This window comes from Oryctolagus cuniculus, chromosome 19, assembly GCF_964237555.1.
Source record: "Oryctolagus cuniculus chromosome 19, mOryCun1.1, whole genome shotgun sequence".
NCBI lineage: Eukaryota > Metazoa > Chordata > Mammalia > Lagomorpha > Leporidae > Oryctolagus > Oryctolagus cuniculus.
In genome coordinates, this window is record NC_091450.1 from 7167764 (window position 1) to 7300072 (window position 132309).

The 132309-nt window shown below is 57.1% G+C and overlaps 11 protein-coding genes and 2 long non-coding RNA genes across 20 annotated transcripts in view; 10 read left to right on the top strand and 3 right to left on the bottom strand.

Annotated features, from left to right (window-relative positions):
- The first annotated feature begins 5107 nt into the window (after positions 1-5107).
- On the top strand, positions 5108-6818 carry LOC138843013 (zymogen granule membrane protein 16-like). Its single transcript, XM_051839793.2, has 3 exons — positions 5108-5356; positions 5498-5630; positions 6406-6818. Exons 1-3 carry the CDS (start codon positions 5302-5304, stop codon positions 6761-6763), a joined length of 546 nt encoding a protein of 181 aa, XP_051695753.2. The 5' UTR covers positions 5108-5301; the 3' UTR covers positions 6764-6818.
- A 7483-nt stretch (positions 6819-14301) lies between these two features.
- LOC100346271 (zymogen granule membrane protein 16) lies at positions 14302-15763 on the top strand. The gene is made up of 3 exons (XM_002711881.5): positions 14302-14356; positions 14498-14630; positions 15406-15763. The coding sequence occupies exons 1-3, from the start codon at positions 14302-14304 to the stop codon at positions 15761-15763; spliced, it is 546 nt and encodes a 181-aa protein (XP_002711927.4).
- Positions 15764-19403: 3640 nt separating this feature from the next.
- On the bottom strand, positions 19404-52987 carry LOC127491461 (uncharacterized). 4 transcript variants are annotated; one of them, XR_011384741.1, is made up of 3 exons: positions 52821-52987; positions 32471-32585; positions 19404-19853 (listed from the first exon to the last, which is right to left on the bottom strand). It is a non-coding gene; the product is annotated as an uncharacterized lncRNA (long non-coding RNA). The 4 variants fall into 4 exon arrangements; XR_011384740.1 differs by lacking the exon at positions 19404-19853 and adding an exon at positions 24385-25139; XR_011384739.1 differs by lacking the exons at positions 19404-19853; positions 32471-32585 and adding an exon at positions 35842-36566.
- LOC100359023 (zymogen granule membrane protein 16) lies at positions 28659-31544 on the top strand. Its single transcript, XM_070064879.1, has 3 exons — positions 28659-30109; positions 30251-30383; positions 31119-31544. Exons 1-3 carry the CDS (start codon positions 30055-30057, stop codon positions 31432-31434), a joined length of 504 nt encoding a protein of 167 aa, XP_069920980.1. The 5' UTR covers positions 28659-30054; the 3' UTR covers positions 31435-31544.
- On the top strand, positions 39999-43226 carry LOC100340230 (zymogen granule membrane protein 16). The gene is made up of 3 exons (XM_070064880.1): positions 39999-41451; positions 41593-41725; positions 42851-43226. The coding sequence occupies exons 1-3, from the start codon at positions 41397-41399 to the stop codon at positions 43155-43157; spliced, it is 495 nt and encodes a 164-aa protein (XP_069920981.1). The 5' UTR covers positions 39999-41396; the 3' UTR covers positions 43158-43226.
- A 106-nt stretch (positions 52988-53093) lies between the features above and the next one.
- On the top strand, positions 53094-67969 carry KIF22 (kinesin family member 22). Its single transcript, XM_051839786.2, has 14 exons — positions 53094-53210; positions 60903-61098; positions 62387-62514; positions 62602-62756; positions 62939-63148; positions 63227-63457; positions 63559-63712; positions 63802-63937; positions 65789-65957; positions 66337-66505; positions 66808-66875; positions 67412-67624; positions 67706-67765; positions 67849-67969. Exons 1-14 carry the CDS (start codon positions 53153-53155, stop codon positions 67894-67896), a joined length of 1995 nt encoding a protein of 664 aa, XP_051695746.1. The 5' UTR covers positions 53094-53152; the 3' UTR covers positions 67897-67969.
- Positions 67970-69278: 1309 nt separating this feature from the next.
- On the top strand, positions 69279-73516 carry MAZ (MYC associated zinc finger protein; the record flags this gene model as incomplete). Its single annotated transcript, NM_001082041.1, is given in 9 exon segments — positions 69279-69358; positions 69361-69368; positions 69370-69384; positions 69387-69390; positions 69392-69481; positions 69574-70430; positions 70752-70815; positions 71093-71264; positions 72481-73516. Coding segments are annotated over 9 exon segments (1431 nt in total). The 5' UTR covers positions 69279-69289.
- A 915-nt stretch (positions 73517-74431) lies between these two features.
- PRRT2 (proline rich transmembrane protein 2) lies at positions 74432-76917 on the top strand. The gene is made up of 4 exons (XM_008257963.4): positions 74432-74569; positions 75237-76171; positions 76505-76637; positions 76779-76917. The coding sequence occupies exons 2-4, from the start codon at positions 75296-75298 to the stop codon at positions 76787-76789; spliced, it is 1020 nt and encodes a 339-aa protein (XP_008256185.3). The 5' UTR covers positions 74432-74569; positions 75237-75295; the 3' UTR covers positions 76790-76917.
- A 1040-nt stretch (positions 76918-77957) lies between these two features.
- On the top strand, positions 77958-80213 carry PAGR1 (PAXIP1 associated glutamate rich protein 1). The gene is made up of 3 exons (XM_002711862.5): positions 77958-78964; positions 79103-79185; positions 79778-80213. The coding sequence occupies exons 1-3, from the start codon at positions 78483-78485 to the stop codon at positions 79975-79977; spliced, it is 765 nt and encodes a 254-aa protein (XP_002711908.1). The 5' UTR covers positions 77958-78482; the 3' UTR covers positions 79978-80213.
- Positions 80214-80492: 279 nt separating this feature from the next.
- Positions 80493-102728, top strand: MVP (major vault protein). 3 transcript variants are annotated; one of them, XM_008257933.4, is made up of 15 exons: positions 80493-80633; positions 90456-90615; positions 90744-90939; positions 94009-94132; positions 94234-94365; positions 95342-95436; positions 95708-95944; positions 97943-98224; positions 98926-99170; positions 99264-99461; positions 100171-100557; positions 100874-100990; positions 101301-101427; positions 101874-102062; positions 102384-102728. In XM_008257933.4, the coding sequence occupies exons 2-15, from the start codon at positions 90491-90493 to the stop codon at positions 102600-102602; spliced, it is 2673 nt and encodes an 890-aa protein (XP_008256155.2). In that variant the 5' UTR covers positions 80493-80633; positions 90456-90490; the 3' UTR covers positions 102603-102728. The 3 variants fall into 3 exon arrangements, with proteins under 3 accessions (XP_008256155.2, XP_002711909.2, XP_008256156.2); XM_002711863.5 differs by having other exon boundaries at positions 80500-80633; positions 90471-90615; XM_008257934.4 differs by having other exon boundaries at positions 80544-80706.
- An 8986-nt stretch (positions 102729-111714) lies between these two features.
- CDIPT (CDP-diacylglycerol--inositol 3-phosphatidyltransferase) lies at positions 111715-115071 on the bottom strand. The gene is made up of 6 exons (XM_002711864.5): positions 114670-115071; positions 114451-114585; positions 113889-114042; positions 113134-113215; positions 112734-112815; positions 111715-112593 (listed from the first exon to the last, which is right to left on the bottom strand). Exons 1-6 carry the CDS (start codon positions 114710-114712, stop codon positions 112448-112450), a joined length of 642 nt encoding a protein of 213 aa, XP_002711910.3. The 5' UTR covers positions 114713-115071; the 3' UTR covers positions 111715-112447.
- Positions 115072-115373: 302 nt separating this feature from the next.
- Positions 115374-121709, top strand: LOC103348601 (putative protein T-ENOL). Its single transcript, XR_007920160.2, has 6 exons — positions 115374-115539; positions 116112-116271; positions 116512-116662; positions 117118-117151; positions 117291-117348; positions 121515-121709. It is a non-coding gene; the product is annotated as a putative protein T-ENOL (long non-coding RNA).
- A 2034-nt stretch (positions 121710-123743) lies between these two features.
- SEZ6L2 (seizure related 6 homolog like 2) overlaps positions 123744-132309 on the bottom strand; it is a 17883-nt gene continuing 9317 nt past the window's right edge. For 2 of the 3 annotated variants that reach the window (XM_070064881.1, XM_002711866.5), the window contains 11 exons: positions 131021-131184; positions 129272-129472; positions 128762-128900; positions 127763-127959; positions 127439-127633; positions 125967-126158; positions 125699-125890; positions 125182-125220; positions 124891-125008; positions 124689-124785; positions 123744-124324 (listed from right to left, as the gene is read on the bottom strand). In XM_070064881.1, coding sequence (XP_069920982.1) covers positions 124295-124324; positions 124689-124785; positions 124891-125008; positions 125182-125220; positions 125699-125890; positions 125967-126158; positions 127439-127633; positions 127763-127959; positions 128762-128900; positions 129272-129472; positions 131021-131184 — 1564 coding nt within the window. In that variant the 3' untranslated portion in view covers positions 123744-124294. The remainder of the gene's footprint in view (positions 124325-124688; positions 124786-124890; positions 125009-125181; positions 125221-125698; positions 125891-125966; positions 126159-127438; positions 127634-127762; positions 127960-128761; positions 128901-129271; positions 129473-131020; positions 131185-132309) is intronic. The other variant, XM_017342547.3, reaches the window with a different exon arrangement.

Below are 132309 nucleotides of genomic sequence, written 5' to 3' on the forward strand. Positions count from 1 at the left end.
CCTTTTCATTTATTTTTGAGCAACAGGAGGCATGATTCTTGGCCATACCATTGCTGACCCCGTTTCCATGTGGTCTCTGCACGTGGCTGTGCTTCTCTTAGGTTGTCTCCCAGAGGATCTTACCCATTGTTGACTAACCAGTGCTTAAAACGGGAGGCCACAGGAGTGCTTGCTCAGATAGGGAAAGGAATGAGGAACAATGGTAATCAGGAATGGCATGACTGCACACAGGCTGTGGGCCGTTTGAGTGGCTGACCAGAGCTAGTGGGGTATAAAGCAGTAGCAGATGTGGCTATGGGCACTTTCTCAGGGTAGGATGATAGGGCAGGTGCATCCGCTAACAAGGCAGACTCTCAGTCTTGTTCAGCTGGTTCTGGTTGGCTGACAGTTGTAGGCTTGATGTTTCTGGCTGGTACCCAAATGGGCTGTCCCGCATTCTCTGGAAAGACACAAGCATATCCTCGGCGCTGGGTTAGCAGAAGCCTTTTTACAGGCGTTGGAATCCAGGGCCTGAATTCTGTGTTCACTTCGAGATTAACGGCAAACATGTGGGTGGGATGGGGTCTAGCAGCTGTCCTGAGAGCCTGGGTGCCTGGGGACTGCCACAAACGTGGGGATCCTCACTGGGTGCGGATGGGATGACCTCGCGTTGGTTACTGCTTGGAGATCGTCTAAGTTCATCCCATGGATATTTGGGGGTGGTTGTTTGGGGATTTCTGCATTGTTTGCTACATTGTCGTTTTCACTGTTGGAGCTCTCTCTCCCTAAGTTTCAGCTGTTGCCTGTGAGGCAGCAGCCTGAAGTGACAGGCTCTTATCACTCACAGACTCACTATATTTGTCCTCTGCTTACTGGGGGACATCCTTGATTCATTAGGTCAAGGCCGCATGCCCACACGGTGTCTCCGGAGCGTCACCTCTCTCGAGTGAGGGACAATGACATGCTTCCGAATTCTGGCATGATCAGTCCTTATGTGAATTCGCCGGGCGAACCGACAGTAAAAGGAGGAGCTGAGAAGCGGCGTTAGGCTTCTGGGTGGTGTGTGCCTGCCTAACCTGGGGGGACTTAGACCGAGGGCAAGGACCTGGAAAGGGGCGAAGGAGCGGGTCCACAGGAACACCTGTCCTATTTTATACACAGAAGTGTTCAGCCTGATTCTAGAATCACAGACAAAAGCCAGTTAGGATCTTTTTGATTAAACTTGTTGTATTTTGTCTTTTGACAGGTAAAGGAGGCTCAGTCCCACCATGGGGTCTGGATTGCACCAAGACTCGAAAAGAGGGCAAAGGCTGCTTTGTTGTTTTCGGGGCCACACAGGAGGGGAGGATAAGGCAGGAACCAGTGACATGGAAGCCGTGGCCTCCCAGTTCTGCTGTCACTTTTGCAAAGTCCTGAGAAGAACTCCCTGGAACTCCTTGTCACACATGACAAGATCAGGTTGCTCTGAGCTAGGTAGCCCCGCTGCCCTCTTGGTCAAAACACAACCTGTGTTGCTGGTCCTTTGAGAGAGGAGCTGTGTCATTGGCCCAAAGGAGGCAGGAGCATGTGAGGGTTCCAAGCTGCTTCCCCCATGGTGTGGTGGTGCAGGGGGCATTTTATAGATGACGCAGCAGACAGCTGGTGTGTGGAGATGCAGGTTGGGCAAGTTCTCATTGGAGGAGCTTGGAAACAGGCCAGCATGGCACTGGCTCCTGCATACAGCTGCTTTGCCAAGCAAAACACTGAAAACACAAAGACCTTTGGACTTTCATAGCCTGTAGCACTGGGGCTGGGTGAAGTTTAAGGCAACTCCTTGACATTTTCAGGGGCAGTAGGCCGGGCCCCTGGGTTAAATGGAAAACAGGGGGCAGGGGTTCGGGGCAACTGATTAAGCCACCGCTTGGGATGCCTGCATCCCACATCAGAGTTCCCGGTTGGACTCCCAGCTGCTCCACTTCCACTCCAGCTCCCCTAATGCATCCTGGGAGGCAGCCTATGATGGCACAAGTGCTCTGGCCCTGCTGCTCATGTGGGAGCCCAGATAGAGTCCCTGGCTTGTGGCTTCAGCCTGGCCTAGGCCTGGCTGTGCGGGCACGTGGAGAGCGAAACCATGGATGGAAGATCCCCATCTCTCTCTCTCTCTCCCTGTCACTCTACCTTTCAAGGAGAAGAAAATAAACACGTTTTAAAATTGCCAAAGAGAGGACCGGCATTGTGGCACAGCGGGTTAAACTGCCTACCTGCTATACCACCATCCTATAAATTTTTTTATTTTTACTTTTTATTATTTTTTATAGAAAGCTTTTTTAATAACCATAAATTTCAAAAGTAGAACTTTTGGATTCTAGCAGTGCATCCTGTCAGTTGAAGTGCTGGTTCGAGTCCTAGCTACCTGCTTCCCATCTAATTCCCTCGAACACGCCTCGGAAGGTAGCAGACAAGGGAACAAATATTTGGGACTCTGTTACCATGTCTGAGACCCTAAGAGAGAAGCCTGGCTCCTGGCTTTGGGCTATCCCATCCTCAATGTGGTAGCCATTAAAAATATATTCATGTCTTATTTGAAAGAGTGGCAGAGAGAAAAGAGAGAAAGAGAAAGATCTTCCATTCCTGGCTTCACTTCCCAGATGACCACAACGGACAGGGCTGGACCAGGCCAAAGCCAGGATCCAGGAGCTTCATCTGGGTCTCCCACATGGGAGCTGGGGTCCAGGCACTTGGGCCATCCTCTGCCTCTTTCCCAGGCGCATTAGTAGGGAGCTGGGTTGGAAATGGAGCAGCCGGGACACGAACTGGTGCCCATACACGGGGTGCTGGCATTGCCGCCAGCAGCTTTACCCACAACGCCACAACGCCGGCCCCCTAAATAAATAGTGTTACAAATTCTAGTGTGAACAGATGGACAGGTGGAGCTTGGTGTTCCACCGCCTTCCCGCTCTGCGCTGGTGCTTCAGTCACTACATGGGCAAATGTGGACTCCTGGAAAGGACCGGGCGGGGCCATGGGACCCCTTCAGGGCCTCTGTCTTAAGGGTCCTGGGCGTTTCCTGCAGGCATCAAGGGAGAGAATCAGCAGAGAAAGGCAGACAGAGGACTAGGGACAAGGCCAAGCCCATTGGCTGGGTGAGGTGAGAGTTCCGTCAAAGGGTACCTGAAGGCCAAGGAGAAGAGAGGAGACACCTTGGCGTTCCTGGCCTGGGTGCACCTGCGCTCCCGGAAGTGCGCCACCCTGTTTCTGGCTCTGGAGGGCGGGGCTCCCTTTACCCTCTGGGCTGAGCCCCCAGTGCCAGATGATGAGCCAGCTGGAGGGGAGGGAGTGGGATGCCCTGAGCGACGGGTCAGGAGCCACTGATAAGCGATGCTAGTTACTCCAGACCCTCCATGGCCTCCATGCTTCTGTCTTCTTGGAAGACCTGCTGACTCAGAGGGGTCACAGAACCAGTCCTAGAGACGCCAGACATCAGGACTCGTGGCTTGAGGTGGAGAGATCCACCCTCGCGGGGCAGAAGGAGTCTGACACCCACTCTGAAGTCTCAGACCCGAGGGTGGGGGAGGGCTCCAGGACCTTTCTGCCATGGTGTCTGAGAGTCCAGGGCAGGGCCCAGCCCCACCCTGCTGCAAGGAGGACCTGCACCCCCTCAGCGCCTCAGCTTCCCTCATGCTCCCTGGAAGGACATCTCTTGGGAGGGGGGCAACTTGCAGCCCAAGTCACCCTTCTCAGAGACAGATGGTTTGAGAAGGGGCTGGCAGGTTGAGGCTGGCTGGCTGGCTAGACTTGCTAATTTATAAGATAGTCCCCATGATGTGATAGAATCCATAAAGTGGTATATGGTTGTACGGGTGTTTGCCATGCCATTCTTTAAACTTTACTGCCTGCTTGTTTTTCTTTTTTTTTTTCTTCGTTTTTTTTTTTTTTTATTTTGTATCAAAATATCAGGAAAGAGGGGGAAAAATTCTTTTTTTAAACATTTATTTATTTATTTAAAGTCAGTGTTACACAGAAAGAGAAAAGGACGCAGAGAGAGAGAGAGAGAGAGAGGTCTTCCATGTGATGGTTCTCTCCCCAGATGGGGGAACTTCCATAGCGATCCATCGGATCGGCTCAGTTCTGGCCATTGCAACCATGTGGGGAGTGACCAGTGGATGAAGACCTTGCTCTCTCTCTCTCTCTCCCTTCCCACAGTTAATAAATAAAATGATTTCATCAAAAGCTGCGGTGACCATGTCTCAAGCTTGTCCTGCCCCTCCTGGGCTCTGGCACTCAGCCGAGTGGACCCCACCTTGTCATCCCTAAGCTTTCCGGGAGGGACAGACCCTGCCCAACACCTGATCCCAAGAGGTTGACCTTGTTTGCTCAGGAGGTGAGGTTCCCTTGATAAAGAGCAGGAGGGAGGGCTTGGAGCTGGTATAAACGTTCTGGAAGGTTCTAAGGGGTTACCTTGCACCTGAAGCTCCCAGGTGAGAGGTGTTAGGGATTCCTGGGTCTGCCTTTGACGGGGTGGGGATTCAGATCTGATCTGGTCTGGGGAAGGGGATGCCTGGATTGAGTGGCAGGGAGTGTTAGTGAAGTGGGCACCTGGGTTGAAGCTATCTTGGTGCAGAGATGTGTCAGCTGTCAGTTGAAGGACTAGGAACCTGGGACACTCAGGTGACTGGGAAAGGCCAGGCGTGTGTTGGTGGACAAAGAATCGTGACAAAGATCCCATCTGCTGGTTCACTCCCCGACATGGCCACAATGGCCAGAGCTGGGCCAATCTGAGCCAGGAGCCTGGAGCTTCTTCCAGGTCTCCCAAGGGGGTGTAGAGTCCCAAGTGCTTGGGCCATCTTCCACCGCCTTCCCAGGGCACTAGCAGAGAGCTGGATCGGAAGTGGAGCAGACGGGACTTGAACCGGTGCCCATATGGGATGGCGGCTCCAGGGGCGGAGGACTCACCTACTGCACTCCAGCGGCCAGCTTGTCGGTGTTGGCTCTGATGCTGGGTTCAGGAAATTCAGCCGTCTCCAGGCTGAGGCCTATCCTCCATCCTAATTCAGAAAGTCCCCGTCCTGGCTGTGTCAGGACACAGCGCTCGCCAAGAGTGAGCGCTGACCTTCTGCTTGGAGGGGAAAAGGAGGGCGTGGCTACAGCCAGACCAAGGGCGGGCCAGAGACAGTTGGACCCTGGAACATCAGGTCTGGAGGATGACACTGCAGGCTGTGGACAGTGCTGTGCACCTTGAGCCTGGGTCTGGCTAGGTGGGAGCTGAAGGGTCAGGCCACCCGGAGGCCAGAGGGAAAGGAGGAACCTCCCCCTCTGCTCTCTTCTTCCCCCTGCAGCCTCACGATGTGGACCTCCATGCTCCTGGGCCTTCTCTGTGCCTCGGCCTCTGCCAGTGCCAGTAAGTGAGCCGCTGGGACTCTGGTGGCGGGTGGCGGGAAGGGGCCCCTGCTCGGCTGGTGGCCAAGGCTTGCAGGGCTGACCATGAGCGGTGGGAACTGGGAGGTCCTTGCCTCCAAGCCCCCCTTTCTTTCCACTGCAGTCCAGGCCAGGTCCTCCTCCTACAGTGGTGAGTACGGAAGTGGAAGAGGGGAGCCATTCTCCCACTCCGGCCTCCAGCTGGAAGGGCCCATCACAGCCATCCGTGTCCGGGTTGACAGCTTCAATATCGCGGGGTAAGGCTCCTCTGCATTCCTCAAGCTCTTACTAACTCAGGAAGTGCTCTTTCACTCTGGGCCACCTGTGCCTCAACCAACAGGTCCCTAGTGAGGCAGGATATGGGGATAGCTGTGAGAGGACTCGGCTTCCAGAACCGTACCCTTTGGACTCCTCCCTCCCCGAATATGCTTGGTGGTGGCAAATCATTAATAACCACTAACTCTCAGGGGCCTGGAAGTCGACCAGCCCAGCCCACCCGCCTTCTGCGGTTTAAAGTTTCTTTCCAATATCCCTGCTGGGTGCCCTGCAACTTTGCTCAACGCCTCTCTTGAGCAATCCCCACTCCATTGCTAGTCGGAAAATTCTATCACGTGCAGAGCCAAAGTGTGTCCCCTGATCCTGGATCTGCCTCCTGGGACAGCAGGGACAAGCCTCTTCCCTCTCCCACAAGGGAGCCACTCAGCTGTTAGAAAATCCCTTTGCTTCCACAAGTGCGAGAATGGGGGAGGGGCATCGTAGGAGGCTGGACTCCAAATTCAAGGCCTGCCATGTGCTGTGTGTGGGCGACTCTGGGCAAGCTGCCTTCCTTCTCTGCACCTGCTGTCAGCCAGGCCAGGAGCTGAAGTTCTTTGTGTGGTCCTCCAGGGCTCACCCGGCCTACACTTTTGGGGCAACTAGTAGGGACTGCTCATGCTAGTGTCCAGTTTGGAGGACTCCACGTGCAGGCCAAACGGTCCTGAACTCTGATGACCTAATCAGTGTCCCCGTTCCTGCCCTCCCACCCGTCCCCAGTCTCCAGGTGCGCTATGGCCAGGTGTGGAGCGACTACGTGGGTGGCAACCAGGGAGACCTGGAGGAGATCTTTCTGCACCCAGGGGAGTCGGTGATCGAGGTTTCTGGGTCATACAGTAACTATCTGAAGACCCTGGACTTTTTCACCAACTACGGTCGCATCCTTTCCTTTGGGAAAGACAGAGGCGTGAGCTTCAACGCTGTCCCCTTGGACCTGGACGCCGTGCTCCGATTCATCAGTGGCCGAGCTGGCTTATTCGTCAGCGCCATTGGCCTGCACTGGGACACCATCCCAGAAACTACCCCAGCAACTGCTGAGCCCGCCTCCTCCGTGGCAGGGCCCCGTGGTGGGGTGTGACAACTCCCTGATCACCATTCCCATACAAATGGCTCAATAAAAGGACATGGCTAAAGCTGGTGTGCATGTGGGTGTGTGCAGGCGGGACCCACTCTTGGAGGGCGGTGTGACTCTCAGCTCTGGCTACCTGCTGCTAAGAGTGGGAGCACGAGGGAGACAGGTGTTGAGAATCCTGGGCTCTTCCGTACGTCGCAAGGAGAGGAGACGCTGGTTTGAACCAACTCTTTTCGGGGTTAGCTCTTGAGAATGTCTGTCCAAACAGGAGTTCTGAAGGGAACGCTCAGCGGGGGCACACCGCCGAGCCCCAGGTGTGCCTCTCTGGCGCCCTCCCCCCTGAGAAGGGGCTGGCTTCTCTGACCAAAGGCTGTCCCCTCTCCCTGGAGCTCAGCTGCAGGTGGGTGGTCTGCACCTCTGTCCTCCCATCTGTCCCAGATCCGATCTCCCTGCTGAAGTTTCGCCCCAGTTTGTGCTTAAGGACTCCACCCCATTCCCCAGGCCAGTTCTTCCTCGTCTTACCCCTAACCTGGTGCTCTTGCTTAGCCCTCTGGGAACTGGCGGTCAGGCAGATGAGAAGCCCGTGGCTGAGACACACCCATGTCCCGTATTAGAGCGAGTGGGTTTCATTCCTGACTCCACCTTCCTGCTGACGTGGCTCCTGGGAGGCAGCAGGGACGGTTCAGGATGGTTCAAGTGCCACCCACACGGAGCGCCGGTTGAGTTCTTCTCCAGCTTCTGCCCCCACTCCCACCTCTCTAACAAACAGAAAATAAAAATGGACAGTCGTTCCTTAGGGACCCAGCATTTCAACAGTGTGAATTTGGCCAACACCACAGCCTAAATGGAAATTCTGGGGATAGGCACTTAGTATGGTGGTTAAGTTGCCACTAGGGTCTGAGTCCCATATCTGAGTGCCTGGGTTCATGGCCTGGCTCTACTTTTGTTTTTTAAGATTTTTTCAAAAATGTATTTATTTGAGAGTTACAGAGAGGCAGAGGCAGAGAGAGCGAGCGAGTGAGAAAAAGATGTCTTCCATCTGCTGGTTCACTCCCAGATGGCTACAACGGCCAGACCTGGGCCGATCTGAAGCCAGGAGCCAGGATCCAGGAGCTTCTTCTGGGTCTCCCACGTGGATACAGGGACCCAAGGACTTGGAGCATCTTCTACTGCTTTCCCAGGCCATAGCAGAGAGCTGGATCACAAGTGCAGCAGCCGGGTCTCGAACCGGCGCCCATACAGAATGCCAGCACTGCAGGCGGCAGATTTATCCACTACTCCACAGCCTGGCTCCACATTTGATTCCAGCTTCCTATTAATGCCAACCATGTGGGAGGCCTGCATTGAGTTCTGGGCTCCTGGCTTCAGTCTGGCCCAGCATGCCTGTCGTGGGCATTTAGGGAGTGAACCAATGGATGGGACATCTCTGTCTGCCTTTCATAGGGCATGAAAATAAAGTTTTTACAAAAGTAAAGCCAAAGTAGAGACATTTTCATCTTTGATTGCCCCAAGCACAAGTGGTTGGTTAGAATTCAGGGCAAGCATTAGGATGGCTGGATAGAGTCAGTGAGGACACAAAGTAGCTTTGGGAAGAATTTCAAAACTATATAAAACTGGCAGTTTTTGGTTTTGGTGGTAGTGGTGGGCAGTAACATATTGCTTCCCATAGATTTCTTTGTGTTATAGGAATGCAAATTCATATTTCTTCCCAATTAGACAAAGAGAAGTTACTGACATGTAATTTTGTAAAAAGAAATTTAAAAACCCCAAGCACTATGAAAAGAAGCCCACCACTAGCATGTTTTTATAACAATTCCTTGGGTGCCAGATATTGCTGTGGATCCATTCTGAGAGGAGGATCATGGTGGGGGCAAGAGGCGTGGAGTCACCACACAGACCCCAGGTGTTGGTGAAAGCAGGCCTAAGGTGAGCAGATGGAAGACTCATTTATTTCAGTTGGTACAGCAGCTTATAGAGCCAAGGCGGCCAATCTGGTCAAGGGGCGGTCTATGCCCTAACAGATCACAGCCTGTTGCCAGGCAGTTTCTGAAGCCATCAAATCACAGCCTGTTACCAGGCAGGCTCCATTGCCATGTGGTTCCCGAAGCCATCCAATCACAGCCTGTTGTCAGTCAGGCTCCATTGTCATGTTGTTTCCAAAGCCATCCAATCACAGCCTGTTGCCAGGCAGTTTCCATTGTCAGCGGCCATCTTGGCATGACCTTCTCTTTCCACCACATTTCTTCCTTTTTATTTATTTTTGAGCAACAGGAGGCATGATTCTTGGCCAGACCATTGCTGACCCCATTTCCATGTGGTCTCCGCACGTGGCTGTTCCTGTCTTAGGTTGTCTCCCAGAGGATCTTACCCATCGTTGACTAACCAGTGCTCAAAACGGGAGGCCACAGGAGTGCTTGCTCAGATAGGGATAGGAATGAAGAACAATGGTAATCAGCAATGGCGTGTCTGCACACAGGCTGTGGGCCGTTTGAGTGGCTGACCAGAGCTAGTGGGGTATAAAGCAGTAGCAGATGTGGCTATGGGCACTTTCTCAGGGTAGGATGATAGGGCAGGTGCATCCGCTAACAAGGCAGACTCTCAGTCTTGTTCAGCTGGTTCTGGTTGGCTGACAGTTGTAGGCTTGATGTTTCTGGCTGGTACCCAAATGGGCTGTCCCGCATGCTCTGGAAAGACACAAGCATATCCTTGGCCCTAGGTTAGCAGAAGCCTTTTTACAGGCGTTGGAATCCAGGGCCTGAATTCTGTGTTCACTTCGAGATTAACGGCAAACATGTGGGTGGGATGGGGTCTAGCAGCTGTCCTGAGAGCCTGGGTGCCTGGGGACTGCCACAAACGTGGGGATCCTCACTGGGTGCGGATGGGATGACCTCGCATGGGTTATTGCTTGGAGATTGTCTAAGTTCATCCCATGGATATTTGGGGGTGGTTGTCTAGGGATTTCTGCGTTGTTTGCTACATTGTCGTTTTCACTGTTGGAGCTCTCTCTCCCTAAGTTTCAGCTGTTGCCTGTGAGGCAGCAGCCTGGAGTGACAGGCTCTTATCAATCACAGACTCACTATATTTGTCCAGTGCTTTCTGGGGGACATCCTTGATTCATTAGGTCAAGGCCGTATGCCCACACGGTGTCTCCGGAGCGTCACCTCTCTCGAGTGAGGGACAATGACATGCTTCTGAATTCTGGCATGATCAGTCCTTATGTGAATTCGCCGGGCGAACCGACAGTAAAAGGAGGAGCTGAGAAGCGGCGTTAGGCTTCTGGGTGGTGTGTGCCTGCCTAACCTGGGGGGACTTAGACCGAGGACAAGGACAAGGAAAGGGGCGTAGGAGGGGGTCCACAGGAACACCTGTCCTATTTTATACACGCAAGTGTTCAGCCTGATTCTAGAATCACAGACAAAAGCCAGTTAGGATCTTTTTGATTAAACTTGTTGTATTTAGTCTTTGACAGGTGAAGGAGGCTCAGTCCCACCATGGGGTCTGGATTGCACCAAGACTCGAAAAGAGGGCAAAGGCTGCTTTGTTGTTTTCGGGGCCACACAGGAGGGGAGGATAAGGCAGGACCCAGTGACATGGAAGCCGTGGCCTCCCAGTTCTGCTGTCACTTTTGCAAAGTCCTGAGAAGAACTCCCTGGAACTCCTTGTCACACATGACAAGATCAGGTTGCTCTGAGCTAGGTAGCTCCGCTGCCCTCTTGGTCGAAACACAACCTGTGTTGCTGGTCCTTTGAGAGAGGAGCTGTGTCATTGGCCCAAAGGAGGCAGGATCATGTGACGGTTCCAAGCTGCTTCCCCCATGGTGTGGTGGTGCAGGGGGCATTTTATAGATGACGCAGCAGACAGCTGGTGTGTGGAGATGCAGGTTGGGCAAGTTCTCATTGGAGGAGTTTGGAAACAGGCCAGCATGGCACTGGCTCCTGCATACAGCTGCTTTGCCAAGCAAAAAGCTGAAAAGGCAGAAGACCTTTAAACTTCCATAGCCTGTAGCACTGGGGCTGGGTGAAGTTTAAGGCAACTCCTTGACATTTTAAGGGGCAGTAGGCCGGGCCCCTGGGTTAAATGGAAAACAGGGGGCAGGGGTTCGGGGCAACTGATTAAGCCACCGCTTGGGATGCCTGCATCCCACATCAGAGTTCCCGGTTGGACTCCCAGCTGCTCCACTTCCACTCCAGCTCCCCTAATGCATCCTGGGAGACAACAGATGATGCACAAGTGTTTGGGCCCTGCTGCTCATGTGGGAGCCCAGATAGAGTCCCTGGCTTGTGGCTTCAGCCTGGCCTAGGCCTGGCTGTGCGGGCACGTGGAGAGCGAAACAATGGATGGAAGATCCCCATCTCTCTCTCTCTCCTTGTCACTCGACCTTTCAAGGAGAAGAAAATAAACACGTTTTTAAATTGCCGGCATTGTGGCACAGCGGGTTAAACTGCCTACCTGCTACACCAGCATCCTATAAATTATTTTATTTTTACTTTTATTATTTTTTAGAGAAAGATTTTATTTAATAAATATAAATTTCAAAAGTAGAACTTTTGGATTCTCCAGTGCATCCTGTAAGTTGAAGTGCTGGTTCGAGTCCTAGCTACCTGCTTCCCACCTAATTCCCTCGAACACGCCTCGGAAGGTAGCAGACAAGGGAACAAATATTTGGGACCCTTTCACCATGTCCGAGACCCTAAGAGAGAAGCCTGGCTCCTGGCTTTGGGCTGTCCCATCCTCAATGTGGTGGCCATTAAAAAATATATTTATGTCTTATTTGAAAGAGTGGCAGAGAGAAAAGAGAGAAAGAGAAAGATCTTCCATTCCTGGCTTCACTTCCCAGATGACCACAACGGACAGGCCTGGACCAGGCCAAAGCCAGGATCCAGGAGCTTCATCCGGGTCTCCCACATGGGAACAGGGGTCCAAGCACTTGGGCCATCCTCTGCCTCTTTCCCAGGCGCATTAGTAGGGAGCTGGGTTGGAAATGGAGCAGCCGGGACACGAACTGGTGCCCATACATGGGGTGCTGGCATTGCCGCCAGCAGCTTTACCCACAACGCCACAACGCCGGCCCCCTAAATAAATAGTGTTACAAATTCTAGTGTGAACAGATGGACAGGTGGAGCTTGGTGTTCCACCGCCTTCCCGCTCTGCGCTGGTGCTTCAGTCACTACATGGGCAAATGTGGACTCCTGGAAAGGACCGGGCGGGGCCCTGGGACCCCTTCAGGGCCTCTGTCTTAAGGGTCCTGGGCGTTTCCTGCAGGCATCAAGGGAGAGAATCAGCAGTGAAAGGCAGACAGAGGACAAGGGACAAGGCCAAGCACATTGGCTGGGTGAGGAGACAGTTCCGTCAAAGGGTACCTGAAGGCCAAGGAGAAGAGAGGAGACACCTTGGCATTCCTGGCCTGGGTGCACCTGCGCTCCCGGAAGTGCGCCGCCCTACTTCAGGCTCTGGAGGGCGGGGCTCCCTTTGCCATTTGGGCTGAGCCCCCAGTCCCAGATGATGAGCCAGCTGGAGGGGAGGGAGTGGGATGCCCTGAGCGATGGGTCAGGAGCCACTGATAAGCGGTGCTAGTTACTCCAGACCCTCCCTGGCCTCCATGCTTCTGTCTTCTTGGAAGACCTGCTGACTCAGAGGGGTCACAGGGGCCAGTCCTGGAGACGCCAGACAACAGGACTCGGGCTTGAGGTGGCCGAAAGATCCACCCTCGCGGGGCAGAAGGAGTCTGACACCCACTCTGAAGTCTCAGACCCGAGGGTGGGGGAGGGCTCCAGGACCTTTCTGCCATGGTGTCTGAGAGTCCAGGGCAGGGGGGCACCTAAAGCCCAGCCCCACCCTGCCCCAAGGAGGACCTGCACCCCCTCAGCCCCTCAGCTTCCCTCATGCTCGCTGGAATGACGTCTCTTGGGAGGGGGGCAACTTGCAGCCCAAGTCACCCTTCTCAGAGACAGAGATGGTTTGAGAAGGGGCTGGCAGGTTGAGGCTGGCTGGCTGGCTAGACTTGCTAATGTACAAGATAGTCCCCATGATGTGATAGAACTCATAAAGTGGTATATGGTTGTACGGGTGTTTGCCATGCCATTCTTTAAACTTTACTGCCTGCTTGTTTTTCTTTTTTTTTTTCTTCTTTTTTTTTCTTTTATTTTGTATCAAAATATCAGGAAAGAGGGGGAAAATTCTTTTTTTAAACATTTATTTATTTATTTAAAGTCAGTGTTACACAGAGAAGAAGACGCAGAGAGAGAGAGAGAGAGAGAGAGAGAGGTCTTCCATGTGATGGTTCTCTCCCCAGATGGGGGAACTTCCATAGCGATCCATCGGATCGGCTCAGTTCTGGCCATTGCAACCATGTGGGGAGTGACCAGTGGATGAAGACCTTGCTCTCTCTCTCTCTCCCTTCCCACACTTAATAAATAAAATGAATTCATCAAAAGCTGCGGTGACCATGTCTCAAGCTGTCCTGCCCCTCCTGGGCTCTGGCACTCAGCCGAGTGGACCCCACCTTGTCATCCCTAAGCTTTCCGGGAGGGACAGACCCTGCCCAACACCTGATCCCAAGAGGTTGACCTTGTTTGCTCAGGAGGTGAGCTTCCCTTGATAAAGAGCAGGAGGGAGGGCTTGGAGCTGGTATAAACGTTCTGGAAGGTTCTAAGGGGTTACCTTGCACCTGAAGCTCCCAGGTGAGAGGTGTTAGGGATTCCTGGGTCTGCCTTTGACGGGGTGGGGATTCAGATCTGATCTGGTCTGGGGAAGGGGATGCCTGGATTGAGTGGCAGGGAGTGTTAGTGAAGTGGGCACCTGGGTTGAAGCTATCTTGGTGCAGAGATGTGTCAGCTGTCAGTTGAAGGACTAGGAACCTGGGACACTCAGGTGACTGGGAAAGGCCAGGCGTGTGTCGGTGGACAAAGAATCGTGACAAAGATCCCATCTGCTGGTTCACTCCCCCACATGGCCACAATGGCCAGAGCTGGGCCAATCCAAACCCAGGAGCTTGAGCTTCTTCCGGGTCTCCCAAGGGGGTGCAGGGCCTCAAGTGCTTGGGCCATCTTCCACCGCCTTCCCAGGGCACTAGCAGAGAGCTGGATCGGAAGTGGAGCAGACAGGACTTGAACCGGTGCCCATGTGGGATGGCAGCTCCAGGGGCGGAGGACTCACCTACTGCACTCCAGCGGCCAGCTTGTCGGTGTTGGCTCTGATGCTGGGTTCAGGAAATTCAGCCGTCTCCAGGCTGAGGCCTATCCTCCAGTCCTTCTTCAGAAAGTCCCCGTCCTGGCTGTGTCAGGAGACAGCGCTCGCCAAGAGTGAGCGCTGACCTTCTGCTTGGAGGGGAAAAGGAGGGCGTGGCTACAGCCAGACCAAGGGCGGGTCAGAGACAGTTGGACCCTGGAACACCAGGTCTGGAGGATGCACTGCAGGCTGTGGACAGTGCTGTGCACCTTGAGCCTGGGTCTGGCTAGGTGGGAGCTGAAGGGTCAGGCCACCCGGAGGCCAGAGGGAAAGGAGGAACCTCCCCCCTCCTCTCTTCTTCCCCCTGCAGCCTCACGATGTGGACCTTCATGCTCCTGGGCCTTCTCTGTGCCTCGGCCTCTGCCAGTGCCAGTAAGTGAGCCGCTGGGACTCTGGTGGCGGGTGGCGGGAAGGGGCCCCTGCTGGGCTGGTGGCCAAGGCTTGCAGGGCTGACCCTGAGCGGTGGGAACTGGGAGGTCCTTGCCTCCAAGCCCCCCTTTCTTTCCACTGCAGTCCAGGCCAGGTCCTCCTCCTACAGTGGCGAGTACGGAAGGGGAGGAGGAAAGCCATTCTCCCACTCCGGCCACCAGCTGGAAGGGCCCATCACAGCCATCCGTGTCCGGGTTGACAGCTTCAATATTGCGGGGTAAGGCTCCTCTGAGTTCCTCAAGCTCTTACTAGCTCAGGAAGTGCTCTTTCACTCTGGGCCACCTGTGCCTCAACCAACAGGTCCCTAGTGTGGCAGGATATGGGGATAGCTGTGAGAGGACTCGGCTTCCAGAACCGTACCCTTTGGACTCCTCCCTCCCCGAATATGCCTGGTGGTGGCAAATCATTAATAACCACTAACTCTCAGGGGCCTGGAAGTCGACCAGCCCAGCCCACCCGCCTTCTGTGGTTTAAAGTTTCTTTCCAATATCCCTGCTGGGTGCCCTGCAACTTTGCTCAACGCCTCTCTTGAGCAGTCCCCACTCCATTGCTAGTCGGAAAATTCTATCACGTGCAGAGCCAAAGTGTGTCTGCTGATCCTGGATCTGCCTCCTGGGACAGCAGGGACAAGCCTCTTCCCTCTCCCACAAGGGAGCCACTCAGCTGTTAGAAAATCCCTTTGCTTCCACAAGTGCGAGAATGGGGGAGGGGCATCGTAGGAGGCTGGACTCCAAATTCAAGGCCTGCCATGTGCTGTGTGTGGGCGACTCTGGGCAAGCTGCCTTCTTTCTCTGCACCTGCTGTCAGCCAGGCCAGGAGCTGAAGTTCTTTGTGTGGTCCTCCAGGGCTCACCCGGCCTACACTTTTGGGGCAACTAGTAGGGACTGCTCATGCTAGTGTCCAGTTTGGAGGACTCCACGTGCAGGCCAAACGGTCCTGAACTCTGATGACCTAATCAGTGTCCCCGTTCCTGCCCTCCCACCCGTCCCCAGTCTCCAGGTGCGCTATGGCCAGGTGTGGAGCGACTACGTGGGTGGCAACCAGGGAGACCTGGAGGAGATCTTTCTGCACCCAGGGGAGTCAGTGATCGAGGTTTCTGGGTCTTACAGTAACTATCTGAAGACCCTGGACTTTTTCACCAACTACGGTCGCATCCTTTCCTTTGGGAAAGACAGAGGCGTGAGCTTCAACGCTGTCCCCTTGGACCTGGACGCCGTGCTCCGATTCATCAGTGGTCGAGCTGGCTTATTCATCAACGCCATTGGCCTGCACTGGGACACCATCCCAGAAACTGCCCCAGCAACTGCTGAGCCCGCCTCCTCCGTGGCAGGGCCCCGTGGTGGGGTGTGACAACTCCCTGATCACCATTCCCATACAAATGGCTCAATAAAAGGACATGGCTAAAGCTGGTGTGCATGTGGGTGTGTGCAGGCGGGACCCACTCTTGGAGGGCGGTGTGACTCAGCTCTGGCTACCTGCTGCTAAGAGTGGGAGCACGAGGGAGACAGGTGTTGAGAATCCTGGGCTCTTCCGTACGTCGCAAGGAGAGGAGACGCTGGTTTGAACCAACTCTTTTCGGGGTTAGCTCTTGAGAATGTCTGTCCAAACAGGAGTTCTGAAGGGAAGGCTCAGCGGGGGCACACCGCCGAGCCCCAGGTGTGCCTCTGGGGCCCTCCCCCCTGAGAAGGGGCTGGCTTCTCTGACCAAAGGCTGTCCCCTCTCCCTGGAGCTCAGCTGCAGGTGGGTGGTCTGACCTCTGTCCTCCCATCTGTCCCAGATCCGATCTCCCTGCTGAAGTTTCGCCCCAGTTTGTGCTTAAGGACTCCACCCCATTCCCCAGGCCAGTTCTTCCTCGTCTTTACCCCTAACCTGGTGCTCTTGCTTAGCCCTCTGGGAACTGGCGCTCAGGCAGATGAGAAGCCCGTGGCTGAGACACACCCATGTCCCGTATTAGAGCGAGTGGGTTTCATTCCTGACTCCACCTTCCTGCTGACGTGGCTCCTGGGAGGCAGCAGGGACGGTTCAGGATGGTTCAAGTGCCACCCACACGGAGCGCCGGTTGAGTTCTCCTCCAGCTTCTGCCCCCACTCCCACCTCTCTAACAAACAGAAAATAAAAATGGACAGTCGTTCCTTAGGGACCCAGCATTTCAACAGTGTGAATTTGGCCAACACCACAGCCTAAATGGAAATTCTGGGGATAGGCACTTAGTATGGTGGTTAAGTTGCCACTAGGGTCTGAGTCCCATATCTGAGTGTCTGGGTTCATGGCCTGGCTCTGCTTTTGTTTTTTAAGATTTTTTCAAAAATGTATTTATTTGAGCGTTAGAGAGAGTCAGAGGCAGAGAGAGCGAGCGAGAGAGAGAAAGATGTCTTCCATCTGCTGGTTCACTCCCAGATGGCTACAACGGCCAGACCTGGGCCGATCTGAAGCCAGGAGCCAGGAGCCAGGAGCTTCTTCTGGGTCTCCCACGTGGATACAGGGACCCAAGGACTTGGAGCATCTTCTACTGCTTTCCCAGGCCATAGCAGAGAGCTGGATCACAAGTGGAGCAGCCGGGACTCCAACCGTCACCCATACAGAATGCCAGCACTGCAGGCGGCAGCTTTACCCACTACTCCACAGCCTGGCTAAACTTTTGAGTCCAGCTTCCTATTAATGCCAACCATGTGGGAGGCCTGCATTGAGTTCTGGGCTCCTGGCTTCAGTCTGGCCCAGCATGCCTGTCGTGGGCATTTAGGGAGTGAACCAATGGATGGGACATCTCTGTCTGCCTTTCATAGAGCATGAAAATAAATTTTTTACAAAAGTAAAGCCAAAGTAGAGACATTTTCATCTTTGATTGCCCCAAGTACAAGTTGTTGGATAGAATTCAGGGGAAGCATTAGGATGGCTGGATAGAGTCAGTGAGGACACAAAGTGGCTTTGGGAAGAATTTCGAGGACTCTAAAATACTGGCAGTTTTTGGTTTTGGTGGTAGTGGTGGGCAGTAACATATTGCTTCCCATAGATTTATTTGTGTCATAGGGAATGCAAAGTCATATTTCTTCCCAATTAGACAAAGAGAAGTTATAGACATGTAATTTTGTAAAAAGAAATTTAAAAACCCCAAACACTATAAAAAGAAGCCCACCACTAGCATGTTTTTATAACAATTCCTTGGGTGCCAGATGTTGCTGTCGATCCATTCTGAGAGGAGGATCGAGGTGGGGGCAAGAGGTGTGGAGTCACCACACAGACCCCAGGTGTGGGTGAAAGCAGGCCAGAGGTGAGCAGCCTGAAAATTCATTTATTTTAGTTGGTAGAGCAGCTTTTTGAGCCAAGGCAGCCAATCTGGTCAAGGGGTGGTCTATGCTCTAACCAATCACAGCCTGTTGCCAGGCAGTTTCCAAAGCCATCCAATCATAGCTCGTTGCCAGGCAGGCTCCGTTGCCATGTCATTCCTGAAGCCATCCAATCACAGCCTGTTGCCAGGCAGTTTCCATTGCCTACGGCCATCTTGGCATGGCCTTCTCATTCCACCACAGAATATTATGCCATTGTAATTCTTTTTGAGCTATAAATATCATAGATCTTACCCTTTTCAAGTGTGCAAGTGATTTTTAGTATATTTGTAAGGTTTGTACATCCAGCATCGCATATTCCAGAATACCTAAGTAAAAAACAAACAAACAAAAAAAAAAAAAACACGAGGCCATGAGTTGTCTCCCCAGCCTCCCTTTAGCCCAGCAGAGTCATGTTCTCATGTGTGAACCTGAGGAAGAATTAAGTCAGGCTGATAACAAAGCCATTGCCTTACATACTCATTTGTGGTGAGAACATTTACGATCTACTTTTAGCAATTCTGATGAAAGTCACCATTCCATGTGATCTATTGATCACTAAAGGCTGCTTCTTCCTTTCACCTGAAACTCTGTATGCTCTGATCAACATCTTGCCTCTCTCCATCCAGTGTTCTGCCAAGCCTCTCATGACTAGCACTTTTTTTTTTGTAAAGATTATTTATTTGAAAGGCAGAATGACAGAGAGGGAGAGACAGGGAGAGATCTTCCATCCACTGATTTACATCCCATACAGCTGCAATTGCTGGGGCTGGTCCAGGCTGTAATCAGGAGCCTAGAATCTCATCTAGGCCTCCCACGTGGGTAGCAGGGACCCAAGCAGTTAGGCCACCCTCCACTGCTTCCCCAGGTGCATCAGCAGGAAGCTGGATCAGAACTGGAGCAGTGTGGTGGAATGAGAGGGCCATGCCAAGGTGGCCACTGGCAAGTGAGCATTAGTTACTCAGGAATGGCTTTGGAAACTGCCTGGCTTCAGGCAGTGATTGGATGGCTTTGAAACTGCCTGGCAGGCTGTGATTGGATGGCTTTTGTATGAGGTGAATTCACCCCCTAGAATTGGGGGTGAATCTTACTTGTAGGTTCTCCATTAAAGCTGCTGGCTTGTGGAGATTTGTGATCCGTAGTGAGGACCGCTTGCATTTGTGAGAGCACATCTCTCCCCCATGCGGTCATGGAAACTTCAGCAATCAGTGGAAAGATGGTTCCTGTATCTCCATTGTCATCTCGCCAAGTTACAGTTGTGATGACCTGATTAGCCAATTTTAATCCTCCAACACCTTGGAGGGCAGGTCCGGGTGCTGTCTTCCAATGTTGTATTTTTCTGGCATCTCTAGCTTTTAAGTCAGTAACATCTGTTCCCGTATCAATTAAACCCACAAAGGCAATGTCATCTAAATATAGGGTCAATTTCAGCCTCAGATTGAAGATGGGCATCGACCAGTTAATGGTAGTGGGACTCCCTCTTACTTGCTGGGCGGAGGGCCGCCCCACTGGGAGTTTAAAGGTTTGGTCTTGCAATCTTTTGCCCAATGAAAGCCTTTTTTACATCTGGGACACAGCGTTTTGGGTTTGCCCCATTGTTAGACCCTCTGAGTGAGGATGCTAACACGTCGAGAGGCACACCCCAAAGACTCAGAGTCCAGACCAGCTGATGCAAAAGCAAGAGGATTTATTCGGCGTCTGCGCAGACGGGCCTCCTGAACTCGGGAGTCCAGAGAGCACCCCCAGCACAGAGCCACACGGTTTATATACCCGCAGCGACCAATCAAAAGCACTATAGTGTCCATGTACACAGCAGTCCAATCCGTGAGCTGATCATGTGAAAGGCATGCGTCTTCTGTCCAATCAGCTACGGGATCACATGGGAGGCATGCACACAGCAGTCCAATCCGTGAGCTGATCATGTGAAAGGCATGCGTCTTCTGTCCAATCAGCTACGGGATCACATGGGAGGCATGCACCTCGTCGCCATTTTGTTGTTTACTTCTTTAACAGTTCCTTTCCCTGCCAGCGCCATCTTGTTCACCCTGAGGGGGACGACATCTTGCTCCCTTCGTTCCCCTGGAGGGAGAGCAGTGTCCCGCTTCCCACACCGTTATCTGAGTATTAGGAGGCATACAAACTGGGTTAGGTCTTAGCACAGCCAGGCACAAGTGTCGCAGCTAGCTAAGCATAGGGCCCCTTATTTTGATAGCTGCACCTAATGTTAGCTTTGGGGGAAAAAGTCTAGGGCTATAATTTTTAAACTTTAATTTTATTTGGGGCAAAGGTGACTTCTTGTTTTTAATAGTGTTAGCTTAAGTCACTCCATCTTGGTTTGATTTTTAAGGTTCTTCACCGTCTTTTAGCGTTTGGGCAGTTTTGCCGTAGGTGTCCTATTTCCTGGCATCCCCAACAAACTGGAGGGTCATTAGACTTCTTTGTGCTCGATTTGTTAATGGCTGCAGTCAGGGCCTGTATGGGAAAATTGGCAGGGTTTACTTCCTTTGTGGCTATTATCCATTTAGAAATGTCTTCATTACGGACTGGGGCGATTGCTGCTTTTGCTCTTTGGTAGCACCTTCCCAAGCTCATTGTTTGACCAAATTGTCTTGATCGGGGCCAGGCAGTAATCTTTTCTCTACTGCCTCCAAGACTCTGGCAAGGAAATCGGGGAACCATTCGCCTGGGCCTTGAGCTAGATTTCTAAAGAGCTGACTATAATCAGGAGGATTTATATTTTTTAAGGCTTTAATTGCCAAATCTTTGACCTGATCAAAATAGGCAACTACTCCAATGCGGGCCTGTTCTTGAGGATCTATGTAGGCGCCACGGCTTGTAAGCGTATCAAAGGTTACTGCTGTTCCATAGGCAGCATTATTCCTCGCCACAGTTTCAGCCTCTTCCTCCTAGGAGGCTTTCCACTGTAAGAACTGTGGTCTCGACAAACATGCTTTGAGCAGTGCAACCCAGTCAAAATGAGTTTGAAGGTTCACTGCCCGTTGTGTGAGCACCTGTTCAAAGTAGGGAGAGTCGGGGCCTGACCCTTGAGAAGCCTTTTTTAGCATAGTAAGGTCATTTATGGGTGTTGGAATCCAGGGCCTGAATTCTGCATCTGCTCCTACATTAACAGCAAATGTGCAGGTGGGATGGGGTCCAGCTGCTGCCCTAAGAGCTTGGGGTGTCCGAGTACTGCCACAAATGTGGGGATCCTCACTGGGTGCGGATGGGATGACCTTGAATGAGTTATTGTGTAGAGGTCCTCTAAGTTCATCCCACGGGTATGTGGGGGGTGGCTGACTAGGCATTGCTACCTTGTTTGCTACCTTGTTTGCTACATTGTTATTTTCACTGTCCGTGCTCTCTCTCCCTAAGTCATCAATTGTCTGTGAGACAGGGACCTGGAGTGCCAGGCTCTTATCACTCACAGATTCACTATCTTTGATAATCTGCGCAGGATTCTGAGAAGGGGCTATCTTTCCCATGTCTGAGTGCTTAAGAGCGGCACGGCATGCCAGCTCTAGCCAAAGGAAAGACACGCACGGAACTGCTGCCATAACAAAGCAAATTCCTAGCACCTCAGCTGTTGATGGCATTTTGCAGGAGGTTTCCCTACATTAGACAAACAGATAGTGGTGTATCACATCCTAAGTATGTCCTGTGCTTAGTGGGGGACTTCCTTGATTCATTAGCTCAAGGCCGTATGGCCACACGGTGTCTCCGGAGCGTCACCTCTCTCGAGTGGGGGAAGATGACTTGGTTCCGAATTCTGGGATGATCAGTCCCTTATGTGAATTTGCCGGGCGAACCGAAAGTAAAAGGAGGAGCCAAGAGGCGACGTACGCTTCTGGTCGGTGTGTGCCTAACCGTGGACAAGGACAAGGAAAGGGGCGTAGGAGGGGGTTCTGTGCTCACCCTCACAGAACCGAACAGCACACAAAACACTGAGGGGCCTACTTGCTGAAATCAATGGGGGACCTCGCCAAGTCCGACATGCTGTCTTTCTCTCAGTTAAGTTGGCGTGCCAGATGTTGCTGTTGATTTCTCAACAATGTTGCAGTGGATTCCTATCTGAGAGGAACAGCGTGGTGGGGGCAAGAGGCGCAGAGTCACACAGACCCCGGGAGTCGGATGAAAGCAGGCTTCAGGGGCGCAGCCCGCAGACTCAGACTCGTTTATTTCAGTTGAAACTACGTCTTATATAGCCAAGACCAGCCAATCTGGTCGAGGGGCGGTCTATGCCCCATCCAATCACAGACTGCCAGGCAGTTTCCAAAGCCATCCAATCACAGCCTGCCAGGCAGTTTCCAAAGCCATCCAATCACAGCCTGTTGCCAGGCAGTTTAAAAGCCATTCCTGAATAACTAATGCTCACTTGCCAGTGGCCACCTTGACATGGCCCTCTCATTCCACCACATTAGATGTTACTGTCTTAAAAGCTAGAGATGTAAGAAAAATATAACATTGGAAGACAGCACCCGGACCTGACCTCCAACAAACCTACAACTGACAGCCAACCAGAACCAGCTGAACAAAACCAAGAATCCGCCTTGTTAGCAGACGCACCTGCCCTATCATCCAACCCTGAGAAACTGCCCATAGCCATGCCTGTTACTGTTTTGTACCCCACTAACTTGGTCAGCCACTCAGATGGCCCACAGCCTGTGTGCGGTCATGCCATTCCTGGTAACTATTATTCCTCATTCCCACCCCTATCTGAGCAAGCAATCCTGTGGTCTCTTGATTTGAGTGCTGGTTAGTCCATGACGGGTATGATCCCCTGGGGGACAACTTAAGACAGGCACAGCTGCGCACGGAGACCACATGGAGATGGGGTCAACAATGGTATGGCCAAGAATCATGACTCCCGTTGCTCAAAAATAAACGAAAAGAGGGCAATGTGGTGGAATGAGAGGGCCATGCCAAGGTGGCCACTGGCAAGTGAGCATTAGTTACTCAGGAATGGCTTTGGAAACTGCCTGGTAACAGGCTGTGATTGGATGGCTTTGAAACTGCCTGGCAGGCTGTGATTGGATGGCTTTGGAAACCGCCTGGCAACAGGCTGTGATTGGATGGCTTTGAAACTGCCTGGCAGGCTGTGATTGGATGGCTTTGGAAACCACCTGGCAACAGGCTGTGATTGGATGGCTTTGAAACTGCCTGGCAGGCTGTGATTGGATGGCTTTGGAAACTGCCTGGCAACAGGCTGTGATTGGATGGCTTTGGAAATTGCCTGGCTGGCTGTGATTTGATGGCTTTGGAAACTGCCTGGAAACAGGCTGTGATTGGATGGCTTTGGAAAGTGCCTGGCAACAGGCTGTGATTGGATGGCTTTGGAAACTGCCTGGCAGTCTGTGATTGGATGGGGCATAGACCACTCCTTGACCAGATTGGCTGGTCTTGGCTATATAAGACGTAGTTTCAACTGAAATAAATGAGTCTGCAGGATGCTCACCTCAAGCCTGCATACACCCAACTCCCGGGGTTTGTGTGGTGACTCCGCCCTCTTGCCCCCACCACACTGTTCCTCTCAGAAACGAATCCACTGCAACATTGTTGAGAAATCAACAGCAACATCTCAGCTGGGACTCAGATCAGCCTCTGATATGGGAAGCCACTTAGCCCACTGTGTCATTACTCTGGCCCCTGCTGACGGCCATCCTGCTCTCAAATTCTGAGTTGGTATTTCTTAGATTCTACACGTAAGTGGGATGTGGTATGTATTTGTCTCTCTGTGCCTGATTTCCCTTAGCATAATGCCCTTCAGGTTCACCCCTAGGGTTACAAAGGACAGGGTTTGGGAATACAGCTGACTCAGAGGTCATCAGCACATAAATAGTGAAGTTCAAGTGCTACAGTGAAGTTCATGTGCTGGGTGTGGAAGAAGCCATTCAGGAAAGCAACAGGTATAGAAAAGGAGAAAGGCAGGAGTAAGCGAATTGGGAAACACCAGTGTTGGTTGGTACAAAGAGGAGGCAGTTACAGAACTATAGAAGGGGGGTTAATGTTGTGGCACAGCAGGTTAAGGCACCACACTGCATCCCATACTGGAGTGCCCATTGGAGACCTGGCTACACTCCTTCTGGTCCAGCTCCCTGCCTCTGATAATGGCTCAAGTGATTGAGTTCCTGCTACCCATCTTGGATGGAGCTCCTGGCTCCTGGCTTTATGCTGGCCCAGCCCCAGCTGTTGTAGGCATCTGTGGAGTGAACCAATGGACGGAAGATCTCTCTCCTTCTCTCTGTCTGCACTCAAATCAATAAATAGGGAAAAAAGAACTAGAGAATGGAGTGGTATGGGAGGCAAGGAGAAGGCAAGAGAGAAATTCCAAGCAGTGGCTAAGGCCAGGAGAAATGGAGAAAAAGAAAGATCTCCGTTTCTTCCATGGTGGCCGTGAGGAGGTCATTCATTATCTTGACAAGCACAGCTTCAGTGGCCTGCAGGAATCAGCTGAAGCAGGCTGCAATTTGCTAAGGAATGAATGGGAGGTGAGGATTCACAGAGGCGAGGGCTATTTCAAGAAGTGTGTCTAGGAAGACAAAAATAAGCTGGTAGTCATAGCTCTGGGAACTGTGATGTTGCTGTGGATCCATTCTGAGAGGAGGATCATGGTGGGGGCAAGAGGCGTGGAATCACCACACAGACCCTAGGTGAGCAGATGGAAGACTCATTTATTTCAGTTGGTACAGCAGCTTATAGAGCCAAGGCGGCCAATCTGGTCAAGGGGCGGTCTATGCCCTAACAGATCACAGCCTGTTGCCAGGCAGTTTCTGAAGCCATCAAATCACAGCCGGTTGCCAGGCAGGCTCCATTGCCATGTGGTTCCCGAAGCCATCCAATCACAGCCTGTTGTCAGTCAGGCTCCATTGTCATGTTGTTTCCCGAAGCCATCCAATCACAGCCTGTTGCCAGGCAGTTTCCATTGTCAGCGGCCATCTTGGCATGACCTTCTCTTTCCACCACATTTCTTCCTTTTTGTTTATTTTTGAGCAACAGGAGGCATGATTCTTGGCCAGACCATTGCTGACCCCATTTCCATGTGGTCTCCGCACGTGGCTGTTCCTGTCTTAGGTTCTCCCAGAGGATCTTACCCATCGTTGACTAACCAGTGCTCAAAACGGGAGGCACAGGAGTGCTTGCTCAGATAGGGATAGGAATGAAGAACAATGGTAATCAGGAATGGCGTATCTGCACACAGGCTGTGGGCCGTTTGAGTGGCTGACCAGAGCTAGTGGGGTATAAAGCAGTAGCAGATGTGGCTATGGGCACTTTCTCAGGGTAGGATGATAGGGCAGGTGCATCCGCTAACAAGGCAGACTCTCAGTCTTGTTCAGCTGGTTCTGGTTGGCTGAGAGTTGTAGGCTTGATGTTTCTGGCTGGTACCCAAATGGGCTGTCCCGCATTCTCTGGAAAGACACAAGCATATCCTCGGCGCTGGGTTAGCAGAAGCCTTTTTACAGGCGTTGGAATCCAGGGCCTGAATTCTGTGTTCACTTCGAGATTAATGGCAAACATGTGGGTGGGATGGGGTCTAGCAGCTGTCCTGCGAGCCTGGGTGCCTGGGGACCGCCACAAACGTGGGGATCCTCACTGGGTGCAGATGGGATGACCTCGCATGGGTTATTGCTTCGAGGTCGTCTAAGTTCAGCCCATGGATATTTGGGGGTGGTCGACGAGGCATTGCTGGATTGTTTGCTACATTGCTGGATTGTTTGCTACATTGTCGTTTTCACTGGTGGAGCTCTCTCTCCCTAAGTTTCAACTGTTGCCTGTGAGGCAGCAGCCTGGAGTGACAGGCTCTTATCACTCACAGACTCACTATATTTCTCCTGTGCTTACTGGGGGACATCCTTGATTCATTAGGTCAAGGCCGTATGCCCACATGGTGTCTGCGCAGCGTCACCTCTCTCGAGTGAGGGACAATGACATGCTTCCGAATTCTGGCATGATCAGTCCTTATGTGAATTCACTGGGCGAACCGACAGTAAAAGGAGGAGCCGAGAAGCGGCGTTAGGCTTCTGGGTGGTGTGTGCCTGCCTAACCTGGGGTGACTTAGACCGAGGGCAAGGACCTGGAAAGGGGCGAAGGAGGGGGTCCACAGGAACACCTGTCCTATTTTATACACAGAAGTGTTCAGCCTGATTCTAGAATCACAGACAAAAGCCAGTTAGGATCTTTTCGATTAAACTTGTTGTATTTAGTCTTTGACAGGTGAAGGAGGCTCAGTCCCACCATGGGGTCTGGATTTGCACCAAGACTCGAAAAGAGGGCAAAGGCTGCTTTGTCACTTTCAGGGCCACACAGGAGGGGAGGAGAGAGCAGGGACCCAGTGACATGGCCAGCCATGGCCTCCCAGTTCTGCTGTCACTTTTGCAAAGTCCTGAGAAGAACTCCCTGGAACTCCTTGTCACACGTGACAAGTTCAGGTTGCTCTGAGCTAGGTAGCTCTGCTGCCCTCTTGGTCAAAACACAACCTGTGTTGCTGGTCCTTTGAGAGAGGAGCTGTGTCATTGGCTCAAAGGAGGCAGGAGCATGTGACGGTTCCAAGCTGCTTCCCCCATGGTGTGGGGGTGCAGGGGGCATTTTATAGATGATGCAGCAGACAGCTGGTGTGTGGAGATGCAGGTTGGGCAAGTTCTCATTGGAGGAGCTTGGAAACAGGTCAGCATGGCACTGGCTCCTGCATACAGCTGCTTTGCCAAGCAAAAAGCTGAAAAGGCAGAAGACCTTTGGACTTCCATAGCCTGTAGCACTGGGGCTGGTGAAGTTTAAGGCAACGTCCTTGACATTTTAAGGGGCAGTAGGCCGGGCCCCTGGGTTAAATGGAAAACGGGGGCAGGGGTTCGGGGCAACAGATTAAGCCACCACTTTGGATGCCTGCATCCCACATCAGAGTTCCCGGTTGGACTCCCAGCTGCTCCACTTCCACTCCAGCTCCCCTAATGCATCCTGGGAGGCAGCATATGATGGCACAAGTGCTTGGGCCCTGCTGCTCATGTGGGAGCCCAGAGAGAGTCCCTGGCTTGTGGCTTCAGCCTGGCCTAGGCCTGGCTGTGCGGGCACGTGGAGAGCGAAACCGTGGATGGAAGATCCCCATCTCTCTCTCTCTCCCTGTCACTCTACCTTTCAAGGAGAAGAAAATAAACACGTTTTTAAATTGCCAAAGAGAGGACCGGCATTGTGGCACAGCGGGTTAAACTGCCTACCTGCTACACCAGCATCCTATAAATTTTTTTATTTAATTTTTTACTTTTATTGTTTTTTAGAGGAAGATTTTATTTAATAAACATAAATTTCAAAAGTAGAACTTTTGGATTCTAGCAGTGCATCCTGTAAGTTGAAGTGCTGGTTCGAGTCCTAGCTACCTGCTTCCCATCTAATTCCCTCAAACACCCCTCAGAAGGTAGCAGACAAGGGAACAAATATTTGGGACCCTTTCACCATGTCCGAGACCCTAAGAGAGAAGCCTGGCTCCTGGCTTTGGGCTGTCCCATCCTCAATGTGGTGGCCATTAAAAATATATTTATGTCTTATTTGAAAGAGTGGCAGAGAGAAAAGAGAGAAAGATCTTCCATTCCTGGCTTCACTTCCCAGATGACCACAATGGACAGGCCTGGACCAGGCCAAAGCCAGGATCCAGGAGCTTCATCCGGGTCTCCCACATGGGAGCTGGGGTCCAAGCACTTGGGCCATTCTCTGCCTCTTTCCCAGGCACATTAGTAGGGAGCTGGGTTGGAAGTGGAGCAGCCGGGACACGAACTGGTGCCCATACACGGGGTGCTGGCATTGCCGCCAGCAGCTTTACCCACAACGCACAACACCGGCCCCCTAAATAAATAGTGTTACAAATTCCAGTGTGAACAGATGGACAGGTGGAGCATGGTGTTCCACCGCCTTCCCGCTCTGCGCTGGTGCTTCAGTCACTACATGGGCAAATGTGGACTCCTGGAAAGGACCGGGCGGGGCCCTGGGACCCTTTCAGGGCCTCTGTCTTAAGGGTCCTGGGCGTTTCCTGCAGGCATCAAGGGAGAGAATCAGCAGAGAAAGGCAGACAGAGGACAAGGGACATGGCCAAGCCCAGTGGCTGGGTGAGGTGACATTCCGTCAAAGGTTACCTGAAGGCCAAGGAGAAGAGAGGAGACACCTTGGCATTCCTGGCCTGGGTGCACCTGCGCTCCCGGAAGTGCGCCACCCTGTTTCTGGCTCTGGAGGGCGGGGCTCCCTTTACCCTCTGGGCTGAGCCCCCAGTGCCAGATGGTGAGCCAGCGCCAGGGGAGGGAGTGGGATGCCCTGAGCGACGGGTCAGGAGCCACTGATAAGGAATGCTACTTACTCCAGCCCCTCCCTGGCCTCCATGCTCTGTCTTCTTGGAAGACCTGCTGACTCAGAGGGGTCACAGGGACCAGTCCTGGAGACGCCAGACAACAGGACTCTGGACTTGAGGTGGCCGAAAGATCCACCCTCAGAGGGCCGAACGAGTCTGACAGCCACTCTGAAGTCTCAGACCCGAGGGTGGGGGAGGGCTCCAGGACCTTTCTGCCATGGTGTCTGAGAGTCCAGGGCAGGGCCCAGCCCCACCCTGCTGCAAGGAGGACCTGCACCCCCTCAGCGCCTCAGCTTCCCTCATGCTCCCTGGAAGGACATCTCTTGGGAGGGGGGCAACTTGCAGCCCAAGTCACCCTTCTCAGAGACAGAGATGGTTTGAGAAGCGGCTGGCAGGTTGAGGCTGGCTGGCTGGCTAGACTTGCTAATTTACAAGATAGTCCCCATGATGTGATAGAATCCATAAAGTGGTATATGGTTGTACGGGCGTTTGCCATGCCATTCTTTAAACTTTACTGCCTGCTTGTTTTTCAGTTTTTGTTTTTTTTTCTTTTTATTTTTTGTATCAAAATATCAGAAAAGAGAGGGAAAAATTCTTTTTTTAAGATTTATTTATTTATTTGAAGGTCAGAGTTACACAGACAGAGAAGAGGCAGAGAGAGTGAAATAGAGAGAGGGAGAGAGAGAGAGAGAGAGAGAGAGAGAGAGAGAGAGGTCTTCCATGTGATGGTTCTCTCCCCAGATGGGGGAACTTCCATAGCGATCCTTCAGATCGGCTCAGTTCTGGCCATTGTGACCATGTGGGGAGTCAACCAGTGGATGAAGACCTCGCTCTCTCTCTCTCTCCCTTGCCACACTGAATAAATAAAATAAGTTAATCGAAAGCTGTGGTGACCATGTCTCAAGCTGTCATGCCCTCCTGGGCTCTGGCACTCAGCCGAGTGGACCCCACCTTGTCATCCCTAAGCTTTCCGGGAGGGACAGACCCTGCCCAACACCTGATGCCAAGAGGTTGACCTTGTTTGCTCAGGAGGTGAGGTTCCCTTGATAAAGAGCAGGAGGGAGGGCTTGGAGCTGGTATAAAAGTTCTGGAAGGTTCTAAGGGGTTACCTTGCACCTGAAGCTCCCAGGTGAGAGGTGTTAGGGATTCCTGGGTCTGCCTTTGAGGGGGTGGGGATTCAGATCTGATCTGGTCTGGGGAAGGGGATGCCTGGAATGAGTGGCAGGGAGTGTTAGTGAAGTGGGCACCTGGGTTGAAGCTATCTTGGGTGCAGAGATGTGTCAGCTGTCAGTTGAAGGACTAGGAACCTGGGACACTCAGGTGACTGGGAAAGGCCAGGCGTGTATCGGTGGACAAAGAATCGTGACAAAGATCCCATCTGCTGGATCACTCCCCAACATGGCCACAATGGCCAGAGCTGGGCCAATCTGAGCCAGGAGCCTGGAGCTTCTTCCAGGTCTCCCAAGGGGGTGTAGAGTCCCAAGTGCTTGGGCCATCTTCCACCGCCTTCCCAGGGCACTAGCAGAGAGCTGGATTGGAAGTGGAGCAGACGGGACTAGAACCGGTGCCCATATGGGATGGCGGCTCCAGGGGCGGAGGACTCACCTACTGCACTCCAGCGGCCAGCTTGTCGGTGTTGGCTCTGATGCTGGGTTCAGGAAATTCAGCCGTCTCCAGGCTGAGGCCTATCCTCCAGTCCTTCTTCAGAAAGTCCCCGTCCTGGCTGTGTCAGGACACAGCGCACACCAAGAGTGAGCGCTGACCTTCTGCTTGGAGGGGAAAAGGAGGGCATGGCTACAGCCAGACCAAGGGCGGGCCAGAGACAGTTGGACCCTGGAACACCAGGTCTGGAGGATGCATTGCAGGATGTGGACAGTGCTGTGCACCTTGAGCCTGGGTCTGGCTAGGTGGGAGCTGAAGGGTCAGGCCACCCGGAGGCCAGAGGGAAAGGGGGAAACCTCCCCCTCTGCTCTCTTCTTCCCCCCTGCAGCCTCACGATGTGGACCTTCATGCTCCTGGGCCTTCTCTGTGCCTCGGCCTCTGCCAGTGCCAGTAAGTGAGCCGCTGGGACTCTGGGGGCGGGTGGCGGGAAGGGGCCCCTGCTCGGCTGGTGGCCAAGGCTTGCAGGGCCGCCCCTGAGCGGTGGGAACTGGGAGGTCCTTGCCTCCAAGCCCCCCTTTCTTTCCACTGCAGTCCAGGCCAGGTCCTCCTCCTACAATGGCGAGTACGGAAGTGGAGGAGGAGAGCGATTCTCCCACTCTGGTCTCCAGCTGGAAGGGCCCATCACAGCCATCCGTGTCCGGGTCAACAGCCTCTATATCGTGGGGTAAGGCTCTTCCGCGTTCCTCAAGTTCTTACTAGCTCAGGAAGTGCTCTTTCACTCTGGGCCACCTGTGGCTCAACCTGTTGGTCCCTAGTGAGGCAGGATATGGGGATAGCTGTGAGAGGATTCGGCTTCTAGATCTGAGCCCTTTGAACTCCTACTTTCCCGAACGTGCCTGATGGTGGCAAATCGTTAATAACCACTAACTCTCAGGGGCCTGGAAGTCGACCAGCCCAGCCCACCCGCCTTCTGCGGTTTAAAGTTTCTTTCCAATATCCCTGCTGGGTGCCCTGCAACTTTGCTCAACGCCTCTCTTGAGCAGTCCCCACTCCATTGCTAGTCGGAAAATTCTATCACGTGCAGAGCCAAAGTGTGTCCCCTGATCCTGGATCTGCCTCCTGGGACAGCAGGGACAAGCCTCTTCCCTCTCCCACAAGGGAGCCACTCAGCTGTTAGAAAATCCCTTTGCTTCCACAAGTGCGAGAATGGGGGAGGGGCATCTTAGGAGGCTGGACTCCAAATTCAAGGCCTGCCATGTGCTGTGTGTGGGCGACTCTGGGCAAGCTGCCTTCCTTCTCTGCACCTGCTGTCAGCCAGGCCAGGAGCTGAAGTTCTTTGTGTGGTCCTCCAGGGCTCACCCGGCCTACACTTTTGGAGGACTCCACGTGCAGGCCAAACGGTCCTGAACTCTGATGACCTAATCAGTGTCCCCGTTCCTGCCCTCCCACCCATCCCCAGTCTCCAGGTACGCTATGGCAAGGTGTGGAGCGACTACGTGGGTGGCAAGCTGGGAGACCTGGAGGAGATCTTTCTGCACCCAGGGGAGTCAGTGATCCAGGTGTCTGGGAAGTACAAGTACTATCTGAGGAAGCTGGTCTTTGTGACCGACAAGGGTCGCTACCTGTCCTTTGGGAAAGACACAGGCACGAGCTTCAACGCTGTCCCCTTGCACCCAAACACCGTGCTCCGATTCATCAGTGGCCGAGCTGGCTTATTCGTAAACGCCATTGGCCTGCACTGGGACAACTACCCCAGCAACTACCCAAGCTACTAACCCAGCAACTGCTGAGCCCGCCTCCTCCGTGGCAGGGCCCCGTGGTGGGGTGTGACAACTCCCTGATCACTATTCCCATACAAATGGCTCAATAAAAGGACATGGCTAAAGCTGGTGTGCATGTGGGTGTGTGCAGGCGGGACCCACTCTTGGAGGGCGGTGTGACTCTCAGCTCTGGCTACCTGCTGCTAAGAGTGGGAGCACGAGGGAGACAGGTGTTGAGAATCCTGGGCTCTTCCGTACGTCGCAAGGAGAGGAGACGCTGGTTCGAACCAACTCTTTTCGGGGTTAGCTCATGAGAATGTCTGTCCAAACAGGAGTTCTGAAGGGAAGGCTCAGCGGGGGCACACCGCTGAGCCCCAGGTGAGCCTCTCTGGCGCCCTCCCCCCTGAGAAGGGGCTGGCTTCTCTGACCAAAGGCTGTCCCCTCTCCCTGGAGCTCAGCTGCAGGTGGGTGGTCTGACCTCTGTCCTCCCATCTGTCCCAGATGCGATCTCCCTGCTGAAGTTTCGCCCCAGTTTGTGCTTAAGGACTCCACCCCATTCCCCAGGCCAGTTCTTCCTCATCTTACCGCTAACCTGGTGCTCTTGCTTAGCCCTCTCGGAACTGGCGCTCAGGCAGATGAGAAGCCCGTGGCTGAGACACACCCATGTCCCGTATTAGAGCGAGTGGGTTTCATTCCTGACTCCACCTTCCTGCTGACGTGGCTCCTGGGAGGCAGCAGGGATGGTTCAGGATGGTTCAAGTGCCACCCACACGGTGGACCGGTTGAGTTCTTCTCCAGCTTCTGCCCCCACTCCCACCTCTCTAACAACACAGAAAATAAAAACGGGGACGGTGCCGTCTCTCAATAGGCAAATGCTCCGCTTATGGCGCCGGCACACCGAGTTCTAGTCCCGGTTGGGGCGCCGGATTCTGTCCCGGTTGCCCCTCTTCCAGGCCAGCTCTCTGCTGTGGCCAGGGAGTGCAGTGGAGGATGGCCCAAGTGCTTGGGCCCTGCACCCCATGGGAGACCAGGAGAAGCAACCGACTCCTACCTTCAGATCAGTGCGGTGCGCTGCCTGCAGCGCACCGGCCTCGGCTGCCATTTGAGGGTGAACCAATGGCGAAGGAAGACCTTTCTCTGTCTCACTCCCTCACTGTCCACTGTGCCTGTCAAAATATAAAATAGAATTAAAAAAAAAAATCGGAGAGTCTTTCCTTAGGGACCCACCATTTCAACAGTGTGAACTTGGCCAACACCACAGCCAAGTGGAAATTCTGCGGCAGGCAGTTAGTATGGTGGTTAAGTTGCCACTAGGGGCTGCGTCCCATATCTGAGTGCCTGAGTTCAAGGCCTGGCTCTACTTTCGTTTTTTAAGAATTTTTCAAAAAATGTATTTATCTGAGAGTTACAGAGAGGCAGAGGCAGAGAGTGAGAGAGAGAGAAAGATGTCTTCCATCTGCTTGTTCACTCCCAGATGGCTGAAATGGCCGGACCTGGGTCGATCTGAAGCCAGGAGCCAGGAGCTTCTTCTGGGTCTCCCACGTGGATACAGGGACCCAAGGACTTGGAGCATCTTCTGCTTTCCCAGGCCATAGCAGAGAGCTGGACCACAAGTGGAGCAGCCGGGACTCCAACCGGTGCCCATACAGAATGCCGGTGCTGCAGGCTGCAGCTTTACCCACTACTCCACAGCCTGGCTAAACTTTTGAGTCCGGCTTCCTGTTAATGCCAACCATGTGGGAGGCCTGCATTGAGTTCTGGGCTCCTGGCTTCAGTCTGGCCCAGCCTGCCTGCCGCGGGCATTTAGGGAGTGAACCAATGGATGGGACATCTCTGTCTGCCTTTCATAGAGCATGAAAATAGATTTTTTTTTTTTTTACAAACATTAAGCCATTAGAGACATTTTCATCTTTGATTGCCCCAAGTACAAGTTGTTGGATAGAATTCAGGGGAAGCATTAGGATGGCTGGATAGAGTCAGTGAGGACACAAAGTGGCTTTGGGAAGAATTTCGAGGACTCTAAAATACTGGCAGTTTTTGGTTTTGGTGGTAGTGGTGGGCAGTAACATATTGCTTCTCATAGATTTCTTTGTGTCATAGGGAATGTCAAAGACATAATTCTTCCCAATCAGACAAAGAGAACTTATAGACACGTAATTTTGTTAGAAAAAATTTAAAAAAAACCCAAGCACTATAAAAAGAAGCCCACCACTAGCATGTTTTTATAACAATTCCGTGGGCACCAGATGTTGCTGTGGATCCATTCTGAGAGGAGGATGGTGGTGGGGGCAAGAGGTGTGGAGTCACCACACAGACCCCAGGTGTGGGTGAAAGCAGGCCAGAGGCGAGCAGCTGCAAGACTCATTTATTTCAGTTGGTACAGCAACGTATAGAGCCAAGGCGGCCAATCTGGTCAAGGGGTGGTCTATGCCCTAACCAATCACAGCCTGTTGCCAGGCAGTTTCCAAAGCCATCCAATCACAGCGTGTTGCCAGGCAGGCTCCGTTGCCATGTCATTCCTGAAACCATCCAATCACAGCCTGTTGCCAGGCAGTTTCCGTTGCCTGTGGCCATCTTGGCATGGCCTTCTCATTCCACCACAAATTCCATCACAGAATATTATGCCATTGGAATTCTTTTTGAGCTATAAATATCATAGATCTTACCCTTTTCAAGTGTGAAAGTGATTTTTAGTATATTTATAAGGTTTGTACATCCAGCATCGCATATTCCAGAATACCTAAGTAAAAAACAAACAAACAAACAAACAAAAAAAAAAACACGAGGCCATGAGTTGTCTCCCCAGCCTCCCTTTAGCCCAGCAGAGTCATGTTCTCATGTGTGAACCTGAGGAAGAATTAAGTCAGGCTGATAACAAAGCCATTGCCTTACATACTCATTTGTGGTGAGAACATTTACGATCTACTTTTAGCAATTCTGATGAAAGTCACCATTCCATGTGATCTATTGATCACTAAAGGCTGCTTCTTCCTTTCACCTGAAACTCTGTATGCTCTGATCAACATCTTGCCTCTCTCCATCCAGTGTTCTGCCAAGCCTCTCATGACTACCACTTTGTTTGTTTTTTTTTTGTGTGTGTGTGTTTTTTTTTTGTAAAGATTATTTATTTGAAAGGCAGAATGACAGAGAGAGGGAGAGAAAGGGAGAGATCTTCCATCCACTGATTTACATCCCATACAGCTGCAATTGCTGGGGCTGGTCCAGGCTGTAATCAGGAGCCTAGAATCTCATCTAGGCCTCCCACGTGGGTAGCAGGGACCCAAGCAGTTAGGCCACCCTCCATTGCTTCCCCAGGTGCATCAGCAGGAAGCTGGATCAAAACTGGAGCAGCTGGGACTCAGATCAGCCTCTGATACGGGAAGCCGCTTAGCCCACTGTGTCATTACTCTGGCCCCTGCTGACGGCCACCCTGCTCTCAAATTCTGAGTTGGTATTTCTTAGATTCTACACGTAAGTGGGATGTGGTATGTATTTGTCTCTCTATGCCTGATTTCCCTTAGCATAATGCCCTTCAGGTTCACCCTGGGGTTACAAAGAACAAGGTTTGGGAATACAGCTGACTCAGAGGTCATCAGCACATAAATAGTGAAGTTCAAGTGCTACAGTGAAGTTCATGTGCTGGGTGTGGAAGAAGCCATTCAGGAAAGCAACAGGTATAGAAAAGGAGAAAGGCAGCAGTAAGCGAACTGGGAAACACCAGTGTTGGTTGGTACAAAGAGGAGGCAGTTACAGAACTATAGAAGGGAGGTTAATGTGTGGCACAGCAGGTTAAGACACCACACTGCATCCCATACTGGAGTGCCCGTTGGAGACCTGGCTACACTCCTTCTGGTCCAGCTCCCTGCCTCTGATAATGGCTCAAGTGATTGAGTTCCTGCTACCCATCTTGGATGGAGCTCCTGGCTCCTGGCTTTATGCTGGCCCAGCCCCAGCTGTTGTAGGCATCTGGGGAGTGAACCAATGGATGGAAGATCTCTCTCCTTCTCTCTGTCTGCACTCAAATCAATAAATAAAGAAAAAAAGAACAAGAGAATGGAGTGGTATGGAAGGCAAGGAGAAGGCAAGAGAGAAATTCCAAGCAGTGGCTAAGGCCAGGAGAAATGGAGAAAAAGAAAGATCTCCGTTTCTTCCATGGTGGCCGTGAGGAGGTCATTCATTATCTTGACAAGCACAGCTTCAGTGGCCTGTAGGAATTGGCTGAAGCAGACTGCAATTTGCTAAGGAATGAATGGGAGGTGAGGATTCCCAGAGGCGAGGGCTATTTCAAGAAGTGTGTCTCTAGGAAGACAAAAATAAGCTGGTAGTCATAGCTCTGGGGACTGTGATGTTGCGGTGGATTCATTTTGAGAGTAGGAGTGTGGTAGTGGAAGAGGCATGGAGTCACCACACAGACCACAGGTGTCAGGTGAAAGCAAGCCAGAGGTGAGCAGCCCACAGACTCGTTTACTTCAGTTGGTAGAGCAGCTTAAATAGGCAAAGCAGTCAATCGTATCAAGGGGCGGTCTATGCCCTAACCAATCACAGCCTGTTGCTAGGCAGTTTCTGAAGCCATCCAATCACAGCCTGCTGTCAGTCAGGCTCCATTGTCATGTTGTTTCCCGATGCCATCCAATCATAGCCTGTTGCCAGGCAGTTTCTGTTGTCAGATGGCATCCTGGCATGACCTTCTCTTTCCACCACATTTCTTCCTTTTTGTTTATTTTTGAGCAACAGGAGGCATGATTCTTGGCCAGACCATTGCTGAACCCGTTTCCATGTGGTCTCCGCATGTGGCTGTGCCTATCTTAGGTTGTCTCCCAGAGGATCGTACCCATCGTTGACTAACCAGTGCTTAAAACCAGAGGCCACAGGAGTGCTTGCTCAGATAGGGAAAGGAATGAAGAACAATGGTAATCAGGAATGGCGTGACTGCACACAGGCTGTGGGCCGTTTGAGTGGCTGACCAGAGCTAGTGGGGTATAAAGCAGTAGCAGATGTGGCTATGGGCACTTTCTCAGGGTTGGATGATAGGGCAGGTGCATCCGCTAACAAGGCAGACTCTCAGTCTTGTTCAGCTGGTTCTGGTTGGCTGAGAGTTGTAGGCTTGATGTTTCTGGCTGGTACCCAAATGGGCTGTCCCGCATTCTCTGGAAAGACACAAGCATATCCTCGGCCCTTGGTTAGCAGAAGCCTTTTTACAGGCGTTGGAATTCAGGGCCTGAATTCTGTGTTCACTTCGAGATTAACGGCAAACATGCAGGTGGGATGGGGTCTAGCAGCTGTCCTGAGAGCCTGGGTGCCTGGGGACTGCCACAAACGTGGGGATCCTCACTGGGTGCGGATGGGATGACCTCGCATGGGTTATTGCTTCGAGGTCGTCTAAGTTCATCCCACGGATATTTGGGGGTGGTTGTCTAGGGATTTCTGCATTGTTTGCTACATTGTCGTTTTCACTGTTGGAGCTCTCTCTCCCTAAGTCACCAACTGTTGCCTGTGAGGCAGCAGCTTCAAGTGACAGGCTCTTATCACTCACAGACTCACTATGTTTGTCCTCTGCTTACTGGGGGACTTCCTTGATTCATTAGGTCAAGGCCGTATGCCCAACGGTGTTTCCAGAGCGTCACCTCTCTTTTTGAGAAAAGATGTCTTGGTTCCGATTTCTGGAATGATCAGTCCCTTATGGGAATTCGCCGGGTGAACTGACAGTAAAAGGAGGAGCTGAGAAGTGGTGTTATGTTTCTGAGAGGTGTGTTCCTAACCTAGGGTGACTTAGACCGAGGACAAGGACAAGGAAAGGGGCGTAGGAGCGGGTCCACAGGAACACCTGTCCTATTTTATACACAGAAGTGTTCAGCCTGATTCTAGAATCACAGACAAAAGCCAGTTAGCATCTTTTCGATTAAACTTGTTGTATTTAGTCTTTGACAGGTGAAGGAGGCTCAGTCCCACCATGGGGTCTGGATTTGCACCAAGACTCGAAAAGAGGGCAAAGGCTGCTTTGTCGCTTGCAGGGCCACACAGGAGGGAAGGAGAGAGCAGGGACCCAGTGACATGGAAGCCATGGCCTCCCAGTTCTGCTGTCACTTTTGCAAAGTCCTGAGAAGAACTCCCTGGAACTCCTTGTCACACGTGACAAGTTCAGGTTGCTCTGAGCTAGGTAGCTCCGCTGCCCTCTTGGTCAAAACACAACCTGTGTTGCTGATCCTTTGAGAGGAGCTGTGTCATTGGTTCAAAGGAGGCAGGAGCATGTGACGGTTCCAAGCTGCTTCCCCCATGGTGTGGTGGTGCAGGGGGCATTTTATAGATGACGCAGCAGACAGCTGGTGTGTGGAGATGCAGGTTGGGCAAGTTCTCATTGGAGGAGCTTGGAAACAGGTCAGCATGGCACTGGCTCCCGCATACAGCTGCTTTGCCAAGCAAAAAGCTGAAAAGGCAGAAGACCTTTGGACTTCGATAGCCTGTAGCACTGGGGCTGGGTGAAGTTTAAGGCAACTCCTTGACATTTTCAGGGGCAGTAGGCCGGGCCCCTGGGTTAAATGGAAAACAGGGGGCAGGGGTTCAGGGCAATGGATTAAGCCACCGCTTGGGATGCCTGCATCCCACATCAGAGTTCCCGGTTGGACTCCCAGCTGCTCCACTTCCAATCCAGCTCCCCTAATGCATCCTGGGAGGCAGCATATGATGCACAAGTGCTCTGGCCCTGCTGCTCATGTGGGAGCCCCAGATAGAGTCCCTGGCTTGTGGCTTCAGCCTGGCCTAGGCCTGGCTGTGCGGGCACATGGAGAGCGAAACCGTGGATGGAAGATCCCCATCTCTCTCTCTCTCCTTGTCACTCTACCTTTCAAGGAGAAGAAAATGATAAACACGTTTTTAAATTGCCAAAGAGAGGACCGGCATTGTGGCACAGCGGGTTAAACTGCCTACCTGCTACACCAGAATCCTATAACTTATTTTATTTTTACTTTTTATTATTTTTTATAGAAAGCTTTTTTAATAAACATAAATTTCAAAAGTAGAACTTTTGGATTCTAGCAGTGCATCCTGTAAGTTGAAGTGCTGGTTCGAGTCCTAGCTACCTGCTTCCCATCTAATTCCCTCGAACACCCCTCGGAAGGTAGCAGACAAGGGAACAAATATTTGGGACCCTGTCACCCATGTCCGAGACCCTAAGAGAGAAGCCTGGCTCCTGGCTTTGGGCTGTCCCATCCTCAATGTGGTGGCCATTAAAAAATATATTTATGTATTATTTGAAAGAGTGGCAGAGAGAAAAGAGAGAAAGATCTTCCATTCCTGGCTTCACTTCCCAGATGGTCACAACGGACAGGGCTGGACCAGGCCAAAGCCAGGATCCAGGAGCTTCATCCGGGTCTCCCACATGGGAGCAGGGGTCCAAGCACTTGGGCGATCTTCTGCTGCCTTCCCAGGCGCATTAGTAAGGAGCTGGGTTGGAAGTGGAGCAACCGGGACACGAACTGGTGCCCATACACGGGGTGCTGGCATTGTCGCCAGCAGCTTTACCCACAACGCCACAACACTGGCCCCTAAACAAATAGTGTTACAAATACCACTGTGAGCAGATTGACAGGTGGGAGCTTGGTGTTCCACCGCCTTCCCGCTCTGCGTTGGTGCTTCAGTCACTACATAGGGCAAATGTGGACTCCTGGAAAGGACGGGGCGGGGCCCTGGGACCGCTTCAGGGCCTCTGTCTTAAGGGTCCTGGGCGTTTCCTGCAGGCATCAAGGGAGAGAATCAGCAGAGAAAGGCAGACAGAGGACAAGGGACAAGGCCAAGCCGAGTGGCTGGGTGAGGTGAGAGTTCCGTCAAAGGTTACCTGAAGGCCGAGGAGAAGAGAGGAGACACCTTGGCGTTCCTGGTCTGGGTGCACCTGTGCTCCAGGAAGTGCGCCGCCCTACTTCCGGCTCTGGAGGGCGGGACTCACTTTGCCATCTGGGCTGAGCCCCCAGTGCCAGATGGTGAGCCAGCGCGAGGGTGGGGTGGGATGCTCTAAGCTACAGGTCTGGAGAAACTGATAAGAGATGCTACTTACTCCAGCCCCTCCCTGGCCTCCATGCTTCTGTCTTCTGGAAGACCTGCTGACTCAGAGGGGTCACAAGGGCCAGTCTTGGAGACGCCAGACAACAGGACTCAGGGCTTGAGGTGGCCGAAAGATCCACCCTCGCGGGGCAGAATGAGTCTGACAGCCACTCTGAAGTCTCAGACCCGAGGGTGGGGGAGGGCTCCAGGACCTTTCTGCCATGGTGTCTGAGAGTCTGGGGCAGGGGCCCAGCCCCACCCTGCTGCAAGGAAGACCTGCACCCCCTCAGCACCTCAGCTTCCCTCATGCTCCCTGGAAGGACATCTCTTGGGAGGGGGGCAACTTGCAGCCCAAGTCACCCTTCTCAGAGACAGAGATGGTTTGAGAAGGGGCTGGCAGGTTGAGGCTGGCTGGCTGGCTAGACTTGCTAATTTACAAGATAGTCCCCATGATGTGATAGAATCCATAAAGTGGTATATGGTTGTACGGGTGTTTGCCATGCCATTCTTTAACTTTACTGCCTGCTTGTTTTTCAGTTTTTTTTTCCTTTTTTTTGTATCAAAATATCAGAAAAGAGAGGGAAAAATTCTTTAAGATTTATTTATTTATTTGAAGGTCAGAGTTACACAGACAGAGAAGAAGAGGCAGAGTGAGTGAGTGAGTGAGAGAGAGAGAGAGAGGTCTTCCATGTGATGGTTCACTCCCCAGATGGGGGAACTTCCATAGCGATCCATCAGATCGGCTCAGTTCTGGCCATTGCAACCATGTGGGGAGTGAACCAGTGGATGAAGACTTCTCCTTCTCTCTCTCTCTCTCTCTCCCTTGCCACACTTAATAAATAAATTAAATTAATTGAAAGCTGTAGTGACCATGTCTCAAGCTGTCATGCCCTCCTGGGCTCTGGCACTCAGCCAAGTGGACCCCACCTTGTCATCCCTAAGCTTTCCGGGAGGGACAGACCCTGCCCAACACCTGATGCCAAGAGGTTGACCTTGTTTGCTCAGGAGGTGAGGTTCCCTTGATAAAGAGCAGGAGGGAGGGCTTGGAGCTGGTATAAAAGTTCTGGAAGGTTCTAAGGGGTTACCTTGCGCCTAAAGCTCTCAGGTGAGAGGTGTTAGGGATTCCTGGGTCTGCCTTTGAGGGGGTGGGGATTCAGATCTGATCTGGTCTGGGGAAGGGGATGCCTGGATTGAGTGGCAGGGAGTGTTAGTGAAGTGGGCACCTGGGTTGAAGCTATCTTGGCTATAGAGATGTGTCACTTGTCAGTTGAAGGACTAGGAACCTGGGACACTCAGGTGACTGGGAAAGGCCAGGCGTGTGTCGGTGGACAAAGAATCGTGACAAAGATCCCATCTGCTGGATCACTCCCCAACATGGCCACAATGGCCAGAGTTGGGTCGATCCGAAGCCAGGAGCTTGAGCTTCTTCCAGGTCTCCCAAGGGGGTGTAGAGTCCCAAGTGCTTGGGCATCTTCCACCGCCTTCCCAGGGCACTAGCAGAGAGCTGGATTGGAAGTGGAGCAGACGGGACTTGAACCGGTGCCCATATGGGATGGCGGCTCCAGGGGCGGAGGACTCACCTACTGCACTCCAGCGGCCAGCTTGTCGGTGTTGGCTCTGATGCTGGGTTCAGGAAATTCAGCCGTCTCCAGGCTGAGGCCTATCCTCCATCCTAATTCAGAAAGTACCAGTCCTGGCTGTCAGGAGACCTTCTGCTTGGAGGGGAAAAGGAGGGCATGGCTACAGCCAGACCAAGGGCGGGCCAGAGACAGTTGGACCCTGGAACATCAGGTCTGGAGGATGCATTGCAGGCTGTGGACAGTGCTGTGCACCTTGAGCCTGGGTCTGGCTAGGTGGGAGCTGAAGGGTCAGGCCACCCGGAGGCCAGAGGGAAAGGGGGAAACCTCCCCCTCTGCTCTCTTCTTCCCCCCTGCAGCCTCACGATGTGGACCTTCATGCTCCTGGGCCTTCTCTGTGCCTCGGCCTCTGCCAGTGCCAGTAAGTGAGCCGCTGGGACTCTGGGGGCGGGTGGCGGGAAGGGGCCCCTGCTCGGCTGGTGGCCAAGGCTTGCAGGGCCGCCCCTGAGCGGTGGGAACTGGGAGGTCCTTGCCTCCAAGCCCCCCTTTCTTTCCACTGCAGTCCAGGCCAGGTCCTCCTCCTACAATGGCGAGTACGGAAGTGGAGGAGGGGAGCGATTCTCCCACTCTGGCCACCAGCTGGAAGGGCCCATCACAGCCATCCGTGTCCGGGTCAACAGCCTCTATATCGTGGGGTAAGGCTCTTCTGCGTTCCTCCAAGGTCTTAGAACTCAGGAAGTGCTCTTTCACTCTGGACCACCTGTGGCTCAACCTGTTGGTCCCTAGTGAGGCAGGATATGGGGATAGTTGTGAGAGGACTCGGCTTCCAGAACCGTACCCTTTGGACTCCTCCCTCCCCGAATATGCCTGGTGGTGGCAAATCGTTAATAACCACTAACTCTCAGGGGCCTGGAAGTCGTCAGCCCAGCCCACCCCGCCTTCTGCAGTTTAAAGTTTCTTTCCAATATCCCTGCTGGGTGCCCTGCAACTTTGCTCAACGCCAATCTTGAGCAGTCCCCACTTCATTGCTAGTCGGAAAATTCTATCACATACAGGCCAGCACCCCTGCTCAAGAGGCTAATCTCTGCAAGCGGCGCCGGGACACCAGATTCTAGTCTCATTTTGGGTGTCGGATTCTGTCCCGGTTGCTCCTCTTGCAGTTCAGCTCTCTGCCTTGGCACGACAGTGCAGTGGAGGATGGCCCAAGTCCTTGGGCCCTGCTCCCGCATGGGAGACCAAGGGAAGCACCAGGCTCCTGGCTTCGGATCAGTGCGGTTTGCCCGCCGCAGCGAACCGGGTGTACTGGCCACTGGAGGGTGAACCAACGGAAAAGGAAGACCGTTCTCTTTGTCTCTCTAATCACTGTACACTGTGCTTGTGAAAAAAAAAAATTTCTAACATGTGCAGAGCCAAAGTGTGTCCGCTGATCCTGGATCTGCCTCCTGGGACAGCAGGGACAAGCCTCTTCCCTCTCCCACAAGGGAGCCACTCAGCTGTTAGAAAATCCCTTTGCTTCCACAAGTGCGGGATGCGGGAGGGGCATCGTAGGAGGCTGGACTCCAAATTCAAGGCCTGCCATGTGCTGTGTGTGGGCGACTCTGGGCAAGCTGCCTTCCTTCTCTGCACCTGCTGTCAGCCAGGCCAGGAGCTGAAGTTCTTTGTGTGGTCCTCCAGGGCTCACCCGGCCTACACTTTTGGGGCAACTAGCAGGGACTGCTCATGCTAGTGTCCAGTTTGGAGGACTCCACGTGCAGGCCAAAAGGTCCTGAACTCTGATGACCTAATCAGTGTCCCGTTCCTGCCCTCCCACCCATCCCCAGTCTCCAGGTGCGCTATGGCAAGGTGTGGAGCGACTACGTGGGTGGCAAGCTGGGAGACCTGGAGGAGATCTTTCTGCACCCAGGGGAGTCAGTGATCCAGGTGTCTGGGAAGTACAAGTACTATCTGAGGAAGCTGGTCTTTGTGACCGACAAGGGTCGCTACCTGTCCTTTGGGAAAGACACAGGCACGAGCTTCAACGCTGTCCCCTTGCACCCAAACACCGTGCTCCGATTCATCAGTGGCCGAGCTGGCTTATTCGTCAACGCCATTGGCCTGCACTGGGACAACTACCCCAGAAACTGCTGAGCCCGCCTCCTCCGTGGCAGGGCCCCGTGGTGGGGTGTGACAACTCCCTGATCACCATTTCCATACAAATGGCTCAATAAAAGGACATGGCTAAAGCTGGTGTGCATGTGGGTGTGTGCAGGCGGGACCCACTCTTGGAGGGCGGTGTGAATCTCAGCTCTGGCTACCTGCTGCTAAGAGTGGGAGCAGCAGGGAGACAGGTGTTGAGAATCCTGGGCTCTTCCGTACGTCACAAGGAGAGGAGACGCTGGTTTGAACCAACTCTTTTCGGGGTTAGCTCATGAGAATGTCTGTCCAAACAGGAGTTCTGAAGGGAAGGCTCAGCGGGGGCACACCGCCGAGCCCCAGGTGTGCCTCTCTGGCGCCCTCCCCCCTGAGAAGGGGCTGGCTTCTCTGACCAAAGGCTGTCCCCTCTCCCTGGAGCTCAGCTGCAGGTGGGTGGCCTGCACCTCTGTCCTCCCATCTGTCCCAGATGCGATCTCCCTGCTGAAGTTTCGCCCCAGTTTGTGCTTAAGGACTCCACCCCATTCCCCAGGCCAGTTCTCCCTCGTCTTACCCCTAACCTGGTGCTCTTGCTTAGCCCTCTAGGAACTGGCGCTCAGGCAGGTGAGAAGCCCGTGGCTGAGACACACCCATGTCCCGTATTAGAGCGAGTGGGTTTCATTCCTGACTCCACCTTCCTGCTGACGTGGCTCCTGGGAGGCAGCAGGGACGGTTCAGGATGGTTCAAGTGCCACCCACACGGAGCGCCGGTTGAGTTCTCCTCCAGCTTCTGCCCACATTCCCACCTCTCTAACAAACAGAATTAAAAATTGACAGTCTTTCCAGAGGGACCCAGTATTTCAACAGTGTGAACTTGGCCAAGATAACAGCCAAAGTGGAAATTCTGGGGATAGGCACTTAGTATGGTGGTTAAGTTGCCACTAGGGGCTGCGTCCCATATCTGAGTGCCTGGGATCAAGGCCTGGCTCTACTTTTGTTTTTTAAGACTTTTTCAAAAAATGTATTTATTTGAGAGTTACAGAGAGGCAGAAGCAGAGGCAGAGGCAGAGGCACAGAGAGAGAGAGAGAGAGAGAGAGAGAGAGGTCTTCCATCTGCTGGTTCACTCCCAGATGGCTACAACGGCCAGACCTGGGCCAATCTGAAGCCAGGAGCCAGGAGCCAGGAGCTTCTTCTGGGTCTCCCACGTGAATACAGGGACCCAAGGACTTGGAGCATCTTATACTGCTTTCCCAGGCCATAGCAGAGAGCTGGATCACAAGTGGAGCAGCCTGGTCTCGAACCAGCACCCATACAGAATGCCAGCACTGCAGAAAGCAGATTTATCCACTACTCCACAAGCTGGCTCCACTTTTGAGTCCAGCTTCCTATTAATGCCAACCATGTGGGAGGCCTGCATTGAGTTCTGGGTTCCTGGCTTCAGTCTGGCCCAGCATGCCTGTCGTGGGCATTTAGGGAGTGAACCAATGGATGGGACATCTCTGTCTGCCTTTCATAGAGCATGAATATAAATTTTTTACAAAAGTAAAGCCAAAGTAGAGACATTTTCATCTTTGATTGCCCCAAGTACAAGGGGTTAGTTAGAATTCAGGGGAAGCATTAAGATGGCTGGATAGAGTCAGTGAGGACACAAAGTGGCTTTGGGAAGAATTTCAAAACTATAAAATACTGGCAGTTTTAGGTTTTGGTGGTAGTGGTGGGCAGTAACATATTGCTTCCCATATACATTTCTTTGTGTCACGGGCAATGTCAAAATCATATTTCTCCCAGTGAGACAAAGAGAAGTTACAGACATGTAATTTTGTAAAAAAAAAAAAAAAATAACAAAAACAAAAACCCAATGCCTATGAAAAGAAGCCCACCACTAGCACGTTTTCATAACAATTCCGTGGGTGCCAGATGTTGCTGTGGATCCATTCTGAGAGGAGGATGGTGGTGGGGGCAAGAGGCGTGGAGTCACCACACAGACCCCAGGTGTGGGTGAAAGCAGGCCAGAGGCAAACAGCTGGAAGACTCATTTATTTCAGTTGGTACAGCAGCGTATAGAGCCAAGGCAGCCAATCTGGTCAAGGGGTGGTCTATGCTCTAACCAATCACAGCCTGTTGCCAGGCAGTTTCCAAAGCCATCCAATCACAGCGTGTTGCCAGGCAGTTTCCGTTGCCTGTGGCCATCTTGGCATGGCCTTCTCATTCCACCACAAATTCCATCACAGAATATTATGCCATTGGAATTCTTTTTGAGCTATAAATATCATAGATCTTACCCTTTTCAAGTGTGCAAGTGATTTTTAGTATATTTATAAGGTTTGTACATCCAGCATCGCATATTCCAGAATACCTACGAAAACAACAACAAAAACAAAACCCGAGGCCGTGAGTTGTCTCCCCAGCCTCCCTTGAGCCCAGCAGAGTCATGTTCTCATGTGTGAACCTGAGGAAGAATTAAATCAGGCTGATAACAAAGCCATTGCCTTACATACTCATTTGTGGTGAGAACATTTACGATCTACTTTTAGCAATTCTGATGAAAGTCACCATTCCATGTGATCTATTGATCACTAAAGGCTGCTTCTTCCTTTCACCTGAAACTTTGGATGCTCTGATCAACATCTTGCCTCTCTCCATCCAGTGTTCTGCCAAGCTTCTCATGACTACCACTTTGTTTTTTTGTTTTTTTGTTTTTGTTTGTTTTTTGTTTTTTTGTAAAGATTATTTATTTGAAAGGCAGAATGACAGAGAGGGAGAGACAGGGAGAGATCTTCCATCCACTGATTTACATCCCATACAGCTGCAATTGCTGGGGCTGGTCCAGGCTGTAATCAGGAGCCTAGAATCTCATCTAGGCCTCTCATGTTGGTAGCAGGGACCCAAGCAGTTAGGCCACCCTCCACTGCTTCCCCAGGTGCATCAGCAGGAAGCTGGATCAGAACTGGAGCAGCTGGGACTCAGATCAGCCTCTGATACGGGAAGCCGCTTAGCCCACTGTGTCATTACTCTGGCCCCTGCTGACGGCCACCCTGCTCTCAAATTCTGAGTTGGTATTTCTTAGATTCTACACGTAAGTGGGATGTGGTATGTATTTGTCTCTCTGTGCCTGATTTCCCTTAGCATAATGCCCTTCAGGTTCACCCCTAGGGTTACAAAGGACAGGGTTTGGGAATACAGCTGACTCAGAGGTCATTAGGACATAAATAGTGAAGTTCATGTGCTACAGTGAAGTTCATGTGCTGGGTGTGGAAGAAGCCATTCAGGAAAGCAACAGGTATAGAAAAGGAGAAAGGCAGGACTAAGCGAACTGGGAAACACCAGTGGTGGTTGGTACAAAGAGGAGGCAGTTACAGAACTATAGAAGGGGGGTTAATGTTGTGGCACAGCAGGTTAAGGCACCACGCTGCATCCCATACTGCAGTGCCCAATTGGAGACCTGGCTACACTCCTTCTGGTCCAGCTCCCTGCCTCTGATAATGGCTCAAGTGATTGAGTTCCTGCTACCCATCTTGGATGGAGCTCCTGGCTCCTGGCTTTATGCTGGCCCAGCCCCAGCTGTTGTAGGCATCTGGGGAGTGAACCAATGGATGGAAGATCTCTCTCCTTCTCTCTGTCTGCACTCAAATCAATAAATAAAGAAAAAAAGAACAAGAGAATGGAGTGGTATGGAAGGCAAGGAGAAGGCAAGAGAGAAATTCCAAGCAGTGGCTAAGGCCAGGAGAAATGGAGAAAAAGGAAAGATCTCCGTTTCTTGCATGGTGGCTGTGAGGAGGTCATTCATTAACCTTTTTTTTTTTTTTTTTTTTTTTTTTTTGGACATGGCAGAGTTAGAGAGTGAGAGAGAGAGAGAGAGAGTGAGAAAGGTCTTCTTTTTCTGTTGGTTCACTCCCCAAATGGCTGCTCCAGCTGGTGCTGCGCCGATCCAAAGCCAAGAGCCAGGTGCTTCCTCCTGCTTCCCATGCGGGTGCCGGGCCCAAGCACTTGGGCCATCCTCCACTGCCTTCCCAGGCCACAGCAGAGAGCTGGACTGGAAGAGGAGCAACCGGAACAGAATCCAGTGCTCCAACTGGGACTAGAACCTGGTGTACCGGTGCATTCATTATCTTCATAAGGACAGCTTCAGTGGCCTGCAGGATTTGGCTGAAGCAGACTGCAATTTGCTAAGGAATGAATGGGAGGTGAGGTCACACAGCAGCGCTGGTATTTCAAGAAGTTTTTCTCTAGAAAGACAAAAATAAGCTGGTAAGTCATAGCTGTGGGGGCTGTGAGGAAGAACTTTCTTTTTTTTGTACAGACAAGAGAGGAGAATGTTAATGTGATGGAGAGGAAGGAGGAAGCTGATGATTCTGGAAAGATGAGATAATGACTGGAACAGGTGAGAGGAGACCGAGGAAGCTAACTGGAGAGTGAGAAAGGCAGGAAGAAGACTGACATGTGTGAAGTTACAGGTTACTCTGCATGGGGGGCAGTGAGAGTAAAACTTGAGGGAATGCTGAACTCTTATTTGTTAGGTTAAATAGTTATGGCTGTACAGAGTCTAGCAAGAGAGAAACATACACATACATAAAGGTGTTTCTGCGTTAAATCACAGAAGGCCAATGTTTTGGACTAAGGTCCCCACGCAGGGTCCCGAGACACCAGATCAAAACAGGGTCACTCATACTAAAGTTAATCATCACCAAACTGAAACTGGTCTTCCAAGAAACCAGGAGGGGGATGAAAACCCAAACAGGCCAATTTCAATTGGCATCATAATGAAGTCCCTTACAGAAAGGGAACCTAAGGGCCAGCACTGTGGCGTAGTGGGTAAAGCCTTGCAGTGCTGGCATCCCATATGGGCACTTGGTGAGTCCCGGCTGCTCCACCTCCGATCAAGCTCCCTGTTATGGCCTGGGAAAGCAGTGAAGGATGGCCCACATGGGAGACCCACAAAAAGCTCCTGGCTCCTGACTGGCACAGCTCTGGCCATTGTGAGCCAGGAGCCAGGAGTTTCTTCCGGGTCTCCCAAGTGGTGCAGGGGCCCAAGGACCTGGGCCATCTTCTACTGCTATCCCAGGCCATAGCAGAGAGCTGATTGGAGGTGGAGCAGCTGGGTCTCGAACCGGAGCCCACATGGGATGCTTACACCATAGGTGGCAGCTTTACCCACCATGCCACAGTACCGGTCCCCCACGGCCCCCCAGGGTGTTTTTTGTTTCTGCTTTCTTCAGCTCTTCTCTATTTATTTATTTATTTTTTGGACAGGCAGAGTTAGACAGTGAGAGAGACAGAGAGAGAGTTATAGACAGTGAGAGGGACAGAGAGAAAGATCTTCCTTCTGTTGGTTCACTCTCCTAATGGCCACCACGGCCGGCGTGATCCAAAGCCAGGAGCCGGGTGCTTCCTCCAGGTCTCCCATGCAGGCGCAGGGACCCAAGCACTTGGGCCATCCTCCACTGCCTTCTCGGGCCACGGCAGAGAGCTGGACTGGAAGAGGAGCAGCTGGGACAGAATCTGATTCCCCAACTGGGACTAGAACCTGGGGTGCTGGCGCCGCAGGCAGAGGATTAGCCTAGCTGGCCAGCTCTTCTCTGTCTATAAAACTGAAATCAAGTCCTTGTGGTACTCACCCGAAGTTGTGAGTTCACTTCCTGGTGAGTACTAAGAAATGTGCCAGGGGGCCGGCACCGTGGCTCACTTGGTTAATCCTCCGCCTGCGGCACCGGCATCCCATATGGGCGCCAGGTTCTAGCCCCGGTTGCCCCTCTTCCAGTCCAGCTCTCTGCTGTGGCCAGGGAGTGCAGTGGAGGATGGCCCAGATGCTTGGGCCCTGCACCCGCATGAGAGACCAGGAGGAAGCACCTGGCTCCTGACTTCGGATTGGCGCAGCGCCGGCCGTGGAGACCATTTTGGGGGGTGAAGCAACAGAAAAAGAAGACCTCTCTCTCTGGAAAGAAAGAAAGAAAGAAAGAAAGAAAGAGAGAGAGAGAGAGAGAGAGAGAGAGAGAGAGAGAGAGAGAAAGAAAGAAAGAAAGAAAGAAAGAAAGAAAGAAAGAAAGAGAGAAAGAGAGAAAGAAAGAAAGAAAGAAAGAAAGAAAGAGAGAGAGAGAGAAAGAAAGAAAGAGAGAGAGAAAGAAAGAAAGAAAGAAAGAGAGAGAGAAAGAAAGAGAGAAAGAAAGAGAGAAAGAAAGAGAGAAAGAAAGAGAGAAAGAAAGAGAGAAAGAAAGAGAGAAAGAAAGAGAGAAGGAAAGAGAGAAGGAAAGAGAGAAAGAAAGAGAGAAAGAAAGAGAGAAAGAGAGAAAGAAAGAGAGAAAGAAAGAGAGAAAGAAAGAGAGAAAGAGAGAAAGAGAGAGAGAAAGAGAGAAAGAAAGAGAGAAAGAAAGAAAGAAAGAAAGAGAGAAAGAGAGAAAGAAAGAAAGAAAGAGAGAAAGAAAGAGAGAAAGAAAGAAAGAAAGAGAGAGAGAAAGCGAGAAAGAGAGAAAGAGAGAAAGAAAGAAAGAAAGAAAGAGAGAAAGAGAGAAAGAAAGAAAGAAAGAGAGAAAGAAAGAGAGAAAGAAAGAAAGAAAGAGAGAGAGAGAGAAAGAAAGAAAGAAAGAAAGAAAGAAAGAAAGAAAGAAAGAAAGAAAGAAAAGAAAAAGAAAATGTGCCAGAGAAGCTGTCTCACAAAGTAATTTATTTGCAGCAAATCAAGAGAGCACAAGGATTCATTCCCAAAGCCCTGACTGCAAGAGCAGAGGTAAATGTGCATCTTTTCTTTTTAGGGGAAATCAATCTATCAGAGGGAAAGTTCCCGCCATCACATGTAAGGGCAGGCACAAGCTCGTGCTGGCCCAGTTTAGAACACGTTCCCGGCCGGCGCCGTGGCTCACTAGGCTAATTCTCCGCCTGTGGCGCCGGCACCCAGGGTTCTAGTCCCAGTTGGGGCGCCAGATTCTGTCCCGGTTGCTCTTCTTCCAGTCCAGCTCTCTGCTGTGGCCCGAGAGTGCAGTGGAGGATGGCCCAAGTGCTTGGGCCCGGCACCTGCATAGGAGACCAGGAGGAAGCACCTGGCTCCTGGCTTCAGATAGGCGCAGCGCGCTGGCCATGGCGGCCATTTGGGGGGTGAACCAAGGGAAAGAAGACCTTTCTCTCTGTCTCTGTCTAACTCTGCCTGTAAAAACAAACAAACAAACAAACAAAAAAACAAAAAAAACACGTTCTCACACAGGTTACACGTGATGGTAAGAAGGCTTAAGGCGCCAGCGCTGTGGTGTAGCGGGTAGAGCCGTTGCCTGCAGCGCCAGCATCCCATATGGGCGCTGGTTCAAGTCCTGGCTGCTCTACTTCCGATCCAGCTCTCTGCTGTGGCCTGGGAAAGCAGTAGAAGATAGCCCAAGTGCTTGGGCCCCTGCACCTGCTCCTGGCTTCGGATTGGCCCGGTTCCAGCTGTTGCAGCCATCTGGGAAGTGCACCATCAGATGGACAACCTCTCTCTCTCTCTGCCTCTGCCTCTCTGCAACTCTGCCTTTCAAATAAATAAATAAATAAATCTTTAAAAAAAAAAAAAAAAGGCTTTAGCTCCTCCTGGAGCAGATACCTTCATAATTTTTAAAAAGATTTATTTATACGAAAGGTAGAGTTAAAGAGTTAGAGAGAGAGAGAGAGACAGAAAGATCTTCCATCTGCTGGTTCACTACTCAAATAGCCAAAACAGCCGGGGTCAGGTCAAAGCCAGGAGCCTGGAATTACATCTGGATCTCCCACGTGGGTGGCAGGGGGTCAAGTACCCAGGCCATCTGCTGCTGCTTTTCCAGGCAGATTATCAAGGAGCTGGATTGGAAGTCGAACAGCTGGGCCCCAAACCAGGGTTCATATGAAATGCCAGTGTCACATATCTGCATATGAAAATGAAGTGTCACCTATCTTAGAATTAAAATGAAGCACTGGAGCCAGTGTTGTGGAGTAGCAAGCTAGGCTGCAGCCTGCATCCCATATCAGAGTGCTCCCCTCTAGAGCACCTGGGAAAGAGGAAAAAGGCCCAATGCTTGGGCTTCTGCCACCCTCGTGGAAACCCTGGATGGAGTTCCAGGCTCCAGGCTGCCGCCTGGCTCTGCTCCAACCCTTGTTGCCATCTGGGGAGTGAACCAGCAGATGAAAGAGCTCTCTCTTTCTCTCACTCTGCCTTTCAAATAAATCTTTATCAGAAATAAAAGGAGGGGCCAGCATTGTGGCACAGAGTGTATAGCTGCTACCTGCGACGCCAGCATCCCATATGGACACTGGTTCTTGCCTGGTTGTTCCACTTCCGATCCAACTCCCTGCTAATGGCCTGGAGAAAGCAGTGGAAGATGGCCCAAGCCCTTGAGCCCCTGCCAGCCACGTGGGAGACCCGGAGGAAGCTGCTGGCTTTGGCTTGACCCAACCCTGGCCGTGGCAGCCATCTGGGGAGTGAACCAGCAGATAGAAGAATTCTCTCTTTCAAATAAACAAATAAATCTTCAAAAGAACAACAACAAGGCCAGCGCCGCGGCTCACTAGGCTAATCCTCCGCCTAGCGGCGCTGGCACACCGGGTTCTAGTCCCGGTTGGGGCGCCGGATTCTGTCCCGGTTGCCCCTCTTCCAGGCCAGCCCTCTGCTGTGGCCAGGGAGTGCAGTGGAGGATGGCCCAGGTGCTTGGGCCCTGCACCCCATGGGAGACCAGGAAAAGCACTTGGCTCCTGGCATCGGATCAGCGCGGTGCGCCGGCCGCAGCGCGCCGGCCGCGGCGGCCATTGGAGGGTGAACCAACAGCAAAGGAAGACCTTTCTCTCTGTCTCTCTGTCTCTCTCTCTCACTGTCCACTCTGCCTGTCAAAAAAAAAAACAAAAAAAAAAAAACAACAAAAAAAAAAAAACAAAAGAACAACAACAAAAAATTCAGTGGTGATCACTTTAAAAAAAATAAACAGATTAAGCCAAAGGTGACCTTTGGATGCTTCCTGGGCCATCTGCACAGGTAACTGCCCTTGTAGTAGGGTGTGGACCCGTCCAGCATGGGCCGGGATTGCACCTCTCCCTGGAATATGAGTAAAAACCTCAAAGACAGCTTTGGAGAACATCAGGCGCTTTTAGGGTCTTTGAAATAGAGATGAGTCACTATACAGACTTTTGAGCTGCTTGGAGGCACCGTTAGCCAGGGACGACCTGGCCCCGGGCCAGCTGTTTCGCGGGCAGATCTCCAGGGCGGTGGACTGCTCCTGCGTTGGGAGGCGCCCAGTCTGTCATCACAAAAACCGGCCTCTCCTGTGTAGTGATCCGATCGGATCGGAGTGTAGGATCATCCGATCCTGACCACAAAAAAAGCCACTCGCGATCTTTACGTAACGGGTCGCTGAACCCAGTGTCCGGGCCGGTGTCACCTCAGACATGCAACAAACACAAGACGACAGCACACGGTGGCCTCGGGCTCTGCAGGAGGGGAGCGCTGACCCGCCGCTGACAGCACCCAGGCCCCGATCCGCGGACGACCCCCGCCCCGCACACAACCGAGGAAGAGGGCCAGCATCACTATACCGGTCGCTCAGAGCCCGCCCGCGTCCAGGCAGCAGCTTCCTTATTCGTATAAGCTCCCCTCAGGAAAACCGAAAATCCCCTCAGGAAAAAAAGACCTTTTAGACGAATCGGCTTGATTCTATCAGCTTGATTCGCACAATTCGTAGCTCAGAGGGAACACTTACGGCGAAGAGCCGGGACACGCCAATGCCGGAAGATGAGAGGAACCCCAGACCCGCGGCGAACGACAGCTGTCCCCAACTACCACCGGACGCGACGCCCCGAGCGCCCGGCTTCGTGCCGACGTCAACGGCTGCGCGGCTAATGGCGCGCGCATGCGCCCTCCAACAGGGGACGCTTTTTCCCGAGGGACCCGGAAGCGCGGTCCAGAGGGCGGCAGAGGAGTGAGTCGGAGCAGGGGCTTCCGGCGGAGAGAAGCTGTGATTGGTGGAGCCGAGGCGATGGGCGGGGCATCGGAGAATTCGAATGGGAGAGGCGGGACGAGGGAGGGAGTGGAATGGACGCGGGGGCCTCGGCGCAGCAGAGGCGGCGCGGGATGGCGGCGGCGACCTCAGGTACGGCAGGCCGGCCCTGGGCGAGGTCGGCCGCTGAAACCTGGAGCCCCGCGCGGTAACGCTTTGGAGTCGTCGTGGCTGCGCGGAGTGCCGGGGAGAAGGGACGCGGGAGTGTGCGGGTGGCGACTTGGCCGGCCCGCCTCGCTCTTTCCTGCTCTGCGCTCGGGTCAGGAGGCGGAGGCCTGGCCCCGGTCCCAGCGCTGGGTTGGAGCCCTCCACCCTCTTCCCTTTGGAGCTTCAGTGAAATGGGAACCGGTGATCCGTTTTTGGAGATTACTGGAGTGATCGGGAGAAAGCGACTAACACCAGCCGTGGGGACAGGAAGGAGGGAGCTGGGCTCTGGCGAGGGGAAGGGCTGTGGGTGTGAGGCGGTGATTGGATGCGGGGAGGTCTCTGGCGAGGTCCAGCCCCGGCCGCGGCTGCGTGGGAGTTGACAGCTTGGGGTTCGCAGCGATCCCAGAGTAGGGGAGCAAGGGACTGTCTGGGTTCGCTCGGAGCCGTGGAAGTGAAAGCTGTTTTGGGGTTGAAAAGGCAAGTTAGGACGTTTGGAACCTTGGATGCGAGGATTCAGTGACCTGCACGTCTGCCCTGTTCCTGTAGACGGAGCCCTGGCAGTGGTCGTGGCCGGGTGGGCACTCTACTCATTTATTTCTCAGTCCCTCGCTGTTAGGCCCCTGGGAAAACAAAGACGTGTGGGAGGATGCCTCACACCTCGTGAGCCCTTGCTTGGTGCCAGGCGCAGCTCCAGGCATTTTATGCCCATTCCTGGGCACACAGAGCCGGGAGGCCGTTGCTGTTACTGTCCCTGTTTTAGATACGAGGGAAAGAGGGGGAGACGCTACCAGTAAATGTTGGGGCCCGAATTCACCCTCAGGCACTTTGATTCTAGAAGCTCCACTCAACCTTTTATTTATTTTTTTTTTAATTTTTTTTTTTTTTTGACAGGCAGAGTGGACAGTGAGAGAGAGAGAGAAAGGTCTTCCTTTTGCCGTTGGTTCACCCTCCAATGGCCGCCGCGGCCGGCGCGCTGCGGCCGGCGCACCGCGCTGATCCGATGGCAGGAGCCAGGAGCCAGGTGCTTTTCCTGGTCTCCCATGGGGTGCAGGGCCCAAGCACCTGGGCCATCCTCCACTGCACTCCCTGGCCACAGCAGAGGGCTGGCCTGGAAGAGGGGCAACCGGGACAGAATCCGGCACCCCAACCGGGACTAGAACCCGGTGTGCCGGCGCCGCTAGGCGGAGGATTAGCCTAGTGAGCCGCGGCGCCGGCCAACCTTTTATTTTTTTGATTTATTTTATTTATTTGAAAGAGCCAGATATATATATATATAGAGAGAGAGAGAGAGAGAGAGAGAGAGGTCTTTCATTCACTGGTTCACTTCCCAACTGGCCACAATGGCTGGAGTTGAGCTGATCAGGAGCCAGGAGCTCCTTCCGGATTTCCCATGTGGGTGCAGGAGGGGCCCAAGGACTTGGGCCATCTTCTACTGCTTTCCCAGGCCACAGCGGAAAGCCAAATTGAAAGTGGAGCAGCCAGGACTCGAACCGGTGCCCATATGGGATGCTGGCACTGCAAGCGGCAGCCTTACCTGCTACGCCACAGCACCAGCCCCCAAAGCTCTTAACTTCTATGTCCGAGTGTATGCTATTCCTGCTTGGGCACACCCTCCCCTCCCCCTCCAAGGCCCGCACACAGCAGATGTTGAAAATGCTGGGGTGACTTGTCCCTTCCCTGGAGGAGCACACAGTCTGGTTCGGTAGTCAGTCCACAGGCACAGAGATGGTGGGATCAGCCGCTATAGAGCGTGTGGGATCTGAGGTGAGCCCTTGGGGTTCTGGGAGGACTGCATTAAGCAAGTGATGATTCCGGTGGGCTTCAAAGGTTGGATAGGAGTTTGCCAGGCCTTGGCTGGGAAGAAAAGGACGCCCAGTATTCTCTAGTTCGTGACATGAAGGAGACCCACGATGCTGTCTTGACTGAACCTCCTCCTCAGTAACAGTAGGCTGAAGGGGACTTGGGAACCCGGGAGAGGGGCGAGTTAGGAGCAGCAGCCAAGGACAGCCTCGTGCAAGCCCAGAGTTGCTTCTGATGACGAAAGGGGTGTTCTTGTACTGGGGGCAGCTTGCGCGCCTCCCTGTCCTTCCGCGCGGGGGCACCAAGAACGTGAGCCTCACTCATGCTGAACGCCAGGTGATTATGCTGGTTCACTGCCCAGATCTTAGTGCAGCCGATACCCCCCAGAGTGCCTACCTGGTGCCAGGCACTGGGGAACGAGAGGTGAGCAGGGTCAAGCTTGCTCTCCCAGAGTTCCCAGTTAGAGGGAGAGGACAGCACGCAGTCAGTGAGGAGTGGTGCCGTGAGTGCCTGCTTGGAGGAGCCGGAGAGAGCTATGGCGGCACCTGACAGCGGGGTGGGGTAGGAATGTCTGCAAGTGCCAGGGTTGTTTTGTGGCTTCTTCTTGAAGCATAATGCTCATCGACCCCAGCGTCTTGGGGAGCCTAGTGGAAGCAGCAGCGAAGAAGACCTCCGGGGAGACAGAATAGCAGGTATAAAGGCCCCGAGGTTGTGAGAGAACTTGGGAACTGCAGGGCATTCCTGGGCCCGCAGTGCAGGGAGGGGCGTGCAGAGAGAAGGACCGGCGAGGCGAGGAGTGAGGCTGGAGGCTGCGGAGGTGGTGATGAGCTGGGGCCAGGGCAGGGCAGTGGGGACGGAGAGGGGCGGGCTCAGCCGGGAGGTGCACTCTGGGATTGGCTGAGGGGAAGAGGGAAGGCGGAATTAAAGACTCACCTTTGCGGAGGCGGATGATGAGATGCAGAGGTGGGGACGCGCTCAGTTGGGACAGGCAGAGTGAGGGACCTGAGCTGCCCAGCAGCAGCTCAGCAGAGAGCTCTGGTGTGAGGGCGGGGCAGCGCCACACGGCTTAGGATGGCGCCTGAAGTCCAGAGAGCAGTGACCACGCCAGTGAAGGCCATCTGGGTGTCTCCGCGGGCAGCACTTCTGTCCTGCGCCGGGCAGCTCTCTGTGTCACAGCGTGGGGCGGGCATGCTGCTGCGTCTGGGGGGTGCGTGCTCAGGAGCTGCAGCACAGACAGCCCCGCGCGCACAATGACCGTGCCGGGATGTCAGCGGCGCCGCGGTTGGGAAGCCATGGCCTAGAAAGAGGACAGAAGGAGCCCAGGAAAGAACATGAAGACGGCAGAACCTGGGGAGACACCTGGACAGGCGGGGCGCGTGGGAACTAAGAGGAAAGTCTGTCCGCCCAGAGTGTGGACCCCTGCGGTCGGGACTGAGTGTGCTACTGGGTCCGGCGGTGGGGAGTCGCTGGTGACCCTGACAGGAGGACAGGTGCAGGTTGCAAGGGCTGAGGAGTGAGGAACTGGAGGAAGGCTGCAGTACCTAGGCAGCTTCACAGGCACGGGCACTTGCTGCAAGGCTCTGCGGCAAACACTGTTTCTTCAGTGGTACTTTGAATCCATTTTATGAGGCCAGAAACTGTTATTTTTTAGAAAGAGACTGAGCTTGCAGCAGTTAAGTAAAAAGTAACCTCTCCAAGGTCATGCAGCTGCTACAGGGACTGGGTCTCTGAGTCCAGGTTCATGGGGATACAAAGACAAGGGGGCCGAGAAGGCCTTGGCCTTCGTGAGGGACTTTGGAGTTGGGCCTTCATTTGAGGCGCTCTCATTAGCTTGGCCGTGGCAAGTTAGCTGATCCCGTCATCTGGAAAATGGTGGGTGAATATTACAGTGAGCTTTTGCCAAGTCCAGGATGCTGTTCTAAGCACTTTATATGAATTACCTTCATTAGTCCTCAATGAACAACCCAATAGATTCTTTTATTCCTATTTTATAGGTAAGGAAACTAAGGTAGAGTTAGAGAGATCTTCCATCCACTGGTTCACTCCCCAAATAGTGTCAACAACTAGTGCAGGGTCCAGCCAAAGCCAGGAGCCAGGAACACCATCGGGGTCTTCAGTGTTGGCGGCAGGGGCCCAAGAACTTGGGCTACATTCTGCCCCCTTCCTAGACGCATTAGCAGGGAGCTGGATGGGAAGTTGGGGACTGGAACTGGCACTCACATGGGATGCTGGCATTACAGGTGGCAGCTTGACCCACTGTGCCACACACTGGCCCCTGTATCTGCCATCTTCCTGTGTTCTCTACCATCCTGGGGAAGTGAGGCAGAGGCGGCACCTGTACATGTTTGACAATGGGAGATTTATTGACTTTTTATTTCAAAGGCAGTCAGAGTAAGAGAGAGAGACAGTCTTCTCATCTGCTGGTTGCTCCCAAATGACTGCAACAGCCAGTGCTGGGCAAGCCAAAGCCAGGCGCCAGGAGCTCCACCCAGGTTTCCTGCCTGGAGCTGGGGGCCCAGGCACGCGGACCACCCTCTGCTGTCTTCCCAAGTGCATTAGCAAGGAGCTGGATTGGAAGCAGAGCAGCCAGCAGTCGGATGCTGGCGTTGCAGGCAGTGGCTTAACCCACTGTACCACAACACCGCCCCTCAGGTGCTCTCTAGAGGTAATTGGTCGTCCTTTTTGCCTCGCCGTGTGTGGTGGCCTCATACGGCAAAGCAGCATTTGTCTTCCATGAGGCCGATGGCTCCCCACAAGCAGCTGCTATCCCAGCGAGGAGGAGGAAGTCGGAGCTGCCACGGGCTCCCTGGTTGGCACACAGTAGGAAGGCAATAGGGCGTCTTCATTAAGAGCAGATTTTGCAGGTGAAGGGATCTAGGTTGGAATCCAGCAAGCTACTGTGTGCTGTCCTCTGCAGTAAAACAGTCACGCCACACCTCGCTGCTGTGTAGTGGGTTAAGCCTCCGCCTGTGGCACTGGTGTCGCATGTGGGCACCAGTTCGTGTCCTGGCTGCTCCTCTCTGATCCAGCTCTCTGCTAATAGCCTGGAAACAGTGGAAGATGGCCCAAGTGTTTGGGCCGCTGTACCGAAAGACGTTCCTGGCTCCTGGTTTCGGATTGGCCCAGCTCCGTTCGTTGCAGCCATTTGGGGAGTGAACCAGTGGGTGGAAGGCCAACCTCTCTGTCTCTCCCTCTCTCTGTAACTCTGCCTTTCGAATGAATAAATAAATCTAAAAGAAAAAATTTTTTTCCAGTTCACTTAATTCTCACAAAAATAGGGACTTTTTAAGAAGTTTTATCTTTGTTGTGTTTTCTAAAGCTATTTACTTCTTTTTTTTTTTTTTTTTTTTTTGACAGGCAGAGTGGACAGTGAGAGAGAGAGACAGAGAGAAAGGTCTTCCTTTGCCGTTGGTTCACCCTCCAATGGCCGCCGCGGCCGGCGCACTGCGGCCGGCACACTGCGCTGATCCGATGGCAGGAGCCAGGAGCCAGGTGCTTTTCCTGGTCTCCCATGCGGGTGCAGGGCCCAAGCACCTGGGCCATCCTCCACTGCACTCCCGGGCCACAGCAGAGAGCTGGCCTGGAAGAGAGGCACCTGGGACAGAATCCGGCGCCCTGACCGGGAGTAGAACCCGGTGTGCCGGCACCGCTAGGTGGAGGATTAGCCTAGTGAGCCGCGGCGCCAGCCCAAGATATTTACTTATTTGTATTTCTTTCAAGAGTAGAGAGACAGTTAGCAGACAGAGATTTTTCCGTCCACTGGTTCACTCCCCAAAAGGCCTGCAATGGCTGGGATGGAGCTGAAGCCCGGAACTCAATCCAGATCTCCCATGAGGGTGGCACCTGCCGCCTCCCAGGGTGCACATTAGCACATTAGGGAAGTTGGAAGCAGAGCTCAAACTCAGGGACTCTGATAATGGGATGCAGGCACCCGAGTGGGGTCTTAACCGCTGCTGCACCAAATGCCGCCCCCCCACAATGACTTAGATTAATCATCAGAAGCAAACTAAACGGAAAGCTTACAAGAGAAGAATTTCTTTTTTCTTTTGACAGGCAGAGTGGACAGTGAGAGAGAGAGAGAAAGGTCTTACTTTGCCGCTGGTTCACCCTCCAATGGCCGCCACGGCCGGCGCACCGCACTGATCCGAAGGCAGGAGCCAGGTGCTTCTCCTGGTCTCCCATGGGGTGCAGGGCCCAAGCACTTGGGCCATCCTCCACTGCACTCCTGGGCCATAGCAGAGAGCTGGCCTGGAAGAGGGACAACCGGGACAGAATCTGGCATCCCGACCGGGACTAGAACCCAGTGTGCCGGCGCCGCAAAGCGGAGGATTAGCCTAGTGAGCCGCAGCGCCGGCCAAGAAGAATTTCTTGTCAGGGCCTTTTGCAGACTGAGTTGGCACAGCAAGGGATCGGGGGGGGGCTGCTCCTCACTCAACCTAGTCCCTTCTGAGCAAAGATGTCCAGTGTTAGTGGTTTGTAAAAGTGCAAACATTATAGCATCACGAAAATGTGTAACAAAAACAAAATACACCCATGTAATCCTCCATGAGGAGAAAACGATCATTAATAGGCAGAGTGTGTGTGTGTGTGTGTACACGTGTGTGTGTGTACATCCGTGTATTTTAAACCCAGGTTAGAAACAGAGCACAGAGAATTAGGTCATTGTCTGGTTTTAGGTGGGGATGGCTATCAGCACATTTAGTCCTTAGAGCAGCTCTGCTCACCTTGCGGTTCAAACCATGCCCAGCAGCTGCACACGGGAGCTTGTTAGAAATGCAAGCTTGGCCGGCGCCGCGGCTCACTAGGCTAATCCTCCGCCTAGCGGTGCCGGCACACTGGTTTCTAGTCCCGGTCGGGGTGCCGGATTCTGTCCCGGTTGCCCCTCTTCCAGGCCAGCTCTCTGCTGTGGCCAGGGAGTGAAGTGGAGGATGGCCCAAGTACTTGGGCACTGCACCCCATGGGAGACCAGGAGAGGCACCTGGCTCCTGCCTTCGGATCAGCGCGGTGCGCCAGCCGCAGCGCACCAGCTGCGGTGGCCATTGGAGGGTGAACCAACGGCAAAGGAAGACCTCTCTCTCTCTCTCACTCTCACTCTCACTGTCCACTCTGCCTGTCAAAAAAAAAAAAAAAAGAAGAAGAAGAAGAAGAAGCAGCAATGCAAGCTCTCGGGGCCAGCGTTGTGGCATAAGCAGGTTAAGCCGCTGCCTGCGATGCCGGCATCCCAGCTGCTCCACTTCCAATCCAGTTTCCTGGAAAAGCAGCAGAAGATGCCCTGAGGACGTGGGCCTCGCACCCACATGGGAGACCTGGAAGAAGCTCCTGGTGCCTGGCTTCGGCCTGGCTTGGCCCCAGCTATTGCAACCATTTGGGGAGTGAATCAGCTGATGGGAGATCTTTATCTCTCTCTAACTCTGCCTTGTCTCAGGTCTCCGCCCCAGGGACTGAAGCTAAATCCGCACTTCAGCCGGATCGTCCCAGTTATTTGTGTATTCATTACAGCCTGAGGAGCCTGCTGGCCACCCCACTGGACCTCCCTGTAGGCCATGGAGGACCTGGGGCTGCCCATGGCGGAACAGGGTGGAAAGGACTCTCCCTATAGTGAGCTGTGACCATCAAACTTCATGCCTAAAACTTACATCTCTCTCCCTGTACCCGCGTGGGAGACCAGGAGGAAGCACCTGGCTCCTGGCTTCGGATCTGCGCGGCGCTGTCCATAGCGGCCATTTGGGGAGTAAACCAACAGAAGGAAGACCTTTCTCTCTGTCTCTCTCGCTCACCATCTATAACTCTACCTGTCAAATAAAAACAACAGAAACAAACCTTACATCTCTCCTCCAGGAGCTGGTCGCTGTCGGCTGAGCAAGGTTGGGGCTGGCCGCCGCCCACCTCCAGCCCGCGTAAGGGTGGCTGTGCGCCTGCGTCCCTTCGTGGATGGAGCAGCGGCAGCGAGTGAGCCCCCTTGCGTCCGGGGCATCGACAGCTGCTCCCTCGAGGTTGCCAACTGGAGGAACTACCAGGAGACTCTGAAATACCAGTAAGGTTCCGGCCGTTCCGCTTCCCTCTCGTGGGCCGGCTCGCATGCCCACCTGCCCAGACGGTTTCTCAGACCTGCCTCCTCACCCCAGCTGTGGGCCGCGCACCGCGTTTGTTCACTCGCAGGTGTTCCCGGGCCTGCTGCCGTGGGTCCTGTGTGGGCCGCGTCAGACGCTGGGGGGGAGATGGCAGCATGGGAGGGGCGGGGAGCCGCAAGTGGGACAGCGACAGGTGGGAAGGGGGTAGAAGCCCAGGGCAGGTAGACTGCCCAGGCTGCTGCTGGGTGGGGTCAGAGACCCCGGGGTCCGCGGACAGAACTCACAAGGGCAGCTACTTTAAAGTCCTGTGAGGGATTTAAAGATCAAACTCCTCGGCCTGTTATCCTAGGCTGGGGGTTGGGGAACCACAGCCTGCGGGTCAAATCTGAGCAGCAGTCTCTCTAAATAGTTTGATGACTTATTTACGCAGCGTCCGTGGCTGCTTTCCAGGCGCAGTGGCAAGGCTGAGGAGTTGTGAAGGGAACCACGTGGCCTGCGGAGCCCAGGATATTTCCTTTTTTTTTTTTTTAACTTTTATTTAATGAATATAAATTTCCAAAGTACAGAATATGGATTACAATGCCCCCCCCCCCCATAACTTCCCTCCCACCCGCAACCCTCCCCTCTCCCACTCCCTCAGGATATTTCCTGTTTGGCTCTTTCCAGAAAAAGTTTGCCAGCTTTGTTCTAGGCCTTTGACAGTTGGCCTTCAGTTTCTTCCCAGCCTCATCTCCCCCACCACATGCTAAACCCCTGAGCCACAGCTTCTCCACAGAGTGCCGTGGGTGGGCTAGAGGTGTTCCCCCAGGCTGTGCAGATCCCGCCTTCTGTAGATGCCGCGGTGGGAAGAAAGATCGGCCAGCCCTGGCCTTTCACAGCACATCTTGTCTCTGTGCTGCTCTTACTACTTAGAATTTCTTTCTCTTGTCTCTGGTGGCGAAGTCCTCCTTCTGCAAGCAGAATGGGTTACTCCTCCCAGTGCGCTCTCAGCTTTGTTTCCTGAGGCCCAGCAAAGTCTAGGTTATCTACCGTCCCCACAGACTACAAAACCCCCAAGAGCAGGGCCATCCGATGCAGCTCTGTATCCCTAACACCAGAACGGGGCCTGGGCCGGAGCAGGTGTTCCGGGGCTGCTCGTTCGGGTCACTGTGCAACACAAGCGATGGAGGCCCTCCGTTAGACCTGGGGCCAGTGTCCCCCAGGTCAGGGTGGGCCCGGAACCCCTGCTGATTGCTTCCTCTCTGCCTCCAGGTTTGATGCTTTCTATGGGGACCGGAGCTCTCAGCAGGACGTCTATGCAGGCTCTGTGCAGCCCATCCTGAGGCACCTGCTGGAAGGGCAGAATGCCAGCGTGCTCGCCTATGGGCCCACTGGGGCAGGTGAGGGGCCAGACACGGCCGCTACAGGTCAGCAAGGGGCGGGGAGATGCAGAGCCGGCCCTCACAGCTTTCTCCACTCTTCCCCAGGAAAGACGCACACAATGCTGGGCAGCCCGGAGCAGCCTGGAGTGATCCCCCGAGCTCTCATGGACCTCCTGCAGCTCACGAGGGAGGAGGGAGCCGAGGGCCGGCCATGGGCCCTCTCTGTCACCATGTCCTACTTAGAGATATACCAGGAAAAGGTGAGGCCCCCTTCTGGCTGGGGAGGGAGAGACAGAAGGGTCAAGACGACTCAGTTCTAGAACATCAAGCTGCACTCCAGCAAGTTGGTAACATTAGGTAGCCGATGGGACAGCCCTGCGTCCCAGGCAGAGCGCGGCCTGTGTGTGGAGAGCCGGGCCCCCAACCCGCAGTGCTTCGACAGGTATTGGACCTCTTGGACCCTGCATCCGGGGACTTGGTGATCCGAGAAGACTGCCGGGGAAATATCCTGATTCCGGGCCTCACGCAGAAGCCCATCACTAGCTTTGCTGACTTTGAGCAGCACTTCCTGCCAGCCAGTCGAAATCGGACGGTAGGAGCCACCCGGCTGAACCAGCGCTCCTCGCGCAGTCACGCTGTGCTGCTGGTCAAGGTGAGGCCTGCTGGCCAGGGCGAGGCCTGGGCAGCCCGGGCAGCCTGAGCTGAGCCTGGGCCCCTGCTCTTGCCCCAGGTGGAGCAGCGGGAGCGCCTGGCCCCGTTTCGCCAGCGAGAGGGAAAACTCTACCTGATTGACTTGGCTGGCTCAGAGGACAACCGGCGCACGGGCAACCAGGGCCTTCGGCTCAAAGAGAGCGGAGCCATCAACACCTCTCTCTTCGTCCTGGGCAAGGTGGTCGATGCGCTGAACCAGGGCCTCCCTCGTGTGCCCTACCGGGACAGCAAGCTCACTCGCCTGTTGCAGGTCAGGCCCGTGCGCCTCAAGGCAGATGGGGCTCCCAGGCCTGCTGGGGTTAGGGAATGGGGAAACTGACCTGCCCACTCTGCCCTAACCCCATCCCTCAGGACTCCCTGGGAGGCTCAGCCCACAGCATCCTCATTGCCAACATTGCCCCCGAGAGACGCTTCTACCTAGACACTGTCTCCGCGCTCAACTTTGCGGCCAGGTCCAAGGAAATCATCAACCGGCCTTTCACCAACGAGAGCCTGCAGCTCCACGGTGAGGCCGGGGCAGGCAGGGGGATGGCTGCAGGCGTGCTGGCGCTGCCACCCGCCTTCCCTCTCACTGCACCCTCCATCTCTTCCCAGCCTTGGCACCTGTGAAACTGTCTCAGAAAGAACTGCTAGGCCCATCGGAGGCAAAGAGAGCCCGGGGCCCTGAAGAGGATGAACTCGAGAGCCCTGAGCCCACAGCAGCTCCGGCCTCTGCCTCCCAGAAACTCAGGTGAGCGGTGAGGCCCGGTGCCTTCCCTTCGGCCATGTCTGGGCCAGTGCAGGGCAGCACTGTTTAGCCTGTCAGATCCCCGGGCAGGGACGGCTGTGCGCTTGTTTCTTTCCTGATGAACTCAGCCCAAAGCCGACTCTGGAATGCAGTGCAGTGCTGAGAGTCTGCTGCCCCCAATGCTGCTGTCTGAAGGCGGCCTCTCCCCGGGACTCCCGCCCCTTCCCTTTCCATTCTCCAACCCCTCTAGGCCTTCGGCAGCTGTGGGGCAGCTCTCTGCAGGATGAGCACTTTGCCTTCCAGTCCAGGCAGTGCCCGGGATCTGATCTTTCAGGTCCAGAGTTTGAGTGCAAAGCAAAGGAGCAGAGGAAGACAGACGTCTCCTGGAGACCGCTCAGGCCACGTGAGGGGCCGGACTCCAAGGAGCTGGGTGCTGTCCTAACTGTGCTGCTTCCACTCTGTCTAAGCAAAGCCTCTCAAGTCAGCCCCTTGAAGTGTGTAGCCCGCTCCCCAGTTCTGATCGCCTCTGGTGACCCAGTATGTACTAATGCTCAGGTCACCTGGTCAGTGGTCTTGCTATGTCTGGCCACTTGGGCCTCTTTGACTCCCAGGAGCCAGCTGCAGGTTTCTACCCTGAGCTCAGATAAAACTTTCCTGAAGTGTTAAGTCCTAAGACTGCTCAACAGGGGCTATTACAGTTGGGAGAGAAGCGTCTCTCGATCTTGTCTTTCCCAAGTCAGCTGTCAGCTCCTCCCTCTGCTGCAGGCACAGAGTCAGAGAAACTCACACGCACATCTGCATTATGCACGGGCAGGTACTCAGGGTGGGAGGACCTCAGAAATGGGGCAAATCAAGCCAAGACTCACCTCGGGGGTCCCTTCTGGGGAAGTAAGATGGGAACATCCGTGAGTTCTGCACCCCCAGATGGAAGATATTTGAGGGAAAAACACTGTCTGTATTGCACATGCAGACTTCTTGTCATCGCTCCCTAAACAACACAGCGTAGCAACTCTGCACAGCATTTCCATTGTCCTGGCTGTTTGAGCCAGCCCGCGATGACTTAAAGTATACAGGAGGATATGTGTAAGTGATAGGCAAATGCTATACCAGTTTATAAAAGGGACCTGATGACCTTTGGATTTGGGGATCCTTGGGGGTTCTGGGACCACTGCTCCCAAATACCAAGAGACGACTGGATCTTGATGACTGGTCAAGACGACAGGTAGACAGCACAGAGAAGGTGGAGAAGGAGCTGTGTGTTTTGTGAGAGCCAGGAAGCAGTGACCTGTTTGCCCACCTATCTTCTGATCTGTCCTAAGGTGCTTGTGTATGCACAGCAGGACAGAGGAGCCAGCCCACGTGTAGGAAAGATGATGCACAGCCACGTGGGGCCTCAGAGTGACTGACAAGTAGTGAGGAGGTGGGAGAAGAGCCAGGCAGAGGGATGGACGGTGGACACTGCCCTGTGCAGGTGTCTGGACCCTGTTTGGACAGGCCTTTCCTCCTGCCCACAGGGTAAACTTGGCATCCGAGGTCTTCAGTGGCTTTCAAAGCCCTGCTGGAGACGACCTCCTCCGTGACGCCTTCTCTGACTGCTCCAATGGACAGGCGCTCAATCCCGCTGTCACCTTATCCTGGTCTCTTAGTTTCCTCATTAGACAGTGAATGCCTGTGGCGCAGGGCAATGTCCTAGATTCCCTAAAAGCCGGCACTCAGGTCGCCTGGCATCCCCGAGAGGGGACCTTACCTGGTAGACTCGCTCAGGTTGCCCAGCGAGTTAGCACCACATGGGAGGATGGCGAGGGAGGGGATTCCTGCTGCGGGACTAGGTGGGGAGTAGCCTTGGTCTCTCAGCCCCCTGCAGAAGCTGAGCAGCATGGACCCCGCCATGTTGGAGCGCCTCCTGAGCTTGGACCGTCTGTTGGGCTCCCAGGGGAGCCAGGGGACCCCTCTGCTGAGCACCCCAAGGCGAGAGAGGATGGTGCTTATGAAGACAGTGGAAGAGAAGGACTTGGAAATCAAGGTCAGTGTTGGGGAATGTGGGGTAGGATTCCTCCTGGCCTGGTCTTCAGACAGGGCTCCACTCAGAGGCTGGGCTAGAGTCCAGTTTGCACTCAGTACTGGAATGTGCTGGAATGTTCTGCTTTAATGGCCTTACCGTGGCTGAGCTTTCAAAGTAACTGAGACAGACGTGAGGAGGCTAGAGGGAAGAGTCCCAGCTAGAAGGAAGAAACGTTAGCTGCTGTGTTTCCTGAGCTCTCTGCCTGAACAGCTGTCCCATGCGCGCCAGCCCCTTGCTCTACGGGCTTCAGAGCTCTGCATACTCCCCCACCCCCACCCCGCTAACCTGCTGCCCTTCAGGGTAGGTCTGGGGCGTAGCTCTGCCTGATCTTTCCCAACAGAGGCTTAAGATGAAGCAGAAAGAACTGGAGGCCAAAGTGCAGGCCCAGGAGGCTGTGGACCCCAAGGAGAAGGAGAACTACTCCCCCACCCTGCTCCGCCCCCTTCCCCGCCGCACTGGCACGGTCGCAAAGCCCCTGAAAAAGGCTGTGGTGATGCCCCTGCAACTGAGTAAGTTTGGCTCCAGGGGCTCCGATGGCCCACATACCCGAGATCCCACGGGGCAGGTGTCTGGAGCGGCTGTCCTCCTGTCACACACATCCTCCTCCTGCACCTAAGCCCCCAGGGAGGGGGAGGGCCGGCTGCTCGCCCTGGGGAGTGAGTACACACAGTGCCTGACTCAGGATAGTGCGGGACCAGCGGCGAGCACGCTGAAATCCGGGGGAAGAAAGCTCGAGGACACAGCAGGAGGTCACCTGAGGGTGGAGGGGAGTGAGTCTGCCCTCTGCCCAGTTCACAATTCCTGCTTTCAGTTCAGGAGCAGGCAGCCTCCCCAAGCACGGAAATCCACATTCTGAAGAAGAGAGGCCGGAAGAGAAAGGTGAGAAGAGCTGGGGCCTCAGGCTACACCTGCAGCTGCAGAGGGAGGAGGTGGTGAGGCCACCTGGCTGGCTGGCCCCGCCCATGGGATGGCACCTCAGGCTGTCCACCGCCTGCTCCGCTGCTCGGGCCGGGCCGGGCCGTGCAGGGCCTGGCTCCTGCCCCCTGCAAACTCAAGAGCACACTTAGAGAAAGGAGACCCGAGCACCACGCAGGTGCGCGCGTGGACAGAACACAAGCCCCCCCCCCCCCCATGACACTGCGGTAGGGGCTGCTTCCTTTTTGGAGTGGGGGACAGATTTGTTTGTGCTGAACAAACTCATTTGGTCTTCACGGTCCCCGAGGAAGGTTCTACAAGTTGGTAAAATGAGAATGCGCCCAGAGTGGCCAGAGGGAAGGATTTTGGGGGAGACACTCGGCAGGAGGGGGAGCGAAGGAGGGCGGGAGGCAGCTGCTGCTGGGCTCCCGGCCTCGGCAGAGGCGTCCAGAGCGCCTCGCGGCCGCCTCCGCCCCTCACTCCCCTCCCCGGCCCTGCAGCCGGAGCCCCTGGATGCCTCGGAGCCCGAGGAGAAGGCTGAGGACGGCTGGGAGCTGCAGATCAGCCCCGAGCTGCTGGCCCGCGGCCGCCAGAAAATCCTGCATCTCCTCAACGAAGGCTCGGCCCGGGATCTGCGCGGCCTGCAGCGCATCGGGCAGAAGAAGGCCCAGCTCATCGTGGGCTGGAGGGAGCTCCACGGCCCCTTCAGCCAGGTAGGGCGGGGTCCCGGCGGGCGGGCGGGCGGGCGGGCGGATCCTCGCGCCCGCGGCCCCCGCCCACGCTGCCGTCCGCAGGTGGAGGACCTGGAGCGCGTGGAAGGCATATCCGGGAAGCAGATGGAGTCGTTCCTCAAGGTGCGGTGCCAGCCCCGCCCCGCCCCGGCCGGCCGGCCGGCCCGCGCCCGGCGCTCACGTCCCCCCCGCCCCGTGTCTTGCAGGCCAACATCCTGGGTCTCGCCGCCGGCCAGCGCTGCGGCCCCTGCTGACCGCCGTCGCCTCCCTCCCCCTTTTTAATCCTTGTATAACCGAGTGTTGTGTAAATACAGTTGTTACTCTGGTGCTTCCGCCTGGTTTTTGGGACTGAGGGCGGGGCTGGGGACTCCAGGCGCCCTGGGGGTGCGCCACGAGCTCCGCGGGCAACCTCCGGGCGCCATCTTCGGGGAGCCACGACCCAGCGCCGGATTGTAAATAAACCTCTGGAATGGGGAGGGGAAAAGACGGCGGCCGAAAGGAAACAAAAAGCTGACGCGAAAGCCGGGGCCGCCGACCGTTAGGCGGGCGCGCGCGCCGGGCTTAGCCCCGCCCCCTCCGCACCCCCGGCGCGCGCTCCCCTGTTCTCCCGCTCAGCAACGACAGCGGTATTGTGCGCGTGCGCGCGAAATAACGGCTGCCGGCGGAGGGAGGGAGGGGGGAGGAATCGTTGCAAGGGGGGGAGCAGAAGAGAAGCCGCCCCGTCTCCCGCGCGCCCACCACCTGCGCCGCCGTCAGCCAATCAGCGGCCGTCTCAAGGGTCTCGCGCTCGGGGCGACTCGGGCTGCTGGGTGGCTCCCTCGTCCCTCCGCCCGCCACAGGCCCTCCCGTCCCTCCCCCTCCCGCCGGCCCCGCGCGCGCGCGCTCGCGCCCGCTCCAGCCTCTTGTGTGTCCTCGCGCCCCCCGCCCGCCCGCCCCGCGCGCAGTGTGCTCCGCTCCCCCCACCTCCTCCTCCTCCCCCCGCCCCGCGCGCCTCCTCCCCGGGCTCCCCCCTCCCCCACCGCCGCCGCCTCCTCCTCCCGCCCCGGGGCGAGCGCGAGCCACCTCCCTCCCTCCCTCCGCCATGGATCCCAGCAACTGGAGCAGCTTCATCTTCCAGGTAACAACCCCCTCCCCCCGCCCCCACCCCCCTTCCCACACCCCCTCCTGCCCGCCCTCCCTCCCGTCCCACCCCCCCTCCGCGCGCCCGGTGCGCGCGCAGCTGTCCCCCTCCCTCCCTCGCGCCCTCCCCCGCCCTCCCCGAGGCGCCGGCTGGGCGCGCGCGCGGCGGGGGCCGAGGCTGCTCCCTCGCTCCCCCCACCCCGCCCCGCCAGGCTCCAACCGCCGCCGCCGCCGCCGCCGCCGCCACCGCCGCCCGGGCCCCCGCCCCCGGCCCCGGCCCCGCGGGGCCTCCCGCCCCCACCCAGGGGGCGTCGCCGCCGCCGCCGCCGCCGCGCTCCGCGGCCCGCAAGGCGCCCTCCTTCCCTCCCTCCCGCCGGCCGGGGTGCGCGGGCGGCGGGGCGGCCCGCGGGCCATGCGTTCGGCGCGGCCCAGCGCGGCCGGCCGGGGGCGGCGCCCCGAGCCCGGGCCCCGCGCGGCCCGCGCCCCCGGCCCCCGCTGAGCCCCAGGGGCCCCGCCGTGGCCGAGGCCATGTTCCCCGTGTTCCCTTGCACGCTGCTCGCCCCCCCCTTCCCCGTGCTGGGCCTGGACTCCCGGGGGGTGGGCGGCCTCATGAACTCCTTCCCGCCACCTCAGGGTCACGCCCAGAACCCCCTGCAGGTCGGGGCTGAGCTCCAGTCCCGCTTCTTTGCCTCCCAGGGCTGCGCCCAGAGTCCATTCCAGGTGAGTAGGGGCCGGCCGTGGCGGGCTGGCCGCGGCGGGCCGGGAGGGCGCCGACCCGCGGCCGCGGCCCACACGGCGCCTTGTCTCTGCAGGCCGCGCCGGCGCCCCCCCCGACGCCGCAGGCCCCGGCGGCCGAGCCCCTCCAGGTGGACTTGCTCCCGGTCCTCGCCGCCGCCCAAGAGTCCGCCGCGGCTGCTGCGGCCGCCGCCGCCGCTGCCGCCGCCGCCGTGGTGACGGCGCCCCCGGCCCCTGCCGCCGCGTCCACTGTGGACACAGCGGCCCTGAAGCAGCCCCCGGCGCCCCCGCCGCCGCCCCCGCCCGTGTCGGCGCCCGCCGCCGAGGCCGCGCCCCCCGCCTCGGCCGCCACCATCGCCGCCGCCGCCGCGGCCACCGCCGTCGTCGCCCCGACCTCGACGGTCGCCGTGGCCCCCGTCGCGTCTGCCTTGGAGAAGAAGACAAAGAGCAAGGGGCCCTACATCTGCGCCCTGTGCGCCAAGGAGTTCAAGAACGGCTACAACCTGCGGAGGCACGAAGCCATCCACACGGGAGCCAAGGCCGGCCGGGTCCCCTCGGGTGCTATGAAGATGCCCACCATGGTGCCCCTGAGCCTCCTGAGCGTGCCCCAGCTGAGCGGAGCCGGCGGCGGCGGCGGCGAAGCGGGCGCCGGTGGCGGCGCGGCCGCCGTGGCCGCCGGCGGCGTGGTCACCACGACCGCCTCGGGGAAGCGCATCCGGAAGAACCACGCCTGCGAGATGTGCGGCAAGGCCTTCCGCGACGTCTACCACCTGAACCGGCACAAGCTGTCGCACTCGGACGAGAAGCCCTACCAGTGCCCGGTGTGCCAGCAGCGCTTCAAGCGCAAGGACCGCATGAGCTACCACGTGCGCTCACATGACGGCGCTGTGCACAAGCCCTACAACTGCTCCCACTGTGGCAAGAGCTTCTCCCGGTGTGCAGGGGCCTCGGCCGCCGCGGGCCCCCGGGGAGGGAGAGAGGGAGGGAGGGAGGGGACCTCTCCTGGTTACCAGCGAGCAGGGGGTGGGCCTTTGCCGAAGGGGGTGGGCCCAAGGGCTGAGGGAAAGCCTCTTGTGGGTGGAGGAGGAGGAGGAGGAAGCAGCCGGGGTCGAGGGGAGGGATTTCCTGGTGCTGCAGGGTGGTGGAGCCCGGGGCTGGGGGAAAGAGGCTGGAAGCCTGCGGGCGGCGGGGCAGCGGGCAGGCAGGTGGGGGCGCGCGTCCTCGGCCCTAACCCCAGCCCCGACCGTGTCCCCAGGCCGGATCACCTCAACAGTCACGTCAGACAAGTGCACTCGACAGAGCGGCCCTTCAAGTGTGAGGTAGGAAGCCCGCCTGCTCCCGGCCTGGTTTTCACGATTTTGATCCTCATTGTAGCTGTCTGAGTTCAGCCTCTCAGACCCCCTTTTTCTCTCTCTTCTTTTTGCCTTTTCACTCCATTTTCTCATTCCTCCTTCAAGGCCTCGGCATCTCACTCCCATTTCCTACAGATCAAAGACCCCCAAGGCTCTGATCCCTTTAACCTCTTACTCCCCGCTCCCCACTCCCCAAAGCTTTAACTCTCCTGTGACACCCCCCACGCCCCTCCCCCCTCCCCAGAAATGTGAGGCAGCTTTCGCTACGAAGGACCGGCTGCGGGCGCACACAGTGCGACACGAGGAGAAGGTGCCGTGTCACGTGTGCGGCAAGATGCTGAGCTCGGCGTACATCTCGGACCACATGAAGGTGCACAGCCAGGGCCCGCACCACGTCTGCGAGCTCTGCAACAAAGGTATGTGCGGGGCCGGGGGCACGGAGCAGAGCCCTCCCTCGCCGCGGGGCCTAGGTGCTGTAGCCGAGAGCTTGTGGCCTTAGAGCCCTCGAGGGAGCGCACGGAGCAGCTCTGGGGACCACTGAGCACCGTTAAGTTCTGAGAAGTTGTGGCTGGAGGAGCCGACCTGCCAGAGAGTTTTCACCTCTGAGGGGGGAGGGGAGCAGGACACCTGGCTGCTTTGGCAAAGAGCAGTCGAGGTCAGGGGTCAGAAGGCGAGGTTTCAGCTGTGTAGCCACAAGTTCTTGTCTCCAGCGCCTGGGGCAGGTGGAGGGCCTGGGGCAGGGCAGGGGGTGAACAAGGCTGCGCCCTGCTCACTTGTTGCCGAGTGGCGGGGCTGAGACTAGAGGGCACTGGAGGGAGGGGACACAGCCGTCTCTGCTGAGGGTCACCCTTCAAGTAGCTAGGGACCGCTCCCCGCTGCGAGGATGAGCTCGGTACCACAGCCGAGAAGCGGGCACCACTCCACAAGGGCCCCTAGCCGGGGCGGGGCTGAGCCCCCCCCCCAGCACCTGCAGCGTAGTTGGCCCCAGGCTATCGAGGAAGCGGTGGGAGGAGGACAGGGCCACCTGAGGGCGCCCCCAGCCTGGGAGAACAGCCCCGTCTCTGGGGTCTCCGCCTGGCTGACCCCAACCCCCATCCCAATCCCCCCCCCCCATAGGCTTCACCACGGCAGCATACCTGCGCATCCACGCGGTGAAGGACCACGGGCTCCAGGCCCCGCGGGCCGACCGCATCCTGTGCAAGCTGTGCAGCGTGCACTGCAAGACCCCTGCCCAGCTGGCCGGCCACATGCAGACCCACCTGGGGGGGGCCGCCCCCCCTGTCCTGGGAGACGCCCCCCAGCCACAGCCCACCTGCTGAGGGGGACCCTGCACCCACCAGGCAAGGCGTGGGGCATGGCTGGGGGGGGTGGGGTGGGAGGGTGGGCAAAGGGGGCTCCAAGGGCCCAGTAGGGGATCTCAGGCAGGCCAGGGATGCCCCGTCTGCCCTCAGCTCAGGAGCTTTCCACGGGCCTCTCAGGAGAACTGCTGTGTGTGCCTGAGGACGCAGGCCAAGGGCCCTGGGAAGCAGACAGGAAGTCAGCAACGGCTGTGTCCCCGGGAAGCAGTCTGGGGACGGGGCAAGGCTCTTGCCATTCAGGTTGCGCTGTGATCTTGTGTTTCTCGCTGTGCAGGTACCGGTGAGGTTTGTCCAATGGCGGCGGCAGCAGCGGCGGCGGCGGCAGCGGCGGCGGCAGTGGCGGCCCCCCCCACAGCTGTGGGCTCCCTCTCGGGGGCCGAGGGGGTGCCCGTGAGCTCTCAGCCACTTCCCTCCCAGCCCTGGTGAGCTCCAGGTTGGTGGGCGGGAGGGGAGAGTGGAGGCTTGTCCCTTGGTACAGCCTCCTCTCCCCCCTCTCCCCACCAACACCTCACTACTTCCCCACCGGAAGGAAAGGAGGAAGACACGTCTTAGGGGGTCGGCTAGGTTTTCACGACTCGTTTCTCCTGCTCCTCTCTCCTCCCTGTCAGAGATGACCCTACACACACCTGTCCCCTTGGTTGTGTTGAAGTCCCCTGGACAGTGGGCAGGGACGGCAGAGGACAGGAGCAGCCACTGCCCGGCCCCTCTCCCCTCTGCCCTGCCCTGCCCTGCCCTCCCAGGGCTGTGTGAGCCTCTCCCCTCCTGGCCCTCCTGGCCCGCGCTCTCCTCCTTCCGGTCCTCTCCCCCACTTCTGTCTGCTGCCCCTCCCGGGGAGCTGGTGCTTTCTTTTTTGTTTCTTTTCTTTCTTTTTTGTTTCTTCAGGGGGAGGGAGGAGAGGAAGGAGAGAATCAAGCAGTTCTGTCCTGGGGAGGGAAGGTGAGATTTGAGGGCAGACGCAGGAAAGGCAGAGGTGGTACCTACTTGGGAATCTGGCGGGGGCGGGGGGCGGGGAGGCCAGGGGAGCAAAAGAGGGAGCTGCTAGGGCCAGAGGCAGAGCGAGATGGAGTCCTAGGGGCCAGGGTGAGAGGATCCGGGGACTAGAGGTGCTTCCGGGGGCGGGGAGAATGCAGCCACAGTGTCTCCCCCTTCCCTCTCCACCCCAGCTCCAGCCCTGGTCTCTTCATCCCTTTTCCCCACGACAGAGCTATGGCCCTGGCCGTGTCATCGTGTTCCTGTGTCCCCTGCATGCTCCCCGCCCTCCACCTCCTTTTGCGCGGACCCCATTATAATAAATTTTAAATAAAAACCTGTCTCTGTCTCTGGGGTGAATGAGTTTTCCCCACTCCCAAGGGGTCTCTTCATCATTGGGCAGCCCTGCTTGGCCCCGGGTGGTGCTGGGGTTCCAGCTCCTCTCCCAGCTGCAGCACGGATTCCTGGTGGGGCGCGGGCGAGTTCTGGGACTCCCGGGTCTCTGGGGAGTCCCCAACCTGGGCAGGCCCAGAATAGTCTGGAGACTTGGAGCAGCCCAGGTTAGAAAGTCCGCAGGGCCCGCTGCCAGCCGCTCTGACCCCATCCCAGTACCTGCGCACCCTCAGGGCCTTGGAAAGCGCTGGTGGGTGGCGGAGCTGCGGAGCGGCTGCGGGCGGCTTGAGCCTGAGGACTGGGAGCGGTGAGGTCCAGCTCAACATGCACTCGGCGGCTCCTGCGGCCCAGCCTTGCCCCTTGGAATTCCTCTTCCCGGACTTGAGTCTTCCCGTCCAGGGTCCCATCCTGAGCCTTCCAATACCCGTCTCTGCTGCTGCCGCCTCGGGGGTCTGAAGCCCTGCAGGCTCTCTGCTCTTGAAACCCCACCCTGCTGCTCTGCACCAGTTCCTCTGCCCCATCTTCCATGCCCTCTTCCAGCTCTCGGGCTGCCCCCAGCCGGCCCTGCTAGTCTCTTAGGTCCCGGTCTCCTCAAAGACCCTTCTCCGTTTCCCCCAACCCGGTCACGGCCAGGACCCCTGGTGACCGTTAGCGGGAGGGGCCGGGGACTTAGGAAGGGAAGGGGGCGCCCCTCCGGGAGGCGCGCGTGGGAGGGGGCGCGAGTGGTCCCCGGGCCGGTTGCCTGGTAACGCGGGGCCGGGCACGAGAGCTCCCTTGGGCTGGCCGGGAGGGGCCGGAGGCGTGCGAGGGGCGGGGGCGGCGCGCGGCGGCACTGGAGCGTAGGGGAGGGGACCGGAGGAGAGGGGACGAGCGAACGGGAGGAGAGAGGAGGGGAGACCCGTCGCCTCCCTCCCTCGCTCGCTGACTTGCTCCCTCCCGGGCTGCGGCTGCTGCAACGGCGGCAGCGGCGCGGCGGGAGCTGCCCGGAGGCCGGCGTCGAGGTGAGCCGGGGACAGAACTGAGGCTGCGGGGTAGGAGTGGACCGACAGACGGCCGGCGCCGGGCAGCTTGCACGGGAATGCGGGTGCCTGGCGGGCTGGTCCGGCGATGCCGGGCGCGCCGCGCCATCGGGGGAGGAGGTGTCGGCCCACCGAGGGCGAGGGAGTCCCTAGGAGAGAGGCCAGGAAGGGGTTGTGAGGAGGTAATCTAGGCACCCCAGGGCGGGGCGGGGGCGTCGCAGCCTGAAACGCGCAGCAGGAAAACCAGCACCGCCTGGGCGCCCGGGGAGGGGAGGATGCCGAGGCAGTGGAGTGTGTGTCGGCTCCTCTGCCGTCTGCCTGTCGGAGCGTCCAGGTGCCTGGACAGCTGGCTGATTTGGGGGTGCTGGGCATGCGAGTCGGTGGACCCAGGCGGAGACCCCGGGGGGGGGGCACGGTCCTGTTTATAAAAGGGTTGATGTCCCCAGGGGCTCTAGAAGCAGACTTGAGTAAGGCACCCCTTCCCCAGGGATGTCCCACCCCAAGGCAAAGGAAACCCCAACTCCCCTTGCTCTCCCTAGGGGCAGCACAGGGCTGGCCCAGGGACAGGAGCATGGCTCTCTTGGGGCTGCAGTGCTGAGAGCTCCTGTTCCCCTCTCACGCCAAGCCTGTCTGTCTCTTCCTCCTCCAGGATTTGCTTTTCTCCACTGTCCATCCTCCCCACAGGGACCCTCTGCCCTCTCTCCTAAGATGGCAGCCAGCAGCTCTGAGGTCTCTGAGATGAATGGGGTGGAGAAGAGTCCCGAGACCCAGGGAGGAGGGCCTGGCTCTACTGAAACCCACCCAGCAGGGGTCCCTGACCAGCCAGAAGCTGGGCAGGCAGACCCAGACAGCACCGCAGCCCCTGTGGACTCAGGGCCCAAGGCTGAGCCGGCTCCGGAAACCTCAGAGACCCCCGCCGAGGCCCCAGCGACAGCCCTGGCCACAGACCTCAGTTTGAGCCCAGGAGGGGACTCAAAGGCCAACTCCAGCCCCAAAGAAACATGCCAAGAGCCAGTGTCCAAACCCGAAGTGAACAAAGAGGCCCCTGCAGACCAGGGGTCCAAGCTGGAGCCTGCAGCCCCGCCTGAGCCAGCCGCAGAGCCGGAACTCCAGTCACAGCCCCAGCCAGACGCTCAGCCAGACCCCCAGCCGGCTGCCCAGCCCGCCCCCAGCCAGCCAGAGGCCCCTGCCCAGGAGGACCCCGCCCCTGAGGTCCTGACCGAGAGCCGAGAGCAAAAGCAAGAAAATGGGGCAGTGGTCCCGCTGCAGGCTGGTGATGGGGAGGAGGGCCCAGCCCCCCAGCCTCACTCACCACCCTCGACCAAAACCCCCCCAGCCAATGGGGCTCCCCCTCGTGTGCTCCAGCAGCTGGTTGAGGAGGACCGAAAAGGGAAGGCGCACAGCGGGCACCCGGGCTCTCCCCGAGGGAGCCTGAGCCGCCACCCCAGCTCCCAGCTGGCCGGGCCTGGGGTGGAGGGCGGGGAAGGCTCCCAGAAACCTCGGGACTACATCATCCTGGCTATCCTGTCCTGCTTCTGCCCCATGTGGCCTGTCAACATCGTGGCCTTCGCCTACGCCGTCATGGTGAGCCCCTGGGGACCCTGGCCCAGGCCCGCTGCAGCTGTCAGCTTCCCGCCAGCACTGGGGCTGGGACGGGAGCCCCGGGAGCAGCCACGCCTTCCCTCCCCTCTCTGCATGGATCCTACTTCCCCAGTTAACCGGGGACCCGCTGGTGCCCTGCCCCTCTGGGTGGGAGGGGTCCGGAGCCAGGGGTTAAACACCTGCTGACCTCTTCCCCTGCCTCTCCAACCCCTCCTCCCTGGACCCGGTGGGATGATCCCTGCCGGGCTGGCTGCTTTTCCCTCCTGCCGACGGACCCCGGGCCACGGCACCTACACCCCTGCACCCTAACCCCAGTCCCGGAACAGCCTGCAGCAGGGGGATGTGGACGGGGCCCAGCGTCTGGGTCGCGTGGCCAAGCTCTTAAGCGTCGTGGCGCTGGTGGGCGGTGTCCTCATCATCATCGCCTCCTGCGTCATCAACCTGGGCGGTGAGTGGAGCTCGGGGCCAGGCAGGGGAGGAGCGGGAGGGTGGTCCAGGGGCGGCGGCGTTACTAACCCCGCCCCTGCTCTCTCCTGTCTGCCCTCCCTACTTTGTCTCCCCCTGTCCCCTCCCTCCTCCTCTCCCGCAGTGTATAAGTGAGGGGCTCTGCCCCGCGCTCCGACTTTTCTTCCTGTTGGGAGCTGCCTTGGGTCCATCCCTCCCCTGGGGGGAGTCCAGTCGATGGCCCTGGCCCCCCACCCCTAGGGACCAAGGGAGCCTGAGCGGCCTTGTTTACAGCTTCTCTCCTGCTCCTGCGTCCTGCCAGGCTCTGCCAACCGTAGGCCTCCCTTCTCCCCACACCTCTGCCTCTCCTGCACTAATGGAAACCTTGACCATGTCCCAGCTCTGCGTCCCCTAGCCCCCCAGAAATCTGAACCTCAACCCTGCACCTCGCCCTGGCTTCTCTCCTCGCTTTCTGGACGTCTTCCCCATTCATTTCTACCCAACTTTTTATTTTCTTTTAAATCATCCCCCCTTCCCTTTGCACATCGCCCACCGCTTTCCTCTCCCAGCCTCCTCCTCGCCACCCCCTTTATTCTGCAGAACCCCAGCTCTTAGAGCAGACTGGGGGAGGGGAGTGGTGTCGGGGAAGGGGTCCCCAGCCCCCGGGGCTCTGACTGTTCTCTGCTGGGCCCGCCCTGCCCCCTTCGCGGGTCGCAGACTGCGGTGACCCGGCTGCCCCTTGGGGACCCGAGCAAGGGTGGCGCGGCGCGCTCCGGTCCTGAACTCTCGGGAGGGAGGGGCGCCGCGCCCGGGCCGTGCACCCCGGGTCAGCGGGTTTCCCTCCTGGAGGCTTTGTACGGAAAGAAAGAATCCAAAAAACTGGGACCAAAGCACCGAGCTGCAGGGAGCGAGGGCGGGCGGGGCTGTTTTCTGAGGACCAGGGAGGTTTGCTGCACGCGGGAACCCGCCGAGGACCCAGCCGCCCTGTGGTTCGGAGTTGGCGGGGTTTTTGTTTTCTTTAAAAAAGAAAAAAAAAAAGGTCTAAGTCTGGGGGGATAAAACTAAAGTTGGTAAAAAAAAAAAAAAAAAAGAGAGAGAGAGAGAAAGAAATTGATTCTCCCTTTTTGTATGCTGGATGCTGCATGAGTCTGAAACACCAATAAAGGGAGACTGCATGAGACTCGCCTTCCAGTCTCGGTTCGTGCGTCGGTCCCGCCCGGCCCGCGGTGCCGCCTCCTCACGGGCAGAGCCTATGGAGGTCGGCGGCGTACGCATGCGCCATTCTGGCGGCCATCTTTACTGTGGGCCGAAGCCTGTTACCGCCCGGGCGCCTGTCTACGCATGTGCAAGCTTTCCCCCTACTTTCCTCTTCCAAGTAGCTTTTACTAGAGCGGAGCCTCCCGCGCCATTTCTGTGCGCCTGCGTCCTGTGCCCCTGCGCAGCCCGGGAGGCGGGTCTTAGCTCCAGGTGCGTGCGGCGGCTCCTTTGACGCGGCCCGGAACTGTGAGATCTGGGGAAAGGGCGCCGGGTACAGCTGTGGAGAGGGGCGGTGGAAAGGTGAGAAGCCTGGACCGCTCCCCTCTGCGGCTCGGAAAGTGGTGTCTGCGGGTCCCCGGAAACATCGGACTCCGAGACCTCCCATTGATCCTCGGGGCGGGGTCCTTGGAGGGGACTGAGCGCCCCCTCCTGGGGACCGGCCCCCTTGGCCGTGGAGACGGCAGTGGGACCCAGATTGGTCGGAGACACTCCCTAAGCCCCCAGGGAGCCCCCGCTGGGCAGGGGGCGGGACCCCGGCTTCGGCCTCCGGCCTTCGGCTACGATCGCCGCCGGGGCCATTCCCGAGTGGCCTATGTCCCTCGCGCGGGGTCATGCAGACACTGCGGCCACCACGGCGGCACCTCTGTCGGAAGAAGGAGAAGTGACCTCCGGCCTCCAGGCTCTGGCCGTGGAGGACAGCGGAGGCTCCTCCGCCTCGGCCGGTAAGGCCGAGGAAGAGGGGGAGGGAGGCCGGGAGGAGGCCGAGCGTGAGGGCTCCGGGGCCGAGGACGCGCAGGGAGACGCCCCCGGCGCCGCTGGGGAAGAGGCTACGGAGGACGACCCCGAGGACTGGTGCGTGGCCTGCAGCGACGAGGAGGTGGAGATGCCAGCGGCCGGGCAGGCCTGGATGCCCCCGCCCGCGGAAATCCAGCGGCTCTACGAGCTGCTGGCCGCCCACGGCACCCTGGAACTGCAAGCCGAGATCCTGCCCCGCCGGCCGCCCACGCCGGAGGCCCAGAGTGAAGAGGAGCGGTCCGATGAAGAGCCGGAGGCCAAAGAAGAGGAGGAGGAGAAGTGAGGACACGCCCATCACCCTCACTCCCGGGATTCCAGCGGGGGCTGGGGTGGGGGGCGGCGGGACCGCCTCAGGAGAGGAGAAGCAGGTCTGGGGGGTGGGAGGGCCGCCCCTCACTCTCTGTCTGCCTCTCCCAGACCACACATGCCCACGGAATTCGATTTTGATGATGAACCGATGACACCAAAGGACTCCCTGATCGACCGGAGACGCACACCAGGTACAAACAAGAAGGAACCGGGTGGGGAGGTCTCAGCTCCCAGGGACGCCAGAGGTGGTTCCCTTCAAGAGGCGGGAGGGAACGAGTTGACCTAATTTCCCACTCCACGTGCCTTCCTAGAATTTACCCCAGCAGTCACCCTGAACCCAAACCTTCGAGCCAACACCCAGCGCCCTTCGGAGCTCTGCCCCCACCACGTTCTCACTTCCCTCTGCTCTGCCCTTCACCTGCAACACCACGCCCTCTCTGGCCCACCAGCTCGCCTGGCGACTTGCCGCCTCCCTGTTTCCCACCTCAGCAATCAAAACAGTCCTTTGAAAACATAAGTCATGTCATTTCTAGACTCAGAATCCTCCAGAAGATTCCATCCGTGGGAAGGGAAGAGCCCCCCTATGCTCAGACCGCCTTTGTTATGGCCCCAGGGCCTTTGCACTTGCCCTCCCCCCTCCCTGGCATGTCCTTGTCTGGGCCTGGGAGCCGCTAGGTGCTAGGTCTACCTCTAACAAGCTCCCGGAGGGATGAGTAAGATCCAGGCGGGCGTGGTGCACATTGCCTCAACCCCTTCCACACCTCTTACCTTCCTGCGCTCCAGGAAGCTCAGCCCGGAGCCAGAAGCGGGAGGCCCGCCTGGACAAGGTCCTCTCGGACATGAAGCGACACAAGAAGCTGGAGGAGCAGATCCTGCGCACGGGCAGGGACCTCTTCAGCCTGGACTCGGAGGGCCCCGGCCCCGCCAGCCCCCCGCCCCGGGCCCCGGCCAGTAGCCTCTTCCCCCGGCAGCGGAAGTACTGACTGCGAGGCGCGCAGCTCCCGGGGTGTCCAGCGTCTGTGCTGCTGGAGGCTGGGAAACTTGGCAAGAGAGAGATTCCAGGGTCCCAGCGCAGCACCTGCAGGAAAGCGGTGTGTGTGTGTGTGTGCGTGTGCGCGCGTGTGTGTGCATGTGCACGTGTGTGTGCAATGTGTGTGTGTGCGCGTGCGGACCATCGAGCTGAATTTGCTAAAACTAAAATAAAAGATGCAGTGTTAAAGAAGGGGCGCAGCCGGAGCCTAAACACTTGAGCAGAGAGGCAGACCTGCGTTCGCTCAGATTGGACAGCTAAAGCCGGATGGAGCAGAAGCCAACTCAGCCAGCTCCCCCCGCCCCCGCCTCCCCCATCTCGAGCCCTCTGACCCCTGCTGGGTTCAGGCCAGCGCTGCCCGCTGCCCGGTGAGCTGGGACCCCCCCTCCACCTCCAGCGACAGCCCAGAGAGGAAGTGACCGCGGGTTGCCGAGGCTCTTTAAATCCCCGGGCCCCGCCTCCGGCCCCGCCCACAGCCGTCTGGGAAGTGATCCCCAGGGCTGGGTGAGGGAGTTTCCCGGGCAGAGGGTAGCCAGAAGAGAGTGAGTTGCAGCGAGACGCGCTTCGGGAAGGAGCCACCTGGTCCTGGTGCCCCAGCCCCACGCAGCGGTGAGTCCCTGGCCCTCGGCAGCCCTGCCCCGCTTTCTGGCCTGCTCCCTCGGGCCTGTGTCTGCTGGGGCAGGTAAGACCTTGAGATGAGAAGAGGAGGCTGGTGGCGGAGGCCTTGCCCTGGGAGCTTTTGCTTTTCGTACTGGGGTTAGATCAACTCGCCGGCACCCGCTCCCCGTCGCAGGCCGCGCTCCCTTCAGGGGCCCAAGTCAGAGCTAGGCTGGCCCTTGCGAGACTGCCCTGCCCCTCCTCCCAGGGACCTGGGCTCCGGCCTGTCCCCTTGGGCTCCTAGGATGCGACTTTGTCTCCCCTTCGACTTCTCAACTCCGCCGAGTGTTGGCGTTTTGCAGCTGCCACGTGCCAGCTGCGGGCCTTGCTGGGCTCTGGAGAGTGACCTCACTCTAGGCCTAGTTTCCAGACGCCGATGGAGTCGGGTGGGCAAGCAGGGGTGGGCGGGGTGAGGCCCAGAAACAGGAAGCTGAGCCCCATTGTGATTCCTGCATCTCGCTCTAAGTGCCTTGTACTGAGTTCTGGCTCCGCTCTGACTCCAGCTTCCTGCTAACGCACACTCAGCCTGCGCCTTTGCTGGCGTTTGGGGAGCGGCCCCGCAGGTGGGAGTGCACTCTCTTGTTTCTCTGTGTCTCTGACCCTCAGATAAGGGCCTGACCAAAGCCAGGAGCCAGGAGCTTCTTCCAGGTCTCCCACGCGGGTGCAGGGGCCCAAGGGCTTGGGCCATCTTCCACTGCTTTCCCAGGCCATAGCAGACAGCTGGATTGGAAGAGGAGCAGCCGGGACTTGAACCAGCATCCATATGGCCAGGGCTTTAACCCACTGCGCCACAGCGCTGGCCCCAAGGACAGACATTTTCAACAAGAGAAATGGGGAAGCTCCCTTGGCCCCCGAGGCTGTGCTCCCCAGGAACTTGAGAGCTGTCACTCCGGCGTGAGCTCTTGGAGGTGGGGGCTGCAGTTAGTCAGACGCCCCCCACACCGAGTTCTTGGCCTCCATCCTGGTGGACCCCTGGACGAGCAGGGAAAGACTGGCCACACGTGGGTGATGGAGCCACCTTATCAGGTGCTCTCTTTGGAAACCTCTGCCTGTTCCTATGCTTGCTCACAGAGCCCCCAGCGTGCCCTGGGGTGGGGCCGGGGACCAGGACAGCTTCCTGTAGTGGAGCAGGAAGGCTGGAGTAGGTGATCCAGAAACAAACTGAGGGCTCCATGGTAACAGCGCTGGGGCCATCTGGTTGGATGCCACCCTCCCAGCCACAGGGGGGTGGTGGTGAAGGCTGGACCCTGGCCTAACCTTTGCTATCATTTCCTGGGCAATACCCTGCCCCACCCAGGCCCATAAGCTCTAGGATTAGTCTCATTGCTGTTCCACGGCTCTGCAGCCATGATACTCAGGGGAGCGGTCTGGCTCCCTCCGTCTTCAGGGAACTGCAAATGAGTTGATTAAAGGCACTTAACACGGAGCTGGCTTTCTGGCGCCGTGGGTTAAGCCACCACTTGCCACCCCAGAATCCCTTACAGGAGTGCCAGTCGAAGTCCCGGCTTGGATGGAAGATGGCTTAGGTGCTTGGGCCCCTTCTACGGAGGTGGGAGACCAGGGTGAAGTGTTCAGCTTGGCCCAGACCTGACTGCTGTGGCCATTTGGGGAGTGAACTAGTGGAGGAAAGGTTGTGTGTGTGTCTGTCTGTCTGTCTGTCTGTCCCGGTCTTTCTGTCAATCTGCCTTTCCAATCTTTTTTTTAAAGATTTATTTTATTTGAAAGGCAGAGTTACAGAGAGAGACAGAGATCTTCCACCTGCTGGTTCTTTGGCTGGACCAAACCGAAGCCAGGATCCAGGAGCTTCCTCTGGGTCTCCCATGTGGGTACTGGGGCCTGAGCACTTGGACTGTCCTCTGCTGCTCTCCCAGGTACATTAGCAGGGAGCTGGATCGGAAGTGGAGCAGCCGGGACTCAAACTGGCGCCCACATGGGATGCCAGCATTTGCTGGCGACAGCTTAACCCACTACACCACAGTGCTGGCCCCCAGTACATTTTTTAAGGCACTTAACCCAATGCCTGGCAGAGATTAAGCTCATAGCAAACAAGAGCTGTTATGGAGACACTTGACTACACACATTCCAGACTGTCTCTTCTGGAACTTTGACCTGTGGTCCAAGGTGAGGCCAGAGAAACAGCAGGGGCAGGATTAGGAATCCCAGCCAAACCCTATAATTAGACTAGTTTAGAAAGATAGATGGTAGGGTCTCACGTTTGGCATGATGGTCAAGACATTACTTGGGATACGTGTTCCACTTCTGATTCAGCTCCCTACTCATGACCTGGGAAGGCATTGGGGGATGGCCCCTGCCACCCACATGGGAGACACAGATGGACTTCCAGGATCCTGGTTCAGCCTGGCCCAAACCTAGATGTTGGGGCTACTGGAGGGAAGTGAACCTGCAGGTGGAAGATCTCTCTCTCTTTCTCTGTTACTCTGCCTTTAAAATCTGTGTGTGTGTGAGGGGGGAAAGTCCCTAAAATTTAGCTGCTGAAAAAGAGTGATTGATACAACACAACCACAACTTCTCAGCTTCCGTTAATAGTGCCCTAAAGTAAGACATGGTTTCCATAAACCAGGAAGTTGGCGGTGAAAACAGGCTCTCTCTCTCTCTGCAGTCCTGTCAGATGACTCATTTCGTAAACAATGATCAGAATGTTCATCTTAGCATCAGTGAAGGAAAACTCCCCCCAGAAAACCCTTTCCCTCAGCCTGAGCTTGGTTGAGGTGGGGTCTGGTGACAGGGCCGGGTCACCAACGTCACCTCCACCTCCAGGGCTGCCCAGGGCCGGGGCCAAGAGGGCTTGGGCCTGAGACGGGAGGGCGCTGGAGAGGAGTGAGTGGAGGAGCCTGCCCTTGGGCCTGACTCCCACCGCCGCCTCCTTCTCTCCTATTCCTTCGTGAGATGGCTGCTCTCCTGCCCAGTGCCCACTTGACAGCTGGGCAGAGGAAGATTCTAGTGGGTGGCCTGTGACCACGCTGCTGGTGGCAGAACCTACCAGGTGGACATTTTCCCCACGGGGTCTCAATCCAGACTTGAGGGGGTTAGCTTAGCAGTGTCCTGGAGAGGTGGGTACTGAGCCTAGCAATGAAGACACCAGTTTAAACACCTCTGTCCCCTCCCCCACCCAGTGTCTGGGTTCAGTATACACACATTTGTCTTGTGTCTTCATTTATTCACAAGCTTTTTGAAGTACCTTTGTAGAGTCAGCAAGTGGGTGGCTTTTTTTTTTTTTCCTTTTCTTTAAGTTCCTTAGTTTGATCAACTTGAAAGAGTGACACAGAGAGCTTCCAGCCACTGGTTCCCTCCCCAACTGCCCTCAACAGCAAGGCTGGGCCAGGCTGAAGTCAGGAGTCAGGAACTCCCTCCGGTCTCCCACATGGGTGGCAGGGACCCAAGCACTTGGGCCATCTTCTACTGCTTTCCCAGGCCACAGCGGAGCAGCTGTCCCGGTGGAGCAGCTGGGACTCAAACCAGTGCCCCATGGGATGCCAGCACTGCAGGCGGCGGCTTTACCCGCTACGCCACCGCGCCGGCCCCAGAAGGGCTTTTAAAAATAGCAGTCTGGAGTGGTCCAGGCCCATTCCATCAGCTCCCAAGATGGGTGAGCTTCCAAATGTCTCCAGGTGCCTCTGATGCACAGCCCAGCGTGAGAGTGGCTGCCTTCCACCCGAGCTGCCCGTGTGAGGTGAACCCGAGACACGGGATCTGGGCAAGACACTGCTGGCCTCCGCAGCTCGGGGCGGGGGCCTCCTAAGACAGCAGTGTGAACAGGCTCACGAGTGGCCTGCTTACAGGTGCTCCTGCGGCTTTGTGGGGGGGCTTGGGCATTTGCTATTTAAAACCCACCATGTCGGCCAGTCGCCGTGGACCCTGAAGATGTCTGCCTTGGAATACCTTGTGACTCACCTGTTTCATAATTTAGTTATTTGAAAGGCGGAGTCAGAGAGAGGGAGAGGTCTTCCATCGGCTGATTAATTCCCTAAATGGCCACAATGGCCAAGACTGAGCCAGGCTGGAGCCAGGAGCTTCATCTGGGTCTCCCACATGGGTGCAGGAGCCCAGGCATTTGGGCCATCTTCTGCTGCTTTCTCAGGCATAATAGCAGGGAGCTGGATGGGAAATGGAGCAGCCGGGACACCAACCAGCACCCATCTGGGATGCTAGCGTCACAGGTGGTGGCTTTACCTGTTAGGCCACAGCACTGGTCCTGCCCCCCCCCCCCCCCACACACAAGTTTTACTTTTAACTCAGGAGATTGGGACCAACAGCCTATCTTGTAACTGGAGGGTGAATCTAGTTTGGTAGGTGACAGAGAGCCCTCTGCCGGGAGTCGCCGTGGTTCTTGTAGGCGCCTCCTGACAAGTCTGAGACAGGTGTGGGCAGGCAGGGGTGGACGTGGACCCAGAGAGCTGTCTAGGGGGCCAGATCTCGGGGCTGAAGGGAGAGTGGGTGTGAGGAGTTGGAGCCAAACCTGAGGGCTGAGCAGGACCTTCCTGGGGGTCCCCCCAGTCCTTTTCATGATCTGTTTCCTGCCTTCAAAGACAGAAGGATCTCCCATCAGCCAGTTCACTTCCCCGGATGCCCACAACAGGTGGGGCTGGGCCAGGCCAAAGCCGAGAAGCCAAGAACTCTGTCCAGGTCTCCTCCATGGGTGTTAGGGAGCTGCCTTCCAGGGACCACAATAGCAGGAGGCTGGAGTGGAGAGCGGAGCTTGGCCATGGCCGCGGGCATCCTGATACGGGATGTAGGTATCCCGGCTGCCGTGCCAAACGGCCACCCCCACATTGTTCTTTCCAAGGCTTCAACAAAAAACAAAACCCGTGTCACCTGATGAAAACCACAGCAGTCCCAGTCGCGTCACAATGGCGAGGGGAGAAAGGCTGTGCTCTGGGGGGACTTGGCCGAGGGCCAAGGTCTAGGAGGCGCGGCGTCAGGGCCGTGGTCAGGAAGGTAAAGTGGCCCTGGCCTCAGAACCCGGCCCGGCGAGCCGTGAGGATGACAGTTGCTGAGTCACACCGAGCTGGGCGTCTCTCAGCCCCCCTGACTGGGCCCAGCTGGGGTGGCAGGTGGTGACGAGGCCTCAGCCACGGGGGAGTGGGATAGAGTCCAACAGGGAGCCCACGGGGGCCGTAACCAGAGCCTGCCGCTTCCAACCCAGAGCTCCGAGCTCCCGTGCAGGGACTCAGCCCTGGCCCTTCCTCCTGCCCATCTGGTTTCCTGGCCCCGCAGCCACCCTGCAGAGAACCTGGCCAAGGAGCCACCGGGCAAAGCTTCCCTTGGCTGCTGAGGCCCCAGCCCTGGGGTGACCCGGATCTTGTCACCTTCCTGATGAGAAGGCATGCGAGGGTTAAGTCAGGATGCTGGGGGTGGAGGGCAGGTAGAGCCAAGATCAGCCAAGATCAGTCCCGGTGGACTTCTGATAGGCAGCAGGCTAGTTGGGGCCTGCTGAGTGGGAAGTCACCAGCCGCCGTGTAATCCCACCACCGCCTGACCAGTCCTTTGTGTGCTGTCTCCCTGCCTCCTGGGGCCAGATAATGCATCATCTCCCAGCAGGGCCGTATTCCCAGAAGTCCCGAGCTGCAGGCAGAATTCCTTCGGTGACTAACTGGCCGTGTGCAGGCCTGCACGTGGTAGACTGACCCAGAGGTTGGGACACTGAAGAGAAGAATGCAGTATGACGGCAGAGAGGCCGGGCCACACCTTTTCATCCTGTGTGTGTCCTAGCCACTGTCCCATGCTGCCCCCCTTTTTATTTTTAAGAAAAAATTGTCGCTGGCGCCGTGGCTCACTAGGCTAATCCTCCGCCTAGCGGCGCCGGCACACCGGGTTCTAGTCCCGGTCGGGGCGCTGGATTCTGTCCCGGTTGCCCCTCTTCCAGGCCAGCTCTCTGCTGTGGCCCGGGAGTGCAGTGGAGGATGGCCCAAGTGCTTGGGCCCTGCACCCCATGGGAGACCAGGATAAGTACCTGGCTCCGGCCATCAGATCAGCGCTGTGCGCCGGCCGCAGCGCGCCGGCCGCGGCGGCCATTGGAGGGTGAACCAACAGCAAAAAGGAAGACCTTTCTCTCTGTCTCTCTCTCTCACTGTCCACTCTGCCTGTCCAAAAAAAAAAAAAATTGTCTTTTTATTGCCATTTGGATTTTTGAAGACCAGAAAATCTAATTCTTTGCCCTGCTTATTACGTTGCAGCCAAAATATCCAGTTTTTTTTTTTTTTTTTTTTTTTAAGATTTATTTGAAAGAGTTACACACACACAGAAGTTTTCCATCCACTGGTTCACTCCCCAGTTGGCCACCATGGCCGGAGTTCCACCGATCAGGAGCCAGGAGCTTCCTCCACGTCTCCCACGTGGGTGCAAGGGCCCAAGGACTTGGGCCATCTTCTGCTGCTTTCCCAGGCCATGACAGAGAGCTGGATCAGAAGAGGAGCAGCCGGGACTTGAACTGGCACCCATATGGGATGCCAGCACTGCAGGCAGCAGCTTTGCCCGCTATGCTACAGTGCCAGCCCCCAGTGTTTTCTTTACGGTGCTTTCCCACAAGGCACTGTGCTTTAGTTCTTGCTGCTGGGCTTCATCTCATTGGCTTCAGTCTTCTAAAACCTGCGCTGCTGTTTTTTCTGAGTCACATCTGAGAGACCTAAAGCATACAGAAGTCACTCAGATACATTCAGACGACAGATTCCGTATAGATGAGTGGTCTTAAGAGGAAGACGTCACAGATCCCATATCGTGTTATCAGAATTATCGGTATGCAACTGTGTTGTGGCTTGCAGAGGTTTATCTGCTTCATAAAAAAAAAATCTGCAAGAGGGGCCAGTGCTGTGGCGCAGCAGGTTAAAGCCCCAGCCTGCAGAGCCAGCATCCCATATGGGCACTGGTTCGAGTCCCAGCTGCTCCATTTCCAATCCAGCTCCCTGCTAACGTGCCTGGGAAAGCAACAGAAGATGGCCCAAGCACCTGGGCTCTTGCACCCACATAGGAAACCTGGAAGAAGCTCCTGGTTCCTGGCTTTGGTCAGGCCCTGGCCCTGGCCGTTGTGGTCATTTGGGGAGTGAACCAGCAGATGCAAGCTTCCCTCTCTTTGCCTCTGCCTCTCCCTCTCTGTAACTCTGCCTTTCAAATAAATAAATAAATCTTTTTTTAAAAAATCTATTTATTTGAAAGAGTTACAGAGACAGAGAGAGATCTTCTGTCCTCTGGTTCACTCCCCCAAATAGCCACAATGACCGGGCCTGGGCCAGGCTGAAACCTGGAGCCTGGAACTCCATCTGGGTCTCCCGTGTGGGTGGCAGGAACCCAAGTTTTTTTTTTTTTTTTTTTTTTTTTTTTTTTTTTAACAGGCAGAGTGGACAGTGAGAGAGAGAGACAGAGAGAAAGGTCTTCCTTTGCCATTGGTTCACCCTCCAATGGCCGCTGCAGACGGCGCACTGCAGCCAGTGCACTGCACTGATCCGAAGGCAGGAGCCAGGAGCCAGGTGCTTTTCCTGGTCTCCCATGGGGTGCAGGGCCCAAGCACTTGGGCCATCCTCCACTGCGCTCCCTGGCCACAGCAGAGAGCTGGCCTGGAAGAAGGGCAACCAGGACAGAATCCGGTGCCCTGACCGGGACTAGAACCCGGTGTGCCGGCGCCGCAAGGCGGAGAATTAGCCTAGTGAGCCGCGGCGCCGGCCGGAACCCAAGTATTTGGACCATCATCAGCTGCCTCCCAGGCACATTAGCAGGAAGCTGGATTGGAAGCAGAGCATCTGGGACTTGAACCAGGCACTGATATGGGATGCAGGAATCCCATGTGTCGGTTTAACCTGCTATGTCACCACACCTGCCCCTCCTAATATTTCAAGAGTAGCAGCGGTTGGGAGTGTGTGGAAACTCAGTTTCTAATGAAGCAAATTGAAACTTCACAGACTGTGTGGACCGAGTAACACTCCCAGACCTCTTCCAGCCTTGATTCTGTAGTGTTGTGGCTCCTGCCTCTTCTGCCCTGTTCCAAGCCACCCCCCTTCCTTCTCACTTCCATTTCTTACTCAGGCTGGACGCAGCGTGTAGGGAATGGGGAATTGATGAGAAGCTACTCCTTTCTGGTGATAGTTTCAGAAATGTCTGGCCTGAGTCTTCAAGGACAAGGCTGAGTTGTGTTGGGCACCAGATGTTGAGGTGGATTCGTTCTGAGAGGAGGAACATGGTGGGGGCAAGAGGCGCAGAATCACCACATAGACCCCAGGAGTCAAGTGAAAGCAGGCCAGAGGCGAGCAGCCCGCAGACTCGTTTATTTCAGTTGGTACAGCAGCTTATATAGCCGAGGCAGCCAATCCAGTGAAGGGGCGGTTTATGCCCTAACCAATCACAGCCTGTTGCCAGGCATGCTCTGTTGCCAGCGGCCATCTTGGCATGGCCTTCTCATTCCACCACAGGTTCCCAGTGTATGGACTCACGGAGACACAGCCAAGGTCTGTGAAGCACTAGAGGCAGGGATGGGGCTAAGGTAGAGGGTGCAGTGTTGCTGGACAGGCTAAGCACTGGGACTCAGAGGCAGGGAGGGCGTGAGTGTTTCACACAGCAGGTGGACTTCTGGGTTCCAGGCTGGCTCCACTTCTTCCTGTTGATGTGTGGTCTGGGAGGGCAGCAGATAATGGCCCAAGCACTTGAATTCCTGCCACCACATGGCGTCCTGGGCTCCTGGGTTGGGCCTGGCCCAGCCCTGGTTATTGCAAGCATTTGTGGAATGGAGTAGCAGATGGGAGACCTCTCTCTCTCTCTCCGCCCCCCTCTCTCTGCCTTTCAAATAAATAATTAAATAATTTTTTTAAAGAAGCAGATAGGCTGGGTGTGGATGGAATTAGGTAATCGCTTGCCTCTCCTCCCCACTCCTGCCCATCACAGCAGGGAGCTGTCCCTCACCCGGCTGATCCTAGGGAGGATCAGTTGCACTGGGGATTCCCGCCCAGCCCAGGTCTGGACAGCTCAGCGGGGGGGGGGGGGATGAGGGGCAGCAGACAAAGGTCACGCAAATACCTCTGGCTGTGTGCTGGCCTGTGAATATACAGCCAGGCCCTGGGGTCCCCCTGAAATGTGGGCCACCTGCCTCTGAAGGAGCCAGAGAGCTGCCCACCTGTCTCGTCACAGACTTGCTTGCCACTCCCCACCCACAGCGTACTCCGCTTCCCCTGCCCTGGGGATATCCACTCCAAAGCCCCCTCTGGCGCTCAGTGCTGGAGGCTGCTTGCTCATGTGTTGGTTACAGATTTATTTTACTTGTTTGAAAGGCAGAGTGACTGAGAAAGAGGAAGAGAGAGAGAGAGAAAGATCTTCTATCTGCTGGTTCACTCCCCAGATGGCTGCAGCGGCTGGGGCTGGGTCAGGTTAAAGCCAGGAGCCTGGAACTGCAGTCCGAGTCCCCAACGTGGTCAGCAGGGCATCTTCCGCTGTTTACCTATTAGCAGGGAACTGCATCCAAAATGGAGCACCCGGGACTTGAACTGGTGGTCTGTTATGAGATGCCAGCATGGCAGGCAGTAGCTTAACCCGCTGTGCCACAGCACCGTCCCCACAGGCAGTTTAGAGGGAGGTGGTTGATGGGAGCCAAAGAGAGGAGCTGGTAGTTTACCCGTCTGTGCTTAACCGTGACAAAGAAGTTCTCAGCAAGTGGGAGGTCGGGCGGGACTGCGCTGTCCTGGGAAGGAAGCAGGGAATTATCTGAGCTGGAAAACGGAGCCCCCTGGCTGCCCAAGCGCCTGCCCCGTGCTCATCTGTCTCCTCCCCACCCGTCAGTCCTTCTCTGTTCAGCCTGAAGCACAGCCGTCACCATGGCAACGGAGGAGTCCATCATCCGCATCCCCCCCTACCACTACATCCACGTGCTGGACCAGAACAGCAATGTGTCCCGCGTGGAGGTCGGGCCCAAGACCTACATCCGGCAGGACAACGAGAGGTTGGCGTGGGGACTGCGCGCCAGGGAGGGGCTGTGGGTCCGGGTGGTGTCCTCTTCCCTGGGGCCACTGTTTGGGTGGCAGCGAGGTGTCTCCCTGGGTCCTCACACCCATTTTCCTCCTCTGACAGGATCCTGTTTGACCCCGTGCGCATGGTGACAGTCCCTCTACGTCACTACTGTGTGGTGGCCAACCCTGTGGTCCGGGATGCCCAGGGCTCCGTGGTGTTGGACGTCACAGGGCAAGTTCGCCTTCGCCATGCTGACATGGAGATCCGACTGACCCAGGACCCCTTCCCCCTGTACCCAGGGGAGCTTATGGAGAAGGTACCTGGCCTGCCTCCCCCACTCCACCCCTCTACCCACTCCACCCACTCCACCCGTCACCTCGTCCCCGCTGCAACCCTGCCCGGCATGAAATCAGTTGTGCCAGTGTTAAGCTCCTCATTCATTCAAATGGTGCCCGACACTGGTGGGCAGTGAGCAAAGGATAATGGCCGAGACAAGGTCCCAGTGGCTCAGATGCCTGTAATCATCCTGCCGGAAGCCATTGCACGCTGGGACTTCCAGCCAGACCCTGGTGCCTGCTGCCATTAGACCCTGGGCCCAAACACGTGGGCATCCCACCCTCATTTCCTGAACTGTTCTTCCTTCATCTTCTTGTCAGTCTGTACTTTTGGAATCTGACGTTCTCCCCTAGCCAAGGGCTTCTTTAAATATATATATTAAATTTAGTATTTAAATATTTCAAATATATATATTTGAAAGGTGGAGTGACAGAGAGAAAGAGAGAGAGACCTTCCATTGGCTGGTTCACTCCCCAAGTAGCTGCAGCGGCCAGGGGGACTGGGCCCAGGCCAAAGCCAGGAGCACAGAACTCTATCCTGGTCTCCCGCATGAGTGCCAGGGACCCAGGTACTGGGGGCCATCTGCTGCTGCTCTCCCAGATGCACTGGCAGAAGTGGAGCAACGGGGATTCAACCTGCACTCCAGTATGGGATGTCGGTGTCACAAGCGGTGACATCTGTGCCACAGCGCCGCCCCCAAGCAGTGCTGCTTGATCCCGAATGTTCAATAGCACGAGCCGCGGGGAGAATTCAGGTCTGCTTAGGAGCAGTCTGGGGAAGAAGTGTGGGTGTGTGGAGAGAGAAAGCGAAGCCTGAGTAGAAACTTAGCCCTAAGAAATCAAAGCAAACGGTGTCTAGGAATTCTTTGTAATATTCTTGCAACTGTTCCTTAAGTCTGAAACTGTTGAAATTTAAAAAAAATTTTTTTTAAAAACCTGTGTTCAGGCCGTGTCTCAGATCCACAGGTCTCCCTGTGGGTTTGTGTGGGTGGGGCCACCAGGACATAAGAGCTCCCCAGGCTGGGATTGAAAGCTTTGTTCATCCCTCCAGCCTTGCTTTAGCCCAGCCTTCCCCAGCAGATCCAGTGTGCACTCCCCAGGCCAGGCCAGCAACAAGGACACACAGGCGACCCTTTCCACCCTGCAGGGACACCTGCCTCTGGCCTCCCTTCCCTCCCCCACCCCTGCCAACTCATATCCTCACAATGACCCTGCCAACACCTGGCTTCTCAGCCTCACCCTGCCCAGTGCTGGGTCCATGCTGGGCTCGTTATCCCCCTCTGCCCCACCCCAAGACCTAGACTCCAGTACCTCCCTCCTACCACCTCCTTCTCCTCTTCCTTGTTGAGCCCTCCAGGCTTTTGATCCCAGTCTTCTCTCCCATCCCTCCTTCTCTTCCTTGTCTTTTTTTTTCCCTCATTGTTCTAAGGAGACCAGGGCTACCACCCATTGCTTACATTCTCACGCCCCACACCCCAGGAGTGGTTTCCCCTGGAGACAGACACCCCCACCCCCACCCCAGCAGTGGTATAAGCAGCGAATAGGTTGAGTGGTTCCTCCCACCCCAAGCTCACTTCCTTTCTCACTGGGTCTTCTGAATACTTACCTTTCTCAGCTCACTTCCTGTTTTCTACTCCTTGGCTCTTGAACAACTTGGTCACAAGTCGCTGAGTTCCAAATTTAAGCCATCTGGCACTCAGTGGGTCTGTGTGCGTCCCCTTCCCCTACCTGACCCTCATCTCTTGCACCTGCAGGAGCCTTGGGGAGGTCCCCATCCATCAGGTGGTCCCAGGAACCCGACACATTCCTCCCTGTCTCTTGGGACCCCCTGCTCCCTTCCCCTCTTTCTCTAACTTCTCCACTACTGATGCCTTTGTGGTGGCCAGTGATCAATCAAACTCTGCTTCCTCCACCCTGTGCTGGCCTTGAAGGCCACCTTGTGTAAGCCTTCATTTTTTTAAAAAAGCAGAACTTATTTAAAAGAGCTTCAGAGAGAGAGAGAGAGAGAAATCTTCTGTCTGCTGATTCACTCCCCAAATGGCTGCAACAGCCAGGGCTGGGCCAGGCTGGAACCAGAAGCCAGGAACTCCATCCAGGTCTCCCACGTGGGTGACAGGGACCCAAGGACTTGGGCCATCCTCTGCAGCTTCCCCAGGTGAGCTGGATCAGAAATGATACAGCCAGGACTTGAACCAGTGCTCCAACATGGGATGCTGGTCTCCCAGGAGGCAGCTTAACCACAATGCCAGCCCCTCAGTTTTCATTTTAAAGAAGCTATTTTAGGGGCTGGTGCTGTGGTACAGTGGGTTAAAGCCCTGGCCTGCAGTGCCTGCATCCCATATGGGCACCAGTTCAAGTCCTGGCTGCTCTACATGCAATCCAGCTCTCTGCTGTGGCCTGGGAAAGCAGTGGAGGACGGCCCAAGCGCTTGGACACCTGCACCTGCTTGGGAGACCTGGAAGAAGCTCTGGGCTCCTGGCTTCGGATCAGCGCAGCTCTGGCCATGGCTGCCATTTGGGGAGTGAACCAGCAGATGGAAGACCTCTCTTTCTCTCTCTCTCCCCCTCTCCCCCCAAACCCGTCTGTCTCTGTCTCTGTCTCTACCTCTCTCTGTGGCTCTTTCAAATAAACAAAATAAATCTTAAAAAAAAAAAAAAAAAAAAAAAACCTCCCGAGGATCCCAGTTTAAACCTGCCTTCCCTGCTCCCTAGAGAACCCCAGTGTGCACCAGGCCATGAATTCTCTCTTATTTGGCTTCCTGGAGATTTCTCCCCCTGAGCCCTGTGCCTGGCTTCCCTCGTCGTCAATTTCCAGCTCTAGGCATCCCCTAAGCACGTGCTGCAGGGGAAAGCGTGTTCCTGTCGCGTGCCGGCTCCATCCCACGTCTTTAGGCCAGATGGCCTAGGAGCCCCCGCCCCCACCTTGGCCCTTCCCCGGCGGGGTGGGGGCTTCTTCCGGGGGGGGGGGGGCGTGGAAGGATCGACACCACGAACTCCGATCTCCTGGTCCCAGCACTGAGTGCCCTGTGCCCCCTCTTCTTCCGCCGCTAGGGCATCACCCCGCTCGAGGTGGTTCTGCCCAACACCGCCCTGCACCTGCGGGCCCTGCTGGACTTCGAGGATAGCAATGGAGAAAAGGTGGTGGCAGGAGACGAGTGGCTGTTTGAGGGGCCCGGTGAGTTCTGTCTCCACGGGAGGCGGTCTGGGGCTTCCCGCTTTCCCGCTGTGGCCATGACACCTCCTGACCGCCCACGCCCACTCGTCTGCGCTCCCCAGGCACCTACATCCCCCAGAAGGAGGTGGAGGTTTTGCAGATCATTCACGCCACCATCATCAGGCCCAACGAGGCACTGCGGCTGAGGGCTCGCAAGGAATTCTGTGACCGGGACGGCAAGCAGAGAGTGACAGGTGGGACAGCAAGGGGCACCGGGAGAGGCAGGTGAGGGCTGGGGGTGGGGCGCGTCCCAGGTGTCTCCTGAGACTGTTGAGGGCTGCTTCCCCCATCCCCACCTCCACACTGGCCTCAGCCTGGCCCCTTCCCTGTGATCACAGTCCTCTTCCTGCTCTGGCCACAGGCGGTAGCCGTGTCTTGTCTGGTTCTGAATCAACCAAGCAGACGTTCAGATACAAGGAACAAACGCATCACGTGCTAGGTGCTACGTGTTGTGCAAAATACTTCACAGGGGAGGGCGCTGACCCAGGCAGCTGGGCTGCTGGGGGTGTGAGGTCGGGAGGCTGTGCCTCGCCCCGGGCGCCGCCGCACTGTAGTCGGCTGGGTGACGGCCACGCCTGCTACCTGCACCGAGGGAAGGAGCCGTGGGTCCTTGGAGCTTCGAGCAGGCGTAGCAAGCCGTCAGAGCGGCCGCCTGAGCAGCCCGGGCTGGCTTCTGCTTCTAAAAGATTTGTTTATTTGAAAGGTAGAGTGACAGAGAGAGAGAGAATCTTACATCTGCCGGTTCACACCCGGAATGGCCACAGCACATGGGGCTGGGTCAGGCCAAAGCCAAGAGTCTGGAACTCCTTCTGGGCTTCCCACGTGGCTGCAGGAGCCCGAGCACCGAAGCCATCTTCCACTGCCTTCCCAGGCGCTTTAGCGGGGAGCTGGATCAGAAGCGGAGCAGCCGGGACTCAGCTGTGCTACTGATTCCAGAGGGGCTTAACACCCCCCCCCCGCCCCGAAACTGGGCTTTTGAAAATTCCCTTGGGGATATAGGGGTTCGTTTTCCTCTGGCCTCAAAGAAAGGAATGAGTTCAAGGACCCCTGTGTGGTGCTGAAGTCTGGGGAAGTGACATCTCATGGCTTACAAAGATCCCCCCACCCCTTGTCTCCCAAGGGGGAGGGGACAGCTGGGTGACCTCTGGCCCTTCCCTCCGCCCGGCCCAGGAGAAGAATGGCTGGTCCGCTCGGTGGGTGCCTACCTCCCTGGAGTGTTTGAGGAGGTTCTGGACTTGGTGGGAGCCGTCATCCTTACGGAGAAGGTTTGTGTTCCGGGACTGCAGGCCGAGGGGCTGAGGGGCTGTGGGCTCAGGCTGCGGGCGGAGAGTGAGGGAGGAAACAGAAGCAGCGCTGCTGGGGTCACCACCCAGATGCAGGCATCGCTGGGTCCCCTGAGAGGCTTACAGAATGCGCCCGGCTCTGGGAGCACTTAGTGGTGTGGGGGTGCGGGGTGGGGGAGGGACCTCCCAGATCTCCCCAGAGGCAGCCGGGGTGGAGGGGTCTCGCTCAAGCCGCCAACGCCTCCTTCCACAGACAGCCCTGCACCTCCGGGCTCGGCGGAACTTCCAAGACGTGAGGGGCGTGACCCGGCGCACCGGGGAGGAGTGGCTGGTGACAGTGCAGGACACGGAAGCCCACGTGCCCGACGTCCACGAGGAGGTGCTGGGGGTCGTGCCCATCACCACCCTGGGCCCCCAAAACTACTGTGTGATTCTTGACCCGGTCGGACCAGATGGCAAGAACCAGCTGGGGCAGAAGCGTGTTGTCAAGGTGAGGGCCGCCCTGGAGCGCGTGGGACCCCCCCCCACTCCTCCTTCCCCTGCCTCTCCGCCTCCCCTGCATTCTAGAAGCCCCCTGGGGGTCTTTGCATGTTGAATCCAGTTGGCCCAAAGCAGCTTCCCGGCAGCCCCTGCCGTAGCCCCCAGACCTCCGAAAGCTCATAGAAAGATGAAATTGGCAGAGAAGTTTGGGGCTGGGTGTTGGGGGCAGCGGTTGAGATGCCGTTAGCGGTGCCCACATCCCATATCGGAGCATCTGGGTTCGAGTCCCACTCCACTCCTGTTGCCAGCTCCCTGCTCGTGTGCACCCTGGGGAGCAGCAGGGGATGGCCCACATGCTCAGGTTCCTGCCACCCACCGGGGAGACCCGGTTCAAGGTCCTTGTTCCTGACCTTGGCTCAGCTCAGTCCTGGCTGTTGTGGGCATTTGGGGCGTGAACCAGAGGATGGGAGGTCTCTTGTTGTCTCTGTCTCCCTGGCTTTCATATAAAATGAATGAATGAATAAATAAGTACATTTTTTTGGAAGATAAGTTTGAGGGGCTGGTGTTGTACTGCAGCAGGTTAAGCCACTGCCTGGTACGCCGACATCCTACGTCAGGTGCTGTTTTGAGTCCTGTGGCTCCGCTTCTGATCCAGCTCCCTGCTAATGCGTCTGGGAAAGCAGCAGAGGATGGCCCAAGTGCTTGGGCCCCTGCACGTACGTGGGAGACCTGGGAGAAGCTCCTGGCTCCTGGCCTTGGCCTGGCCCAGCCCTGACAGTTGTGGCCATCTGGGGAGTGAACCATGGATAGCAGAGCTCTCTCTCTCTCTGTTTCTCCTCCTCTCTCTAATTCTGCCTTTCAAATTTATTTATTTGAAAGGCAGAGTTACAGAGAGACAGAGGCAAAAAGAGAGAGGTCTTCCATCCACTGGGTCACTCCCCAAATGGCTGTAATGGCCAGAGCTGCGCCGATCCGAAGCCAGGAGCCTGGAGCTTCCTCCTGGTCTCCCACATGGGTGTAGGGGCCTAAGGACTTGGGCCATCCTCTGCTGCTTTCCCAGGCCATAGCAGAGACCTGGATGCAAAGTGGAGCAGCCGGGACTCAAACTGGCACCCATATGGGATGCGGGCGCTGCAGGTGCAGCTTTACCCGCTATGCCACAGCACTGGCACCAATAAATAAATCTTAAAAGATTTTTTTTTTTTTTTGCGCACCAAGAAGCTTTCTGAAGTACCCTGCCATGGAAACACCACCCTGTTTTGTGTAAGGGGCTTGAGTGTCCTTGGGTTTTGTTATCTGCTTGGGGATCTGGTACCCATCTGCCGTGCACACCGTGGGCTGAGTGTGGATAGTCACACGAGACAGGCCAGGCCACGGGGCGCACCCGTGTCACACGGGGTTGGAGTTTGCCAGCCTCTGCATTCTACCAGCCCAAGAAAGCAAAGTGCGGGAGAAATGAAAAGGAACGCTAGGTCAATGCTTTTTTTGTTTATATATTTTAAATTTTCACATCATTTTATTTATTTTCATCTTGTTTAAAAAGCAGAGAGACAGAGACAGATGGAGAGAGAGCTTTCGTTTGCTGGTTCACTCCCCAGATGCCCACAACGGTGAAAGCTGGGCCAGGCCATAGCCAGGAGCCTGGAACTCCATCCGGGTCCCCCGTGTGGGTGGCAGGGGCCCAAGCACTGGAGCCATCGCTGCTGCCCCCCAGGGGGCGCACGAGCAGGGTGCTGGATCAGAGGCCAGGGAGCCGCGGTTCAAAACCAGCAGTCCGGTACGGGATGTGAGTGTCCCGGGCGGCCTCTTAACCGCTGTGCCGGACGCTGGCCTGCGAGCAAGTCCGCCCTCCCCCGCGGTTGTGATCCTGACACTGCGCAGACTCTGGGAGCAGATGAGTTCCTACAAGCCTGAGTCTCCTCCCCACCCCCGGGGGTTGGGCAGGTGCCATTGGGGCGCCTGCCACCCTGGCTGGCGACGGCTCCTAACCCCACGTCTCCCCCACCAGGGCGAGAAGTCCTTCTTCCTGCAGCCCGGGGAGAGTCTGGAGCAAGGCATCCAGGACGTGTACGTGCTGTCGGAGCAGCAGGGGCTGCTGCTGCGGGCCCTGCAGCCCCTGGAGGAGGGCGAGGGAGATGAGAGGGTCTCCCACCAGGCCGGGGACCGCTGGCTCATCCGCGGGCCCCTGGAGTACGTGCCGCCCGCCAAGGTGGAGGTGGTGGAAGAGCGCCAGGCCATCCCCCTGGACGAGAACGAGGGCATCTACGTGCAGGATGTCAAGACTGGAAAGGTAGCGGGGATGGCTGGGGGGAGGGGGAGGGCAGGGGGAGATGGGGGAGGGGGCCACTGTTGCTGTGTGGCTTCCGCTGGTGACACCAGAGGGTGACCCTGACGGGGAAGGGGGGTGAGGAGGGGAGGCACTCGGCAGAGGTGGGGGAAGGGGCACCTGGGCTGTTTGCGCGTGTGTGTTCCTGTGTACATCTGTTGGACACGGGCACATGGTTCTTTTGGGTTTGTCCTTGGGGGCAGAATTTGCTAGAAGGTTCAGCTCTGCAAGGGGGTTCGAGTATCCTACCTGCTTCCCAGGATTGCGTCCGCCCTGTGAAGGAAGGTTCTAGAAAGAACAGTGTCGCACGCTTACTGCCTGCCAAGGGCTGTTCTTTGAACTACACGTGTAAATGTCGCTCATTGCTTAACCCCAGGAGACAGCACTGCTCTTTGGAGATTTACTTATTTGTCTGTCTGTCTGTCTGAAAGGCAGAGTGACGTACAAAGAGATCCTCCCTCTGCTGGCTCACTCCAGACGCCAGCCAGGGCCAGGCCAGTCTGAACGCAGAAGCCTGGAGCTCCAGCTGTGTCTCCTACATGGGTGACAGGGACCAGGGACCACATGCAGCCACGCGGCTGGCCATGCCCCCAGCTGACCGCCAGGTGGCCGTCCCCCTGCCCCCTCCACTGGCAGCAACGTCCCCTTCGTCCTGCTCCCTCCAGGTGCGCGCCGTGATCGGAAGCACCTACATGCTGACCCAGGACGAGATCCTGTGGGATAAGGAGCTGCCCCCTGGGGTGGAGGAGCTGCTGAACAAGGGGCACGACCCGCTGGCCGACAGGGGTGAGAAGGTCATGGCCAAGCCCCGGCAGCCCCCGGGGCCCCGGAACAAGACCCGTGTGGTCAGCTACCGGGTGCCTCACAACGCGGCGGTGCAGGTGTATGACTACAGAGAGAAGAAAGCTCGGTGAGGGCGGCCTCGGGGCAGGGTGGGAGGGGCGCCAGGCAGGTGCGCACCTCCGCAGGTCTGACTTCCGGCTTGTCCTCTTCGCCCGCGCAGCGTGGTGTTTGGGCCCGAGCTGGTGTCGCTGGGGCCCGAGGAGCAGTTCACGGTGTTGTCGCTGTCGGCCGGGCGGCCCAAGCGTCCCCACGCCCGCCGTGCACTCTGCCTGCTCCTGGGGCCTGACTTCTTCACTGACGTCATCACCATCGAGACAGCCGACCACGCCCGGCTGCAGCTGCAGCTTGCCTACAACTGGTGAGTGCCTAGGGCACCTGCTGTCTCTCGGCTCCCCGCCACACTGGGAGCCACGCCTCGGCCCTCGGCCCGGCAAGGTGACAGAACCCCCCCTCCCGCCACGCCTGGGAGTAAAATCGCAGCAGCTCCTGATAGGGACAGAAGGCCTGGCTCAGCGCCACGGTCAAAGGCGAACCAGGGGAGACGCAGGCTCAGGACTCCAGGGACCCGCAGCAGGACACACCCCAGCTAAACAGCCAGCCACGTACCCAATCTGTAAAATGGGGAGAATCCTCATCCCCACCACATCGGGGGGCCGAGAGGGTTAAAGGAGAGCATGTAGGAAGATTCTTGGGCCCTTGCTGGCCATACCAGCAGCCCCTATCGTAAGAGACTCAGCCCAGACACGGCCGGTGGGCGTGGAAGTCCTTTCTTTATTAATCTGAAAGGGGGAGAGAGAGAGTGCGTGCTTTAATCTGCTGGGTCATCCTCCAAATGGCCAGGTCTGGACCAGGCCAAAGCCGGGAGCCAGAAACTCCATCCAGGTCTCCCACGCAGGTGGGTGGCAGGGCCATCATCCACCGCCTCTCGGGAGCGTTGGCAGGGAGCTGGAGTGGAAGTGGGGCAGCCAGGAATCGACCAGGCACTCCATTAAGGGGAGGCTGGCCAGCCGCACGAGTCCCCCTGGGGAGAGCTGTGTCTGGGAAAACAGCCCCCTCTTTGCTCACAGGCACTTTGAGGTGAGTGACCAGCGGGACCCCCAAGAGACCGCCAAGCTCTTCTCGGTGCCCGACTTCGTGGGTGACGCCTGCAAGGCCATCGCGTCCCGGGTGCGGGGTGCCGTGGCCTCCGTCACCTTCGACGACTTCCACAAGAACTCGGCACGCATCATCCGCGCGGCTGTCTTTGGCTTTGAGACGGCAGAAGCCAAGGGCCCCGACGGCATGGCCCTGCCCAGGCCCCGGGACCGGGCCGTCTTCCCCCAGAACGGGCTGGTGGTCAGCAGCGTGGACGTGCAGTCGGTGGAGCCCGTGGACCAGAGGACGCGCGACGCCCTGCAGCGCAGCGTGCAGCTGGCCATTGAGATCACCACCAACTCCCAGGAGGCCGCAGCCAAGTGAGTGGGACCCGGGGCCCCCACTGCCCACCCCCCACAAGCCCTGCGGGAGCCGGTCTCACCCCCAGGAGCCGTGCCCTGCCCGCGGAATACAACCCACATCCATGCTGCCCTAAAACCCCAGCTCCCGGTTGGGCCCCCCATCCCCCACGCTCCTGCCCGCACCCCAGCTCCCTTCTGCTGCTCCCCTGTGGGCACAGCCTTCGCACTGCCTGCGGAAGTGCCACCCCTGGCGGGGGTCTGCTGCAGGGGCTCGCTGGGCCCTGCCCCGGCGCTCCCGGCCCAGCTCTGGCCCTCTGGCCCCGCCCTGCTGCAGGCACGAGGCGCAGAGACTTGAGCAGGAAGCCCGGGGCCGGCTGGAGAGGCAGAAGATCTTGGATCAGTCGGAAGCCGAGAAGGCTCGCAAGGAGCTCCTGGAGCTGGAAGCCCTGAGGTGAGTGGACGGAGGAGGCTGGAGAGGGGTCAAGGTCATGGGAAAGCAGCGGGGTGAGGGCGGGGGCACAGGTGGAGGTGTCTGTGTGTGTGTGTGTGTGCGCGCATCTGTGTATGTACTTGTGCACGAGTGTGTCTGTGTGTGTGTCTGGGTGTGTGTGTGTCTGCATGGGTGTGCATCTGTGTATGTCTGTGTGCTTGTGTGTATCTTTGTGTCTGTGTGTCTGTCTGAGTGCTGCTGCACGGGGAATCAAGGCCGTGGGTGGGCAGGGCTTTCTCCCGGCCCTCACCGGCTCTGCCTCCTCCTCCAGCATGGCCGTGGAGAGCACCGGGACCGCCAAGGCCGAGGCCGAGTCCCGCGCAGAGGCGGCCCGCATCGAGGGGGAAGGCTCTGTGCTGCAGGCCAAGCTGAAGGCGCAGGCCTTGGCCATTGAGACGGCAAGTGGGGGGGTGCCCCTGGGAGGGGTGACCCTGGGACGGGGACGGGGCTTGGTCATTCATATAGGACACCCGGTACCCTGGCGCAAGGCCCTGGGCAGGCACAGTGATTCCCTCCAGACCGGAGTCCCGGGCAGGTGGGTGCCCAGGCCCTGGGGGCCAGGTGTTGCCCGCGCTCCCCCTGCAGGATCGAGTTCCATGCCGGAAGTCCCTGGAGGCGTGGGTGGCATCTCCAGGTGCAGAGCCAAGGCTCAGGGTCAAAAGCTCGCCCGGGTCGTGAGCTAAACAAACGGTTGGCATAGCTGGGACCCGCGCCTGTCTACAAGTTGATGGCTCCACCCCTTCTGCCTCGGTTTCCCCACGGCCAGCGAGGGGACGCGACTCATCAGACACCTCCCAGAAGCCACCTGACTTAAAGAACACTGGGCTTCTCTCCCCCACCCCAGGAGGCCGAACTCCAGCGGGTCCAGAAAGTTCGAGAGCTGGAGCTGGTCTACGCCCGGGCCCAGCTGGAGCTGGAGGTGAGCAAGGCCCAGCAGCTGGCAGAGGTGGAGGCCAAGAAGTTCAAGCAGATGACAGAGGCCCTGGGCCCCAGCACCATCAAGGACCTGGCCGTGGCCGGGCCAGAGATGCAGGTGAGAATGGCGGAGGCCTGAGTGGGGGAGCGTGTGTGTCCTGGGCACGGCTCAGAACCGAGAAAGCAGAACCAAGAAGGCCGGGGGTGGGGACAGAGCATGGGGAAAGGTGGCCAGCGAGCCGTGCCCGGTACTGCAGTATCCGTACCGGGCGCTGGCTATTAGGACAGACAGGAAACCAGGCAGGGAGGTAAGATGAAGGGGGCGGTGGCGCTGCAACTCTTTTGGTGTAAGGAGGCAGCTGAGGAGCGGAGCACCATGAGCAGGGTCTGACTGCAGCTTCTCACCTTCCTCCTCCTCCTCCTCACTCCCTCCTTCCAGGTAAAACTGCTGCAGTCCCTGGGCCTGAAATCAACGCTCATCACCGACGGCTCCACTCCTGTCAATCTCTTCAACACAGCTTTCGGGCTGCTGGGGCTGGGCGCTGACGGTCAGCCCCTAGGCAGGATGACGGCTGGTGGGCCCCGCCTGCAGGAGGCGGCGTCTCCCCAGTCCCCATCTGCTCCGCTGGCTCCCGGGAGCACCCACATCCTGCCTTAGGCCAGTGCAGCAGGGGCAGCTGGCAGATGAAATCCACCACTCCGAACTCCTAAACCTTTCCTGCTCGCACAAGCTCGCGTCTCAAGGGACCTTTAAATCATTAAATCTTTAGATCATTGCTAGGAACTCTACGTGTCTGTACAGTGGAGGGGAAACCGAGGCGGGGAGGGGAGGAGACGAATCCCAAGCCACACCCGCAGGAATGCGACACACACATACACACACACCCAGCACGCCCAGCTGTCCTTTTGGCAAGAAGGGGCGATCCCAGGAGGAGGAGTTGGTGCCAGAGGCGAGCGGAGGGGCTCGGCCTGCCCAGCCCCCCTCGGATGCCTCCGGCTGCTGCCGCTTCACCCGCCAGCTCTGCGTGGATCCATCCCGGCCCACTTGGAGGCTCCTTTTAGCGCCACCTGCTGGTCACACCGGCAACTAGTGGCCAGTGGCACCAGTCTGCACCTCTGCACTTGACCCTTCTCAGATGGGCAATGTCAGATTGGAGAAGAGGACCCTGCTCTCTCTGTTTGTCCCTCTCACTGTCTGTAATTCTACCTCTCATATAAATAAATAAAATCTTTAAAAAGGGAGGGGGGCGGCGCCGTGGCGCAGCAGGTTAATCCTCCTGTGGTGCCAGCATCCCATATGGGCACTGGTTCTAGTCCCGGCTGCCCCTCTTGCAGTCCAGCTCCCTGCTGTGACCTGGGGAAGCAGTAGGAGATGACCCAACCCAAATGCTTGCCCCTGCACCCACATGGGAGACCTGGAAGAAGCTCCTGGCTCCTGGCTTCTGATTGTCACAGCTCCGGTTGTTGCAGCCATCTGGGGAATGAACCAACGGAAGGAGGACCTCTCTCTCTGTCTCTCCCTCTCACTGTCTGTAACTCTACCTCTCATATAAATAAATAAAATCTTTAAAAAAAAAAAAAAAAGAAGAGGACCCTGCCCAGGGGCCACTCCCCCTGCCCCCAAGCTTCTGGTCTGGGCTCTGTGGGAGCTTCATGGGAGGAATGCCCTGTGTCCGCACTCCCCTACCACCAGTCAGGAGCCCTTATTATTATTTTTTTTTTTTTGACAGAGTGGACAGTGAGAGAGACAGACAGAGAGAAAGGTCTTCCTTTGCCGTTGGTTCACCCTCCAATGGCCACCGCGGAGGCGCGCTGCAGCTGGCGCACCGCGCAGATCCGGTGGCAGGAGCCAGGTGCTTCTCCTGGTCTCCCATGGGGTGCAGGGCCCAAGCACTTGGGCCATCCTCCACTGCACTCCCGGGCCACAGCAGAGAGCTGGCCTGGAAGAGGGCCAACTGGGACAGAATCCGGCGCCCCAACCGGGACTAGAACCCGGTGTGCCGGCGCCACTAGGCGGAGGATTAGCCTAGTGAGCCGCGGCGCCGGCAGGAGCCCTTATTATTTAGGAGAAAGTCCCCACACCAGCGCAGGCTCAAGGTGCACATCAGAGCTGGCTGTGGCTCTGATGAGGAAGGTAAAAGGTCCCAGGGTCGGGACATGACCTTGGGCTCGCGCTGTGTGGCGGCTTAGCCTCTCTGATCCCTCTTCCCATCTCTGAAATGGGCCTGCAATTCCCCTGCTGAGCAGGGTTGGTGCCGGATGCAAGTGCTGAGGCCGGGCCCCGGGAGCCGTGTTCCTTTCTTGGCTGTGTGTGTGCGGCAGCGGCAGAGCCTGCTGGGACTGGGACTGTCCGGAGCGTGCCGGCCTGGCGGGGCTCGCCGGCTCAGTGTCTGTGGAGTAGGCACCGGAGCTGCCTCCCTCCCCTGCGCTGCCAAGGCTCCTACAGCCTCCCTCAAGGGAAATTCATTTAAACCCTTCATCTGGTAGCTGGTACATATTAGTGCTGCTGGCTTCCCCAGGGCTCCTGGGGACGGTGGCAGCAACTGGCAAGATTGCCCATGGGATTAACCTTTCTGTCCCTACCGCCTGCTTGCATAGCCGTCCTTTTTCTTTAAAAAAAAAAAAAAAGTATTTGAAAGAGTTACATAGGTCTTCCATCTGCTGGTTCACTCCCCAAGTGGCTGCAACGGCCAGGGCAGAGCCAGGCCAAAGCCAGGAGCCAGGAGCTTCTTCCGGGTCTCCCATGTGGATGCAAGGGCCCAAGTCCACTGCTTTCCCAGGCGCATTGGCAGGGAGCTGGATCAGAAATGCAGCAGCCGGGGCTCGAACTGGTGCCTGCATGGGATGCCAGCACCGCAGGTGATGGCTTTACTGGCTACACCACAACAGCGGCCCCACCGCCCTTTGGCCTTACCTGACATGAAGTCCCCAGCCTTCCACCAGCCAGTCCTCCAGCCACTGTGGCACCGACAGCCCAGCCCCTTAGCACTTCAGTCCGGCCCAGTTCCCACTCTGTGATCTAGGGGGCCGGCGTTTGGGCACAGTGGGTTAAGGTCCCACCTGCAATGTCAGTGTCCCGTATCAGAGTGCCGGTTCAAGTCCTGTTGGCTCCGCTTCTGATCCCACTCCCTGCTAATGCACCTGGGAAAGCCGTAGAAGATGGCCCAAGTGCTAGGGCCCCTGCACACACGTGGGAGACCTGGAAGAAGCTCCTGGCTTCAGGCTAGCCCAGCCCCAGACTTTGCAGCCCTTTGTGGAGGGACGAGCTCTCTCTGTGTGTCTCTGTCACTCTTTAAAATCAATCAGCCTTTTTTTCTTTTTTTAAGAGGCTGTGATCTGCCCATGTAGATCACTCTAAACATCCCCCAACTGCGCCCCACCCCCGACACTGGGTGGACAAAGCCCCCGCACCGCCCCCTGACCAGCTGTGAGTTCCTGGATGAGGGGCACCCCCCGGGGGCCCCCGGCCCGGTTTTAGATTCACAGCAGCCCCCAACTTCCCTTCCTGGCAAATCTTCGCACCGCCTCTCTTCCCAGCCGCCTGCGCGCTGCCGCCCACCTTCTCTCACCTCTGAGAAAAAAGAAGCGGAGCCGGGGGCAGGAAGACCCTTCCCTTCCCAGCACACTGGCGGCATCTGGACCCCCTGTCCTGTTCCCACCAAGGACCCCTGCCCGCCCACTCAAGCCCGCCGGGGCAGCCACTCCTCCACTGTTGCGGTCCCGCCTGGACTGTGTGTTTGCGTTTTTTCCTCTCGCCCACGTGAAGTGAGCAACCAAAGACGCCCTTGACCCGGCTTGTGTGCGGCCGCGCTGCTCAGCGCAGGTGAGACTCTCTTCTCTCTCTCTCTCTTTCTGATGCTTTGATTTTCAAATAAATAAGTATTTTAAAAAAAAGAAGATGCCACTTGGGACGCCTGATCCCAGTCTGAGTGCCTGGGTTCGAGTCCCCGCTCCGCTTCAGAGTCCAGCTTCCTGCCCGTGTGCACCCTGGGAAGCCGCAGGCGATGGCCCAAGCACTTGGGTCCCTGCCACCTCTGTGGGATTAGGTTCTGGGGTCTGGACTTCGGTCGGGCCCAGCCTCGGCGGTTGCAGTCATTTGAGGAGTAAAACAGCAGATGTCTGAGCTCTGTCTAGCTTGGTCTCTCTGCCTTTCAAGTGAATAAAAATAAATGTTAAAAAATAGTAAACTGGATGCAGGCAGATGGGCCCGGCACGGAGCAGATGACTGGGGAGACAGCGACGGGGCAGCAGCCCCTGCTGGGAGCAGGAGCCCCAGGTCAGCTGCAGCAGGTCAGGCCGGGGTGGCCTTCGGCTGCCCTTACACTGCCCATAGAGTCAGAACCGCGTGGCCTCTGGTGAAGCTCAGCCCAGCCCGTTTTCGCCCAGCACTGGAACAAATGCCTTTTCTTCGGTTGAATGTCTGATCAAGCCATTGATTTGCTTAAGGACCCTCTTTATAAGAACCATCTGTCTTTCAACAGTGAACTTACACTCAGGGGCCAGGACTGTGGCAATATGGATTAAGCCATCACCTGCTACACCTGCATCCCATATGGCCGCCGGTTCGGATCCCGGCTGCTCCACTGCTGATCCAGCTCCCTGCTAATGTGCCTGGGAAAGCAGCAAAAGGTGGCCCAAGTGCTTGGGCCCCTGCATCCACATGGGAGACCCAAATGAAGCTCCTGGCTCCTAGCTTCAGCCTGGGCCAGCCCCAGGCTATTGCAGCCGTTTGGGGAGGGAACCAGCAGATGGAAGACCTCTCTCTCTCTCTCTCTCTCTCTCTCTGTAATTCTATCAAAAAAAAAAAAAAAAAAAGGAAGAAAGAAAGAAGAAAAAAACAAACTTGGTAAGAAGCTGTTTACCAAGTCAATTTCCTCTTCATCTAAGGCTCCCAGCTACTCTGTCTTCCCCAGCCTCTCTTGCACCCAGATGTAGACATGTGACAGAGCTGTAACCAATGGGGTGCCAGTAGAAGTGATCTGTGCTAAATCCCCACCCTCCCATAAAAGCCTGCCTTGGGCAAACCTCCGTGCACATCTCTTAAAAAAAAAAAAAATGCATCTATTTGAAAGGCAAAGCAACCCAGAGATATGTCTTCCATCCACCGGCTCACTTCTCAAATACCCACAACAGCCAAGGCAAGACCAGGCTAAAACTAGGAGCCAGGAGCTTCTTCTGGGTCTTGTGTGTGTGTGTGTGTGTGTGTGAGAACCCAAATACGTGGGCCGTCTTCCATTGCCTTCCCAGGTGCATTAGCAGGGAGCTGGATCAGAAGTGGAGCAGCCAGGACTGGGACTGATGCTCCGATATGGGATGCTGGCATCGCCGGTGAGGGCTTAACCCACTGTGCAGCACCACCAGCCCCCACCAATCTCCCTCTGCCTGCAAGCTGCAAATAAACCAGGCGATCTGGAAGCCAGGTGTCGAAATCCAGGGAATTGCCCAAGTCCGTCAACCCCCACTTGCAGATGAGAGCCCCAGATGAGAACTGCAGAGGAGTTAGACACCCACTTCCATCCCTGGGGAGCCACTGGTGAGCCCAAGTATTCCGCCTAAGTTGACAGAAATGCACCCTGCTCTGTTATCTTACAAGCCTATCTTGGGTTTGTTATTGTCCTGGTTTGTCGTTGTTAACTGTTATCTTACAACCATATTCTGGGTTTCTTTTATTGCTCACTGCATACCAGGGGTTGGAAATTGTGAGCCCGAGTGGACAGAATACCATAAGAAGCTGTGTAACTCGCTTTTCCGGTAAGGAGCTCCGTCCTGGTCAGTGGCCTTGCCTCTCATTTTCATTAAAATTCATGTGTGACCGTCACTGGTTTTTGTAATATTCTATTTAAGCTGAGTGGATGCAACTCCTTCCAGAAGTTCATGGAAATGGAATTAAAAGCTATTTACCTTAAACCACTAGGCTAAATGCCCACTTCCTCCATAAACTCTTTTACAAACATTTTTTAAAGATTTTTTTTTAATTTCAAAGGCACAGTTACAAAGAGAGGGAGAGACAACGATTTTTCCACCCATTGGTTTACTCTCCATGTGGTCGCAACAACAGGAGCTGGGCCAGATTGAAGCCAGGAACCAGGAGCTTCTTCCATGTGGGTGCAGGGGCCCAAGGACTTGGGCCATCTTCTGCTGCTTTCCCAGGCCACAGCAGAGAGCTGGATTGGAAGTGGAGCAACTGGGACTTCAACCAGTGCCCATGTGGGATGCCAGCACTGCAGGCAGTGGCTTTACCTGCTACACCACAGTGCTGGCCCCTGGTCCTAGGCTGTAAAAATGGGCTCTGGGGGCTAGCGCAACAGGTAAAGCTGCTGCCTGCAGTGCCGGCACCCCATATGGGTGCTGGTTGAAGTCTCAGTTGCTCCACTTCCAATCCAGCTCTCTGCTATGGCCTGGGAAATCAGTGCAAGATGGCCCAAGTGCTCGGGCCCCTGCACCCATGTGGGAGACCCAAAAGAAGCTCCTGGTTCCCGGCTTCAGATCAGCACAGCTCAGGCCATTGTGGCCATTTGGGGAATGAACCAGCGGATGGAAGACCTCTCTCTCTCTCTGGCTCTACCTGTCTGTAACTCTGCCTTTCAAATAAATAAATAAATAAATCTTGGGGGAGGGGGGGCAGCTCTGGCCTCTGCAGGTGCCTCTGGAACTCAGCCCAGCCATGGCCACAGAACCGCAGGTGTCCGGCTACCTGAGGCCTCAACCCTGGGCAGGCCTGGCCGCATCATTAGTGCCTGCCCCCTTCCTGACTCTTGTCCGTTACCCCTCTCAACCTCGATTAGGTGGATCGACGTGAACCAGAGCCTTCTGGAGGCCCTGCAGAAGCTGAGAGCCTGCAGGTGCCCCCAGGGCTGTGGGAGCTGGGAGGGCAGAGAGCTCTGGGCTCCGGGGCTCCCCGGGACAACAGGATCTTTTTCCGGGACCAGGAGCTGGGAAGCCTTGGAAACAGGACTTGCATAAGGCCCTTGGACGTCCAGCCCCCAGGCTGGGGATTAAGGTGGCGTAATGGGTAATTACGGGCATTCCCTGCGGCCATTAGGGAAGGCGCTGATGGGGACTGTGCAAGCTCACGGTCAGTGCCACGATTCCCTCCCTGGAAATGAGGGAACCGCTGGGGCTGGCCCAGGCTGAAGCTATGAGCCTGGAACCCCAGCCAGGTCTCCCATGTGGATGACAGGGGCCCGAGTCTTGGGGTCATCATCTGCTGCTTTCCCAGGTGCATTTGCTCAGAGCTGGATGGGAAGTGGAGCAGCAGGCAGGACTGATCAGCGCTCACACAGTGGCTTAACCCACTGCACCTCAACACATGCCCCAGAAGATAGGTTTTGAACAATGGGAATCTGCACACACACACAAACACACACACACACCTTTGTCCTGCAGCTCTCCTTGGGCCTCGCCCTGGCCCCTTCCCCTTCACAGCACCCAGCCGCATTGATCTGGATCTAGCTCAGAGCATTAACCCTTCCCTCCCCAGCCCCACCAGCGTTCCCTGCTCTCCAAAGCCTACGACGGGCTCCGCGTGGCACCTCCTCCGCCCCTCCCTAACTGCAGTGTACAGCAAGAGGGCCAGAAGCCAGCTGGGGGCACAGCATATGATGGCCTCAGCCCATGGTGCTCAGTCCAGTGTAGTTTAAAAAGCAATCTAGGGCCCCATGCAGTGGCTAGCAGGTAAAGCCACCACCTGCGGTGTTGGAATCCTGGCTGCTCCACTTCCGATCCAGCTTCCTGCTCATGTGCCTGGGAAAGCAGAGGAAGATGCCCCAAGAGCTTGCTTGGGCCCCTGCACCCACATAGGACACCTGGAAGAAGCTCCAGGCTCCAGCCTGGCTCAGCCCCAGCTGTGGGGCCATCTGGGGAGTAAACCAGATGGAAGATCTCTCTCTCTCTAACTTTGACTTTCAAATAAATAAGTCTTTAAAAATAAAAGTGCAGGAACTGGCACTGTGGCGTAGCAGTTAAAGCCACTGCCGCCAGTGCCCGCATCCCATATGGGCACCGGTTCGAGTCCTGGCTGCTCCACTTCTGACCCAGCTCTCTGCTATGGCCTGAGCCCTTGGGCCCCTGCACCCACGTGAGACCCAGAAGCTCCTGGTTTCAGATCAATTCAGCTCTGGCTGTTGTGGCCATCCGGGGAGCTAACCAGTGGATAAAGACCTCTCTCTCTCTCTGCCTCTCCTCTCTCTGTGTAACTCCAGCTTTCAAATGAATAAGTAAATAGATCTTTAAAAAAAAAAATGGGCCAGTTCTGCAGCTCACTAGGCTAATCCTCTGCCTGCAGCACCGGTACCCCGGGTTCTAGCCCCGGTTGCTCCTCTTCCAGTCCAGCTCTCTGCTGTGGCCCAGGAGGGCAATGGAGGATGGCCCAAGTGCTTGAGTACCTGCACCCGCATGGGAAACCAGGAGGAAGCACCTGGCTCCTGGCTTGGGATCGGCGCAGTGCCGGACGTAGCGGCCATTTGAGGGTGAACCTCTCTCTCTCACTGTCTAACTCTGCCTGTCAAAAAAAGAAAAAGAGGCCAGCGCCGCGGGTCACTAGGTTAATCCTCCACCTTGCTGCGCCGGCACACCAGGTTCTAGTCCCGGTTGGGGCGCCGGATTCTGTCCTGGTTGCCCCTCTTCCAGGCCAACTCTCTGCTGTGGCCAGGGAGTGCAGTGGAGGATGGCCCAAGTGCTTGGGCCCTGCACCCCATGGGAGACCAGGATAAGTACCTGGCTCCTGCCATCAGATCAGCGCAGCCACGGCGGCCATTGGAGGGTGAACCAACGGCAAAGGAAGACCTTTCTCTCTGACTCTCTCTCACTGTCCACTCTGCCTGTCAAAAAAAAAAAAAAAAAAAGAAAAGAAAAAGAAAAAGAGACTCTCATCTACTGCTCCACTCCCCAGTGCCCACAAACAGCTGCCCCCCACAAGCTGCCCCCCACCCCCGCCTGTGCATTAGCAGGAACTGGAAGGAAGAATGGAGGTGGAATTTGGACCCAGACCCTGTGATACGGGATGCAGGCGCCCCAAGCAGCATCTTAACTGCTGTACCAAATGCCTGCCCCAAGAAGTTTTTTTTTAAGATTTTATTTATTTGAGAGTTAGGGAGAGGTCTTCCATCCATTGGTTCACTCTCCAAATGGCCACAATGGCCAGGCCAAAACCAGGAACCAGGAACTTCTTCCAGGTCTCCCACGTGGGTGCAGGGGCTCAAGCACTTGGGTCATCTTCTGCTGCTTTCCCAGGTGCATCAGCAGGGAGCTGGATTGGAACAGGAGCAGCCAGGACTTGAAATGGTGCCTATATGGGATGCCAGCACTGTACATGGCGCCTTAACCTGCTGTGCCACAACACTGGCCCCAAGGTTTTTTTTTCTTTTCTTTGTTTAAGATTTATTTATTTTTTTGAAAGGCAGAGTTACAGAGAGGCAGAGGCAGAGGCAGAGGCAGAGAGAGAGAGGTCTTCCATCCACTGGTTCACTCCCCAGATGACCGCAATGGCTGGAGCTGAGCCGATCCAAAGCCAGGAGCCAGGAGCTTCCTCAGGGTCTCCCACGTGGGTGCAGGGGCCCAAGGACTTGGGCCATCTTCCACTGCTTTCCCAGGCCATAGCAGAGAGCTGGATGAGAAGTGGAGCAGCTGGGACTAGAACCAACGCCCATAAGGGATGCCGGCACTGCAGGTGGCGGCTTTACCCATTAGACCACAGCACTGGCCCCCAAATGTTGTATTTTTAAGAAATATCCTACAGGCAGTCTTAGGTCCAGGCTCTGAGAAACCAAGTGTTCTAATCACAAATATTTATTAAGCAGCTATTATATGCCAGGCTAAGAGTCTTCATTCTAGACAGAGACGGCATCGTGGAAAGGCTGCGCCCTGGTGGGGGCAGAAAACACCAAGAGTGTGGATACACATGGACGGCCAAGAACACCCAGCCGGAGGGCACAGGGGCCACGGCCGGCATCTGGGGCCGGAAGCGGCCAGCCCACAGCCGGGGGAAGTACCTCCAAATCCGTCCAAGTTCCCCAGGACCCACGGAGGCCTCAAAGGAAACCACGTCCACCATTCTGGTGGAACTCCCACCTTTACTGCTAAGGCTTCCAGAGCCAGGGCGGACGGCACGGGGGACCTGACGACCGGTGGGGGCGGAGCCCCAAGGCTTCCCCAGGCCAAGGGCAGAGCTGTGACTCCTGTGCCTACTGGGAAACCCGGCGCCTCCACCACTCCTCTCACTCCACGCTCCCTAAGACCTCAGCCAGGTCCCAGGGCCGGGCCAGCAGGTAGGCAGTGCTAGTCGCTGGCTGAACGGGCAGAGGGGCCTCCTGATTCGAAGCCCAGGGGTGGGCCTGTGACATCACCAAAGGGAAGCTGACCGCATCCCAGCAGGCTGGACGACACACGAGGACGACGCGACACCGGGCCTCTTGGAGGGAGGGGTGGCCGCATGGCACGATGCGACGCCCAGGGCAGGAGGGCGGCCGGCCCGCCGGGGAAGGGGTGGGACTCGGGGCTCCAGGGTCACTTCTTCTTGGCTCGGTCTGCGGCGTCCAGGGCAGCCATGTTGCGGGCGGCCGTGACCAGGTGGATGATGCTGATGAGGGACTTGAGCAGGGCGATGGGGGCAGTGACCCAAAGGCCCACGCGGAAGAGCCCCACGGAGCCGACTGCAGGGAGGCAGCAGGGGTGATGCGGAGAGAAGGGGGATCAGAGGAGCGAAGCGCCTGGGGGGCTGAGGCTGTCCCCTCCGCAGGCGGGCAGGCAGGCAGGCTGGCCAGCACCCCCCACCCCGCCCGTCCTCTCCTACCTAATGGTCCCTCGGAGAAATTGAACAGGTAGAGGAGGCAGTAGAAGAGTTCGTTGCCGGCACACAGGGTGAACAGGGCAGGCTGCGCACACAGCAGACAGGATGCTTAAGCAAGCGGCAGGCACGGGCCCACCCCACCCCACCCCCGCCACGAGCCCCTCCACCGCCAAGTCGGGGTGCGCAACCCAGGCGTTCGCTTCTCCTTCTAGGGGGCTGCCCATGCTTCCAGAAGTGCTCTCAGACGTCCCCCACCCCCCCTCCACCCCAGCCACTCAGCTCCCAGGGTGCACCGGGCCGAGCCCTCCCCCTCCCCCCAAGCCTGCAGGGTCTGGGCGGGCCCTCATCTGCCCTCTCCTGCCCTTCGGACCAGGGTCCAGCCCAGGACCGCCCCGAGGCTCACCCTGGACGTGTAGTAGATACGGAGCACTGGATTCCCAGACAGGTCGATCATCTTGTGACTCTCACTGCCTCGGACCACGGAACTTGGGGGAGGAAGAGGGGGGCAATCCTCGGGCTTTCTCTACCATCACCACGCACCTGATCCCCCCACCAACCCACGAACGGCAGGTGCTGGGGTCACCCCCCTTGCATAGAGTGCAGGGCACAGCTAAGGACCAAAGTTCCTGTTTACCAAGGTGGGGGCAGGGTCCAGATTCAGATACCGCATTCAGAGGCTTCCAGAGGACAAGGGTTTGGCCTAGTGGTGCCACTTGGAACACCCACATTCCATGCTGGAGCGCCTGGGCTCGAGTCCTGGCCCCGCTCCCAATCCCAGCTTCCTGCCATTGCATTCCCCCGGGAAGTGATGGCTCAAATCACTGGACTCCTCCCACCCTCGCGGGACACCTGGATGGAGTTTCTGGCTCCCAGCTCTTCCACCTGGCCCAGACCTGGCCAATGTAGGCTTTTGGGGGAGTGAACCAGAATGGGGGGCTCTCTCTTTGCCTCTCAAATAATTAAAAAAATAATAAGAAGAAGAAAGACTCCTTCCTCTGAGTCGCCACCCATTTGGAACCCTAGGATCTTGAGATAGGAGGGTCTTAGGGACTGCTTAACCCCAAGGCGCTGTGGCAAGCTCCAGGGCTTCGAGCAAAGCGGCGCTGGCACAGAGACCTCCCCCCAGGCCCCCTCCCCGGGGTGGGGCCGGCCCCAGACCTGTGGAGGTGCAGCCAGTGACTGGCCACGTCCAGGCTCATGCTGAGCTGGAAGAGGAGGGTGGCGCGAGGGTACAGCAGGGCCAAGTTGACCAGCAGGCACATGGTGGCACAGCGGTCGGTCAGCATGTCCAACATGGCTCCAAACCGGGTTCCTGCAAGAGGACGGCCATTGGGTGGGAAGGCACTGGGTGGGAGTGGGGGGCGGGGGGTGCGGATCCATGGCAGGTGCACGCCGCGGGTGGAATACACAGGGGCCACAGTGGCGGGAACAACCCCATCCATCAAACCCAGAACCAAGGCTCAGTCTGAGGACAGATCAAAGAACCTTCTATCTCCATTCTCCCTCTAAGCCGGCCCTGTTGTCCTGGCCTACATAGCAAACACCTGTGGAATGGGCCACCGCCCGGTCCTGCTCTTTGACAGCAGCCCCGGCCAGCCATGGATTCGACTACCAGAGCTGGCTTAAACCGGCGCCGCTGCACAATCCCAGGCCACCCCGTTACCCTCCAGAGAGAGGGCAAGGGCAGAGCCCCAGAGGGCTCGCGGCGGGCGGCTGTCACCTTGATTGAGCGCTCGAGCCGCGTGTCCATCGAAAGCGTCCAGGAGCCCGCTGAGCAGGTAGAAGGAGGAGGCCGTGAGGGGGCAGCTGGGCATGAAGTAGAAGGCGACGATGGCGAAGACAATCCGGGCGTAACCTTGGGACGGGACGGGGCGCCGTCAGGGAACCGCCGAGGCCCCCCACGCCCTCGCGTCCGGCCCGAGCCGCGGGCAGCACTCACCGATGAGGTTAGGCACGAACAGGAAGATATTTTCGCCCGGCATCGCGCCGGCTCCCTCGCCGCCCAGGGCGGGCCCTGGCGGTGCCAACGCTGTCCCGGCGCCGCCAACCGCGCGCTGGAGCCCGCGGCCCCGGCCGGGCCCCAGCTGTTCCAGCCCGCAGGCTGCGGGAGCAGGGGCCGAGCCAGCTGTGCGCGGGGCGCAGGGAGCGCGCGCACCCCGCCCCGGCGATGCGCAGCCCCCCGCCCCCAGCCGAAGCCCCGGCCAGCAGGGGTCTCGGCTGCTCCAGCTGTGCTCGGCTTCCGGGAGCCCACTCGACTGCTCGAGTCGTTGCCAATTTAGAAGAGAGACGGAGTGGGAAAAAAAGGAGGGCTTAAAAATGGCTGCGGCCCCTTTAAGACCTGCCCGCTTCCCCGTCCTTTTCCTCCCTCCGCCCCTTTCCATCGGTTCGTACCAAAACGCAGAGCAGGGGAGAAGGGGCAAAGGGCCGTCGGCGCAGAGCAAAGGAAGGAACTAAAAGGGGAAGCGCCCCAAAGAGGCAGGCCCGAGCGACTATCTCGGCCTTCCTTTCTGCGGAGGGCATGACCTCCTGGAGAGATGGATGAGACGGTAAGGCGCCCCTCTGAGTCCTGGCACACCCCCGAGAGGCCGGGGCAGTTAGTACAATCCACATGTTCCGGCCCCGCCCCCGCCAGGCCTTGGGCCTCGTTTGCTCTCGCAGGAGCCGTCTCGGCTGCGAAGTGGCGGCTAGAGTGGCCCGGCGCGGGGCTGGCGCCTGCTTCTGGAGTCACCCTAGTGGTGGGAGGTCCCGGGCTCCACACCCTGCGCAATCGCCCCAGATTTCCCAGGACTCCGGCGCAGGACCTGGCGGGGTGCGGAGGGGGGCCAGGGACGCGGGGGAAGGGTCTCTCGTCCGGGGTTCTAGAACCCCGGTCTCCTAGCAGCGAGGCTGGGGAGCCTCTGCCAACGCTGAGGTTTTATAGCAACGGGTAGCAGCGCCTCCCTGGCTCCCCTTCTTTCCATCCTTCCTCCCCAGTTCCATCTCCCTTTCCCGCCCCCACCCCCGCGACCTACAACAGGGCCCCTTTGACCTCCCCTCCTCCCCTCGTGCCGAGTACCCCAAGATTTCAAACCATCTGCAAGGTCCGGGGCGCAAGGGCAAAGCTGCCGTGGCTTGGGAAGCACCTTGGGAGGGAGGAAAGGACAGATGGACAGACCCTGTGTGGGCGATTTGGGGCTGGGGAGTCATTGTGGGCCCACTCCCCAATATAAGGCTACAAAAGGTTTTTCTTTTTCAGACAGAACTGAGACAACACGATGTTTTTTGGAAAAGCCCGGGTTAAATCTGGGCTTGGGGAATGGTGGAGGGATGGGTTCTGGGCAGGGGCAGGCGGGGGGAAGTGGGCTGCTTTCTTCAGCCCAACCCAGGCTCCTGCTTTCTCAGGGGCATGGCATCCACTCCCGCCAGGAATGAGGAGAAGGGCAGCCGGCTGGCTCCAGCTCCAGCTCCAACCTCCTTGAGTGAGGGGCCGCTGAGCTCCCAAGGGGAGACCCTGGAGATGGGAGTGGAACTGAGGGCTCCCAGGCAGAGGCACCCGTCCCAGGTCTGAGACACAAGCCCTGAGCCTCGTGGGTCAACCCTAAGCCCTGGGGCCCAGACCCACCGCCCACAGTGCGAGCCCCTTGGGGCTCCTCCTGAGACGGCCCGCCCCTACCCAGGTCCAGACCTCGGGGCTCAAGGCTGCCAGGTCGCACACGCAGCCCACAGCCCCAGCCTGTGAGCCCCTGGACCCAGGAACCCACGGAGGAGCTCCAAGCAAGCCCTTCTGACCTCTCCTCCCCAGAAGGTTTCACTCTCTCGCTCTGAGGAATTCCTGACCCGGATCAGCACGGAGCTCACCGACGAGGCCTTGTTTATCGCTTGCTGTCACGTGAATCCTGTGCCCATCAAGGAGAAGCAGACAAAAGACCAAGGGACTCAGATATCCCAACACGGTGATCCCCGCCTTGGGAGAGCCGCGTCTCCTACCAGCCCCGACCCCCTCCCCGCCAGAGCTGACCTAGCCAGGTCTGGGCCAGATGAGAGCCAGGGACTCCTCCTGGGTCTGCCACAGGGGTGGCAGGGCCTCACGCCCTGGAGCCAGCTCTTGGCTGCCCGCTGTGCCTTAGCAGGAAGCTAGAGTTGGAGACGGAGCTGGGACGCAAAGCCGGGCCCTCCCGGGCGGGACGCGGGTACCTTAAATGCTGCACCGGATGCCACCGCCTCCCCACCACCAAGATTTGGTGTCCACTTTCATGAGCCAGCCCTGGAGCCCACCCAGCGCTGACCTCGCCCCATGCTGAGCGAGTCCCCACTGCTGGCCGGGCGCCCCCTCAGCCCCCTTTTTCTCTAGCTGATCTCTTCCTGGCCACGGGGATGGTCGTCCTCTGACTGGGGCCTCTACTTCCAGTGTTCTGCACCAAGACCCGAGGCACTGACACCCGGTGAGCGCGGCTGCGAGGGGACGAGCCTATGCGGGTGGGGGTGGGGTGTCCATAGCACCCAGGCCAGGCAGGAAGTCTGGTCCCCTCAGGCTGCCAACCGGAGTTCTCAGCTCGCTCCCTTCTCTGCTGCTGTCCCTAGCTCTGACAGGAACCGGACCCGCACCAAGGCACACCTCCTGCCGTCCCCTCGTGCCAAGGTAGGGCAGGGCTGTTGACACTGGCCAGACGGTCACGCTCTGTGCCAGTGTCTGTCTGAGGCGCTTGGGACGCAGGAGTGAATGACCCAGTGTCTGCCCTTGAAGAGTTCACAGCTTAGTGTTGTGGGCAGACAAGGGGATGGCCTATTACAACCCGATATGGATACGTGCCCCAAGTACATACAGGAGCAAGGACAAGACCCGGCCTGTGTTGGAGAAATCGGGACGCTTCCTGGAGGAGGTAACTCCTAAAGAAAGAATTTTGCAGGAGAGAAGAAAATGAAAGGGTTGGTGAGGATTGCACGAGCAGTATCAGTCTTGGTGGAGTGAAAGTGTGTGTGTACTCACACAGGCCAGGAGAAGGGCCCACCTGCGGGAGTAGGCGAGCCGGGAGCTGGGGGCTAAGCAGGACAGGCCTCGAGCGTGCCATGCTAAGATCCATAGATGTTTTCCTGGAGGTGAGGAACTGCTGAAGAATTTGAGCAAGGGAGGTTGGAGTTTTACTTATTTTATTTATTTTTTTTTTGTAAAGATTAGTTTTATTTATTTGAAAGAGTTGCAGAGAGAGGTAGAGACACTCAGAGGTCTTTCATTCATTGGTTCAATCCCCAAATGGCTGCAAATGGCTGGAGCTGGGCCAATCTGAAGCCAGGAGCCAGGAGCTTCTTCCGGGTCTCCTATGCGGGTGCAGGGGCCCAAGCACTTGGGCCATCTTCTACTGCTTTTCCAGGCGCGTTACTAGGGAGCTGGATTGGAAGTGGAGCAGCCGGGACGCAAACCATTGCTCATAGGGGATGCTGGTGCTGCCACCTAGGGCTTTTTTTTTTTTTTTTTTTAATAAATTTTTTCTCCTGTTTTCTTTCTTTTCTTCTTTTTTAAAAATATTTATTTATTTGAAAGTCAGAGTTACACAGAGAAGGAGGCTGGAGGGGAGAGAGAGGTCTGCCACCCACTGGTTCACTCCCCAAATGGCGTCAATGGCCAGAGCTGGGCGGGAGCCTCTGCCAGGCCTCCCACACAGGTGCAAAGCCTCAAGCACTTGGGCCGTCGTCCACTGCTTGCTTGCTTTTTTTTTTTATAAGAATTTTTTTTTTATTTTTAAAAATTGTTTTATTTTTATTTATTTGAAAGTCAGAGTTACACACAGAGAGAAGGAGAGTCAGAGAGAGAGAGAGAGAGAGAGGTCTTCCATCTGATGGGTCACTCCCCAATTGATTGCAACAGCCGGAACTGTGCCGATCCGAAGCCAGGAGCTTCTTCCAGGTCTCCCACGCGGGTGCAGGGGCCCAAGGACTGGGGCCATCTTCTACTGCTTTCCCAGGCCACAGCAGAGAGCTGGATCAGATTGCTGGATGAGAAGTGGAGCAGCTGGGACTAGAACCGGCGCCCATATGGGATGCCGGCACTTCAGGCCAGAGGGTTAACCCGCTGCACCACAGCGCCGGCCCCCCACAGATTTCCCAGGCCATAGCAGAGAGCTAGATCGGAAGTGGAGCAGCCAGGACTCAAACCGGCGCCCATATGGGGTGCCAGCACTGCAGGCGGCAGCTTTACCCGCTAACGCCACAGCATCGGCTCCTACTTTTAAAATTGATTGATGTGAAAGGCAGTTACAGAGAGAGAGAGAGAGAGAGAGAGGTCTTCTGTCTGCTGGTTCACTCCCCAAATGGCAGCAATGGCCAGGGCCGGGCCAGATGCAAGCCAGGAGCCTGGAGCTGCATCTGAGTCTCCCACGTGGGGGCAGGAGCCCAGGCACCTGGGCCATCTGCTGCTGCTTCTCCAGGAGCACTGGCAGGGGGAGCTGGATCGGAAGCAAAGCAGCAGTGCAGTGTGGGCGCCAGTGTCACAGGTGGCGGCTTAACCTGCTGTGCCAGCACGTGGGTGCCCTGGTGTTGGAGTCTTAGGTCCCTCGATCTATGGTCAGTGAGAAGAGGAGAGGCTGGGGCCAGGGAGGCCGGTCAGGAATTATTCTGCAGGGACCAGGTTGAAGGCTCTAAGATCCTTGTCACAGTAAGAGTAGAGACGGGGCGGTGGGGGGGGGGTACAGAGCAGAAAAGACCAGGAAGTTGGATGAGTTCAGTAACTGATTAGGAGCAAAGAGCGGACAGCTGCTAGCCTGGGTCTGCTTCTGTTCAGGACTCTTCCGTGGCTGAGTCCAAGCCAGAGGCTTGCTTACAGGGTCCTCCGGCCACCCCACTGTCTCTCTGCCCTGGAGCCTGTGGCTGCTCCCCTCGCCCCCTGTGCGGTCCGGCCAGCCTTCTCGGTCCTCCTGGAACACGGTGGCCATGTCCCCACTTTGGGCACCTTCGGCTTTGAGGATACTTTGGCAACTCGGGTGGAAATGTAGACATTTGGAAACAAGGGGGCGGAACTCAGCAGGGACGTCTGGGCTGGGCTGGGTCCCACCTGGGAGGTGCTGGGAGGGCGGTGGAGGTTGTCCTGGAAGGGAGAGAGAGGGAGAGAGGAGCCGGATGCTGAGCCCTGGAGGAGCGGACAGTGGGGAAGTGTTTACTATCTGTTGTGGGCCAGGCCACCAAGACCAGGAGTAATCCCCGCTGTGACTAGTGCCGCTGTTTCCATGTTTATCACCACAGCCTGCGGCACAGTTCGGTGCAGAATAAGCCGACATGCTTGTCCCCAAGGAGACTTGGGGACGTTTGATCCCTACCCCGTTGGGCCTTGGTGTTAGAAGCAGCTGGGGCCGGAGCCGCGGCTCACGAGGCTAATCCTCCGCCTTGTGGTGCCGGCACACCGGGTTCTAGTCCCGGTTGGGGCGCCGGATTCTGTCCCGGTTGCCCCTCTTCCAGGCCAGCTCTCTGCTGTGGCCCGGGAGTGCAGTGGAGGATGGCCCAAGTGCTTGGGCCCTGCACCCCAGGGGAGACCAGGATAAGTACCTGGCTCCTGCCTTTGGATCAGCGCAGTGTGGCGGCCACAATGCGCCTGCCGTGGCGGCCATTGGAGGGTGAACCAACGGCAAAGGAAGACCTTTTTCTCTGTCTCTTCCTCTCACTGTTCACTCTGCCTGTCAAAAAAAAAAAAAAAAAAAAAAAAAAAAAAAAAAAAAAAACAGCAGCTGGGCCTTTGCCAGCGCCACGGCTCACTTGGCTAATCCTCCACCTGCAGCGCCAGTACCCCGGGTTCTAGTCCTGGTTGGGGCACCGGGTTCTAGTCCCGGCTGCTCCTCCTCCAGTCCAGCTCTCTGCTGTGGCCCGGGAGTGCAGTGGAGGGTGGCCCGGGTGCTTGGGCCCTGCACCTGCATGGGAGACCAGGAGAAGCACCTGGCTCCTGGCTTCGGATCAGCGCGCTCGCCAGCCATAGTGGTCATTTGGGGGGTGAACCAACGGAAGGAAGACCTTTCTCTCTGGGCCTTGAGCGCGCGCCTGCTGTGACTCCGCAGTGAGCACTGCGCAGGTTGTCCGGCAGCCGCCGTCCACCCAGCGGTTTCCCCTCCATCCTGAGGGAGCATCTTCCTATTGTCCCCCTGTCAGCGCCCCCGCAGTCCCAAGAGACATTGCTCTCCACACCCTCAGCAAAGACTTGTGGTCTCTGAGTTGCCCCTGGAACTGGGGAGCACTGTGACTTCCCAGAGGCGTGGGCTGGGGAACGGGTGAGCGGACAGGCGGTCGATACCGTCTGTGGGCCTCATTGAGCGTGTATTTGGCCCTCACCGTGTGCCAGCACTACCCTAGGGGTAGCAGTTTGCCAGGGAGCAGAGAGCCCTGGCTCTCAAGGGTGGGATGACGATTACTGATGGAAGAGGGGCGCGAGGGTGGGGGATGGGTGAGCAGATGGGTGTGGGGGGGATGAGTAGATGGCTGGATGGGGAGATTGGGGGATGGGGGATGGGCAGATGGATGAATGGACAGATTGGGGGATGGACAGATGGATGAATGGACAGATGGGGGATGGGGAGATTGGGGGATGGACAGATGGATGAATGGACAGATGGGGGATGGACAGATGGATGAATGGACAGATGGGGGATGGGGGCGGGGGATGCATGGGTGATTGACAGAGCTTGGAGAACAGGTGGAGGGTGGAAGGATGGGAACAAGAGGCTTGGGCCTGAAGAGTCACAGGTTGTTCTTCTCTTCCAGGGAGCTCTGCCCAGCAGCGTGGCAGCCTCACTTGGCCTCTCACTCCCTCCCCCGTTTTGTCCCCTCTAGACCGTGCCTCCAAGCTCCCCTTTTGCAACTCGTTAAGCACTTCACTTGAGACGGACTCCCGGTCGTGAGCAGTGGTCATCTCAAAGCCTCTGGACTGTTCTGGAACCATCACTCAACTTGGCACACAACTCACCACCCTCTGGCACAGACACTGCCAGGAATCAAGGCTGTAATAAAGAGTCGGCCCCTCCCTTCCTTGGGCTCCGGAGTGCTCTGCTGTGGGTTCTCGGGGGGGTGGAGGTGTGAGAAGATGCACACGTGCACCCCCTTTTTTGGGGAGCAGGTGTGGACGCTGAGTGTGGGCAATTTGGGGTATGGTTTGAATTCAGTCTGTTGGCAGAGGTGAGCTCTCCTAGCCAAACTCGACCCCTCCCAGGTCTAGACCATCAGTGTTGAGGACCCTGAGCCTTGGGCCCACGTCACGCCCATCCCCGGTGAGAAGGCAGCATGACGGTCTTTGTGTTGAAATCTCTGCTTGGAGCCTCCTGAGAAAGTCTATATACATCTCCGCGCATCAGTTTTCTTATCTGGAACATAGGAGTGATAACCCATCTGTCTCCCAGCGTCCTTGTGAGGGTTCAAATCCAATGCAGAGGCTGGCGCTGTGGCTCAGCGGGTTAATGCCCTGGCCTGAATCGACGGCATCCCATATGGGCACCGGTTCGAGACCTGGCAGCTCCACTTCCAATCCAGCTCTCTGCTATGGCCTGGGAAAGCAGTAGAAGATGGCTCAAGTCCTTTGGCCCCTGCACCCATGTGGGAGACCTGGAAGACGTTCTTGGCTCCTGGCTTTGGATCGGCACAGTTCTGGCTGTTGCGGCCAATTGGGGAGTGAACCATCGGTTGGAAGACCTCTGTCTCTCTCTTCCTCTCCTCTCTGTGTTAACGCTGACTTTCAAATGAAAAAAAAAAATCTAAAAAAAGTGCGTACAAAGCACTTAGCACACTGCCTCACACTCAAAGCCTTAAGTTTTCACCAAGGTCGGTTTGCCTCGTGTTCTAAAATTCATTTCCTTTTGAGTATTTTAGCATCCTTCTGGGTGTTCTAAAACTGTGTTTATCATATTTAGAGATAAAATTTAAATGAAGTAAAATGCAGTTAATTTGAAGAAGGACTCTTCAGAAAAACATTTTATAATGTTTGAGAGTAGAGAGAGTGGAACAGGACACACAGGGCACAAAGCGAGCTCACATCCGGTGGGCATGTAACAGGTGCACCTAAAATACCCAAAAGATTGGGGGACAACAGAATGGTACACTTGGGGCTGGCATTGTGGTGTAGTGGGAAAAGCCGCGTTGCTGCCTGCAATGCCAGAATCTCAAGTGGGCACTGGTTTGAGTCCAGCTGCTCCACTTCCGACTCAGCTCCCTGCTACTGCGCCTGGGAAAGCAGCGGGAGATGGCCCAAGTGCCTGGGCTCCTGCCCCCGCGTGGGAGACCTGGAAGAAGTGCCTGGCTCCTGGCTTTGGCCTGGTCCAGCCTTGGCTGTTGTGGCCGTTTGGAAAGTGAACCAACAGATGGAAGATCTGTCTAACTCTGACTTGCAAATAAAATCTTTTTTAAAAAATGGTACATTTGAATGGATAACAAAAGTTCTCAAGAGGGTGGAATTTTAACTCAACCGGATATGACGTAATTCAAAAGCTGTTTGCCAGGGCTGTTGCTGTTGCTGTGGCGTAGCAGGTGAAGCTGCCACCTGCAGTGCCGGCGTCCCATATGGGTGCCGGTTCAAGTCCCCACTGCTCCACTTCCAATCCAGCTCTCTGCTATGGCCTGGGAAAGCAGTGGAAGATGGCAGAAGCCCTTGGGCCCCTGCACCGTGTGGGAGACCCAGAGGAACTCCTGGCTCCTGGCTTTGGATCAGTGCAGCTCCGGCCATTGCAGCCAATTGGGGAGTGAACCAGCGGATGGAAGACCTCTCTCTTTCTCTCTGCCTCTCCTTCTTTTCTGTGTAACTCAAATAACTTAATTAAAAAAAAAAAAAAAAAAAGCAAGCTGTTTGCCTCCTGTGGAACAGTGAGGGATGAGGGTTAGCTACAACCCACTGCCTCCCAGCCAGAACAGCCCAGAAAGACCCTGACCCAGCCCTGTCTCCAGTCTGAAATTCCCATCTCTTCTCCACTTGGGCCCCCTTCCCTCCCAGCCCTCCTGCGGGGTCAAGGGGAGATCACCATCATCCCCCCTTACTGTTCATGGACCCCAGCCCCTTCCCACACCCCACCAGCCCAGTTACAAGTGACGATTTTCTGTTTATTGCTCAAAAACAAAAATCCAGAAGCAAAGGTGGAGAAAATGGGGGTTGGGCAGACAGCAGAAAGGGGGCGGGGCCTGGGCCCGGCTTGCCCCTTCCTCCCTCTTCTCCCGACCCCCGCCCCTCGGAGAAGACCCAGGCATCTGGGAGAGGAGGGGCCAGGGGAACCACAGGGCTGTCAGGGGCAGTCCTGGAGGGGTGCCCTGGGCTGCAGGCGCCCCAGGAGTTGCAGGGGCTGGGGGAAGGGCTGAGTTCCCCTCCTGGGATCCAAAAGCCAGTAGGGTAGGGGAGAGCAGGCCTCCCCCTTGTTTGGCAACTGACAAGAAGAGGCTTTGGGAGGCAGGATGCTGGTTTATTTACCGTCGGGTCTCCAGGGCCACGGAAGCCCCCTCGTGGGATGGGGGGAGACTATGTACACAGCAGGGAAGAGGGGAGCCAGGAACCAGCCAGAGACCAGGTCCTGTGTTCCCCGCTGCCCTGGGTGGGGGAGGGGAGGGGCGTCCTGGGTCCCATAGCCTTAGCCTTGGCTTCAGATAGAAACTTCATACTCCCGCGTATCCTGAAGACAGAGAGAGAAGAGCAGTTGTTGGTGTGGGAGGGCAGCAAAGTGGGGAGGTGGCATCCACGAGACGGGCAAAGCACCCCAGGTTTTCAACGGATCCCTGAGGTTGGGGGGGAGTCACATGATGGGAATGAGGCCGAATTTGGCCAGGGATGGGTTTCGTTGCTCCTACAGTGTTCTAGGGATGCTGCAAACACCTACGTCTCTGCTTTGTCTCCAACGACAAGAGCTGGTCGCTGGGCCTAAGTTCCCACGGTGGCCCGAGCTGCATCCTGTTCTCACTATTTCCAGTTGCTCCCCCAGCATGTGGCTGGCTTTGGCAATGGCCTCTAAGGGGGTGAGGGGTGCAGGGGGCACTCACCCCAGCTTCATACAGCGGATTGCTGAAGTCTGACTCCACGGTGATGGGGCTGTAGGAGTGGGAGCCTGAGAAGCCGAAGAGGGATTTCCCCTGCAGCCTGGGGAAGACGGGAGCTTATCAGCAGGTGCACCCGGAGCTGCCCCCTCCCCAGCCTCCTGCACACAGCAGCCCCCTCCACCCCACCCCCGCATCACACACTCACTTGGTATAGTATATGTAAACGCCACTGCCAAGGACAATGACCAAGCCCAAGGGCAGCAGGATGGCCAAGGCAAGGTTCCCTCCCTCCAGCTGCCGCGACGGGTCTGTGGTCTGGGTCACTGCGGATGGAAAGGCAGGAGGCCAGTGAGCCCAGGCTGGCACCGTCCTAGGCTCTCCCAGCCTCCGGCCCCGGGGCCCTGAGCCCTGGGTCTCACCCCTCCTGCCCCCAGTCTCTGCCTTGCCCTCCTGGCCTGCCAGGCCGGGGGCTCCACCTGTGCCCTCACTCACTGACCTTCCAGTTTTCGGTTGTCCAGGAGCTCCTCATAGGCCACTGCGGGGAGAGGAGGGGGAGGGGGACGGGGTCTGAGCCAGGGAGGGAAGGAGGCTGGGGAGAGGGCCGGAGCCCAGTGGGGCTGGGCTGGGCAGCCTGGTTCTCTCTGCCCTCTGCTCAACCTAAACGTAGCCTTGCTGTGGGGCGGGGCCGGGGATGGGGGCAACAGAAGTGATCAGGGCAGGCCACTTTCCTCCTACTGTAGCCCCAGGCTTCCTGGACAGGCTGAGCCAAGTACCTCTCTAGAATTTGCCAGAGACAGGGAAACTGAGGCCCGTCCAGGGAGGGCACAGGGGACTTGCAAAGCAAGGGCCCCCGCTGCTCGAATCCCTGGCCTAGAATCTCCCCAGCACCTGTGCACCTGCCCCGGAGGATGAGCGCCCACAGGAGCCTGCTCCAGCGGCCTGGGACGTGCTGTCTGACTTGCCCGTCCTGTCACTCCCCTGAGCGGCCCCTCCTGCCCCTCCTGCCCAGGCACCTTTGCAGAGCGGGGGCTGACTGGTCCACTGGGAGGGGTGGCCGGGCACACAGGTGATGGTGACCTCGCCGATGAGCTCGAAGCCCTCGTAGCAGAAGAAGCGCAGCGACTCCCCCGCTTGGTAGTGGTGCTTGTACAGCGTCTGGTAGCCATTCTCGGGGACCCCAGGGTTCAGGCACGGCTCATATTTCACTGCAGGGAGGGTGCCAGTCAGCCGGCCACAGGCCCAGCATGTGGTCACCCTTCCCAGGGTGGTCCCCAGACTCACAGGCGCATTTGGGGACCCGGTCGCTCCACTTGGGGGTCCCTGTGTCCCGGCTGTAGCAAGTGAGCACGGCTGCCCCCTCCAGGCTGTACCCGGGCAGACAGCGGTACTGGACGTGGGAGCCCACGGGAAAGCCGGCGTCCGAGGCGGTGCGGTGGCCGTTGGTGATCTCACCAGGGTCGGCACAAGTCATGACTAGTGGCAGAAAGGCAAAGTCACCAAGCCTTATGGGAGCTCCCACTGGCACCGCCTGCCTGGGGCCCTGCTGTGGACGTTGTCATCAGAGCCATTTCTTACCTACAGACCTGCGCCAGGTAGCCTGCTAAACGTTTTACAACGTGATTACCCTGAGATGTCAAGGTTGGGGTCCAGGGCTCAGCACACATGACTGGCCCATGTCACTCAGCCAGAGCTGGAACCTGCCCAGGGTCACGGCCACACAGACACTGGACAGGGAAGTGCAGACTTGGGTCTCGGCTCAGCGGCAGGCTCCCTGTGTGGCCTTGCCACTTCCAGAGCCCCAGCCAGAGAGGCCCACTGAATTCTGCACACACGCCCTCCCCCAGCCTGCGAATCCTCCCAGGGGCAGGAGCGGTGTCCACAGGGGAGCTGTCCTTGCATCCAGCCCAAATCCGACTTCCTGAAGCGTCTCACCATGGGTTCCCGGCGGCAAGCCTCCTATTGCTTTCTGCTCCTCTAAAAAGCATCAGTGCTCCCAGCTCCTTTAAATGCCACCTCCTCCGGGAAGTCTCCTGCCCCATCCCCGAGAGAAGGAACCCAGCCTCTTCCCACAGCCCTTCCTGGAGCTTCTGCCAGGCCTGGCTTACTCACTGTTTACAGCACCAGGCACTGTGCACAAGCTTTGCTCTTCTCACTGCCCTGTTCCTGCAGCGCCCGCGAGGAAGCCGGGGCTCAGAGCCGTTAAGCCCCTGGCCCGAAGGCACCCCCACTCTGGGAAGTCCTGAGCTGTCGATCTTATGGGTCCCCCTCCCACATGGAGAGCTCTGTCAGGGTGGGGAGGACCCCAAGTCCCCTTCCCATAACCCTAACCCAGCATGGGGCGTCCGGGGCTGCATTCACAACACCAAGTCCCCAGCAGACCTCGGCCCTAGCCAAGTGCCTCCCCACAACGCCAAGGTCCGGGACCGGGAGATGCGCACGGGAGAGAAGCAAGCATTGGTGGAACCCAGCCCCTTGGGGACCGGAGGGGGCGGGACTCAGACCGGACAGAGGCGGGGTCAGGAGGGGAAGGGGCAGGGCCGTGAAACGAAGAAGGGGGCGGACGGAGCCCAGAACGGCGGGAGAGCGGGGCAGACAGGCAGGAGATCCCAGTAAGGACGGCTTCGGGGCGCCAATGGACGAAGGAAGAGCCAGGCGGGCCCCAGGTGGGTCGAGGGGCGGGGACCGGGTGGGACGGGGCGGGGCCGCGAGGGCAGGGGGCGGGGCCCAGGTGGGACGGGGCGGGGCCTTCTCACTCTTCTGGCAGGCGGGCGGCGCGGCGCTCCAGGACAGGTCCCACTGGCAGGTGAGGATGTCGGAGCCCAGCAGCTCGTAGCCAGGCTCGCACTGGTAAGTGAGCACCGTGCCCCGGATCAGGTCCCCGTGAGACGCCGTCCTCCAGCCCCACTCCGGAGGCGGCAGCTCGGGGCACGTGTCGTTCCTGGGGACCTCTGCGGGGGCGGGAGGCGACGTTGGCGGTTGCCCTTTGACTCAGCCTCGGGGGCTTCAACCCGGTGCCCCTTCCGGGACCTCTGGCCTGCCGCGTCCCTGCCCTTTCCGAGACCCCCGTGCCCCGGTACCTTTGAAATGCAGTACGAAGCCCTGTCCCAGGCCCGGATTCGGGGGTCCGGGCGGTGCCTGGAACTGCAGCGTAAGGTCCGGCCCAGAGGAGAGCAGGCGGCGGCGCGGCTGAGGGCCCCGCAGCTGAGCCAGAACTCGGGCGCTGGGGCCGTCGCCGTCGAACAGGGTCAGCATGTCCCCTTCGCGGACATTCAGGCTGCGGGGGGTGGGACCAGGCAGTAGGGCGGGGCCACGGCCGGCCCCTCCCATCTGTTACTCTACAGTTCCCAACTGTGTTCAGGAGTAACGCCTCCTCCCTCCAGCCCCGCCCCGCCTTCCCTCTCCTAGGCCTGGCACTGCCTCAGTGCTGTCCGGTCCTGGGTTCCTCCTCTATGCTGAGCCCTCCGCGCTCCGCCTGTTCTACGGCTCCGTCCAGTCCTCAACCTGCTCATCAACCAGCTCCGCCCACTCTCAAAGCCTTCCTCCATCACCATGGGATCCGCAGCGTAGCCGAGCACCGGCTCTGACCAATCACAGGCCGCATACTCATGGTCACCCCGCAAGACTCCCGAGGCGCCTCAGCACCTGCTTTGGGGCCATGCCCACTACTGGCCCAGCACACCCAAGCTGCTCACTGGATTCTTCCCACAACCCTCCCCCCTCCCAACACACACCATGGATGCTGGTACGATGCAGCCGTTTGGACCTTGGTCCCAGGAAATTGCTCCAGGGGCAGCCTGAGGAACGTGCCGTTAGGGACAGAGGCCAGAGCCCTTTGTTCTCAACAGCCCCTAATGAGGGCTGCATTACTGTGTTTATCTGTCCAAGATTGCCAGGCTACTGATTTGCACCCAGGTCTGCCACCCTGTCCGGAACCCTGGGTCACCTCTTTGATCAGCTCACACGTCTCCCGAAGTCTGGGTGGACACAGAAGAGCCAGCCAGGCTCCCAGTGTGGCCGTGCACACTGCACCGCATCAAGCCCACACCCACCACACCCCCAGCCTGACCCAAACGTACATCTCAACTTGGAGCAAGATGCGCTTCTCTTCCTGGACGTGCAGGCCCCACACGCAGTCCTGGCCGGGGCTGTAGCTCTGGGGCCAATCAGGAGAGAGGACCACGCCAGCTGCCTCCGACAGCTCCCCTCCGCACATGGCTGGGGCAGAGGAGTACTAAGTTCAGGACGCATGTGGGCACGCGGTCTCTACATCTCTGCAGTCCTCATCGCGCACCTGGCCACAGCGCACACGCCCCAGACCCCAACACGCGTTTGCTGTGCCCTAAGGTGCACCTGCTTCTTTCCACACGAGGTCCTCTTGTGGCCAATCCTGAGCCCTGCTCTGCATTAGCCCCGCCCACTCTCCAGCTCACCCAATCCCAGGTCTGGCTCCCAAAGACATTTGAGCAACAAGCCCACCAATGATTCCGCTAAGGGGACAATATGGGGGGACAGGGCTTGTCCCGTGTGGGTTTTTGCGAGCTGGGTTTCTTTCCTGAACGGCCGGCAGGCTGAAGACCCTCACTCACCCTTGCAGGCTGGCTCTGTGGCGTTCCAGTGGGGTTCCGTGGGATCCACACATTCGATAGCGTTGGGGGGTCCTGGGGGCTCCAGGGCATACCCCGGAAGGCAGGAGAAAGTGGCCAGCGCCCCTGGGCGGTACTCGGGGTCCGTGGTGGTGACGTTGCCATGGGCCAGGAAGGGGGCGAAGCATCGGTCCTCCTCGAAGGCTGGGGAAAGATCAGTCACACAGACGCCTGGGTGGGCTGAACTCAGGCCGGGGGCCATGCAGGGGGCTTTTTAAAAACTCGGTGCCCTTGGCCTTAGCTTTCACTGTCCAGCTTGTTAGCAACCCAACACTCCTCTCACACCTTCCTGTTACCCCCCAGGCCCCTGGAGGCAAACGTCCGGGCTGCAGATGGGAAAGTCCACTTCCCCAAGGTCACCCCAGCAGGCGATGGAGGAACCAGATGGCTTGGTTCCCAGCCACAGACACTTGGCTCTGGAAACAGCCAAGAGGGGCGGCGCAGGGCGGGGGTGTCTTTGGAGAGCTGGCTTGTGTAGGTGTGTGTGCCCCCGTAAAAATGCCAGTCGGGCTCTGGCACCCAAGCTGTTGCCGCAGGTCCAGAGCTCGGTCATTAATTCAGATCCAGCCACGTGCGGAGCGTGTCAGGGTCTGCCCCCTCTGATTGCATAGCTGCACAGCAAGCTGTGCGGGGGGACTTCGGTGCCTATGAAACTGATGAGGCTCTGGTGGCCCACACTTGTGGATTCAGGCCTCAAAACCAGGGATTCTCACCAAGGACCAGCCTCCCCCCTCCCCCCAACACCCGCAGAGTTGATTGTGCAATCCATTCCTGTTCTATTTCACCGTTGCTTAATCTGGTAAGGTATCAAGTCCAAATCCTACCCCACCCCTCCACCCCCAGCAGGGCCCAAGGCCAGGTCCATTTCTCTCATGAGTCATACTGGTCACTGGCTTCTCCCACCTCTGAACATCTCATTTCGTCTCTACTCTTCATATAAAACCTGTGCTCCAGCCCAGCTCCAATTCTGTCTCCGGCACACGCTCGGCGTTGTTCTACCCGCTCCTTTTGGCTCTCACAGTTCCCCTCCCCCGAGATGCTCTTTCTCAGTCTTCCTCTTTTAAAATACCCTCCACCCTTTAATGCCAAGTTCAGGTGCCTCTTCTCCCACGGTCACGGGCCTCGTTTCTCCCTACCCAGGCTCCGTTCCTCCTTCTCCCGTTCTCATCTGGGGAAGCACACCTTCCCCACTCCCAGCCCAGCAGGCTCACCTGGGGCCAGCCAGGAACAGCCACGGGATGCGGACCTGCCAATCAGAACAGGCATGGCTCCCCAGCCACAGTGATTGGCTCAGGCAGAGGCACAGGATTTAACCAGGTCAAGGAGAGCCTTTCCTGGCATTTTTTTTGCTGATGCACTCAGCAAAGAAGGGCGCTCGCTCCCTGTGGCGGGTTTGTTACATTGGTGGTAAGCCTGCAGCAAGGGCTGTGACACAGAGAACGCCTGCCCGAGGAGGAAGTCAACACAGGGCAAAGGGAGATGGAGGGAACGGGTCTCGGCTAGCACCTGGATCCAGCCGCACTTGACGCCTAACATAGAAAAGGCTGCCCAGGGAAGGAGAGGGGTCCCCACGAAGGGATCCTTGTCGTGTGGGGGCAGGAGGGAGACCAGCCTGGGTTCAGATGAGCAAGTGTGTTCACGGCTGGGCCTGGGGTCAGGCAGAGGGGAAGGTGTGGGTTTGGAGAGGATTACCTTCGAATCGGAGGCTGAGCAGCAGGGGATTGGCGGGCGTCTCCGACAGCAGCTCCACGTAGAGCGACTGAGCGTCACTGATGAGGCCCCGCTCGGGGACGTCATCCATGTCTGAGTCGTAGATCACTGGGGACAGGGGGCTGCCCCCTGAGCGCACCAGCAGCCTGGGGGGACACAGAGGCTGGCTAGGCGCCCCATATCCCTGTAGAAGCTGCCTCACCTCCTGCCTGCTCACTATTTTTTTTTTTTTAAGATTTATTTATTTGCAAGAGTTACAGAAAGGCAGAGAGAGAGAGAGAGCTCTTCCATCCACTGGTTCACTCCCCCAAAGGGCTGCATCCGAAGCCAGGAGCCAGGAGACTCTTCCAGGTCCCCCATGTGGGTGCAGGGGCTTTAAGGACCTGGGCCATCTTCCACTGCTTTCCCAGGCCATAGCAGAGAGCTGGATGGTAAGTGGAGCAGCTGGGACTCGAACCGGCGCCCATGGGGGATGCCGGCACCGCAGGCAGCAGCTTTACCCACCATTCCACAGCGCCGGCCCCTGACTCATTTTTAGAAATAGCTCTTAGTGCCTGGCGCCGCGGCTCACTAGGCTAATCCTCCGCCTTGCGGCGCCGGCACACTGGGTTCTAGTCCCGGTCGGGGCACCGGATTCTGTCCCTTGTTGCCCCTCTTCCAGGCCACCTCTCTGCTGTGGCCCAGAAGTGCAGTGGAGGATGGCCCAACTACCTGGGCCCTGCACCCGCGTGGGAGACCAGGAGAAGTACCTGGCTCCTGCCATTGGATCAGCACAGTGCGCTGGCCGCAGCGCGCTGGCCACAGCGGCCATTGGAGGGTAAACCAACGGCAAAAGGAAGACCTTTCTCTCTGTCTCTCTCTCTCACTGTCCACTCTGCCTGTCAAAAAAAAAAATTAATTAATTAATTAAAAAAAAAGAAAGAAATAGCTCTTAGTGTCAAAAACTACACTCATTGAGGCTGATGCAAGTTTAACTCTCAGAAGAACTCTTGAATCAGATACTATTATTCTGAAAGATTAATAATGCCTGCCCAAGATCATACGGCAGAACTGGGGCTCCACAAGGGTAAAAAATGATGGGGGCAGGAGTCATGGCGCAGTGGATTAAGCCACTGCCAGGAACACCTCCATCCCACACTGGGGTACTGGTTAGAGTCCCAGCTGCTCTGCTTCCGACCCAGCTTCCTGCTAACATGCCTGGGAAGGCAGAGGAGGATGGTTCAAAGCACCAGGGCTCCTGCCACCCACATGGGAGACCTGGGTGGAGCTCC

What these genes read in the sequence shown, in the direction of transcription:
- KIF22 (XM_051839786.2), top strand. Translation starts at nt 53,153, where the DNA reads ATGGACGCGGGGGCCTCGGCGCAGCAGAGGCGGCGCGGGATGGCGGCG. An exon ending in TCTGCCTCCCAGAAACTCAG is followed by an intron (nt 63,938 to 65,788) that starts GTGAGCGGTGAG and finishes TTGGTCTCTCAG; the next exon opens with CCCCCTGCAGAAGCTGAGCA. An exon ending in TCCACGGCCCCTTCAGCCAG is followed by an intron (nt 67,625 to 67,705) that starts GTAGGGCGGGGT and finishes TGCCGTCCGCAG; the next exon opens with GTGGAGGACCTGGAGCGCGT.
- LOC138843013 (XM_051839793.2), top strand. Translation starts at nt 5,302, where the DNA reads ATGTGGACCTCCATGCTCCTGGGCCTTCTCTGTGCCTCGGCCTCTGCC. An exon ending in CTCGGCCTCTGCCAGTGCCA is followed by an intron (nt 5,357 to 5,497) that starts GTAAGTGAGCCG and finishes TTTCCACTGCAG; the next exon opens with TCCAGGCCAGGTCCTCCTCC. An exon ending in GACAGCTTCAATATCGCGGG is followed by an intron (nt 5,631 to 6,405) that starts GTAAGGCTCCTC and finishes ACCCGTCCCCAG; the next exon opens with TCTCCAGGTGCGCTATGGCC.
- LOC100340230 (XM_070064880.1), top strand. Translation starts at nt 41,397, where the DNA reads ATGTGGACCTTCATGCTCCTGGGCCTTCTCTGTGCCTCGGCCTCTGCC. An exon ending in CTCGGCCTCTGCCAGTGCCA is followed by an intron (nt 41,452 to 41,592) that starts GTAAGTGAGCCG and finishes TTTCCACTGCAG; the next exon opens with TCCAGGCCAGGTCCTCCTCC. An exon ending in AACAGCCTCTATATCGTGGG is followed by an intron (nt 41,726 to 42,850) that starts GTAAGGCTCTTC and finishes ACCCATCCCCAG; the next exon opens with TCTCCAGGTGCGCTATGGCA.
- LOC100346271 (XM_002711881.5), top strand. Translation starts at nt 14,302, where the DNA reads ATGTGGACCTTCATGCTCCTGGGCCTTCTCTGTGCCTCGGCCTCTGCC. An exon ending in CTCGGCCTCTGCCAGTGCCA is followed by an intron (nt 14,357 to 14,497) that starts GTAAGTGAGCCG and finishes TTTCCACTGCAG; the next exon opens with TCCAGGCCAGGTCCTCCTCC. An exon ending in GACAGCTTCAATATTGCGGG is followed by an intron (nt 14,631 to 15,405) that starts GTAAGGCTCCTC and finishes ACCCGTCCCCAG; the next exon opens with TCTCCAGGTGCGCTATGGCC.
- PAGR1 (XM_002711862.5), top strand. Translation starts at nt 78,483, where the DNA reads ATGTCCCTCGCGCGGGGTCATGCAGACACTGCGGCCACCACGGCGGCA. An exon ending in AAAGAAGAGGAGGAGGAGAA is followed by an intron (nt 78,965 to 79,102) that starts GTGAGGACACGC and finishes TGCCTCTCCCAG; the next exon opens with ACCACACATGCCCACGGAAT. An exon ending in CGACCGGAGACGCACACCAG is followed by an intron (nt 79,186 to 79,777) that starts GTACAAACAAGA and finishes CCTGCGCTCCAG; the next exon opens with GAAGCTCAGCCCGGAGCCAG.
- MVP (XM_008257933.4), top strand. Translation starts at nt 90,491, where the DNA reads ATGGCAACGGAGGAGTCCATCATCCGCATCCCCCCCTACCACTACATC. An exon ending in GTGGCTGTTTGAGGGGCCCG is followed by an intron (nt 94,133 to 94,233) that starts GTGAGTTCTGTC and finishes TGCGCTCCCCAG; the next exon opens with GCACCTACATCCCCCAGAAG. An exon ending in AGGCCTTGGCCATTGAGACG is followed by an intron (nt 101,428 to 101,873) that starts GCAAGTGGGGGG and finishes CCCCCACCCCAG; the next exon opens with GAGGCCGAACTCCAGCGGGT.
- PRRT2 (XM_008257963.4), top strand. Translation starts at nt 75,296, where the DNA reads ATGGCAGCCAGCAGCTCTGAGGTCTCTGAGATGAATGGGGTGGAGAAG. An exon ending in CCTTCGCCTACGCCGTCATG is followed by an intron (nt 76,172 to 76,504) that starts GTGAGCCCCTGG and finishes CCCTAACCCCAG; the next exon opens with TCCCGGAACAGCCTGCAGCA.
- LOC100359023 (XM_070064879.1), top strand. Translation starts at nt 30,055, where the DNA reads ATGTGGACCTTCATGCTCCTGGGCCTTCTCTGTGCCTCGGCCTCTGCC. An exon ending in CTCGGCCTCTGCCAGTGCCA is followed by an intron (nt 30,110 to 30,250) that starts GTAAGTGAGCCG and finishes TTTCCACTGCAG; the next exon opens with TCCAGGCCAGGTCCTCCTCC. An exon ending in AACAGCCTCTATATCGTGGG is followed by an intron (nt 30,384 to 31,118) that starts GTAAGGCTCTTC and finishes ACCCATCCCCAG; the next exon opens with TCTCCAGGTACGCTATGGCA.
- CDIPT (XM_002711864.5), bottom strand. Translation starts at nt 114,712, where the DNA reads ATGCCGGGCGAAAATATCTTCCTGTTCGTGCCTAACCTCATCG. An exon ending in GGCTCGAGCGCTCAATCAAG is followed by an intron (nt 114,043 to 114,450) that starts GTGACAGCCGCC and finishes GTCCTCTTGCAG; the next exon opens with GAACCCGGTTTGGAGCCATG. An exon ending in TTTCTCCGAGGGACCATTAG is followed by an intron (nt 112,594 to 112,733) that starts GTAGGAGAGGAC and finishes GCCTCCCTGCAG; the next exon opens with TCGGCTCCGTGGGGCTCTTC.